Source organism: Pimephales promelas, chromosome 1 (genome assembly GCF_988280905.1).
Source record: "Pimephales promelas chromosome 1, fPimPro1.hap1.1, whole genome shotgun sequence".
Lineage (NCBI taxonomy): Eukaryota > Metazoa > Chordata > Actinopteri > Cypriniformes > Leuciscidae > Pimephales > Pimephales promelas.
In genome coordinates, this window is record NC_142769.1 from 26,596,678 (window position 1) to 26,740,856 (window position 144,179).

The 144,179-nt window shown below is 37.8% G+C and overlaps 1 protein-coding gene across 2 annotated transcripts; it reads left to right on the forward strand.

Moving 5' to 3' along the window:
- Positions 1–14,863: 14,863 nt before the first annotated feature.
- cdh11 (cadherin 11, type 2, OB-cadherin (osteoblast)) lies at positions 14,864–75,573 on the forward strand. Of its 2 annotated transcripts, XM_089129366.1 has the most exons (13): positions 14,864–15,340; positions 54,447–54,671; positions 56,105–56,577; positions 57,288–57,582; positions 58,248–58,367; positions 59,515–59,682; positions 61,236–61,423; positions 63,650–63,903; positions 64,183–64,319; positions 64,923–65,044; positions 66,243–66,360; positions 70,351–70,602; positions 72,148–75,573. In XM_089129366.1, the coding sequence occupies exons 3-13, from the start codon at positions 56,332–56,334 to the stop codon at positions 72,642–72,644; spliced, it is 2,397 nt and encodes a 798-aa protein (XP_088985492.1). In that variant the 5' UTR covers positions 14,864–15,340; positions 54,447–54,671; positions 56,105–56,331; the 3' UTR covers positions 72,645–75,573. The 2 variants fall into 2 exon arrangements, with proteins under 2 accessions (XP_088985492.1, XP_039540562.2); XM_039684628.2 differs by lacking the exon at positions 54,447–54,671.
- Positions 75,574–144,179: the final 68,606 nt, after the last annotated feature.

Sequence of the window (144,179 nt, forward strand, 5' to 3'; positions counted from 1 at the left end):
GGAAGCGTGAAATCTAAGCTTGACATAAATACCATGAATCTTAAATGGATAATTCCCAAAGAATGGGCAGCAGCGGGTGATGTTTGTAGGTGGGTTTTCAGATTTTTTTTTTTTTTTTGCTGCACCACTCACAAAAATATGTTTTGTAAAATATGTATTTACGTCAGGTAATTTACAAAATATCTTTTGGAAACTGATCTTTACTGAATATACTAATGATTTTGGCATAAAAGAAAAATTGATAATTTTTGTTATCGATTAATCGTTGGCTATTGCTAAAAATATACCCGTGCCACTTACAACTGGTTTTGTAGTCCAGGGTCTTTGAACAATCTCACATTTAAACACACAAAAACATTCATATTTTAAAGAAACATACATTTGAATGAACGCACATTTGAACAAAAACATTTGAAATAACACATGTTTGAAAAAAAGAAACAAACAAAGATTTAAATGAACGAATAAATATTTGCATGAACAAACATGCGCATGCCTGCTTTTGACCCTTTTAAATCGCTGAGCTATACGCACTTTGGCTTTCCATTGCCTCGACTCACCCAGCCCGGCTGAAGGTGAAGGATGGGCCGTTCAGTTTTTCTCCTCTGCTCTTATCTCGGTGTCAGGGAGAGCAGAGAGCACCAGTAAGTGTGAACGAGGGGCTGGTCCGTGTAAGCTCTCCCCTGCAGCTGCACGCCCAGCGTGCTGCACCCTCTTTGGCTTCAGATGCAATTGAATAATTTAAGGCAATTAACGCTGGCAGAGGTTAGGGCCTGCGGCGTCCATCTTTTTCTGAATCTGCTGCTGTGTGGGTCACAGGGGAATCTTTGTTGCCTCTGCTCTTGCAGCTGGCAGTGAGTGAGAGAACACTCTTACTATATCGCATCACACTGGCAGGAAGCCCACAGTGCACAGTGTCAGCCCTGCTGCCTGCAGGTCTCTGGTTTTTGGGCATTGATGTTATCCATTTTCTATTTTGTCTCTCAGTCATGACAACTGTTTACAAAACCTAAGAGTGCTAATTAGGGTCAACAGTGCTTTCGTGGAAATGATACTTAAAGCATCTTGATAATTATCAATCTTTTTATTTATGTTTTTATTTTCTCCATCGAAGCATAAGTATATTTTGAGCCAGAGTTTTGCAAACATAAATTCCTTCATCCGTTGACACATCATTTGTTTTCATCCCATAGGTGGCTGTTACTTGGGGCTTTTGACAGTGTCATTTCTCTAGATGCCTCAAGTTGGCTTCAAATGAGGATGAGTTTCAACTCAGGGAGTAAAGAAAACAAAAGAGTGTGAAGTGAATTGACGTTTGAGGCGTACACAGACTGACGGAAAACAACCTCCATTTTACATCTGGTCCCCCTCTCAAGTTGACTTGGGTTTAGAATGATGGCAGCCCTGAAAGGTCAAACCTTAACAGATTGTAGAACAACACTAATCATCCTGGCCAGCCCATTTCCCACACTGACATCCCCTAATTTGTTACCAGCCGTCCAGCCGATTCAAAGCGCTGCCAGCCACAAGCAGTGTTTGGCTTCTCTTTTCTCCTAAATAAGAATTAGGGAGGGTAGTGAAGGGAGTTAAGCATGTTTCATCAACACTGTTGTCTCTGCTGTTTAAGAGAAGGGCACACTTTATGTAACATTTAAATGTCTGTCTTGTAAATGTCCTTTGGATGTGACACGTAAGCTCGCCGCTTGATACCAATCTGTAAGACTAGTGTCCCGGTGTCTAAAATAGGCCTCTCTCGTCTGTTTTTGAGTACGGATGAGACGTGCCCTCTTCTTAACCCTCACTTCCTGTCAGAAATGGCAGACCAAGCCCATGTTTAGGGGAATTTCATCTTCCTTGAGAGACAGCTGGCTTTGACTATGTTATGCTGTGAATAATTGGATTATGACAGTGATAAATAGGAACAGGATATTAAACTTGCTACAAGAGCCCTGGACACAGAACAGGAAAACAGACAAGGTGTGTTTACCAAGCATTGATACTAGAAGGGCTGCTTTCCCAGACACAGATTAAACCTAATAGAGAGCTAAATGGGACATTTGATGGAGAATCCACATTGACAATATCATTTTCTCCAGGACAAAGTTTAATCTGTCCCCATTAAAAGCAGAACAAATATCTATTGACCATGACAGAGGTAGCTAAATCAGCTAAGCAGCAGAATGCAGTTAGGGAATAATACAATACTAAACAATGTCAGGGCTTTTGCCATTATAGAAATATTCCTTTTTACTACCACTTGCAAATCAATTTAATTTTTCTCAATGGTGACCCTTCCTCCAATTCGATTTCCTCAAATAGTGAGCCGCCTTCTGTCCAGACCTTTCTAACGAGATCCACATGATGTCAATCTCAAAGCAGAGATAAAACACTTTTGAGACCGTTGAGATTATTATAGAAAATCCGTCCTTTAGCAAGGCATGCAGGAAAAATAGGAAACAAATTAAAGATAATTGGACTTTGAGACCAGGCCGAAGCAGGGATATACGTAGATAATGGAGCTTTATGAATAAGTACTGCATGTGCGTCCTCACTGAAGCAGCTCCAAGAATGTGAAACTCACATTTAGATGCCTTTAGGCAATGTCCAGCTTTCCTATTTAGACAAGTCAGAAATGCTTTTCCTCCAACCCAGATGGTTGGAATCATCAATGTGTATGGATAATGTCTGCAGACTTTCAACTGAACAAGGCCATGATTCATTCATATTCGTGTGTTGACAGGAAGTTACATCAGCACATTTGGATAACAGTCAGATGTTTCAGATGCACTTTTCTAGAATAATATCAGCACATATGGATGGACATGTGGACAGCATTAGTTGTCAGGATTCTGCCCTGACAGCCTTGTCTGTGTTGTGTTTGTTTCATGTCTCTATGTTTGTTTTGTGTGTCAGCACATGGCCCTGCTCTTGTTGTGCCTCCTTGTTACTTTCCCGTTACCACAGCCTCTTTTTTAGTCCTCAATTGCTTGATTGTTTTCACCTGATCCTCATGTGCTTTTCCCTTTATTGTGCCTCTTTCCCTCGCATGTTTGCAGGCTAGTTGTGTGCATGTTATTGCTTTGCTTGTTAGTTAGTGATACAGTCAGGTCTAATATCGTATTTTCTTTTGTGTTTTTTCAGTCTTTTATGATATGCAGTTAATTTGCATGTAATAAACACACACACACCCCGCACACCACTAATTCTACCCAAACGTATAACACGCACCACTACTAAAGATAACCTAACCATCCTGTGCATGTAAAAACTTTATTTTTTATTTTTATTTTTTTGCAAATAAATTGAACGATAAACACACTGCGTGCTATGCATTTAGTGTGGTCAGGTTGGTAAATCTGTTCACACGCTTCAGTTTGAATTTTTTACATGTGACTATATTCAATTCTGTTATTTTATTTATAGTTTTCTTTAAATATTTAAATTCACATTTATCCTGGTAATTAACTTATTTAATAAAGCCTGGCTAATCAGTTTATTTGTTTTAATAAATGTTTTAAGCATCATATGGCTTTATTAGAGAAACTCATCCTTTCCTAACCTTATTTTTTTAGAGTAAGATATTTGTTGAAAAACTTTTTTTTTAAAGCTGTAGTTTATCTTTTTTAACTCCAAATTTCAGTCAACATGTTTCTATTATGTTTCAATGAAGTGAATGATTTGTTAGTTGCATGTATTCACTGAGGAACCATTATTATTTATTTATTTTTTTTTTTTTTGGGATGGGATGAAGATCAGTTGCTAATTTAGCACAGCTATGTGTATTCCAAGTCACCTGGTGTTTTATTCAGACCGAATTAAACACAGAGGCCACAAACAAGGTCTGGAGACCTTGATGGATTGAACTCATTTAAGTGTCCCTGCAAGTAATTAAATGATCCAATTATTTTGTTTTGTTGCCCTTAGAGAATGTGGGCAAAAATTATGTTGGCCAAAGCATGTGTGTCACATATGTGTCCATTTCAGTTACAATCAATCTCAGCATAACAGAATGTGTACTTTTTTGTTTTAATTAAAGGAGGGTTGTAACTTGGTTACTTAAAATGACCAGTTTCCATCCTTCACATGTAATTAAAAAGGATGTTCCTTAACTAACAGTGTTGCTTGTGGATTTTCTTGTAACTTCAAATCCACATACTGCACATACTGTTGACTCCATCCGAATAGAAATGATGCTGTAGTTAAGCAATAATGATGCTGTAATTATGTCTGATTGGATACACTGTAAAATAAAATTTAACACAGAAAAAAAAAAAAACTATATATTAAAATAATTTAAATTTGAATTTACAGTGTGACTGTAAAAATACAGAAAATGTATATGGTAAATATCCATTTAAAAAAAAAAAATTCTCCGTAAAATTATTGAAGATAATTTTTTACTGTAATTTGATGATAAGTGGTTGGCAACTTTTCTGCCCGACTTTTTACCATTATTTTATGATTTTTACAGTTTAGTACATAATGATTGTCTAGCTTAATCTGTCAGATGTTAACCCTCATCATAATATATATATATATATATATATATATATATATATATATATATATATATATATATATTGGCTTAAACACAGACATATATGGTTATGTACACACACACACACACACACACACACACAAGAAAAAAAAAACATGCTTGTACTATGCAGACAATTACATAGTCTCTAACTTTGATCCACTGTTACAAATCCAAATCACTATGGTGAATTTCAAATATGATTTGAGCCATCTTGCTGTGCTCCTGTGAGGCATTTATTTCACCATCTGGTTCAGGTTCAGCCTTATAAGCTTTCCTCTCAGACACTCACTGTATGTTCATTGGGTAGTTTCACTCTGCTTTGGAAACTGAGCACATGACGCAGGTGTTGACAAATGTTGCAATATGCTGAGGGGGCATAAATCACCATAGAAAAAAAGAACAAAGCTGAAACACTTGAAAACCTGTTTTTGACCATTCCATTAAGGGAATGCATTTACATTTAAATTGTAAAATATATGAGTTTTCTTGACAGCAACTTACCCATACTGTCGCATGTGCTCGTGCATAGATAAATACATACACTGAAGCATACTTACACACTAACATTTTTTTTTTCATAGAAAAGGTTACAACAGTGAGCAATCAGCTAACAGAGCCTATAATGAGTTTTCACCTTTTCATCATCCGCCTGTTGAAATAACAATAAAATGAGAGGAATTATGAACAGCAGATTAACACCAGTATAGTTTGCATAGCAGCCCTGTGCTCCTATTATGAGAAGTAGCGAGATGAAAGGACAGAGCCACCTGAATGAATCTGAAATAAAGTGACCAGGATCCGCCAAAGCTTTCCTTTGTCCTCTTATTTTTTTACTTCTTCTTTTGTTTTGACAAGTTAGAGCATAAAAGCCATGTAAATGTTGTTGGTGTGGGTGAGACTAGAGAGTTTAAGAGAGGACATGCCAAAAAAGTCATAGTTGGTACATTGCACTTACATTTAAAAGGATTGTTTGTCAAAATTAAAAGGATTGTTTGTCAAAATTAAAATTTGCGTGTGTGTGTGTGTGTGTGTGTGTTTCCCATGGAAACAGATTTGTAACAATACGAGAGTGAGTAAATGATGACAGAATTATTATTATGTTTTTTGTTTTTTTGTTTTTTTGTTTTTTTTTTTGTTTGGTGAACTATCCCTTTAAGTGAAAGGAGGGAAATGTGTGTCCATGTTACATACTGTATATTACATACAGTACAAACCGCATCCAGCCTATTTGCTCTGAACATTTTTAAATGAAATTAAAATGAAGCACAAGTGAGGAGGATTTGCAGCTCTCCAATCTGGGGTGTTGGGTTCTTCCTTCCATGCAAATAACGCTCCAATTTTTTATCCAAGCTGTCTAGTGATTAGCCACGGTGGTCCAGTCTTGTCACTAAGGAAATGCCCCATGCCACTTCTTGGCATTGCATATGAGCGTTAGAGCACGCCAGCTGGCCTTGGATGGCTCGATCCCCTTCAGTCTGAAACAGGGATTTCGGAATACTGAAACCTTGGCTTGTTGCATCTCTCTGGTTGTTATGGGATGGAAGAACAAAAAACGGTATCATTCAGAAGCTCTTTGCATTGAAATCTGTACACTGAAAAAAATGTACGCTAGAAATGATAACACATTAATTGGTCTTATTCATTCGAAAATAATGTTTAACATGACTAAATCAACCTGCACATTAATTTAAACCAGCAAAACTATTTTTATGGAATAAATCAGGTAGAAATGGCTATTTAATGTAAACCACTTTTTGTGTGTCAAATGTTAATAGTCTTTAAAATATTTCCTGAAGTTTGCTCATTTAAGTCTCAGTTAATAAATATTTACATGCTTATCATGAGGCTTGGATTTGAGGAAATTTAGCAATAGCAAAGTGTTACAGGCAATCTAATTGTATCAGCGCTAACTGGCAGATGAATTTCGGAGGCGATCCTATGCGTCTTTGGCTCTGTGGTGCGTAGTGTCTCTGATCAGATTGATGGATGAGTTAGACTGAAGGGGTAATAGGTTGTGACCACGTGGCTCGATTGTGTGTCCCCCACTGGGCGAGGACAAACTTTAGTGAAAAAAGAAACAAGGCAACTGAGTGACAGGTATGGCCCAGACACTGTCTGAGGTGACTTTGGGATGGTGCTTGAAAGGAAGAGCAAATCTCATCCACCTTGTTTAAGACAGTGACAGCTGTTATCGTGCTCCACTCAGCTCCCGCTGCAAATAAGGACATTGTTCAGGAAGCTGGATATATGATATATGCAAAAACTTGATTTAACTTGATTAATTTATGTATTACAGATAGATGGATAGTGGGATAGTGAGAGACAGAGAGATGCTACTCAACCAGTCATGATTCTTTTAGGGTTGACTGCATCTGCCTGTAAAATAAAATCTCCTCTTTCTCATTGCATTTTCTTTGTGTCTGGTTTCACTGACACAGAAAGCTTGAAACACCAATGTTAGACAGTGAGAAAAGTAGGTTTGATGGACATACAAACTAGCTTGGTATTAAAGGGGTCATGAACTGGCTTTTTAAATGTTATTATATTGTTGTCTGAGGTGAACATATGACGTTCGCTTGGTTTTTGCATTCAAAAACATCAAAATGAATAACTAATAAGTTATTTTCTTCCCTAGTTTTGAGACCAGCTCAAAAACGCTCGGTTTTTATGGGCGTCTCACACTGAAGACTTGGAAGTAAATGCCCATTGCTGTGAGTGGATAACAGTTTTGCATATTATAATGAGTTTCAACTCACCTCGTCGGTGTGCGTGGGGAAAATTGTTTTGAAAACGTCCAATGTTGTAAAGTGGCAACCGGAATGATTCGCCCATACATGTTCGACCCAGAGTCCGTGTGTTGCACCATTCCTGTCAGATCCAATATAGACGGTACAGCACCGCTCTTTAATATTAATTGGTCTGCAAATCCAGTCTTGTGTACAAAACAATCCTCAGTGAAATGAAGCGAACAGACGGGCAATGTTTTACCCTCATCAGCTGGAACGTCATTAAAAATAAAGTTCATCCATGCAGTCCTATTGGAATCCAGAGGAAGCATATGCAGTGACTGTCTTCTTCCACAACCAGGCACTGCACAATATTTTGTATTACTCGGTAGCTCGATCCGGTTTGTCATCACGAGGTAGGCCTATGTTATTTAGCTATGCATGTAATGCACGAATCGGTGGGTGAGGCTAAACCGGCCGTGTTGATGTAGGCGTTGATCTTTTTCTGCGGGGGTGGTGTTTTATTGTCCTTGAAGTCATAGTTCCCCACTTTTAAAAACACGTTGTTTGCTGGTTCTGGTGTTAATAAAAGCTTTTATTGGACTAACAAGGACGTTTTCAGTTCTGAAATTTACAGGAAATTCTTATAATATGATGACCTCTTAGATGTCAAAAGCTCAAGGAAAGTTTGATTTCTCAGTTCATCACCCCTTTAAAGACATAACAGAACATGATGTTTGGACAGGCTGGGATCAAAAAGGATGGGGACGTTTTCTAGAAATTGACTTCTTACAAGATTTTAAATAAACAAATGAATGAACAAATGCATGAATGAGCTCTACAATCCTATTGTTGGTAGAGTTGAAAAAGAGAGCCCTCATTTTGTGATGGACAGTGTTGGATAAACTAATTTTTACTAAATGCTTGCCTGGGGCCAAGACCTAGTTTTCATCAAAGTATAATCAACAGCATAGAGCTTACTGGAACTAGTTTATTTCTTATGTCATTTCAGGGCCATGCCCACACGGCTGATTTATAACAACCAAATTGCTTGAAACAGTAAAAGAAGACTACCCGGGGCTATAAGTCAGAGCATGTGTGCTGGTCTCTGATAAACTGTCTAAATAATCAATTCGATACAATGGCCTTTTGTTGATTAAAAAGAAGAAGAAGAAGAAAATAAGTTTACTACTATGTCTTTTTATTCATTTAACCCTAAAGCTCAAATATGGAGAATGTCATAACGCTGAGAATATGCTGAATTATGTAGTCACTAATTTGAGAAACATGTTAGCAAAATATTGAAATGAGTGCAAATGATGTTCTGCAAAGACCATATTTGTATTGCCTGGGTGATCCATTTGTTGGAGCATGATATCATTCTCCTTGTATGCCCTCAGAAGTGGTCTCGGGGTATCATGCTTCTTGTGATCAGATTAGTGGGTGACACATGGCCGAGGGGCTGGGGAGACTCCATGGCATCCAGTAGACGAAACCCCATTGGGTTCAATCCTATTTACCGGATATCACCGAAGCAGCAGGAGCCCTCCGTATGGTGGCAAAGATTCCCATTTGAGCCCAGCAGCCTGTTTCATTTCCATTAGCTGCTGCAGAACACCCCCATTCAATTATATCCGCTATACCTGCCAATGTCCTGCACTCATTGCCAACTGTCCAAAACAGACCTAACTTTTACCAATTTAAATTTAGGGACTGTAAGCAGCAAATATAGAGTAGAGTGTCAATATAGCTGGACTTGCAAAAAAAAAAAAAGAAAAAAGAAAATAGATCCAAGGGATTTAGCCGTAAATTAAACCTCATGTCGTTCCTACGTGTTTGAATTTATTTATTTTTTCTATATGATGAGGTCTGTATCAACAGTTTTTAAACATACAATTAAAGTGTGGGGTCCAAAACATCATTGGATTGGACCCTATTGACTTTCGTTGAATTGTTTTGTTTGTTTGTTTGTTTTTTGTGAAGGGGTGTAACGGTACATGACTTTGTCCCGAACTGACACGGTACTGTTCGGTGCATACAGTCACAGGCCATCCAATCCAGTCAAATCCAGAGGGCGGTGCACTCGGTAATGCAATGCTGCTAACCGCCACAACAGGAAAAAAAAGAGCAGAAGAAGAAGAGATGATCTATGCCAGCCCATTCTCACCCCCAAGGCGTCACTTAACTGACGCCTTGGGAAGCATTTGGACATGCTTCAATATCTGACGCTTTAGGCGCCCTTTAACGTCAGTTAGATGACGCCCTAGGATCGCGTGTACCCTACCCCCACCCCACACCTAAACCTAACCGCGTCCTCTAACTGACGCTTTCCTTTAGCGTCAGTTAGATGACGCCGTAGGATCGCGTCATGTAAGTGACGCTAAAGGGCGCCTAAAACGTCAAATATTGAAGCATGGTCAAAGGTGACGCCTTGGGGTGAGAATGCGTTGTCTATGCACCAACCCAAAACAAGAGTTCAGATGGCACACAAGAGCTTGTTAGTGATTGATTTATTTTCGTGACACACTCCACAAGCCTCATGGAAAAGAAACTGGGATGAACCGTATCGAAACATGAACTCTGTATACAGTTGCTCCTTGCGATTTGTTCATTCTCCTTAATTTAACTGACAAATGTACAAAGAAGAAAATTCCAATGTTTTCACTGGCCAAATTAAATTTAAAAGGGTTAGTTCACCTAAAAATGAAAATTCTGTCAGTATTTACTCACCCTCATGTTGTTCCAAACCTCTATGTGTTTATTTGTTCTGCGGAACACAAAGGGAAATATTTGGAAGAGTGTTTTAATCAAACAGATTTCATTCCCCATTGACTACCATAGTATGTATTTTTTCCTACTATGGTAGTCAATGGGGATTGAGATCTGTTTGATTAAAACATTCTTCCAAATATCGTCCTTTGTGTTCAGCAGAACAAATAAACACCTAGAGGTTTGGAACAACATGAGGGTGAATAAATACTGACAGAATTTTCATTTTTGGGTGAACTAAACCTTTAATTTCGTCGATTGCAACACAATCCAAAAAAGTTGGGACAGAAGCAAAATAAAACTGTATAGACTCTGAATAAGACTACAGAATGTCCAAGTTAAACTGTTTTGAAACACTTCACAAATAACAGGTGAATTGGTAATACGTTAGGGAATCGTGTTTGGGCATAAAAGGAGCATCCACTAAGCCAGGAAACCTCTGTTGAATGTGCATGACTTTGTAGCCCTCAGATCGCATTGCATGAGAAACCGTCTCTGTTAAATATATCCACATGGGCTCGGGAGTTCATTGGAAAGGCATTTTCACCTAACACAGTCTGCCGCTGCATCAAGAAATGCAACTTTAATTTATGTTACGCAAGAAGAAAGCTACACATCTGTTCAATGCAGAGATTCTGCCTAGTTATCTGTGCCTAAGCTCATCTCAGATGGTCTAAAAGACAGTGTAAATGTGTGCTGTGGTCAGATGAGTCTACGTTTCAGCTTGCTTTTTTTGGGAAAGAAATGACTTTTGAGTTCACAAAAAAGAAAAGGATCATCCAGGCTTTCATCGTTGACAGGTGCAAAAGCAAACATCTGTCATGGCATGGTGCTACATTAATGGAAAAGGCATGGGTGACTTGCATTGTGTGAAGGTACCAGTGATGTGGAGGCATATTAAGATTGTACAGAGACATAAACTGCCATAAAGATGACATGTTTCCTGGGAAGTAAGACAATGCTAGGCCTCAATTTGCACATAAAACAGTGGTTTCTAGACACTCTACGCTGTAGAAGGGATGTGCTTGACTGTCAGTCCAGATCTGTCTGTTATTGAAAATGTATGGCACATCAGAATCAGACAACGAAGACCACAGACTGTTGAGCAGCTGTCTTACATCAGGTGAGATTGGGCAAAAATTCTACTTGCAAAACTTCAAGTATCCTCATTTCCCGAACATTCAAAAAGTATAATTATAAGGAAAGGTGATGTGACGCAGTGGTACATATGCCTCCGTCCCAACTTTTTTGGAGTGTATTGCAGCCATCAAAATTTGATAATATTTGCACTTTTGTACTTTGTACTTTTGTCAGTTAAATAAAGGTCAATGATTAATAAAGGTTAAGTCATAGATTCTTGAAGGTGTTGCATTTTACAAAATGTCCCAAGTTTTCTGGATATTGTGGTAGTACATTGTGTGTGTATTTTGGTAGTATGTGTGTGAGATATACAGTATATATTAAGAAGCATGTGTCTGGGTATGCTGTCATGTAGAAGACAAAGGTTTCTATTGAAGTTCTTTGTGTTATTTTAAAATAATTCTCTGTTGCTTAAATGACACCAAAAGCTTTCCTTATTAGCATATATGCCTGAGAGTGAAACTGTCATCCAGCTGCACCAGCAATTAGCCAGTTTCATCATAAAGACTCGTATCAGCAGAAAAAAGTAATCATTTGCAGTAATGTGAAAGACCTTCCTCATGATTTCCTCATTAAATTATTCATAGAGCTTCCTCTTTCTTGTATATTTTCCATTTAGAATGACAAGGTTCATTATGAAGATGAAGCTCCTGACATATTTTTGTGTAACTCTTTTTACGAGGTCTTTTCTGATTATCTGGAACAAAACCACACTCTCAAGTTATGGACCACAAGTGAGAAAAGAGTGAGAATAAAGGATGGAAAAACTTCAGACTTTACAAAGCAAGATTAAGAAGTAGAGTGAGAAAAAACACGACTGTTTGTTTGCATTGTTCACTGTCTATCCGTGTCTCGTCTGATGTGACATGACCCGATAAAGAGCAAGGACCCCATGTTTCCAGAATCACCTAGAAAGGAGGCACCCCACTTGCAACCATATCTGTGGAGAACCTCTTAAAGAAAATAAATATCTCTCTCTCTTTATCTCTCTCTCTCTCTCTGATGAGCACCTCCAACTGATAAGGTGTCAGATGTACCACTCCATTACTGTGACTGAGGTTGTTCTGTTTTTCTTTCATTTGAACCCCCACAGCAATAGAGTGAGTAATCAGCTCCTCTCCACGCTCTGTGTGAAGACCCCTGCCAGGTCTCTGATCCACCAACAGATATCGTTGTCTCTTAATGGATTAAAATAGGGTTAGACAAAATGGATATTATATCAAAGAGTGCCTGGGTCTGGCTGCTTCCTCTGTTTTTGCAGCGAATACATGATAAAAACAACACGAAGAAACAATAGTTCTGAAGTGTCGGAATCCAAGCTGTGGTGGAACATGTTTGATTCAGCTGCTGGGATGCATATTGGCATGGGTGTCTGATTTTATTTACCCAACTGAGGCCCAGTAAGACCATGGAATTGATATTGGCAGTCATTTGTTTGAGTGAATGAATGATTCAACAACAAAAGACATATGTATTTTTTGGCTTTTTAGAGTATTGGTAATGGTGGCTTAGCAGGGTTTTTTGTAATGTGTGACATCAAAACATTGTTACCACTGTCATACGATCTCTAGAAAGTTAAGACAAACTGTATAAAGGGTGCTATAGAATGACAGGCTCTACTCAGATGTAATATTGTATGATGATACATGCAATTTTGATATGGAAAGGCAAAGCAAGACATTCTCCTTATGTGACGGCTAATTTGTGCCTCCCAAGGAGCCTGATTAAAAACTGACATGGATCTGATTGCTCTGCCATCCTGAGGTAGCACTGCCAACGTTGTCGCTCTCCTTTTTTTGCACTTTTTTCTATTCCATCCACACCCCCGCCCTCCTTTTCTACTTCTCTCTCTCTCACACACTTCTTTAAACCAGCCTTGGCTGAAGCGACCGTGTGAGCAGTGAATCCATTACCCGAGCGACAGCTCAATTCAATTATTAGACGGGCTAATAATCTGACTGAATTGATTGTTCACTATATCCCCAGTCAAATGGCTGATGGAGAGAAGATCATGTTTGGGATTGCCTTAAAGACAGGAATAGAGTGAGCACATGCTGAATATGACCAGGAGCTGTTCTTAATGAACACTACTCTTCCTCAATCTGAGAGGGTGGAACCCCAAACCATAAATATGCCTAAGAAAATGATTTTTGTTAGCGAACAACCAGTATTGTCTTACATTATTATAATGTTGTTGCAAAAACAACACCGAACAGAAGGAAGAAAATGATTTTCATCCCATTAAACTCAACATCTACTGAGTGTTTAGCATTTCTCTTGATAGACTTCAAATGGGATTCTGAATAGTGACATTAGATCAGTTTTATTTTCAGCATGATCCACATACACAGAAAAATAAACTTTACTGCTTCAACCTTAAGCCACAAAAGGAAAAGAAATGGGTCAAACTGCAGTTTCAGTAGACTACCAATTCCAATCAACAAAGCACAACGGTAGTAGACATTCCAATTAACTGGGCAGTAATGGATACTATAATTATAGACCTAACCTGCAATTAAGCTGATATGATGACCAGAGTAATGGTCTTACAACACAATGACCTTTATTTCAAAAATGAGTTTTTTTTTTTTTTTCTGAGTATAGTGCTATGATTGTATGTGTGCAACACTCTATTCATTGATAAAAATGGTGTTACTCAGATAAAGTCAACTTTGAAATAGGAGGAGTATTGTAATATGAGGTAAGTTGTAACTCACCTACCTTCCAAATATTTACAATATATATGGCTTATGCCTTATTGCTTATAGAAACGGTTGCCAAATTAAAATTCTATCTTTCTATCTATCTATCTATCTATCTATCTATCTATCTATCTATCTATCTATCTATCTATCTATCTATCTATCTATCTATCTATCTATCTATCTATCTATCTATCTATCTATCTATCTATCTATCTATCTATAGATATGTATATACATATTATTGGAGCAAAATAATTTACTGTTAAAATAATTAACAGACATTGTGCAATTAACAGGTGTTTCTGTCCAAGCTGTTTTGACCAAAAAGAAGTCACAGCGATAGCTACTTGTTAAATTAAGACCCAAAACATTATGTTAAAAACAAACCACCAAATAATTAAGACCAAATATTTTATAAAATGTTTTATGTTGGCTTTTTTTATTAAAATGTTTTGTTTATTTTTATTTTTATTAAAGTGGAGAACATTACTATCTTGTCACTAAAAAGTACTGACAATAAATCCCCACATCTTTGCTACTTTGAATCAAACAAATATGGAAATATTGTATGAAAGAGATAAATAAGCAAAAAAAAAAAAAAAAAAAAAAAAGGAGTAAACTACGTTACAGACGATTAAACTAAATACGTGCAGTCCCTGTTTTTCCATATGGCTGTCATGTCAACTAAACAAAACAAACTAAGCGGGTAGCCTATAGGAATAGTGCTAGATTAATAGATAGCCTAGGCCTATTCTGTATTTCCAAACTATCTTTATTCGAATTATCAACTGGATTTCTCAATGACAATTGTGTGACTTTTTGTATTTTTTTTATTTTATTTGTATTTATTGTTTTGATTGAGACGAGACGTTTTTTTTTTTTTTTTTTTTTTTTTTTTTTTTCAGTGGGATCTCAGCTTTCATCCGCCTGTTTTGATTGGAGGAGGATTTTAGAGGCCGGTTTAACAGTTGCGTTGGCCGCTCGCTTCGGATGGGACCGCGCGACAGGACAGATGAGAAACTGCTTCCATCTGGAAACGCAGGGAGAGAAGGAGGGTTGACTCGACACAGTCACCGGCAGTAAGACACACACATCCTACTTGCGTTGCATCGCACCGGTCATCATCATTCCGGCTGGTGGAGGATCAGAACGTGCGCGCAGAACAGCTGCACCTGACTGATCGTGGACATACCTCAGTTTTATTTCGCCAGTATCCATTTAACAGTTGCCTTCGATACTTACTTGAAGAAGGGTAAAGAAAAGAAAGAAATCAACCGGGCTTTTACGTTTTGCTTCAATTCTGGGAGAGGACTTTTCCAAGGAGGACCCTGCGTCTGGAGTGCTAATACACAGACTGCTCTTGTTGGATGTTGATTGTTGGTCAAAGAAGAGGTGGCAGCGTTTAGCCGTTTTTGGGACCACCACTGGACAACCGGTGTCGTGTCTGAAAGTGTTCAAAGGTAGGAAGTGATGATGGTGTTTACGACTGAAATGCGGGCATCACATCAACGCTGGACTGCAAGAGCTGGCTTCAGAGGAATGGAGAGGACGGGTCAGCCTTTCTCAAGCTGTTCTCCATCCCTCAGCAGACAGCTCTTTTGCAGTGACTGCACACCTATTGTGAACCATGCACACTTTAGTCAGTTGCAAATGTGAGCGCTTTTGATGACAATCAGGGGAACCTTTTTGCTTTCGAAGTCAGTTGGACGAGAAGCTCAACTTTTAGTTTTTAGCTACTCCTCGCGACAACGAGCACGACGTGGTGGAGATGCATTGCGTTCCACTGAGCCTGTGCCTGAGCAAAAAAAAAAGAAAAAAAAAAGAAAAAAAAAAAAAGAAAGAAACGATGATCAGAAAATCACGTTTTATTCCGGCTATAGGCTATTAGTGCAGAATAAACCGGCAGTTTTATTTATTTATTTTATTTTTATGTAATTATTTTTTTTGCGGTTATACGACGTCGTTATTATCTTACTTTAGGCTATTTTATTTATTTTCGTGACTTTGGCAAGATATTTGGGACTGTAGATCATCGAGAGTGTTGTGAACAACTTTCCATTCAGCTTTAATATAGTCTCATATCCAGAATACAGATTCCATCTAGTGCACAGTGCAGGCATGGTGTTTTTTTTTTTAATTAATTTATTTATTCAAGAATATATTTTTATTTAGGCTATACAAGTGATGAGGCTTTTCCCCCGTCACGAGCTTTTGGTTTGTTGAAAGGAATGCGCGTCGCCTGTCGCTGGAATGAATCCACAACGTCTCAGCGTTCACGACGGGGAATGGAGGAGTCGTGAGGGTGGTGAGAGAGCACAACCCCGGGCATAAAAAAAGTCATATACCCCCCATTGCGAGAATCACACCATGAATCATTACACAAATCCGCTATGAACAATATCAGCTCTGTATGTCCTCTGTAGGACACGCAGAACTTGTCAAGATAGTGAGTGATTCAGTGAAGCGAAATAGTGCGTGTGTGTTTGGATCAGAGTGCTGAGGATATTTTACATTTGTAAATTAGGTTGTATAGGCCTATATATATATATATATATATATATATATATTGTCAGACTCAATGCAATGTGATAGGTAGCCTATACGATTATCATATTTTTGTGACTGTGTGGCCTAACATAGAAAGTATACAAATATTAAACTATTAAACAAAGACTAGCCTAAATCCAATTTTCCTTATCTCAGCAATCCAATACTTATAATAAATGTGTGGGTGTTAATATTATTTTTAACAGCAACAACAACAATAGTAATTTATTATTATTAATAATAATAATGACGTTGTTGATTGATGATGATGATGATTGAAGAACACCATGCATGCTCACATGCATTCAATAGAGGGTGCTGTTGTTCTTTTCAGTCTTGGCCCAGTTTGCATACCACAGTTTTGTCTCAGAGGGCCACTCAAAAAGATTGAGCGCCACCGTCTGTGTTGCTCATGCTCCCCAGGGATGCAGAATTCAATCTAGCAGAGGCTCTGGCTAATGCTGTGGCACTTTGTCAGGATTAACATCTTTCTAGTCAGTGGCTTCTGTTACCTTTGGTGTCATATTACCACCTTGGAGTTGTGTGCAGGGAGAAAAAATGAAGCCCCGGTATCTTGCGCTTGCATTGTGCTGGGTGCTGCGCCGCTTCAGTCCCACATCACTGCGGGTCGATAGAGGAAGAGACTCAGTCATTTTCAACAAATAAACTCATTTGTTATGGCTACCTGTGTAGCATCTCAAAGAGCCCCTTTTACACCACCAGCCATATACAAACAAGGCTGGGAGACCTTTTTTTGCTGAGTTTAATTTTCAATTTAAGAAAAGAATACCTCAGCTAGAACTGATTTTCAGAGCTCATCTGATCAGTCCATATTCTGTGAGGGAGCATTTAATTATATGTTTCATTAAAGCAGATCTGTTGAAAAGAAAAAGCGAAGTTACGATCAGACAAACAGTGGTTTTGCACATCAATTGGGCTTTGGTGGGAAAAAAAGTAAATTAATCTCCACACCTATAGTCATGTTCATACATGAAGAAAGTCTTTCTGATTCTGCTGGGAGCCTCCTTGGCAGTTTTGTGGTGGGTTCTACTCACGCACAGAATAATGATGATTATACCAGCACTTGGACAGGACCAAGTTGTCCGTGCCAACTGTCTCCAGTGCAGGAATCTCATCATGCCATCTGTTAGTGACCTTGGAGCACATAAATACAATATTCTGACTGGTGGCTTGGTACTGTGTGATAACTCTACATTTGCTATTGTATTAAGTTTTTTTCTTGGGGATTGCATCCCTCATGCAGATGCCAAGCATGCCTAAAAGGAATATATATATATATATATATGAAGAGTTCAGATGCAAAAGCCTCTAAATGCCATTTGAAATTTTCTTCTTTAATGATGATTTTTATCAAACTTGTATATTTAAGTTCAGTAATTTCACTTAAATAACAATTAATAGGTAATCATCATTGCCATTTAAGTGAAATTACTGAACTTAAATATACAAGTTTGATAAAAATCATCATTAAAGATGAAAATTTCAAATGGCATTTAGAGGCTTTTGCATCTGAACTCTTCATATATATATATATATATATTCATCCTTAACTGTGAAGTGCTTTATTACAAAGAGTCATAAAGAGAATCTACAATTACCACTATGAAATACGGTCGATGAAATATGGCAACAGGGGAATAAATTGGATGCGGACGAAATTCCCCATCAAATAATTATTAATAGAGTATTTGACACAGTGGAGAATTATAACTTCATTTATACAAAGCAGCCTTCATGCTGAATGTGGTTGCACTAATCACTGCGTGGGTGCTGGAAAACATCCATTCACCCTTATGAGGAGCAATTAGCAAAGCAGAAAATCATACACCCTTTTATATGCTAACTTTTAGAGCAAGGGTGCTTTTCTTTCTTTCTTTCCTTTATTTTTTAATGTCTTACTTCAGGTGCAATAACAAACATAACTCATTCATGATCTCACGACTAATGCAGTGGGGAGATGTTGATATTGTGGATTTTATTTTTTTTTTTAATTTTTTTTTTATGAACAACACCTGAGAGGATCTTAGTGATATGGATATTTGTGAGGATGAATTGATATGAACAGTGTGAGATGAGCAACCGCACTGTGTCAGTTGCAGTTGGGTGTTTTTTTTTTTTGTTTTTTTTTGTGGGATTTTGAGTCATATGTTATCTAAATGTTGGCAATCTGAAGCCAGTTTATGGTGTTTTACTGCTCTGAAAAGGCATTGGATTATGAATGAATACATCAAGAATGCATTGTGAATTTGCTGCCAACGGTATGGCTTGCTGGTTTTACTAGGCTTCACTGTTAATATTCTTCCTTTACTCTGGATGGCCCGGAGTGTGACAAGCCAAGTAGATTTTGTCAAAGCAGTTTGGAAATCCTTTTTTTTTTTTCTGATGTCAAGACCAGTCTTTGATCTAGCACTATATCATAAGACTGTTTTTTAACCTTTGCCTTTGAAGACCATGATGTAACTCAACCTTCTTTGACTGTTGTATCCTCTATTCTTAAATACATAGATAACGCACAGCAGTGGCACATTTACTAATGATTCAATTCCATTGGTGTTCTCATGCTTGCATTTATTTTGAAATGTATAAAAACAGAATACATTAAATTAATGTATTACAAATACTTTGTATATATTTTATTTTGTTGAGGTATGACCTCACACATGGAATTGTTAATGGTAGGCTAGTACATTTAGGATTACCATTGTCCGTATGGTTTGACATGGGTTTTGTGTTTGCTTCAATTGCAGATTTTTTTTTTTCTATTTTAACATATTTGTCTATTTTTAACATATTTTACACATTTAAATTATATTAACTAATATTTAAACATGGTCATTTTTGCCATTGATATTTTTTTCCTATAGACCTAGTCATTAAAAAAACCTTCTTGAAATATATATATATATATATATATATATATTGCTGAAATTAAACCAGAATACCAAATCATGCTGCATTCTCATAGAACTGACCTTTAGAAAGTAAGCACTGGTCATAAGTGATGTGACTTGGGTATATGGCCAGTAATAGGCCTGATTCTTCTCTCAGACTTGCTTGGCCGCAAAACAGCAGATAACATTATCCTGAACCCATTTCCACACAACGCAATTAGACATGAGACGTGTAACCTTTTCTTCAGTAAAGCATCCTAAGACAGAAGTGCTTTAACACCCCTTCTCTCTTTTTTTTTTCCTCTCAGTTTGAATTCCAGTCGTAATACTAATAATAAAACACATGCAATGGATTAGAGAAAGTAAGCACATGATGTTTTTTATCCCTCACATAATGTAATACACATAAAGGTGAAAACATGTGGTTGCATTAATAAGGCATTGCATTCTTCCTGTCGTTCCAAGAAATCCTGGAAGTAAACCATAGCTTATTTGTGAGTCCAGATACCAGCCATCTGGTAAGTGTTGCTAGGTTTTTGAAAAAGGTTTACAACTCTTCCTTTTGGAGTGGGAAAGGGGTGGGAGGATGAACTGATCTGCAATGACATGCTCCATTACTCCTTCTTTGCATCTGCAATAAAGCTAATTGTTGGGTGTCCCATGTTTAAGCCCAGCATTGCCACAATGCACATTCACACTAATATTCGAGACACTGAAGACAATGAGCATGGGCTGCATTTCTCGCAGATCAATCAGAAACAGCGCACCGGCTCAAATGGATCACAAATGCTCCCCTCCTGTTCTTTCTGAAAGTGAACTAACATCTTTTAATTTATAGATCAACCATAGCCTGCAATCAGAGCGTTACGTGCTCTAGGTTCATTATCGGGTGGCATATGGTGATGCATTCGCATAATACGCTAATAGTTACTCCAACTCTGTCCTATCTATCACTGTGCTACTGGCAATGTATGATTTTGTGCAATTAAACTTTTCCCTGAGATACTCATTGTTCTTTTGTCTAATTAAGTCTTCGAATGTAATGAACAGGGAAGAACACAACCTGATCATTGTAATTTCACGTGTATTGGGGGATGCACAACGTGTATTGGGGGATCTCTAAATGCATGGGGAGTGTAAATCACAGCGTTTTCTGTCTTTAAATGTTTATTTGTTGCCACAGCAGCTGAGAAATGACCAGAACAAAAAGGAAAAGACAGAAAATGGCCGTAATGATGACAGCGGCTAATGTCTGGCATTTGTCTCCGTAGCTAGTTGTCTCTTAAGGTTTGCAAACGCCACACCATCACATGGGTTTTTGTTACAACGTTCTAGTGGCTTATTGTTTCCTACTTAATGGTAGTAAATATTGCTGCAGATTTTTGAAATGCAAAAACAAAATAGTAAAATGAAATCTCTTAAAATTATCTCACTTTAAGACATGAGGCATGAAATTGGATTTTAAGTTTGCTGTAGAGAGAGAGAGAGAGAGAGAGAGAGAGAGAGAGAGAGAGAGAGAGAGAGAGAGCATTGCTGTTCTCACAGTTCAGTGCTTCTCTCATTGCTTGCTGTCCTTTTACTCTGTTGTGTTTCCTCAGAGCTGCTGCCTCACCTGTTCTCAATATTTAATGTGGTGGAGGGTCTTTTGGGCTTGTAATGAAGTGGAGGTCAAGAGCTTCCTCCAGCTTCTTTCCTCCAAACTGGCCCTGTAAATGTCAGACAGGCTGTGAGAAAACTGTCTGAACTTTCCCCTGTCTATCTCAGTCAGTCATCTCTTATTTCTCTTCATCACTGCCCACTCTTTTGCTCCCTCTATCGCCGCCAACCTTCGTCAGAATTCACCTCAGAGCCCTGGCATCCACTCAGCCATAGCCTGAGCATTTTCCATGTTATATTACCACCTCATCAGCCTTTTTTTCTGTCACTCATCTTCCCCTTTTTTTTTCTTATCTGATGAAAGACGGAGAAAATCCTCCAGAACAAAATGAATTTGACTCGTGCGATGTGGTTATGGATGGCCGCACAGGATGTTTCATTTTGAGCAGAGCTTTTTGTTTGTTTTGTAATTATTATTCTTTGCACCCCAAAAAGAGGCAGAAAGACGTAACTCAACACCTTAGTGTTTCTGTTTCGTACGATCCTGGCCATTTTGGTGGCCTCGTTAAAATATTCATCCCTTTAATCCCTAAGCTGACACAATGGTGTGTGAAGAATCAGGCTATGTTCCATTCCACCGACCATCTGATGGGCAGCCTTCTCTAAAGACCTGGCCACAATACTAGCGTTTGGCTGCTTCACTCAGAGAAAACAAGAGGTCCAAATCTAGCAGCACTGGGGTTTTGTCATCAGTGAATAACAAGCAGGCCAATTACAACTCAGTTACCAAAAGAACAGTGGAAAAGGCTGCGAGTAATATCAACTCCCAAACGGTGAGAGAAGACGAGGTTTATGGAACAGACGATGTGAAAGATAAAATAATTTGTTGAATAACCTGCAGGGCCAATATTTCAGGCGGGGTATGAGGATAAAGGCTTGCAATTGTTGTGTTTATACATAATAAGTAGGATAAATTGAGTGTGGCACTGATAACCTTCTGCAGTCCTTGGCATTCATAGCTGTGTACCCTTGATCTCCAAGGTCTCATATTAACTTTTGGATGGAAATCTGTCTCGAATGAATTATGACGCAAAAATAATCCCAGGGGTTTGTAATCAGTAATTTTGTTTATTTTAGCCAATCGCAGGGCCCCAGATCCAGGCTGTGATGTGGTCCTTTCTCTGCCAGGATCTGAAGACTTGAAAAGATATGTAAATTATATTAGTTTCTCTATAATACCTCTTAGCTTTTTTCTTGCATGATTGATTACATGTATTTATCTAAATTTAACTATCTGAAGAGCTCATTTCCTCGGAGGGAAATTGCAACCAAATTAGCAAGGATGTTTTTTTTGTTTTTGTTTTTTTTTTTTTTAAAGAAAGAAAGAAAGAAAGAAAGAAAGAAAGACATGTATGAACTCAATTGGGTTGGGACATCTGGTGTTCCAAAACTCTTTTGACTTGATATGCTAATCATTTTCGACAAAAAAAAAAAAAAAGAAAAAAAAATGCTCAAAAGACTAGTGGGAGAGTCCCAGCACATATTCTCGGATCCTGCTTTTCCTTCCTTTTGACGTTTTAAAGAGAGAGGGGCATTCAGTCAGCCCATCTCTGAAAACGTTATTTGTGTCATTTTCGTTTTTAACCTTGAGATCAACAAAAATAGCATGGGATGAGTGAATAATTTATTTAGTTCTGCTTTTAGTGGCTGGGTTAAAGGGAAGCAGTTTGGTCACAAAGGCATACATTTGTAAATGAGGCAGATAAACCTTTGGGTAGACAAGGAGCGTTTTGTTTGACACAGGAATTCTGTTGTTGGCTGTTTTGGTTGTCAAGTACTCTGGGAAGGCAGGATGTGTACTGGGCCTACAATGGGCCTTTCAGCTAAGCATCTCAGATGCACATCGATGCTGTCCCGCCTCCTTTCACAGTGCCCTAATCTCTTTATCAGGCAGCCACAATGGCGGATTCAGTCTTCAGCCTTGCCGGCGAGATCAAGACTGGGAGGCAGGCTCTTCAAACTGACCAGTGTCTAAACTCTACCAGCTCCAGAGCACAAAGTTTCCACAAATGCTCAAGGGTTGTAGACATATTGAGAAAATTACAAAGATATGGAAATCATGCCAATAACAGAAATATCAAATACAATTATTTATATTGTATTTTTTTCATCTTAAACTGCATGTTTTTTTTTAAAACATTTAGATGTTACTAAATCAGTAGTTAAAAAAAAAAAACTACGTTTTTTCTACACGAAAACATACACGAAAACACGAGTACATATAGATGTACTCAATAAATTAAGTGCATGAAAATGTTGTGTTTCTTCTCTTTGAAAAGTTAGTAATTGATGAATATAAAAATACATTTCCTATGAACAAGATGACTTTAGTAGCTTATGGTTCTCTTTGTTTAACTTTATAAATTCTAAGTTTAATTTTCTTTCTGATAATTTTAAACCTGTAAAATAAATGAGATTTTTCAGAGATTATTCAATTAATACAATCTCAGTCACCTTAACTCCTAGGAGAACTCCGGTCAATTTTAACATTGAGCTATTTTTTTGGACATTTGGAGAGGTGTCAGTACAGACAAAAATGGCAGAAATCGGTGTTGCCTACATCGTCCTCTTTTTTTTTAATTCGCACCCTGTTTACTCTTAGCCAACCCTAAACCCTTTTTGCCTCTTAACATCCTTGATTTTTCATTACAAGTGCACAGCCATGTGAGTGGTGTTATTAAGAATGACCACGGTCAATCTGACTGCAGTAGATGTGAAAGATATTACTAAAAATTATGGCTCACATACCTGTATTTACTTCCTGTTTTTGGTCGAAGTCCACAGTAGTCGATTGTCGAGTTTGTGCGTGTGCGCGATCATATATATATATATATATATATCGTCCCCTTGGAATTATAAGGTTCTATCTGACATTTTTGTCAAAATTGAGTTATTCACATATTCTTATTCTGTGACAATTTATTTACATTATGTGATGTGTTTTGTACATTAAGGGTCCCTGTTATTTTTTATGTTTGAAAACTTGTTCCCCATACACATTTTCCTATATGGAATGCAAAAACTTTGAAGCTCAATATCTCAAAACTGTTCAGAACGCAGATAGAACCTTATAATTCCAAGGGGACGATATGTATAAACCAATTAAAAAAAAAAATGTGAAAACCAAATGCACCAGAAAGGCAGTTCGTCCCTCTATATAGAGGCCCATTTTGGTTTAGTGCCTATCAATGTGTGTTTGCATCAGTAAACTCTTTCACACTCCTGGAGCAGGAGCACCCTCAGGAATCTGTCAGCGTTGCTGTTAGCGCAGACATTGCCATTCTATTTGTGGGGCTGTTTGTCTTTGATTCAACAGCTTTTCTATTGCTTATATCCTTTCTGAATCATTCTTCATTCTCGCAGTAGGAAAACGCATTAAGGCATATTAGGTTTGGCTGGATCACTGTAATGCCAAATTGCACTTAATTTCACACCTCTGTAAATTCTGTTGTGTCAGGAAAGCTCTTTTTAGACCTCTTTCTGTCACGGACAAGCTCTGCAGTAAATAGTTTGGTGCCTCAGGGACTCGTCCAGCCTAAGGTTTTAATTGTTATAATTTAATGCAGGGGTGTTCACATCCTGTTGACCCCTGTTTGCTGGGGTTTGTAGGTTACAGTGAAGGCTGAAATAATTTCCAGCTGCCTGACATTGTGGGTGGCCCATGGGTGGACAGTCTTTTAAGGAAAACAGCCGCTTCCCTTTCTAATTAGGCTGTTGAACATTAGCACTACAACTGTTAGAGTAGAAGGGAAGTAATGGCCTTTTCAGTGAGAGCGGTAACGGGTTGTACACTGCTTGTCATTTCCACAAGGACACAGGGCTCGTGAAGGCCAGCAAGGCGTTCATTAACATGACAGTTAGCCTTAGGTCGTAAAACCGAACCGGCTTATAATGGAGGAGCCTGGCCCCTGCTGAGCGACCAGGACAGTGTGGCGTACAGGGGGGGCTAAACTAGAGACCACCCTCCATACAAATTCTACCACTCCTACGAAGAGCAAACAAGCTGTACTTCCTTCAACTGTCATGTAAAACACTCTTTCATTTAATGCCAGAAAGACCTGTTCCCATCCGCACAGTCCTTTTCTTCTTTTGCCATTCGCCCATTCACCTTCTCTTACCCCAGAGCAAACCATCTTTTCTTTGATGCCCACTCATGTGATTGTTGACCTGACAGCTACATGTCTGTATTTGAAAGGCTCTCTATGGTAACAGTTGGGAATGTGTGTATGAAAGTGCTGAAGCCCTGACAATGCTGCCTAGAGAGAATAATATCAGTTGCTTATGAATTGCATCATATACTTCTTGATGTTATGTCAGTTGTTACATACCCAACATATATATATATATATATATATATATATATACTAAAGTAATTCGACTCGACTTATTTCTTTATTCTGCTCCTCTCATTCATGCTTTGACCACAGCTGTTTTTGCTGAAATTTAAGAACCAAAGAATTTGCAATACTTTTAATGCCGAACTCTGCTGTGTTTTATACGGGGACAGATCAGGATGAGCCAGTGACTGTGCATTGATTCCCAGAAGTGTCTTAACAGAGAATATAGGCATGTGCGTCACCAAATAGGGGATTTCAAAAGCACTGCTCCGAGCAGCATTTGAAGCAGCGGAAGTGGGAGATTTTGAGTGGCATGAAAGCTTACAATTTTACCTGAAAAAGTTAAGTATTTAGTGTGTGTGGTTCCAAAGCAGCTTCACAGAAAATGTTCAGAGCTGGTATTAAGATCAGTGATTAATGATAAATGATAATCTTGGTAACATTTTTCTGTCTGACCACTCCATAAACACCAATCTTTCCTGATGCGACCCACATGGTGAACCACTAAAATAAGGGATTTAAAGCTGCCATGTTTAAAATTTATTTAAATCTTAAGACATATGTTTTTAGGCTAGATTTAAATTGATTTTATTCTCTTATTATGCAATCAACTATTTTCTTATCTACTAGGTAATCAGTGCCTGTCCCCACCCACTATACTGTAAATTGTGCCTCTGAATGGGTCATCTTTAAATTCTTCCAGTAACTGAAATATGGCATAGCAGCTTAATCTGGAACGCTTAATGATTTCGTTTTCACTCGTGTGATTCTTGTGGCAAAAATAGTTTCAGCTCATCTCCTTAGCCTATGTCTTCGTCTTGCTCGGATTACTGCTGCTGTTTTACCGGGAGGCATATGCCAGGAAACCCACTTTCTAAGTTACACCTGCTTTTAAGAGGCTGAGAATTTTCAGCGCGAAATAGAGGTGCGCTTTTACTAGCTTTTTCTGTACATAACAAGGAATACATAATTAGGCGCAGTTTACACTTCCCCTCCCATCTCTTTATGTGACACTCCCACTTTCCCCTTGACCATCCCATTAATGCATATGTATGACACGAAAAGCGCATTTTGCCATTTTCAGCTCCTGTGACAGACAATCTGCGCTTTCATCTTGGTGATGGTGATACATCTACCTCGGTCTACCTCGCCATAGTTTTATGCGCACTTTGCGAAACAAATACACCTGAAGTGAGCGCAAAAGCATAAGTACATCTGGCCCACTGTCTCCACATTATACAGCACATCTTTTTTTTAAGCACCAAATCAGCATATTAATGATTTCTGAAGGATCATGTTTTTTTAAAAGGCTCTTTTAAAAAAAAAAAAATCTGAGATCAATTGCTAAAGTAAAGCATTTTCTATCCAGTAAGGATTTAGATTTAGGATTTTTTTTATTGTGGTTCACTCTTTAATTTCATCAAACATTGACTATTGCAATTCTTTATATATTGGTCTCCCCCAGATTACACTAGTCCGCCTACAGTTAGTGCAAAATGCAGTGGCAAGGCTTTTAACGGGGGTAAGAGAGACCATATTACTCCTGTACTGCTATCCTTACATTGGCTTCCGGTTAAATTCAGGATTGATTTTTAAGTCCTCAGTCTTGTTTGTCTACAAGGCTATATCAAGCCTTGCCCCCCCAGTACTTCAGTGATCTTATTATTCCCTACTTTCCTTCTAGAGTTCGTAGGTCCTCCGATCAAAGGCTTTAAAAGGTCCCTCGTTGTCATTTAAAATCAAAAGGAGATCGTGCTTTTTTTTCTGTGGTCCCAAATTGGAATAGTTTACCATTCCACGTGAGGTTCAATTGCCACTTTTAAGTCTTATTTTAAAACATATTTATTTTCTTTAGCTTTTGAATAAGTATAACTTTTGTAAAGCACTGTGGGGCAACGTCTGTTGTTTGAAAATGTGACAGGCAATAAAGTTACTTGCCTGCTTGCTTGAAGACTGGGGTAATAAGTAATGGGGTAAAATTCAACTTTATCATCAGAAGAATACAATACATTTTAAAATATATTCATACAGGAAACAAAAGTTCCCTTTCAGTCACTTACTGTACATCGACGTGACAACATAATTGGGATCACTTCAATGAATGTTGGTGTGTGTGAATCGTGAATCATGTCACATGCCCCGCAGCGTGGGTATAAACAGGAAGCGGGCAACTCAAGTGCATGACGAACTCACTAGGATGTGGATGGCACAGGTGGGTTACAGCCAAACTTGGACCTGTGTGTCCAAGTCCCCAGTGAGCCTTCTTAAACAGGCCTTTTGCAAGGTCAGGGAGGACGAGGAGCAGGTATTGTTAGTTGTGCTGGATTGGCCCAAACTGACCTGGTTCCTGGAACTGGTGCTCCTTGAGACAGCCCCTCCTAGTCCAATTCATCTGAGAAAGGATCTACTCTCTCAGAGACGTGGCACCCTATGGCACAAGCGTCCAAACCTCTGGAAACTCCATGTCTGGTCCATGGACAGGATGTGGAGGTTCTGGGTGATCTACCCCCTCTACGAGGCACCTCTATGCATTGAAGTGAAACATGTTAGTTGAGTGGTTTTCTTCTCATGAGGAGAACTTGCTCGATCAGAGCCGTGCTTTCCTTCCTGCAAGATGGGTTGGAGGGAAGGCTGTCTCCCTCCACACTTAAAGTGTATGTTGCCGCACATCACAATGCCGTTGAAGGTAAGTCACTGGGAAAAGCACAACCTGATCGTCAGCTTCCTGAGGGGGGTGAGGAGACTAAATCCACCTTGCCCACTCTCTATACCCTGCTGTGATTTGTCTCTGGTCCTTTCGGCACTTCAGAGTCCACCCTTTGCGCCTTTGTAGTCAGCAGAGTTAAAAATTATGTCCTGTAAAACAGTACTCCTGGTTGCATTGGCCTCCATCAAGAGGGTGGGGGGACTACATGCATTTTCGGTCAACGAATCATGCCTACAATTCGGCCTGGCTAATTCTCACGTTATCCTGAGACCCTGGCCCGGATACGTGCCCAAGGTTCCTAGCACACCCTTCCTGGACCAGGTGGTGAACCTGGAAATGCTGCCTTTGGAAGATGCGGACGCAGCCATTGCTTTTCTCTGTCCCGTCTGCGCTCTGCACCTGTACGTGGAAAGAACGCAAAGCCTCAGGACCTCAGTCCTCAGCTAGTAGAAAGGAAAGGCTATCGCCAAGCAGAGGATGAGCCACTGGATAGTGGATGCCATCGCCTTGGCTTACAAAGCCCAAGGTGTGTCTTGCCTGGCCAGGTTGAGAGCCAACCAACTCAGGTTGTCGCTTCTTCTTGGGTGCTATTGAACTCCCTCTATGCAGGTCTTCCGGTCCAGCCATTTGTGGGTCTGAGAGGCTTGCGTAGGGTGCTAGATGTCGTCTCAACTGTGGAGTTTTCCATGGGATCCCAATTACATTGTCACGTTGACGTTACATCGAATGTGAGCGACTGAAAGGGAACGTCTCGGTTACTAATGTAACCCTCGTTCCCTGAAAGAGGGAACGGGAGACATAATGTCCTGTCGCCGCCGTTTCTGACCATCGGTGTAATGGCCGTCACAATCTCGGCTCCTCAGGGAAAAACAATGTCTGTGAGCGCCCGCTTCCGGTTTATACCCCCACGTGACATTATTCACACACGCCACCGTTCATTAGCTCATTCTGAAGACACTTGAATATGATAATTGTCCCTGATGTGATCCCAATTACTTGTTAATTAAATCCCAATTAATTGTTATTTGGTAATTGTAACTATAACAATCTCCCGACCCGAACCAGTTGTGATCGGTTCACCCAATGTGACAGGACCTAAGGTTATTACCTAAAGTTTAGGTAATAAGTGAGAAAAATATTGTTGCAGTTATGCATTCAAAACACTGTGATTAAAAATGCTATGTAGAGTCTATATATATATATTTTCTTAAAATGTATTTTTTTCCTCCAATGTGCAGTTTGCACAGCAGTGCCAGCCTTTTTCCTAGTGAGCACCCATAAGAAATGTTTAAATGCAGGTGGTGAAGAAGGCGGGCAGATGCTATCATTTATCACAACCCGTCTGTATGCAAGCTAAGCAAATCCTGAGGCTAAGAACAGAGAGAAAGGGACGAAGAAGAGAGCAATTTCCATGCCTGTTGAAGCCACGCTGACAGATATAGTCGCCTCTGAGATTAAATCAAATTCACAATGAACACATCTCATACTAACACAAAGCTCGACGAGAGCTATATTAACATTGGTATTCATTCCGTCATTCAGATATTTCATCTCCCGTCCAGCCTGAACAGAAAACATTATTGCTTGGATGGAGGGTGCCCAGTGGGTCATTATGGGTCAGTGCAGGTGTCCCTGGAAATCCTGTTGGGTAGCTATTCACACTGAGGTGGTAAGACCCACTCGGACCATTTTACCTCGGTCCCCATCGTCTGTATGCTACAAACACAGTCGCTCAGTTCCTCCGTCAGAGGTGGCTTTTCAATTACTGAGCGAGGCTGCGGGGGAAAGGAGCTTGACAAAAGCCATGACATAAACCATTTATAGTGCGGCTCCATCATGGCCCCAATGCCAAAGCGGGCTGGACGGTTCATTTAAAAGAGAAATTAATCACACATGGTTTCAGGCACACAATAACAGATTATGACTGGTTAGTGGCACCTTACTGAGTCCAGGGATAACATTTTAAAAAAGACACTTAAATCTGGAGAAATGCTTAGGGTGTGTGCACCCCTTGAAAAAATGTAGGCCTATGAACTTATCATATTTCAAAGCTGCAGGTTCTGACTTTGTATGAGAGGGAGAGGTAAATAAAACTGCACAAATGTATATTCAGTGTTGGTCAGCTAAAAAGTGTGATTCTACAAACTACATTTTTCAGTAATATGACAGTAGCTTAGCTCTTTTCGAAACATTAACAAAGGAACTTTTTTTACCATTCGTTGAATTGTTGAAATACCTAAAGTATACTCGCAATAGTTCCACATTAGCACAATCAGATATACTTTAGTATATTTTTAGTTTAAGTTTTAGTTTATATTTTCACTATTTCCAGATAAGTAAATTATATTTGCTACAAAATTAGTTGTTATAATTCAGCAGACTTTATCAGTTTAGAATCTAAAGTGCAATTACAGGGTATTTATATAAAGTACATGCATATGTAAATGTATTTGTATTATACTCAGAAAAAAAAAATTATTTCAAATGCATTTTAATATTTATTTTACTATTAGTACATATTAATATAAACTACGGTTCAAAACTTTGGGATCAGTATTTTTTAAGACAACTTTAATCAACAAGGATGCATTCAATTGATCAATAGTGACAGTAAATACATTTATAATGTAAAAAAAAAAAAAAGATTTATTTTGTACATCAATGAATCCTGACATGTATCATGTAATCATTTAACATATGTAACATATGTATGTACACAGAAAAAAACAGTAAGCTAAGTAGCTAATCTTCATTGAAGTTACAGTAGCTACTTTTCGTAAGAAATCAAAGCTTTTTTTTTAATAAACAGGGTTTAGTACATCTACTAATTATATCTTTGCAATATACTGATTCAAAGTAGCTTCCTCAATAGTGTATTATATTTTAGGTTACACACAGTTCAGTGTAATAAATTCTCTCATTATCACTGACTTCTTACCGTAACTATGGAAGATCACTGTGTCTATACAGTCAGAATATGTGAGTCTAGGCTCACTTTCATTAAACCCATTTCATGAATTATTCCATATTGTAGTTTGCCTAATAATTGGGCAAATGATTGCGAAATGAAAGAATGACATTGAAGAGCCACTGAAAGACTGAACTGAAAATCAGAGTAGGACTGAGAAAAATAAAGATTGAGGTTTGCTGGGAAAAAATGACCATTTGAAGACCATTTTTTTCATTTGAAGCCATTGAATCTTAGCATACCACAACTAATCAAGCATGATGGAGATTATACGCATAAAGAACAGAAACTTTTATAATGCCGAAAATGACAGATTTAGTCATTAGCCACAGTATGGAGCACACATCGGGAGTTACATCTGCTTCTCCCCCAGGAGTGAGGGGTGTGAGAGCCACTGCCTTGATGAATGAGGCTCAGCCGATTAGCTTGAGCATCCATAAGTGGGTGAGATGCAGAAGCCAGATCGTCCTCTAAAAATCTCTTTCAAAAATCAGCCATTTTCATTGACTGTTTACACTTGTGTTGCCTTTTAAAGCTGTGTTTATTGATAATTCAAGCGTATTGATTTCATCCTCTTTTTTTACTTATTTTTATGGCACGCACAGAAGGTTGTGGAGGGATTCCGTTCTCTTCAGGCCGACCAAGCAAATGACTCAAATCCACATTAGGCATTCCAGGATGCATTTTGTATTCACAAACGCAGGCCAGAGCCTTTTAATTTGGCGGGCGACAGTGGGTGTATGTCAGCGCCCCATACCTCACCTCTGGCTACTGTGCCCCAAGGTAATGGCTGTTTAAAAGGAGGCGGCGATTATAATGGAAGGGGTTTTTTATCCCCACTGGAATGGCTGCAGACTGTGACGCACGTCACTTGATATTCATTGGAGGCTGTCACAACGCATGCAGCTCAGGGCCTACTCTTATCAAGATAACCATTCAGCTGCTCACAGCTTTTGAGCGCTGAAAGAAATAGAGCAAAAAATAAATAAATAACTCTGTAAATAAATAAAAAAGTGCATTCTATAGGTCACTTTCCAATGACTAAAGAAAGAAGAAAAATAGTTCGTTCTTATCACAAGGAAAGGGGTGATACCTTATCTCCGTGAGATGATGTTTCTTTCGCTTAGCTCCCGGCACCCATAATGCACTGCTAGCATGAAAGTTCAAGTGATAATTAATCACAAGGTTTATATTGACTGCTACATTATTATCCCAAAAAGTTCAGGAATTAAAATCGTAGCAGACTACCTTCAGGCTTATCTCATTACTAGTGCTTATTTCGGCTTGAAGACAGACATTTTTTCAAGCGTCCTTTACTTATCTCCCAGCCTATCTAAATATTGGTTTATCTCCCATGTATCAATGGGCTCGTTGCATGGCCGTATTTTCTATTAATGATGATTTTATCAGAATGCACCTCGGCTACACAAACAGGGCATCAATGACGTGCAGGCACAAAGCCCCATTTAATAGCAATTTACAATTTTCTCCAGCTCTCTTCGTTTCTAAAGATTTCTGTAAATAGATTACTACAATCAAATATGCTTCTGCACAAATCCTATTAGAAAGCACCAGAGTGGAGAAAATAATTTGCAGTTTGATGTGAAGAACTATAGACAAATAATAAAAACCTAATGATTTACAAAATTAGGGTCAGATAGGTGGAACTGCATTAATTTGATGAGCATACCGAGAGAAACATTGCTCTTTTTTTTATCAGATATACACAATAGCAAATCTGACACCAGTCCCGCAGAGGCTAAATGCATGTTGAAAGCATATTGAATTTCCCTCAATGGCGGGTTTTCGCACAGGTAATACGATGCACTAGGAGCCTCTTCTTCAAAATAAGTGACAGTCAAGGAGAAGTTGAGTGATTTAAATTGGCCTCTAGTCAGGTGATCGCAGGCAACGGAGGGTCAGTGACCTTTTTCAGGGGAAATAAAGGACAGTCATTCTGAGGCACATCTCATAATCTGTGGAATACATATTCAAGAGCTTATCCATAAACATCACCCTCGAGAGAGAAGTCGTGCCAGGAATAATAGGGTTCCATTGACCCATGCTTTTCTTAAGCTTCTGTGACTCTCCACTTTTACATTACCAATGCAGTCACAGTCTCATTTATTGTCCTCATGTTGTGGAACTCACACACACACACACATACATCCATAAACATAAATATTTACTTGCATGCTTGGGCCAGGTATGCCTCTGTAATCGCCTCCTCACCGAGAGGAAAAGTTTTTACGCTGTTTGTGATGATACTTCGGGTTGGAGGCATCAGGGACAAAGTCATTACTTGGGCTGAACCCTCACTTGAGGCTCCTCTTGAGGAGGAAAAAAATAGCCAGGAAAAGAAATGAAAAACCAGAATAGATGACTAGCCATGAAAAGAGGATAGCCATTCATCAGCCACTCATTTCACGCCACTGATGTCTCCCATACAAGAAGCCTAAAAGCTAGAATATGGCTCAACTTTGAAAATGTCTTATCAACAGTTCACTGAATATGTATTGTAAGTGGTGAATAGAGGCGAGTGAGACGGGTTGACAAGGTGACCTCGCTGTTTGACTTTTTTCTCTCTGCTGTTGAAATGCTGATGTTTTCGTCTCTGAGACAATGTCCTTAGATTATTAATTGAATGTGTCCATTTTTCCCAACAGAAAAGCAGAGTGAAATAGTCTGCACATTTTTATTGCTCTCCTCACTTACACAAATACTCATAAACAGCCAATCAGAAGCGCCGGCAGTGCTTGTGTTTAAGAAGCTTTTTATTTTTCCTCAAGTCTCTGGGAGATTGGGTGGCAGATATTGTTTTTTTGAGCTGCCTGTATTGGGCGCCATGCATGGTGTTTGAGGAATGGATGCTTATGTATGCAGTTTGTTCCCCTGTCTGGTTTGAAGTGCTGGGAATCAAGCCCAGACGGTGTTGATAGGATGCATAGCTATAGATTGTTAGATGTTCTGTCTCTTTGCAAATCCTTGTGCGTTTTGATCACATTTCAACTTTTTACACAATGTCCACTTGTTGTGTTTTGGTCCCAAGGACATTTCTGGTCATTGCTATTCAGAACAGACAGTTTTGAATGGTTGTAATTGTACAGCGATACCAAAAAAATACAAAATTCACGGAGACAGAAGGTGAATAATATTGGGTGCATCTCAAATCTATTCACTCTTCCCTCATAATTCCTGAAACACCGAGCTTTGAGAATGAATCATTTAGTTCTGTCTAACATCTCTGCCACAAATAACAGTAGTGTCTGGCAGGACTCCTCTGTCACGTGTAGCAAAGATGAAGACTGTGGCACCGGCTCCACACAGCTGTGACCTGCATATTTACCCCGTAAACAAGTCTAATCTGTCTACCCGTGCTCCATGTTTGCCCAAACCCAATTTCATCCTTTGTCCTGATTCGCTGAGGATAGACTGTACCACACAAGATAAAAATTCAGTTCATCAATCTAGAACATAACCGAGGTTTTAGATGTACACACACTGTCTAAGCTTAGTTAAGGAGACACCTCTATTTGAAATGTGTACCTCACTTATTTTTTGGCAGGCCTTCATGTTTATGTGAAGGAGAGCTAGAGCATTTTTTTTTCAAGCTGACGGCTGATCGGAGGTCCTATTCGCTGTAATTATGAGGATAACTTGCTCTGCCAGGCTTCACGACTACACTGTTAATTACCCTTCTCATGCCTTAAGATTTGCAGTCTTGCAGCTGGGGAACAGCAAAGCTCAATGGGCTGTGATTGGATATATATATATATATATATAATATTGTTATTTTATTTTATAAATGGCTCCATATACACATCTGACTGGCTTTTATATTTTAGGAATGGAGTCCCTCGAAAGGTCAACATATTTGGGGGGTCCGTGGCATCATTGAATAGATTTTTTTTATATGTTTTTTATTATTCTGTTTTAAGAACAAAAACACACACAGTACAAATAATACAATTACAATATAACATACTACAAATAAACAGTGCATTCATATTTTCAGCTACAATATGTCTATTTACTGTAACTTGTAGCATTCAAGTAAGAAATGTAATAAACAAATGTGAAAATAAAACTACGTAGATATCACTGAATGAATTAAATATACACTGCTTGTTAAAGCTACAGAAGTTATATTCAGTCAAGAGCAGCGAGTTATTTTCTCTACGTATTTTTTTGTTAACATTAATGACATGACACAGACAGGAGCAGGTATTAGTTGATGTCACATCAAGACCTGTTGCACATATACCACTGACACACATCCGTCAAACTGTTTACATTCATTTAAGATATATAATGACTTTGTTTATGTAAACCTGTGTGTATTTGACTGTTTAAGCACGATACGATGTTAAAGAGAATTTAGTTCAGTAATTGGGTTCTGTGACAGGCATGCAAATAAAAAGTTGGTAACACTTCATTTTGGTGGTCCCTTTTGAACATTCTGCTGAATATAAATAGCTTTGCAACTATATGTAAACTAACTCTCATTAGAGTATTAGTAGACTGCTTAATATTTGCCAATTATATTGTGATGTTTCCCCAACAGACATCATCTACTGACTAAAAGAATCTTTGCTACTACATGTCAACTTATTGTAACCCTAACCCTACAAGTCTACTAATCCTTTACTAACACTCTAATGAGAGTTAGTTGACGTACGTGTCTAAACCAAAGCTGTTTAACTAGCAAGGCTTCAAAATGCATACAAATAGTAAACTTTTGTGATGGCGAAAAACTGTAATGTCACATGAACATAACCCTACAGCTGCATTGCTATTTGTGATTTGAATGTACGTCACATTGCACAGTGTGTTGGGATGGGGCTGCCAGAACTGCAATTAATAGAAGAGAACATAGTTAAACCTTCTCGTAAAAAATAAAGACTTCAAATCCACCCCCTTTAAAGCACCACCACTAAAGCCATACATATTCAGACAGCATGCATATTTAAAAAAAAAAGTCCAACATCTAAGAACGCATTCTCTTCCAATTCTCTGCGCTTCATATAGTTTGTAGTAAATGCATTGTATGTATAAAAATGAAACAGTGTTCTAATGTTGAATGTGAAACCAGCCTAATTAGATTGATTAGTCTAGTCATTTAGGCAACGCACATCCCTAGTTTAAATTTGATTTTATAGAGCGTCTGCTTACAGAATATTTATGCCAGTCATATTTCTTTTCACGATGCTGATATGTCTGTTAATTCAAACTCCATTGTTCCTTTCCTTTCGACACTATTTCTCATGTTCTCTCATTTCTGTATGTAATCTGTGGCCATCATTGATATTCATTGAGTTCTGAGAGTTACTGTGAGTCTGCCTCCTAGTTCCCAAAGTTGATTTGATGCTAGCGTTGGACTAAATGAAATTCAATATGTCACCAGGAGTCATTTGTGGGCCCAGAGCACACAGCATTTAATAGTTTAAACTTTCTCCACTTTCAGACACTATTCTAGCATAGCGGTGTGTAAGAATGAAGGCTATTATAGTGAGTTTCTCTCTGTGTTTTCCCATTCTCTAATTGGCTGAAAGACCTGTAGTTTGTCATAACAAGCACTTACTGTGGGATGTATTTGTCAAAAAGATTTTCCAGAACAAACTCAGCTGTAAAATTTTAAAAAGCACCTGAAACTACAACTCCATAAAACATATTTTTTTAAATAGTTATATAAAAACTAAATAATTACAATTAGTATCAAATTAATACTTAATGCATTATTATTAATATACTTATAATACATATTTTAAAAATAATAATTAAATGACATTTTTCTGCAAGATGATATTGTTGTACGTGTAGCAGAAATTCAGAAATGACTATCACAAATGCAATACTTTACCATGTGAGCTACCAAGCAATTTCACTATGTCAAAAAGTCATTCATATGAAGCTGGTTATGTGATGCAAATGTCAATATATATATTAGTTTACAGATCATGTTTGTTGGGAAGTATTTTTTTTTTTAGGTCATAACATTATATTTTGAAAGTAGCATAGACTTACAATTAAAAGGATAGTTCACTTTGAAATTAATTTTTGATATGTTTTAGCTTACCTCAAGGTCATCCAAGATATAGGTATCTTTGTTTCCACAGTATTTTCAATTTTGATATTTTTCAGTCAAACCGTTCTTGCCTGTCAGTCATATAATGGATATTTAGGGGGTCCTCCCTCGGTTCACCTCAAAGAGCATTCACAGTCAAAATACGTCACTCATTGTTTACACATATATTTTGGAAGTTTTACCTTTCACTAAACATATTTAGATATATCAAAAATGTCTTCAATTGTGATTTTATGTATAAATTATGTATAAATATAGGACCCCTTAAACATCCTTTATATGACTGACAGACAAGAACAGTTTGACCGAAAAATATCAAAATTGAAAATACTGAAACAAAGACACCTACATCTTGGATGCCTTTGAGGTAAGCTAAAACATATCAAAAATTTATTTCAAAGTGAACTATCGCTTTAATCTTGTTTGAAAAGGAATAAAAGGTATTTTATGATCACTACTGTTTATTTCAGCTATAATCAAAAGTTATAAAAAAAGTAGAAATAAAATTAAAAAAAAGGTAAAGAAAAACTAACAAAAAAATGATATGAACCTAAATTGCACATACTTAGGAACATTTACCACACCACAGTAATTCCTCTGGTCCCAATAGCCAGAACACTTGCGTATATACGACTTTCTTCTTTATAAGCTTGCAGGCAAACCTGTTCATTTAACTAAATTATTTTTCCACTTGGAATACCAGCATAGAATTGTGTTTTTTTTTCACAGCATGACCTTTGTGAATCAAACAGCCAATGGAACCCTCAAAAAAAAAAAAAAAAAAAAAAAAAAACTTGGTTTGCCAAAGGGATTCATAGACATGCAGAATGTGGAATGTATTCGCCAGTGTGCTCTCACTCACATATTGTTCTTTTCACAGACTGGATTTTTTAAATGCCATTTGTCAGCACAAACATGACTAATAGAACTTAGAAATAATCAAAGAATAATCTCTTGTTTTGGTTGGTTTAAGTCATGACATTGCATTTGTTTTTTGTTTTATTATTTATTAATAGAAGGTAAGATATAAATGCTAGGATATGAATTTAAATTGGTCTGTACTCTGTACCAAACACAAAAGCCATTGTATGTATAAAAATGTATTGTCAGAAATTTGATGCTAGAATTGCCTAGATTTTGGTTCACTTTTCCCCATGGATTTTTGAAGTAGGGTGTAGTTTTGACTGATTGATGTGTGATGCATGTACATGTCAGGTGGTTAAAGAATGCACATCCTCAAACCGGCGTTCTGAAAATGACTCCTGTGGGTAAGCAAGCGTTCCCCACCCATTATTTCATTGCATCAAGATGTGACAGCTCACATCACAGTTGAGATATGCACTCTCACTAAGCAAAATGCATTAATGTGCACTGACTTCTTGCTGGTTTAGCAACCATGCGTTTTCATGAAACTCTGTTGCTAGAGCGTGAACTAAGAATAATGCGTAGTGTGATTTTGGTTGTGGCTCATAGCCTAGCTTTGCCATATGTCATGATTGTCAGCAGCCACTAATCCTCTCCTGTCTACAATGTGAGAAAAAAGGGAAAGAAGAGAGATGCCCGATTTAAGCAAATGCCCTGGGAGTTGGATGCTAATGTCAACATTTTCAGCAGTTAGAACCCCTCTGAGCCTTAACCCCTGACCCTGGACCTGGCTTAGGATAAATCAGAGGGCTGGTGACATTTATGGAGGAGTGCTTCTCTTCATGTGCAGATGATAATGATTCTGTTGTTTCTAACCATTGACCGAAGGATCAGGCATTCGCTTGACACACATTTTAGGCATCAGAAACAAAACACTTAGCTTCTGCGTTTTAAACAGAGATTATAAGTTTAATTCTAGCCATGCAGGTTAAACGACTAGATTTATTGTCTTGTTGCCATGCATGCTAATACAGATTTCCTAACCAACTAGTTTGAAGTTTATTGCTTTAAATGGTTATGCAGCCTCCCATCCACACAGAAGGATTTTGCTTGATTCTTGATGCTTTAAAGGGTGTTTTTGAAACCCACTGGAGCTACTGCAAGCAAGAGTTTTGATTAAACTGAGATACAAAGATCACAAATCAATAGTAGTGCTTTAGTTCAAAGCAATTGCTGATATTTGTGCCACTTTGATGAAATTTTTACTCTCAAATTTGAAATGTTCCCTTTAGGTTATAAACACCAGATACCCTGACAGAACGTAGTCTATGCTGTTCACTACAGATTTTCAGAGATGTCGTTCAAGTAAAATAATGACTCCTTATTATCCAGGTAATGCAAAAACATTGATGTTTCTGAATATTAGAAAAAAAAAACACAATTTAAAAAAAGGCAGTGGCTATTTGTACTAAGTGCAAATAACAATAGATACAATTTACACAAAGTATAAATAGCAACAGTTGCTGTTTACACCAAGTTTAAATAGTAAAGTATTATATTTACACTAAGTGAAAATAGCGACAATAAGTGTAAATAGTAGTTTATACTTATGAATTGTGACAGTATACTTACTATTTGCACATCAGTGTTGTTGTACAAAAAGATTGATATTTTTGGAAGTATAACCAGCATAAGAATTTTCACTGGAAAATGTCATCTGAACTAGTAAGAAACCACTTTGTTCTGGTTCTGACATTGCAGTAAATCAAGCTGATTAAATCTAACAATCGCTTATAAGTTATCATATCACGCAAAACCATGCAAATTAGACTTTGTTCTCAAATTGTTAATGTTCAACATCAACATTGCGTGACTGCATGTAATGTCCTTCCGATATTATCTTTGTTTTCGGATGGGTCCGTTTTCAGTGTCTTTTTCTGTAGCCACTCCGAAGTCTGAACAAAGTCTTTTTTTTTTTTTTTTTTTTTTCATTTTACAGCGGGTGAGTCTCTAGTCGTCACTGGTGATTGTCATTTTGAACCTTTCTGGATCCGCTATCAAATTTATCTGTTTAATTGTATCAAGTGCTGTGAGAAAAACTATAAATCTCCACCTCCAACATCCTCACACGCAATATAGCCTCCTAGCCGAGACTTCTTCTTTATGTGTACAGATGTGACGTAATGACATGCTTGAATCTCGAGCTATAAGGCAAGCAGAGAGTTTTGAACACTGTCTGGTTATGTATTTTCTAAAATATGTATTTTAGATCATTTTTAACCCCAAAAAAAAAAAGCTACGGCCTGCACCGATGAACACTTTGTTATTAAATACAATAATCACTTTTTTTTTCCCACTTTCAAACGTTTTCTTAGTTTTTATTGAAAATTAATGGCTTTCCGATCTGATATGTGATGGGGAAAAAGGGAGTAGAGTGAGTTCGGCAAAAGGTGACACCCCTACACTATTGCTACCATTTGCAATCCAGAGTCTTCCATCATTTTTTTTTGACCCAACCAGATGTCAGTGGGCGGAGGTTAGTGTAAAAAGCCTCTGCCAATAAGATGTGCTATTTTCACTTAGTTTAGACTCGATTCGATTTAGCTCCCAGTGTGCTGAATACAGGTACAAAGACAATGAAATGAAGGCCCACAAGTAAATAATATACATATCTCTTGTCATGAGATTATAATGGTTCATAAATCCCAGAGGAATCAAACTTAGAGACACAGAAAACAAATTCAAGCCCCAGAGGATTAACAATCTCATTTTCCAACTTGCTAGAATAAAAAGAGGATTGCCCTGCTTCCTTTTGATACTTTCCAAATGACTATCTTCTTAATTTCTTCTGCTGCACAGTAGGCGTGACGGTGTGCACTGGGGCCTGGGAGCTCCGCTCAGAACCAACCAGGCAGATGAGCCGCCTTTTGTGCTGCTCTTGAAATGGTGGATTGTGTCAACTGCCGTTGAAAGCCCCATGAGGCACATTCACGTGTGTGTCTGGATGTGTGTGCAAGTGTGTGAAAAGGTCATTATGTAAAGGTGAAAAAGCACTGGGTAAGATTTACAGGCAGTAATGCTCAACTCAGTGAAGGATTGGTTGGGGAAGATACTTCTCAACAGAAGAACCCTGATAAGACGATATCATCTGCCTGAAAGGTTATTCTGCTTGGTACAACAGAAATGTGACATGAATTGTCATTTGATGTGGATTTGATATGGTTGAGAATGTTTTCAGTTTTTTTTTTTTTTTCAGTTTTACTCTATAGTTCATTTTAGTTTGTATGTGTTCAGTGTATATAAAATATAAATATATCAATGTCCCTAATAGTGCTGGTATTACCTTTGAGATTTTCCCAAAATAATGAGAAGTGACAGGGAAACACATCTATGCCAGGGCAGCAGAGTCACAGTTTAAAGATCTAATTAATTTTGCAATTAACTTTAAGATTTCTACATAATTACATGAGAATAGGTTTATTAGTCATTACTAAAACGGTCATATATTTGAGCATTCTAATTTAGAAAACAAAAAAACAAACAAAAAAAAAAAACTTAAAGTTATAGACTAAACATGATTAAACATCCAAACTGTCATATCATCCTTAGTGAAGACAGTTATGGCAGTTCATCACTCAGTAAGGTCTTCTAAGATCATCAAAGTGCCTTGACATGTGTGATTTCCTTAATTGTAGCCCTGACAGACAATAGATTTTCCAAATTTTGGAATATGACTCAACAACCTGATGCTGTGCAGTTTCGGATTTGCAAGGATATCATTTAATAATAGACAAACTGGTTACAGATGGGGAAAGTTGTTACTTAAAATCTGATTTCATCCAGGTCCTGAGAAGATAACAAGTTTGATTGTGTTCCCCTGTCTACATTTCCCTTTGTTTACCGCCTGCTGGTCTGCACGTCAAAGGTCTGTGTTATAATATCACTGCATTTTCCCATTTTGAGTCATTTACACCCAATCTGTGGCTTTAATCTGTCTCAAAGGAGTCCTGCTGGTAGGTAGTTGTCACCAGATGTATTAAGGAAGACTGAGTATCTTTGTTGAGTCAGCGGTGCATGGCAGGGGTGGATTGGGTCGAAGGATTGAGGACAGGCATTTCCTTGTTTTAACCACCTATCAAGGTCTCTAAGCCATAGTTAGAGGGAAGCTTGAGCTTCAAAATTGCTTGTGTTGAGAGACAGATGCATTTTCTTTAATGCCCTAAGAAATGGTCCAAAGCAGATTCATATATTTTCTTTTCTCCACTATTGTAGTTGTGTTTGTTTGTTTGTTGGTTTATTTTATTTCTCTTGGTATTAGGCTAATTTCACATTGGGCTCATTTTTTTTATTTTTATTTTTTTATTGATACACGTTTTTTGCTTGATCTAAAAACAGGCTGGGAACATGTTATACTTTTTTAGTGCACCTCTCTGTGGAGGGGATAGGGATATAGGTTCAGTGTCACAGCCTTCTTTTCAAAGAGTCTATGTCTTCATCAATGATAAGAGGAAATTGGACGCAGTGAAGTGCTCTCTGTCAGTGCTTTATGTTCTCTGCTTTTGATTTCACTTTGCTCATGTTGTTTACCCTCAACCCTTGCTTCCTTTTCACATCTTCTTGCTCATCACCTTGACATCTTCTGTGTTTGTTTAACAACCATAGAGACAGTTTCGGTTCTGCTGCCCGCACCCAGGAGTGAAATCTGTTCAGTGGCTATGAAATTGTTAGTTTAACATGTTGCTTTGTATCTTTTCTATGTTTTATCCCCATATATTTTTCTCCTCAATCCTGCTGCAAAGCCATCTTGGCACAACAATACATAAAATAAAAAAGAAAATAAAAAAACTCCCTACTTTTTCCAATGGGCGATCTTCGCTGTGAGACAGTTTTAAATCATTCATTTCATGTATTCTGTCCATAATTTTAATTATCATGTAGTAAACCGTGAGCATAATGGTTTGCTGAATGGACATGTCAGTTGCATTTGCTATTGTCCTGCTTAATTTCGATTCAGATTAACATGCTCTCCATTCAATTATATTTTGATTTGATGTGGGAATCTTTTAAACAGGTTGCCTGCATAGCTGTATATAGTGTATTATGCATATTTATCCTGTACAAACTATGTGAATGAGCAAATCAGGGACATTTTCACTCATTTACTGAAAAAGTGGCATATATTTAGGAAATCCATTGTGGTATTTTGAATCATTTAAATAGATTTGAATATATATTGAAATTTGTTATACAGCTCTGGGTTTTTACATTAGTTTTCAAATTAAGAGACACTCATGCCTCCTTTTCATTCTCAGTTTTAAGCAGTTCAGTGCCAGAGCAGCTGGATAATCATTTTTCAGTCGCTCTCCTTTTCAGTTGTGCACTCTATTGAAGGTTTAATTTCTCTGTTTACCAAGTTTAACCTCTCCTCATAGGTGCTTGGTGAAGGTATTGCAAACCAAGGGATGTTTATCAATGCACCACTTGTTTTTCAATCATCTCTGAAAAAGTCAAACAATAAAGCTGACAGTCACGTATAGCTAAAGCATGGGAGTAGCTTGCAGATGCTACCGGTAAAGAGAGTGGTTTAAAAAAAAAAATAAACAACCTAAACAGAAATTCAGAGGAGGGAGCTTTATTGAAATATGCCTAGTGACTTTAAATATCGGAGGTGGCATGGCCTAATAGGTTTGTCTGGGGTCTGGGACTTAAAATGGCTCCCTGAATTCACCCAAATTTGTCACATAAGCCTGATAGTCTCATTTTGCGCTTACTCCTATGTCTCCCTGCACTGCATTGGTGGGATCCATGACTTTTTGCCTGCTGTCCCCCAAACCTCAGGAATCCCAAGTATTTTATTTTCCCTTTGCCTCAAATCAATTCCAGACACCGCAGTTTCCTGCTCCCCGGATCCTCCGAGACGAGGCTGTCTGAAAACCCTGACTAGTCCTCCATTTTCCAGGAAATGAAAAGGTTTGGGAATGAGCTTTGGCAGGGCCTCACCATTCACCTCTTTGTAATGTAGCTGCTAAAAGAAAAACATGCAAGCACATCTACCACAGTGACAAGAATATTCTGCAGCCTTGTGCGTGAGACAAAAAAGAAGACACAGGGCCTTTATTAGCCTTGTACATTTCAATAATGAATGAAGTGTCTTGCGGGTGATTGAAGCTCTGAGGAGATGCAGCTGTCTTTAGTCAGTGTATTTTATAACCTAGTCATTAGTATTCTTGGATATACAGTGAAGCTATGAAGTACTTATTGGAATAGCATAATAACTGAAGACATAATTAGGAGTTTATTGATGTGTAAAGAGGGGTAAAAGAAGAAAGGAATAATTATCTTTAATAATTGGAAACCATGTTAAATGACATCCAAGAAGTCAAGTGAGAAGCTATATAGCTTAGGAATCATCATTCATGGCTGAATATTTTAAAGTCAGTCATTCATGCCAGTCATGCATAGAGCTCAATGACTCCATTTAATACTGTTATGTATGCATCCTTGAACTGATTATCTGTCATCTTTTGTTTATTTGTTCTCCTTTTACTTGATAATTTCTTGAATAGTATTATTGTATTGTTTTCAGTTTCAATGACATCACCTACATATGCAAGAGGAAATAAATCATACTTTACTTAATTTAAGCATCTATTCGTGAAAATTAACAGTATCGTAGTGCTCTATTCTTTTTTTTAAGCCATGAAAAGCAAAAGCTGGCTGTGAGTATTTTACAAATTGATATTAATATGCCTGTATTTGTGCTTGCATGAAACAGAAGGATAATGTGTTAGTTGAGATGAATAATGAGAGGAATTATCATTACCAGGCATGTGCAAAAGCACATTCGTGTGGTTAATAATTATGGCTAATATGAATAATATTTTAATGATCTGGTTGAGTGACTCAAACACACATCCACACCAAATGTAGGTCCACCTGCGTCCACACCAATGACCCTTACACTGTTTGTTAAAAATTGTTTGTTACCACGACATTCTGTTTTGTTTCAACTGTTTGACGGAAGTTGATGTTCTATTGGAAATAAATACGTCTTGTAGAGTGGATATTCAAGGTATGCGGGGAATACAAGGCACACACTGTTGCCTTTAGGCGTCTAACCTTCCTGTTGTTCTAGGTAATATAAGTAGTGTGCTGAGCCTTGTTTGCCCTAGTAAGGCGATACTCAGTTCACTTCTCCAAGGGCACGTGCTGCAGAACAGACAGTGGCGGAGCCTTGGACTCTTCTGAAATAACATCATGAGAAAGTGTAAGGGCGTCCAACACTGTTGTCAGACTTGCAAGACTCCACCACTGTTGCTTCAAGAGGCTCACCGGTTGTTAGAAATTGTGGTTTTCCACTAACATGCCATGATGGCGGCAGCAGCAGCAGCATCAACATATCAAACGAAAGAAAAAGCAAAGGCAGGACCTGTTCCATCACGTTCCCTCACCTCAATAACTAAGAACCCTGGCCACAACTGTTAGCATATTCATAATCCAGACCTCTCAGAGGAAGTGTGGGAGGCAGAAACGGAGAAAAGGGGATGAACATTAGTCACCTTTTTAGAATACAAATCAGCCCTTTAGCCGTGCACTGCAGTGAGCCAGGCTGAGGGATTTTTGTTTGCGAAACACCTCCACCGATTAGTCTCTGTAATTGAACGGCAATTAAGAGTCAGGTTTCGCCCTGTGAGCACAATCGCTGACCAGGGGAAGTACTGCTGGGTAATGAGAAACCAAAAAGCTCTTTTCTCCGTGACAGCATCGGGAAAGGCTTTGATGGCAGAACTTTGAAGTGAATAGATACGCATCTCAATTCCCAGGTCCATCACGAGCACATGTAGTGTTTAGAGGTTATGACTTCCTGTTACATTGCCACTTTTAAAAGCCTTCTTTTTTCTATGCCTCAAATAGAAATTAGCCATTTGAAAGAAAATGTCTGTTCTCAGAATTATGGATTATGATAGAAAGTACTAAAAGTTTTGACCTTCATCACACTTTTTTTTAGAACTGTTATGTGAATGTTTGAATGTCACTCTGAGATCCATAAATTGCACATTGATGGTGCTAAACACTTGACCCGGTTTGCTTATATGAGAGCTCTCTATGATGTAGTGGCTTTCAGATCTTTCAGAGTGGATCCCCATAGAATTGCAGGGAACTACACTAACCTTTTCCACTGGTGGCACTTGCGCTGCTAACTTTTTCAGTTACTGGCGCAAAACATGATTTGGTCGCACAAATTATTTATAGTAAGCCTCACTCTGGATAGTAATGAATAATAATGAAACTGCATTAGGGGTGGAACGGTACAGAAGTCACGGTTGGGTCGGGTTCATACCTTGGTTTAGACATTCAGACGGTTCGGTACGATTTCGGTACAATGGAGTGAAAAGCAAAACAAAAATGCAGAAGGCATTTTTATAAATGTCTCAAGCCTCGTATTTTTTAAGTTGTTTAAGTTTTATTAATAAAACATTTAATTTATCTTCAGTGTGTAGTATTAGCCAATCAGGTGTCTTGACGCGAATCACGCGATTATGATTATGAAAAAACTAACGTTAGTCTAAAAAACTGCTAGTGATCATATAACGTTAGTCGATGTCAATATCAGCGCTAGCAATATAATTAGTTAGCTCATGGCAGAGTTTATCAGCCGAACACCAGACCACAAATCTACCTTTGGTGTAAGGAAGGGACACAGTGTCTTACATCTCTGCGTCTTTTTTCTGCCGCCATGCAGGCTCAGATGGTCGCCTATGATTAGCATGCCTATTATAAAGACACAAACCTTTTACTATCATGTCATTTGAATAATATGCGCGTGAGAGAGAGAGAGAGCAAGACAGCGCTTGTGTTGTGTGAAGACGTGATAGTGCGCGCGCGGCCAGGGCGCGCGCTCTCTCTCTCTCTCTCTCTCTCTCTCTCAGCTCGTTTGCGCCCTGTCAAACGCATCAGTCATTCTACTCTAAAACACTCACCGCAATCAAAAAAGGGGTGACAAAAAGCGGACGATCTGACAGGTTTTAGAAGATTAAATACAACCCGAAAGAAACTAAAAAAAAAACAGACCCGTCAAAATAGTCAGTGATACATTTGCGACCCATTAAAACCATTTTGGTCGCAGTGTAGTTCCCTGAATTGAGTGTGGATTCCCATAGAAATGACTGGCCTGGCTAACGCCAGACCCAATTCTCGTTGAGACTTGGGTTTGGGAACCACATGTTCATTTTATTGTATTTGAGGCGTGGTTTATGAATGCCCAACGCCGTTTATTGGGTGCTAAGAATGTCTATCAAAAGTGCCTGTACGTAGCTCATAGCCAATCGGTTCAATTAGAAAAACACAAGTATTAAGTACAGTTTAACATAGATGTTAAGTAGTTATTTGCATTGGAAATTGTTTGTGCTTGTACTTCACACCTTTAAAAAGAAAAAAAAAAATATAATTTAATGACTAAAGTGTCAACAACTTTAATCGGGTACGTGTGCACAGCTGAAAGTTATGCTACTAAAGCGATAGCTGTATATTAATATTGAAAAGCAACTTATGGCTCTTTCAGACTGCACGATTTTCAAAGTAGTCAGGTCGCTGCTCTTTTCACACTGCATGACTATCTTGGCCAGCATTCAGTCGCTGCTGTGTTCACACTGGATGATGGATCGGCGACAGAAGGTTTCACACTGCATGACTTTAGAAAAATCGCCGACAGACTCTGTCTAGCACGCTGCACGCAAACTACATTTCACAACAAACACGCATGAGATATGAAAAGGAAACAACGCGCGACACCACACGTGCAAGACCGGAGTTCTCACGTGAGACTTTTTTTTTCAAACCGGTTGTGGTACAGCTGGTGAAACAGACACGAGTGCTCCTGCCAAATTTCTACTAATTTTTCTTCCATTTATTGTGTCCAAATAGACCGAGAAGAAGCTTTTTTTGTTGAAACAATGCCATATCATGTTGATATGTGATCTATAACTCCTCCCCGAACTCCCTGCTGCTCTGTATCTTGCTCTCTCACTGGCTGCCGGTGATCGCCGATGTAGTTTTCAGTCAAAACACTTTTCACACAGCAGGATTTTGAATCGCCGACAGGTCCAGATATTTAGCATGCCAAATATCTCACGGGCGTCGGCGACTCGTCGGTGATTCTCTCAGTTCGCGTCTTTGTTCATTCACACTGCGTGATTGTCACTCGCGTGAACGAGCGCCGATTTGCCTGTGATTTCGGGCATTTGTCGGCGATTTCTCAAAACCTGTCGGCGAGCCAAAATCGTGGCTAAAATCATGCAGTCTGAACTCGGCATTAGTGGCACTGTGACAACCACAGTCGGTAGTCTACAGGCATAATGACAATATGATATTAATAAATACCAATTACCATTTATAAGTTAAATGGACTTCGTTGATGACGATGCCTAGCAGGTTGGTACTGCATAACTCTAACATGTGGCTAACATGTCTTGCCACGTTGCGCTCATCCAGGCCTCGAGACTGCCGAACAGAAGTTGGTATCGACAATTCTTTATCGCCTTTTCTTACTCGGGACACAGCTGAGCGGCAGATATTCCAAGGTTGACCACCTCCTGTACCTGGTCCTCCATTAGGGCAATTAATGGCAAGACAACAATAACGACTGGGGTCTCGCAAAGTTTAACGCCAAAAGCCGCTCTTTTTTTTTGTTTTTTTCAAAATAAACTTGCATTATAAACTACTTAGAACAATATAAGGCTGCATCAAAAGGTAGCTTCACGTCTGCTGCCATGTTGAATCCATAGAAATAAACAAACTGATTCGGTGTGTCGCATAGATGTCGTCATCGTCTTGCTGCTCCCTCCCCATTCTGTGATTGGTTCCCAAAATGAGGCGAAAATCTGGACCATGGTATCCATACTGCCTTTTAGCGTGAATAAAATCGTGCTGCGGGAAGGCAGCATGGGGAAACCCAGACTAAGAAATGACTGGATTTTACCTGCATCCATTCTTCAAAAATTGATAAATGTGACCACAAGTCAGCCATTTGTTGGTTGACCAGCGGCATAAGTCAGGGTCTGGACAGTCTGTTTGTACTGGCATTATTTTGTGATGTTAATTACGTATAGTTCTCTTGCTTGAATCATTAAGCATGCCTGTAAAATATACTACTATAAATACTGTGATTCATTAGATTCTGTGGAGGTGAAAAGTGCAATTATCTCTGTTTATACAGGCTGGAATCTGAGGTGTAGCACTATAATACAGATTCCAGCCATGCAGTTCAGTCTGCTGTATATCCATTAGGGCGGTAGGATGATGGTTAAAAAAGAAGGTGGGAAAGCAGGCTGCTTTCTGTAGATGCTTTTGAAATTCCTCCTTTTAATATACACCTGGGTGACATGCACCCAGGGCTCTTCGACACATCTTCAAAGCCAGCCACCAAACAGGCAGGCAGTACTTGAAATAACATCTTTCAGGAAGGTCTTGAAAATAGTATAGACTATACTGAAATGTACAGCCAAACATGGTTTTAAAAGACCAATCCTAACAGACCATCAAAACCTGTGACATTAGCAAAGGCACTATTGGATCATTTTATATGGAACACCATGTACTGTATTCTTTTGAGCAACAGGTACATATTCTGCTTACAGTAAAAATGGCAGCTATGGTTGCTAGAAATTCACTGTAAACAATATTGACAATATTTCAGGTATTATGGGATCCCTATAATTGCATATAAACTTGCAGATAACAGGATTTTAATGTAGCAATTTTGATGGCTTTTTTTTTGTTTTGTAAATTGCGAACAATTTGTGCAGTGTATGTGTCACTATCATGTAAAGCTTCGTAAAAGTGCCTGAGAGTGTCTTTCTTAAATAGAAAGATGTGCTAGAAGTATGGGCTTACAGCAAAGCTGTTCATCCCATGATACATAAATGGAGTAATGCAGATTTCACAGTGATTAATGTGTAAGATGAATTGCATGGCCAAATACATAAACGCACAAAATTAGTGTTTTAAAGAAACAGAGCAGCACAAAAAAAAATAAAAATAAAAAAATAATGGGATAATAATGGGACACAAATACCTTCTCAGAGACTTGGGTGAAAACACTGAGCGTAGCTGCTGATGATCCAAGCAGAAAGTAGCATAAAAATACACTGATATTAATCATCTTTATTACTACACACCACGTCTATCCATGTGTGCTTCTTCACAGTCTTACATCATGAGTGCAACTGAGAGTGAAAAGAAGATCTGACCACACCATTTTCACATTAGTGTTTACTCTCAAGCCTCTTTTCATTAGATACTATTTGTGGTTGAAGATCCAGAGTAGCAGAGTGTGCTCAATGCTGAATTGCTGTAATTTACCTACAAAATTCAGAAACCAACAGGCTAAGTAGCTATTATCTGAAAATACTGTGCAAAGAAAAGGAATGTTAGTTCTCTCAGGTCTCCGTTTTTACTGAAATATAGATTCACTTCTGTTTGATTTTAAGTCTCTTTCCGTAACCCTTCCTCTTTTGCTCCTTGTTTCCTTTTCTTGATCCTTCCGCTGTGAGAAAATGTGTTAGGAAATGAGATTCTTCTCATGCTTCTGAAATGCTTGAAATAGGCCATGACAAAGCTTCTGTATCCAGTTTGAAATTTCTCCTAAGAATTTAAAATCTATTCATCCATCCATTCATCCGTTTTATTTGTTTTATATCTTTATACTGGTTGGGCCAAAGGATCACTTCCAGTGCCTTTCAGATTTTGCAGTTGCTTCATTTCATGCCAGGGCTCTTGCAGTGGCAACTGAGTCCATAACTCTGCATTATGATTGAGGTCTTGGTATTTTAAAGTGCAGAATTTAATATTTAGTTTAAGGCATGTGTAACATATTCCACTGAATATATCCGACTAGTAATTATAGGCTGTGAGACAGAGCGTTCATTTGTGGTTGCAAAACAGGGAGGCATTTTCTTTCCTTGCCCTCCATTAAGCTTAGTTTTTGTTCCAGAGTAAAACTAAAACTGCTTTTAAATTACAATATCTGCATTTTATTTCCTTCGTCAAATATGTTATATCTCGAAGATGCTACATCTCGAATCCCTTCAACAGAGATACAATTTTGGCCGATAAGAGTGCTTGATAAATAATGGTATCACTTTAACAGATGTTGCAGGGTTGGTGAATCCCTTACCATCTTTGAATGACTCCAATTCAATTCAATTCAACAAAAATGTATTTCGGTCATCACAGATCATTTTCTATAATAAAGACAAACATACACACAATTATCAAAAAAGGTGTAGGTTCAGCATAATTATGTATATTTTTGTACTGTAATTTCTCAATATATATATATATATATATATATATATATATATCAACAAGTAGTTAGGTGCTCGAGACAAAGAGCATGCTCCCCTGTTGAATAAGAAAAGGCTGAGAACTATTCTTAAAGGAATGTTGTAGGTAGGACATTGAAGTGAGAGACTTTTACATTATCAAGATAGCTTCATATTATTATTATTATTATTTTTTTTTAAATATGCATATAACCCATATCTATTAAATGTATTGTTTACTTTAAATTAAATTAAGATTGTATGCTTGGCAATTGAAATTTGTTTTCCTTAAAATGAACACTAACTTTATTCTCATTTGAAATATACATAATTTATTTCTGTATAATAATACTACCATTGAAAAACACATTTGATTTTTCTGTTTTAATCAATGTAGAATTTGTAACTTAAATTAATAACATTTTTAGACCTTTGGTATTGACTGGTTAGAGTTCCTTTATTGGTATAGGCAAGGGGCATAGCCCATCACATCTACAAAATTCAACAATTTGTGGGAGAGATCCAGACCCCCTGAACAAACAGCCCCACCTAGAATATTCTTCACCAGCCGCCACTGAAATCAATACCAAAAAAAAAAAATTGTATTCATTACACTTGTATTGATAAGAGTAAATTGAACACTGCTTACAATTAATATGACTTCTGGTAATGCATTGTTTTAGTGATTTGTTATGTTAAGTCACCTTCATTTTGCTAGGGCTTCTAACAATACACATTGTTTCAAATCAGCTTTATTTTGATAATAGAAAATGAAAGCTCCAAAGATTGTTTTGGCTGTGCACCAGCTCTAGAATAAAGTCATTATCTAGCTTAAGTAAGTTTTTGATTGATTAATTCCCATAGTAAAATTCATTAATTATTAACTTAGTGGCCGCTTACACAACACAGTTTTGAACTGAAAAAAAAAAAAAAAAAAAACTTTTAATCCTTCTGGTTCTGGTACCATTCTTTGTGATTTGTCTTCACATTGGATTTTTAATTATAAGCAAGTCAGTTGCAAATGAGACAAACCACAAATTCAGATCAGAGACCGACAGTGACACTTTTATTTGAGCAGAATTTCACAGACAACATTGTTAAACTCCAACGTACATGTTTTCCAGTGTTGTCAGGCCATCAGCTTTTTTTTTTTTTTTTTTTTTTTTTTGCAGCACAGAGAGAGTGCATGAGCATGGTTGCCAGATTGAGAAGATCAAATAAATCATTGTGCAGAAAATTAGTCTTTTCAGGAGAAATCCCCCGTTTGGGGACCTGGAAACCCCAAGCAGGAAAGATAGTCGAGGCTTGTGTCCAGAAAAAAAAAAAAAAAAAAAAAAAAAAAACACTGTTCAGGACATTTATTCAGTGGAAAAAAATGTTTCAACTGTTATTTTTATTTTTATTAATCGCGAGACGCGAGAAGCAGAAATCAAGCAAAAGCAGAGAGAGGCAGGTCGTGATGGTTAATACTGTGGCAGGAGTGATGGATCTGGTGCTGTGGTATACTTATGTGTCATCTGCATAGCTATGGAATTTTAATCCATCATTATGAATGACAAGTCAAAGATGAAGCGTGTACACGATAAACAGAAGGGACCTAGCATCGAGCCTTGAGGGACTCCGTGATTGACAAGTATGGTGTGAGACGTACAGTTTTTGATGGATATGAAATGAAATCTGTTGGTAAGGTAGGAGGTGAACCAGGAGAGAGCTGAGCCAGAGATGCCAAGCTGTTGTTGGTGTTGTTAAAGGATGGAGTGGTTAATGGTGTCGAAGACGGCATAGAGATCAAGTTGGAGGAGAATGGAGAGGGAATCAGAGTCAGAGGCAAGCAGGAGGTCATTTGTTACTTTGAGTAGTGTAGTTTCAGTAGAGTGATGAGTGTGGAATCCAGACTGAAAGGTTTCGTGGAGCTGATTAAAGAGGAGGTGATGTTTTAGTTGAGAGGCGACTGAGCGTTCCATGATTTTAGACAGGAAAGGTAGGATAGAGAAGGGGCGGAAGTTGTTGGGGTTGTCAGGATCCAGGCCAGGTTTTTTAAGTATTGGTGTGATGGCTGCAACTTTGGGGGAAGAAGGAACTGTTCCAGAGGTGAGAGAGGAGTTGATGATAGCCATGATGAGTGTGCTGAGTCAGGGGAGGCAGTGCTTGACCAGTGCAGATGGAATGGGGTCCAGTGGGCAGGTTGTGAGGTGGATATTGTTGATGTGGTCAGTGTGATCGGTTCCTGTCAGGAAGGTAAGGATGGTGCAGCATGTGTGTATATATGTGGGTGCAGTGGGCCACCGTGACTGTTGTTGTCAGAGCTAAAGGTTGTTAGCGGTTCAGTGAATGAGAAAATACCCGACGGGCCTCACTCCCATACCATGTCCGCCTACAACCAGCCAGAGAGCGATGAACAGACTTTATGGGATTTCACCCAACACCTCAAGTGGTTAATTACAGGATGTGTAACCTTACAAGTGTTTACACAGTTCTGGAAAGGAATGTCATTGACAGCTGTTGGAGAACAGATCTTGTGTTATATTGACAGTTATAAGATATATAACAAGTTATAACATTCTAACGAGTTTTATGATATATTTATTTAAGTAATATTAAGGTTTATATATATATATATATATATATATATATATATATATTATTTATATATTTATATATCGCCATGTGATTGGTTGATTGCAGAATTGCGTTAATGAGAAATTGAAATTGATATATATATATATGAGAGAGAGAGAGAGAGAGAGAGAGAGAGAGAGAGAGAGAGAGAGAGAGAGATAGAACAGAAATATATATATATATATATATATACATATATATATATATATATATATATATATATATATGAGAGAGAGAGAGAGAGAGAGAGAGAGAGAGAGAGAAAGAGAGAGAGAGAGAGAGAGAGAGAGAGAGAGAGAGAGAGAGAGAGAGAGAGAGAGAGAGAGAGAGAGAGAGAGAGAGAGAGAGAACAGAAATATTTAGTGACATCATAAAATGTCTTACGGTTACTTTTTTATCAACACTTCAATCTGGGTAAGTTTCATAAAAAAAAAAAATAAAAAAAAAAACATTTTGATTAAGAAGCTTAAAGCCAAGTTCACACTACAGGATTTTAAGAAACACTACCCAATTTATGCCCAATTTGCAAATCGTTGATCTCGCCGACAGGTCAGGGTGTTATCGCGTGCAAATCGGCGGGGGATTAGCGGACGATGAGCGCTTGCCAAACTGTTAGTATGATAGAGCCAACAACGCAGCGAAAACGCTCGCAGACGCATCGCCGAGCCCAGAAAAATATCTAGCCTGCTAGATAGCCAAAGCCGTCGTGCGATTCAACCTCAGTGATGTCATGAGTACAGCCAATCATATCAACGCATGGGTTGAGGACACCAGGTAAATCTTAGTTTTTCTCCTTTTTTTCATTTTTTTCAGAGCAGATTGTCACGCAAACAGTGTGCAGCACTAGTTTCTGTCTGACGTCCATAATCACGTGTTGTGTTCTCTTTTTTGCTGGGTTGGCGCACATGCTGTTTCGCGTCATTTCATTTTTCGTGACAAAATTTTGTTTGTAGACAAGATAGAATCGTTGGGTGACAGAGTTGTTGTCAACTCGTTATTTATTTGATTGTTTTCAGGATTTAGACCGTACCATAGTACTGAAATGGTTGCATGGTTGTATCTCTATGTAGTGCGTTGGTAACTCGTGTAGTGAGTTACTTCCTGTTATGGATCAATCACGTTGTGTTGTGTGGTGTGAACAGCTAAACAACTTGAACACTCCTGATTTCACAGAGAGCAAGTCATGTAGTGTGAACCGCACAGTCCAGCCCGACGTTTTAAAATCATGTAGCGTGAACAAGGCTTAAGGTAGCTTACTTTCAGAAGGTGCCAAATAGTGCTCCCTTACTAACAGTAAAAATACGGAAAGACGGATTCTCTGATATTTACGTCAATGTGGAGAATCTTTGTCTCACGAATGATGAAAATTTACATCAGTGGCGGGGAAAAAAGTGTGCTAACCCCCAATTTCTTCATTTATTTAACAGAAAGTTTGTTTGTTTGTTTTTTTTTAATTACTTTTTCATATAAACAGCCATGAGACCTGCAGTGCCGTGTGGTTTATATTCTGAAAAATAGAGAATAGCTTACCGCAACAATGGTTTGCTGGTAGACCGCTGGCTGCGTTATGTCTAATTGAATAGGCACAAATGGGCTTACAACCTCTGATGCTTAATTAGTTCAGGTTACACTGTTACAAAATGAATTAATACATTTCAACACAGTCAATTTAACTTGATTCCAGTGTGGTCTGACAAAAGTAATGATGTTAAATATACAGTGGGCTGCAAAAGTCTGAGACATTTTTTTTTCTCATTTAATGCTTTTTTTTATTACAAATTATATTTTAACCATAACAATTTGAGCTAAAAGTTTAAATGAAATATAACAAGACTTTTATATTGGCTTTGTATTTCATTTGCCCCCTTTTGCTTTCATGGAGCTCGGGTGCTGCTCTCATTAACTCCCCAGGTGTGTTTGTAAAACCTATAATGATCATGTTCTCCAGCATGATTCAACCCAAAGAGCATCCTTCGCTTCAATAGAAGCAAGGACATCTGACCTTCACAAAGATTGCCACATGATCAATGACATTTTTTTTTGCCATTTGATTAGCGATCTTTAGCGGCCTTTAATCGTTTTAATATCCTAAAATTGTCTGTTTATTCCCAGATTTGAATTACATTTAATTTAGACAATTTACATCTTTATAACCTACTTATACTCCCTCATGTGACCAATTATGTATTTGCTCTTTTTTGTTTCAGAATCAAAAAGGGATAAATGAAAAGTAAGAAAAGAGAGGCAAAGTATGACTTTGTGATGCACCACAGCGTGGGAAGTCAAATCCACTGAGGTCTCCTCTTTTCCCCCTAACCCCCTTAAGAGACCACACCATCCAGGGGACACCGTTTTAAGGATTCTCTCTGGACCCTGATACCCACAGGAGGGGTGTGAACAGGAAGGCCCAGAGGAAGTGGACAGTGTGGACAGGATGTGGGAGGGTCTGAGACTGCATTTGTTCTTCTTGTGTTTGGGGGCTGTACTATGGAGCGCTGCAGCAACGTACAGGGGCTCAGGTCTACGGGAGCGCGGCCACCGCCGCCATCTCTCTTTGCACAGACACAGGGAGAGAGGCAAAGAAGGCCAGGTGCTTCACCGCTCCAAACGAGGATGGGTCTGGAACCAGTTCTTTGTCATTGAGGAGTACACAGGACCAGATCCGGTCTTAGTAGGTCGGGTAAGTAGAAAGAAGCAGCTTCTACATCCATTTCTTATTGTCCTGTTCCCCATTCTCCATCTCCCTCCCTCTTTTTTTTTTTTCTCTTAAGGTTATGCTGTGAATGAAAGTCATTGGGGTTTTCATTACAGACAGAGTCCTTGCAATATCCTCCATTTGTTCCACAAAAGCAATCAGTGGCCCACTTGATTAAAGGTTATAAATTGGATTTCCTTTTTAATAACGGTGCAGTCCCCTATGGTTCTTGCATAGGGGAAATGGACGATTTATGGGCCTGCCGCGAACCTTGAGCAAGTTGGCCTTTAAATTCCCACCTGAACCCAACTGGAGGTTTAGACTTATTGAGTGGGGATATTCTGTGTAAGGAGTTTAATTTCATTTTAACCAGCATAATCATCATACCTTGATCCGCATCAGCAATATATGACACTGTTTGAGTGCAACTTATAAACATCACAAACACAAAGTTTGTTCTCATTTTAATATGAAACAATGACGTTCGCTCTAGAGTAATGTTGACTTACACTTAGCAGAGGGATGTTCCCCTATGGAATATGCTGTCAATGCAGCAGCAATCAGGTTAGATATTACTGTAAGATATGATGCTACCATAGGTCGCTGAAGACCAGCCAAAAAGCTTTGTACTTTGAGTCAGCATTCCTGTTTGACCTGATAGTATTTGTTGAAAACCTCTCTTTCTCTCCCTCCAGCTTCATTCGGATGTAGATTCAGGAATTGGAAACATTAAATACATCCTTTCAGGCGAGGGGGCAGGCACTATTTTTGTCATTGATGACAAAACGGGCAACATTCACGCCACAAAGACTCTGGACAGAGAAGAACAGGCCCAGTACACACTGACCGCCCAGGCAGTAGATCGAGACACCAACAAACCCCTAGAGCCTCCCTCAGAGTTCATTGTCAAGGTGCAGGACATCAACGACAATCCTCCAGAGTTCCTTCACGGCCCTTACTATGCGCGAGTGGCTGAGATGTCCAATGTTGGTGAGTCCGAGCCTGTGGAAAAGCATATTTGTCAGCTTCTTCTCTTTCTCTATGAGCCCACGCCTGACAGCTTGTTCCTCATGCATTATTCAAAAGAGCTGAAATCTGACTCTCAGAAAGTGAGTCGGTAGCATTGTTGTAACTGTTGTTTTGCGACTGCTGACTTGTCTGCGTGTGTGTGCGTGTGTGCCTGAATTTGTTTGTGTGCGTCTGTTTGTGTGTTTACTGCATTTTCACTATGCAATACATCATCAGTAATGCTCAGCTGTCACGGGGTAACGATCTGTTACCCCAATACCCCCCCGCCCTCACAGCTCACATAATACTACTGGGAACCTCGAATGGCTAGTTTTGTCCAGGTCAATTGCTTATACTTTTAGACAAGTTGGTAAACATGGTAAAATAATTTTAGTGTGTAAACAGAATCAGATTTCAATTGATTCAATTGATTTCAATCCTATAGCTTTAGATTATGAAATACTCGTGCTACCTATAAAAAAAGGTTATTCAAGCTCAACTTTACATCCTGAGAAATAGCAAAGTTTCAGAATCTCTGTTATCTTTGCTTCTTCAGTGGGAGGTGTATACCAGACTGTGAGATCTGTGCAACATCCAAACGTGTTGGATACTTCTCATGGTTGATTGGTGATGTTCTTCCTCTACAGGTACTTCAGTGATAAAGGTCACAGCCACAGACGCAGATGACCCCACGTATGGCAACAGCGCCAGGCTGGTCTACAGTATCCTGCAGGGCCAACCTTATTTTTCTGTGGAGCCGCAGACAGGTACAGTCGTTAAAAAGGACATGTTCACTCAGTTTTAGTTCTGTGGAGCCTGCCATGCATTCAAAAATGCATCATGTGCAATTTCAAGTCATGTTTAGCTTCAATTCAATTACCACGGAATGGCAATTGGGAATGAAGAGGGTAGTCCTTTCACGCTTCGCTAGAGCACCTTAGCTTTCTCTGAGCTAAATTAATTTGTGGTCACATTAGTCCTACAATGTCCCGGTGGCAGTGGAAAACCCCTACAGCAGTCAGAGATGGAACAGATGCTGCTAATAAACTAAGGCTGGATGTTTTTCTTGATCCTGTTCAGTGCGGCTCATCTGTGTGGTAATAACAAAGCCTTCATACAACTATTCCACGCATACCCTTTGGACTTTGGGGAATGCATTTGTTACATGCTTTATGAGCCTCAATAATGAGCAAAATAGCCAAATATTGTTCTTGTCTGAAAGATGAAAGAATTTTTGTTTTATTGTACTGCAGTATTCAGGGGGATAAGTGTAAGGCCAAGGTCAGTTGCCCTACTGGATAAAAGCTGACTGTGTATGATGTCTACATGGTAGGGGAAGATGCCCCCATTAAGAACATTGTGCATTTACTGCTAATTGTAATACATTTACAGAAGAAATTAGCATTGATGTAATTTGATATCGATCATGATCATAACGTATATTATGGAAAATACATATTAAATTAATTTGACAAATTTTTTGCTTCTGAGTTAGAATTAGTTTGACTGATTAGTTGATTGATTAATTGAATAGTGACAGTAAAATCAAATAAAAGAATACAATCATGCATCTGAATTTAACTTAAAATCAATAATCTGTAAATTTAGACTGAATGATTCCCCTCAATTATCATATTGGTTATAATGAATAATGAAAATGTTTGAAATGCAATTCATTCATTTTTGAGTGGGGCATCTAACTTAAAGGGTTTTCTAATTACTACCGCAACTAAACAACTGTTTAGATGAAATAAATTTCACAAATGTTGATGAAAAGTCATGCCAATTAATACGAGCATAAGTGGTTCAGTAAATGAGAATAGATTTTGTGACACCTGTGAACCAAGAGCAGAAATGAATGTTCTGGAGGACATCTTACTCAAGTTTGATCTATGCCTTTACGTGTGTAAATAGGAATCATTCGAACAGCTCTTCCCAACATGGACAGGGAGGCCAGGCAGGAATACGATGTCGTCATCCAGGCCAAGGACATGGGTGGACACATGGGCGGTCTGTCAGGAACCACTCAGGTTAAAATCACCCTGACTGATGTCAATGACAACCCTCCAAAGTTCGCTCAGGGTGAGAGAATTTATTCTTCCAGCTGTGAATGTTCTCTCCTTCTTTGTCTTTCTCTCTTTCCCTATCTGTATCTCTCCATCCATCATTTTTTGTCCCCTTCTATCCTTGTCAGGTTTTATTACAGTCACTGTGGCCATGCCGTGCTCTTTGACTGGCTACACACAACATTACTCTGACCTCTGCTTCACATGCACCAACCAAGGGAGGCGAGTTTGCTTTTAGCCAGTGTACAGCTCTTTCTTTTCCACACTTCAATCCTCAAACCACATATTAACATTGACAAGCCCTGAGGGACCAAGTCAGAATTTGCTAATATGAGCTACAGATGTTAACATGAAAATATCACAACTTAATTATTCAAATGTTCTTTAAACGTTCAGCACGAGCACAATGACATCAAGTCTCTCAAGCGTGAAAGGCTGGATGAAATATTTAACTTGTTTGCGTACACCGAAGAGAGTGGGAATGCGCTTGTGTGAGCTTGCGCTCATGCATTGCCAATGTGACATTAAACTGCACACTAAGCACATAGATTTTATCTGTCTTTTTGTTCCAGAAATCGGCCCTATAAATCTCCTTCTAGCTTTCGCTTTTTTGTGCGCTCTGAGCCTCAGGCTCAGTAGCAAAGGGCCTTCAAGCTTTTCCCTGACTTAAGCAGAATGCAGCATGGTCCCTCTGCTCCGGCTCCTACATAAACCCTGTTTTTGGTGCTGGTAGAAACCGTTATTCATGGACCAAAATAAACTGTACATTGCAAGGTTATTGCCCACAATGAGTAGCTTAGGCCAGCATATCCTTAAATCTACCTCACTTATAGTTTGGAGCCAACTGAAAAATGGAAAATTTCAGGAGCAAGATAGATTTTTAATGTAGACAGCAGTTTGGCTCAGAGCGCAGGTGAGAAACTGAGGTTCAGATATGTAATGTGGTTCTGTTTGCCCCGAAAATGAAGCTTGAGCAGTCGGCTGTCTCTTTTTAGGCTTGGTATCGATTTCCAGAGTTGTTTGCCCTATCCGAAACAGACTTTGACACATGACTCACTACAAACTCTAGCTCCCGAAAAACGTGTAGATGAAAATTCTCCTTTTTTTTTTTTTTTTGTCTGTCGATGGTCTGATTGAAAAAAAAAAAGACCTTCTTGCACGCCCTGGCCTTTCTTCACGAGGACTTCCTCCCCATGTGGGAGTTATTTTTGTAAATGCAGCTGAAGCCTTTGGCTTTCAACAGACAGGGAGTGGAGCCATATGGTCGTTCTGCGAGCTCCAGCCTCAGGCAGGTGTCTGTTATAGTCTTCATAGACCCACCCACATACACGTACAGGCTCACTCGAGCACACAAATATAATATTTCACACATGCACTTGTGTTCTCACCAGCTAAGAGCTCACAGGTGCCAGGCAGCTAGCTAAAGGTAGCACCGGTATCATGCAGCGACTCTCCATTCCCGGGTGGGCTGTGTGATCAGGTTTTTTCTTGCCTGGGATATTATAAATCATATTACCTTCTACTCCTCCTTTTCTGAGAGCTCCCGGGACTCACTCTCCTACTTTACAGGTGTTTACGCCATGGCTGTCTCAGAGGACAAGGTTCCTGGGGAGGAGGTGGGCCGACTGAAGGCCAGAGATCTTGATCTAGGGGAGAATGGACTGGTGGATTATCGTATCTTGGAGGGAGACGGCATGAACCTCTTCGAAATCACCAAGGACTCTGAGACTCAGGAAGCAGTCATCAAACTAAAAAAGGTGAAGTGTGTAAAGGAGGAAAAGCGAGCGCCAAAGAAGTATGTTTGAATGCGACCTCTTGTTATGCAAGCGACCTTGTAAATGGAAGCAAGTGTAGTCCTGAGAAAGGGAGGGGTGTTCTTTTCAGATATCATTACATTAATTTCTGGCCATCCCTTAGTCTGTTGTCTTCCTGAGGAATCATTTGCATTTAGCTTATTTGCTTATTCGTGTGTGTGCCTATTTGTATGGACGCTCATATATGCAAGGTTGTGTGTTCAGGTGTAGTACTATTGGGAAGCTAGAGTCATTGTTCACCATTTTCACACTGTAATTGCAATGACATTGCCCATCCCTTCCCTATTAAATCTGAGATGAGCATTGACTTTCATGGCTGCTTCTCTCTGTCCATGTGAGGGGAACTCATCTGGGCCGGGCTGCCTGGGTTATTTCTCCCCTGCTGTGAGGCCCTGGATTATGCAGACAATTACACAGCCACTCGGGTTAGGCTGCCGCCCGTCCATACCCCCACCTCCTGTGGACGAGGCAAATTCCCACATCGCCTTGAGGAGCCTGCTCACTACCAACCATGTATAGCCTGAGAGCCAAAGAGACCCAGTCTGCAGCCATACCACTGCCACCTGCTGGTGATATTTTACCCTTCACCCCACAGCTTGGGATCTGCAGTGATCATCCACAAAATGATCGCTAAAAAGGGAAGCATACTAAGAGTTATTGCAGTTTGAGCTGTGTTATCTTGTGAAGCGTCAGCATATTGTGTATGTTGTTTGTGTAAAGGATGTTTGTATGGTGAAATGGGGCATTGTGTCAGCCTCGCTTGTTTATTTATTTATTTTTTTTTTTTTAAGTGTCATTGCCACAGCAGTGCATTTTCAGATTGCAGAGAAGGTTATAAGGAGGGGATGAATCAGGAGTGAGGGTGAGAGAACAGACAATACGGCATGCCAACAATAATCAGCTTGATGCAATGCTGCTTCACTCAATAACACAATGCCTCGCTGATACACCTCTTGGGAAATCATCACCTTTTGCTCTTCAAAGCATGTTGAAAATTAAAGTCGAAATTACTGACGGAATTGCCAGGGTTTTAATCAAGTATTCTGTTTCAACTGCGGGCAGGGGACGCAGGCTGAATATTAAGCAGATACGTAGCATTTGTGAATATTATCTGCTTCTGATTAGGTTCAGTCGGGAGTTATTAGGTGCCAAATAAAGGATTGTAGTAGGGGAAATGAGAGAGAATAGGGACCGCTGTTGTCAGGATAAACAGAATAGTTTTCAACCTGTTGGAGGAAAGAACTGGGTCATAGTTGTTTCAGCGTTGGCAGCTCCATTAAAGAGATCCAAAGAAAAGAAAAAGAGAGAGAAGAGAATGAGGAAGCTGGAAAAACATTTTTTTTTTTTTTTAACCAATCAACACACAGCTAGCTGGCATGTGTATGTGTGAGTTTGTGTTTGAGTTGATATGTACCCTTTATGTGTAATTCTCACTCGGTAATTTGTGGCCGAGGTGTGTGACGGGTGAGACAGGCTGATCAGAACACAGGCAGACGTGTGAAAACTGCCGATGCAAGAGGACACTGGCAGACCAAATGAATGGCTGCATTTGAGCACAGTTGTTTGTTGAATGTTGTTTCATTTGCTTACACCTAAATGGCATGAGAGTTGTGCCAGTGGAGGATTTAGGAAAAGTGCAATCTGTAACTGAAATACATTTGCAAGAGCCTTGATATTTGGATTCTTTATCATATGAGCTTATTTGTGGAGACAGTCTCCTTCCAAAATGTATAACAACAGTGCCCTCTAGTATGTGTCTTTTACAGTTTGCCCCCTTTTTAAATCTGGTTAGATGTTTTCCAGTATTTCTTTATTTTCTAATTACATTCTGTTGATTTATTGGTAATCTATTAATGGTTATTTAATTGCTGAAACTTATTTATATAATAATTCCCCTTTGGTTCTCCTTGTAGTCAAAAATCTATTGACACAAAGGTCATTTTCATCTTTAAACAATTGCAATGATTCCTGAATATATATATATATATATATATATATATATAGAGAGAGAGAGAGAGAGAGAGAGAGAGAGAGAGAGAGAGAGAGAGAGAGAGAGAGAGAGAGAGAGAGAGAGAGAGAGAGAGAGAGATTTTTGTTTTGTTTTGTTTTTCTATTGACAGCCTCTCTCAAATTGAATAACCAAATCCTGTCCTGACCTTTTGTTTTCAGCCTGTGGACTTTGAAACAAAGCGATCGTACACACTGAAGGTAGAAGCTTCCAACCCACATATGGACCCCCGTTTCATCGCCTGGGGTCCATACAAAGATACTACCATTGTGAAAATATCAGTAGAAGATGCAGACGAGCCCCCGACCTTCATGGCTCCTGTGTACAACTTTGAGGTGGAGGAGAACGCTCCAGCAGGCACTCCAGTCGGCCGTGTGCATGCCAAAGACACCGACATCATGAACAACCCCATCAGGTAGCACCTCCTTCTTGTAAAAAAAAAAAAAAAAACATATTACTTTATAGCTTTGCCTGTTTGTTTTTCTTTTGTTGTTGTTGTTTTTTTGTTTTTGTTTTTTTGCCAGTACAGCATGATCAGTGCTTTGTATTTGATGACAGTCAGTAAGGTGTCTGGGAATCTTGATTTATTAAACTAAATTCTAAGAGAGATTGAGAAAAAAAAAAGAAAAATAAGAAAGAGAGAAACCCCCCCAAAAGAAAGTTACACATTTTATTTTGTTCTCTTTCATCCCAGATATATGATCCCACGCTACACAGACTTGGAAGAGTTTTTCACCATTAATCAAGAGGACGGCATTATTAAGACCACAAGGCCCTTAGATCGGGAAGCACAGGCTTGGCACAATATCTCTGTCAGTGCTACAGAGACTGGTAGGTCACCCATCTCCTTTCCAGGCTTTTAAATAACAGAGTAGTCGTGCATGTTTCTCATTTTTTTTTCTAACCAAGCACTCCAGCACTCCCTCCACCCTGCTCTTATGTGGTTGAAGTGTCGCCAGGCCTCCTGCATGATTTCAGAAGAGACAGCCACAGATTACCTCTTCAAACTTCAAATGATACCCTCAGTTCAGTGAACAGAGTGTAATTGGCCATAAATGTTATATATTTATTTTTGTGTGTATGTGATTTCCTTGAGGTGCAGTTAGTGTTAGTTTCTGGTTGAATTCAAGGTTTCTGTCTCATACGTTTCCCTTTTCATTCCACTGTCTTTGATGGTTTAAAAAAAATAAAAAAATAAAAAATACAAATATAGAAAACTACATAAAACATTTTGTTACATGGAAGACTCTTGTGTCTGAAAGCATAATATCAAGGCATTCACTAAACCTGATCATTTTAGATAGGAGCTGTGAGTGAAGCACACTTCAGTGTTTTGTAGTCCTTTCACTACGGGGTAACTTAAAACATATACAGCACACTGATTATAGATATATCTCAAATAATTTGTCTTTTTTTTTTCTGTTGTTGTTCCAGGCGGCCATCACCAAGATGCAAAAGTACGAGTCAATATCAAAGTCAAAGATATGAATGACAATGCTCCAGAATTTGCCACACAAAACGAAGTGCTTGTCTGTGAGAATGTCCGCCCTGGAAAGGTAAGTAAACTAATAGTTTATACTTGAGAACCAATTAAATATTGTTAAGGCTAATTAAATAAACAACTCATTAAATCATCAGTAACACTTTACAGTAAGGTTCATTAAGTGAGGAATAATTGACCACGGCAATCTTAAATCCAGCTCCACCAAGCTGAAGAACCAGCTTGGGTGGTCTTACCAGCTGCCATGTTTACCACCTACCATGAGCTGGTCATACTGTTTTTTTTTTTTGTTTGTTTTTTTTTTACAGTAGGGGAGAAAAAGAGTATATGCTTTCCATACATAATAAAACATAATTTTGTGACATAAACATGTAAATGGTTTGTCATTTTAATCGTTTTGTTTACTATATGTATTTGCTTGATCTGTGTCATTGAGGGTTTTGGAACTTCTTTTACTGTTGTAGGCTGTAAATAATTTGATGAAGTGATAATTTAGCCCTGCATTTGTCTGACAATAATTTCACAACTTAGAACGTTTTTAAGCAATCAGAAATTGATATAGTATTTTTAGTTAGATATTGCATTGATGTTAACATACACATCTACACTAACATTCAAAGGTGGGTCATTCGTTTTTTTGGGTTGTTTTTCCTTCTTTTTTTAAATGAATATTAAATGATATAAAAAATATTATGTATATTAAAATTATTTTAAAATGCAATAATATTTTACAATATTAGGGTTTATTTTACTGTATTTTTGATGGAATGAAATCAGTTTTGTTGAGCATAAGTGACTTTTGCTAAATAATTAAACAGTCTTTCGACAACAAATCTTTTACACAATAATGTGTAATCTTATTGTAAAGTGTTACCAGAAAATATTTTAGAATAGTGGTGAAGTTATAGCTTAAATGCCATTGCATAATGTCAATTATTTGAATGTACTGTATTAATGTGTACCTGTTCATTTTAAAACTGTATTTAAATAGGTACTGAAAACTGTTAATGACTTAGCTAATTCCTAAAAGAGGTCACAACTTCCATCAAAACTTTTAAATGAATTGGTGTCGAAAATTTAATCAATGCCGTGTTCACTTTCCCTTTGTCAGGCAGTTGAAAGTTTAAGTGACTGACAGAAAGAAAGAGAGAGAGAATGAAAGAGAGATAAAAGAGGCATAAATTTATTTAAAGGCATGCCCTGGTGATTTTAACCAATTTAACATGACCTGATATGAACTCTCTGCTCCACAGCTCATTGAGACAGTTAGTGCTACGGATAAGGACGAAATGGCCCACCGCCAGCACTTCCACTTCAGCCTGGCCCCTGAGGTCGCTAACAACCACAGTTTCTCCCTCAAGGACAACAGAGGTGAGTGACACACAAAACACCCCATAATAAAATAATTTCCACTGAAGAATTGCTTCTTTTAAGCCAAATACAATGCCTCAGGAAATACGCCAATTGAAACACAAAATATTTTAGTCTCTTTCCAAACCAAATTAGTTTTTTTCATGCGTAGGAGTGAGTGTGTGCAGTGTCGCCCAACCAACCTCGTGTTGATAATTAGGTCATGATGAGGTGGGCAAATTCCAGTCAACTTCCTCTCTTATTAATTATGGAGGCGTCACTCTCATTTGAGCTTCTCCATCTGTGGGTTGGAAACGTGGGTGAGGCCCAGCTGGTAGGCAGCCACATTTATATCTGCTTCTCAGACATCCTGCTTGGTGCACCAAAAAAAAGAAAAAAAAAAGAAAAAAAAAACAGCATTACCATACCCATACTTAGTCTAATAGTCTAATAGACCACATATAAGTGCCCTACCTACTGTAATGTGTGAAACTCAATTGCTGGGAAATGAGAAGTCTGAAGTTTAAGCTCACTGAAGAGCCTCTCTGAGGAGCGTCATCGTGACTGGGTGGTGCTCAGTTTGAGGGGAATTTGCTGCTTTTATATGAACTCATTGTTTTGTGGCTCTAGGTAGATTGCAAGCTGTATAATGAATGTTTCAAATAAATCGTAAATCGTGTTTACTTTGCTTACAAGGAACTTTGGTGTTATTTCAGAACGCTCGGTTCGACTGCTATGATATGATAATGAATTGTAGTCCATATGAACTAAACTGTTTTACACCTCTAGAGCTTTTGAGTTTGTAGTTGTAAAACCTGCTAAAGAATTTGCATTTTTGAGCCATGGGTTTTGAGTCATCGTTTTTCAGAATTACAGAAAAAATAGATTTTCAGAAAATAAAGATTTTCCTGTTTTGTTTACATAGATTAAACTTGTGGAAGCTGCTATTTTTTCATCGTTAAATAAGGACTACACTACACTCTTAGAAAAAAAGGGTTCTATATTATGTAGCATAGGGTTCTTTACTCAACTGCAAAGGAACTTTTAAAAAATGATGATAATGACAAGAAAGAACCCTTTTGGTACAAAGGTTCTTTATAGGCTATTATTCATTCATATATTACATTATTCTAAAACATTTTGCAGTTGTAATTAAATTATTGTTTATTAAACTGTTGTAGTAAAGACCTATACAGCCGCCGGCGGCTAAAAATACCTGTTGTTCTTAAATGTTAAATAACTTTTGAACCGCTACTTCAATCCGTATACTGTAAAAAGTCCCATAAATAGGAGATTCACGGCTTTTCTGTGATATTGGGTTAATCGATTTTGGACATTCAGAAGCTCCGTAGTGAAAGTGATTGCGTCATCAAGTTTTGATCAGCATTGATTCGTCAAAGAAACCCGTGCGGTTTGTTCCTCTGAGCCAATCATAAATTACTGTTAATGCTTAGTCCCACCCCATGCCCAGATTGGTTAAAATTATCATCTACTCAACCAATAAATATAGTTCTTGGTCTTTCGCACGACCAATTAGCATCTTTCTTTGGAAATTTGAACTGAGGTAAAGTTGTAGACAGTATAAGAAGGGTAAATTCAAAGTAGTTCATATAGGCTATATGTATATATATATATATATATATATATATATATATATATATATATATATATATGTGTGTGTGTGTGTGTGTGTTTATATATATTACGTTTTTTTGCTTCATTGTTCTACTACCATGTTTCTATTTATGTTACTTCCAAAACTTTTTTGGACACATCTAAATTGTCAGTATGAAAAACACCAGCTTTTCACTGAAAATCGCCTATAATAATGTTGTAATAAATGCCTATAACTTGCTTAGGGATTGTTACATGTAGTCAAAATTACATCTGGAAATGTAAAATATCCAAGTACAGCTTTCTAAAGGAAAAAAATCCAAACTTCAGGAGGATTTGTTTGAGATGAGTGAAAAAAAATCACTACAAATATGCTGCCGTTTTTCTTAAATCTGGTAATTTCATCCATTCTAAGACAAATTAAATGTAAAATTGGATTATTTTAATGAGATAGATTGAAACTTCAAGTTCTCCTGTTAAAAATGATATATGGCACTAGATGCTGACTGCTATAATGGGTTAGAAAAACTAAGACAAGAACATGCGGTGCAGGTGCTCCAAAAATGGTCTAGGTCTTTAAGGGTCAATATCACATTTTAATCATGCTGATTTTTGGAGGATAAAAACTGAAATGGCACTCTTTGTGTGATATTGATTAATTAATTTTTTTTAACCCCCATATCTTAAATTGTGTGATCATTCACATGCATTGCATTTTAGGGGTTCCATATTTGTAGCGCTTTAGAACCTTTTAAGGTTCTATATAGAACATTTTCTTCTAAGAGTGCTGTGACTTTATGTGCTTAATGAATCAGACAATTGTAGCTCCATTATTTAACCAAGTTTAACCACAGACTTTATTTGACTCAAAAATCGAAATCTTGTCTATCCTAAACACCCCAAGAGGACCCCATGGCGAAATAGCCTTGCAGGTTGACCTACAAATTGACGTCATGATTGAACCTCTCTGTTCCACTGGCTAATTTCTGATTGTGCTATATTTCTCTTTGACCACTGATAGATTGGAAATATCATGAAAAACAATAAATCTGTCAGTAGCTGATGCTGTTATCTTCACATAATTGTAGCCTGACTGAGTGAAACTGAGTGTTAATCGTATAAAGTGTAAATGTTTACAATCAGAGATCTGTTTAGGCATTTTCTTCTTAAATTAATAGAGTGAACCCATGTGAACAGAGAAGATGAGGGAGTGAAAGAGAAATTACTATCTTTCCCATTTGGTCTGCTTTAATGAGAAAGGAGATGAGCACTTTTTAGCAGGCCATTTCAAAAGCCAACAATATTAGGGAGACAGATTAGGCTACTCAGAATGACTGGCTTTATCAGGATCCAGAGCCTTTCAAATGGATACAGTTTTCAACAGCTTTGCCGACCCATTTATCTGAAGCTCCATTATGATCCACTCTCTGCACAGAGGCTCTGACATGGCTCCTCTTATTAGATGGATGCAATGCAGGCCTGCTGATTATATATGTGTATGAACTCGAAATATTAAGAGTATGGAATATTATCTGTTTAGTTATAAAAAAAGCATCAGATCTGGTTGTAAATGTGTTCATTTTACAGACTACAAGGTTGTGAAAGTGCCAACGAAAGTGGGAATTAAACATTCAGACATTGCATCTTTTTAGTAAAAGGTGATATCAGGTGTTTATGATATCAGGCTCAATATGTTTTGCCATACATCTTGTGCACATGGCCGTATATGCATGCCTGCTTCCTTGAGATCTCTTAGTGTGCTGCATTCTCAAATAAAGGTGGCCCAAAAACACGACATCGAAAACAAGGACCCAGAGGTGCTGTCTCTGGTTCAAATGTGGCAAATTAATACTTCACACAGCCCTTGGTAATCTCACTGACAGAATATGATATAGAATTATAATGGATAGCATTAGATTGATCGAGCCTGTCCGCGGCATCAGCGTTGTAGCCATATCATTAGCGGCCTTCCCTGACAGAGCCAGTGAAGGTTGAAGAAAGTGGTGCCAGAGGGAGTGAAAATGACTAAACCCCAGGCCCCTAAATGAACTCACTCCATCTACGCCTTCAGCGTGACCTTGCACTGTGTCAGGGAAATGCACTGGCACTGATCCATCCCTCCCAGTTGCAAATAAAACCAATACCGCTCCCTCCGCTCTAACTTTGATTACACTTCCAAAAGCTGATAAATGTTCACAATATTAAACATGAATTTAATATTGGAAGATTCACACCTCATTGACTCTCACCGGTGGCTGTGGGTAGTTCTCATGGCACCTAAAACTTTGTAATTTTGTTCAGCACATTACCAACTCTGTTGTGAATTTGCAAAAATCTTATAATCTCCTCATCAGCTGAACTAAACATTCCATCAATGTTACTCTGTTGCTTCCACAGACAGCACTGCCAGCATCTTTGTGATCCGGAAGGGCTTCAGCCGATTGACCCAGGATGTGTACCATCTTCCTATTGAAATTAATGACAATGGTGTACCCTCGATGAGCAGCACCAATACTCTTATAATCCGTGTGTGCAGCTGCGACAGCAAAGACACCATCCTCTCCTGCAATGTGGAACCTTTCATCCTGTCAGCAGGGCTGAGCACTGGAGCTCTGATTGCCATTTTGGCCTGTATTGTTATTCTACTAGGTGAGCCTAATTATATTTATATAGAGTATACAAGCAACCATGTGTAAATAATTGGGGTCTTGTTTGGTTGGCTTAAATATTCCTATTGGGTGTCAATACTTGTAAATTTTTGCATTTTACCCCAAAAATCCATATTCACACATACAACTACAGAAGCATACAGTACTTCACAGAGTACGTAGTTTATTTACTTTCCTTGTTTCTAAAAATTAATCTGAGCTTTGTTTCCTAAAGAAAGCAACTAACCCTAAACCTTCTAGTAGTTAGTAGTAAATTAATATTACTCAGTACTTATTTGAGTAAGTACAATGTTACTATGTCACCTTACAATAAAGTGTAACCAATGATATTTATATAGCTTTTATGTTTCCATATGCACACACAATCATGTTAAGTGTATTTTGGGAAATGGACATATAGTTACTGAATTTTCACGTACTGTAGAAAACCCTCTCAAGAGGGATTCAAAATGTATTATAATGTGTAAAGTAGGGGTGTAACGGTACACAAAAATCACGGTTCGGTACGTACCTCGGTTTTAAAGTCACGGTTCGGTACGTTTTCGATACAGCAAAAAGAAAGAAATGCCTGAGAAATTTCCTATTCGTTTAAAGAAAAAATATTTTTAAATAAGTGTGAGTTTTCCTAGATCTTGAAACTTTCAGGTTTATAAATGGGGGTCATCTTTGAAGGATGAACAAATAATGTTTTGGTCATCACATTAAAAATAACATTTAAATATATATTTATTTATATAATATTTGAATTTTGAAGTGCTGGAAAAAGATGTGTGAAGTACTTGAAAGCATTTCAGCATTCCAGCCAAACTGGTTCCAGTTAGTGTTACTATATTAAATCCATGGTGAATGTTGCTGGTCTGTGGACGAAAGTATTACTAGTTCATTCACGGCACAATGTTTCCATGACAGCGCTGTTTGATCTAATAGAGATCTACGGTTTATAACGGAGAAATGTGAATGCTTCTCACTAGATCTCGCAGCGATGTTATTACCTCAGTGGCGAATTCAAATGTTTTCTTTACCGGATCTCTTAGCGCTGTGTAGTAACAGTGTTGCTTGATCGAGATCGGCTCGCGCTGCACAGATGTTGCGGGTCCGAACTGATAAACGATCCGTGAAGCACATAACGAGTAGCAGCGCAGTTTCGTTCTGCTTTCATTACGCTTGCCATTTGATGTTGCGCAACGTTGTGTTGGCCGCGTCAGCACGAATTTTGCCGGCAGGAAAAATGGTCCAAGCAATCGTTCGGTTTGTATGCGTACCGAACCGGAAGCCTCGAACCGAAACGGTTCAATACGAATACATGTACCGTTACACCCCTAGTGTAAAGCCTGTCAAGCAATATTGAAGAATTACAAAATCACCCTTCATCTTTTCCCAAAAAATATTATCTGCTTGCTTCAAGTTATGTAGACGAGAAACTACATTTAAGAAAACAGTTTCTGATGTGATTACTTATATACAGAAGCATCAATGGTGAGAGATGCTGGTAGCATTGGCTTGACATTTGTCTGTATGTCTGCAGCAATTGTAGTGCTGTTTGTGGCCCTGCGGCGCCAGAAGAAGGAGCCTTTGATCGTATTTGAGGAGGAAGACATTCGTGAGAACATCATCACCTATGATGATGAGGGAGGTGGAGAAGAGGACACAGAAGCGTTTGACATCGCCACCCTACAGAACCCAGATGGTGCCAATGGCTTCCTGCCCCGCAAGGACATCAAGCCTGAGCTGCAGTATCCTATGCGCCCCGGCCTGAGGCCCATCGGCAACAGCGTGGATGTGGATGATTTCATCAAATCTCGAATTTCTGATGCAGACAATGACCCCACAGCGCCCCCGTATGACTCCATTCAGATCTACGGTTATGAAGGTAGAGGCTCTATCGCCGGCTCTCTCAGTTCCTTAGAGTCGGTGACCACAGATTCAGACCTGGACTACGATTACCTCCAAAGCTGGGGGCCACGCTTCAAGAAACTTGCCGATCTTTACGGCACCAAAGACTCCGCTGACGACAACTCTTAACGTTCGCTTAAATACATCCTTTTTCATCTCCCTCCACCCGGCCCACCTCCACTAACTGTGTTTTGTGAAGTTTACTATAAGTATTCCATGAGTTTGTCACTTTATAGTAAACTTTAGCTTGTTTGTAAGTATACGCACAGTATACTAGATGCTGGGAGCCTCACAATGTGCTATGTGGGAGCCAGAAGGGTGGAAATAAAAATGTTACAAAAACAAAACAAAACAAAAAAAAAAAGATAAAAGAGACACATAGACACATCTGTGGTGGACGTGCCTCTGTGGTGTGTATGAAATGAAGAAACATGTGACAATTTTGTTTTAAGACCTGAAGAACGTTCTGTTACATTTTCGATGTTTGTAGGTTCCTACAGGTTTGAGGTTATGGATGTGGATCACAGAAAGACATGGATTTGTTGATACTGTGAACGAGCTCACAAAGAAATAAAAAACAAAAACAGTTGCCTTAAGTAATCTGGAGCGAACGTCAGCAAATTAAGGGGCCATTTACACGACACCATTTTTAACTAAAAACGCAAAACTTTTTTTTGTGCGTTTGCCATTTTATTTACATGACAACTGCGTTTTGGGGGCCTGAAAATGCGAACTTTTGAAAACAGGCTTCAAAGTGTACGTTTTTGAAAACAATACTGTTATGCGAATTTGTGAAAACAGTGACGTCCTGCGCATGCGTATTACGTGTTCAGTCTATAGGCGCATAGTTTTTTCTTTACACAGTGACATCGCCACCTACTGGCCTGGTTGGCATAGTACAGCATTTTTAATTGTTTTCGCAAATCAGTATGAACCCGGGATCATTTTGATAACGTTGTCTTCTGTACACAGAAAAAATGCAAAGGAAAAGCTTTCTCAGTTTTTAGTACATCGATGTCGTGTAAACGTACTCTTAGGCTTCTGTAGCTTCTGTAGCGCCTCCATATTGTCTTTGGAGACCAGACAGTTCCAGACAGGTCCTCTTATATATATATATATATATATATATATATATATATATGAACATCACCTAAAGTATTATTAGTATTAGGAAACCATACTAATACTGTGTTTGACCCCCTTTCGCCTTCAGAACTGCCTTAATTCTACGTGGCATTGATTCAACAAGGTGCTGAAAGCATTCTTTTGAAATGTTGGCCCATAGTGATAGTCAAGTATCTTGCAGTTGATGGAGATTTGTGGGATGCACATCCAGGGCTCCCGTTCCACCACATCCCAAAGATGCTCTATTGGGTTGACATCTGGTGACTGTGGGGGCCATTTTAGTACAGTAGTACATTTTAGTAACTCATTGTCATGTTCAAGAAACCTATTTGAAATGATTCGATTTTTGTGACATGGTGCATTATCCTCCTGGAAGTAGCCAGCAGAGGATGGGTACATGGTGGCCATAAAGGGATAGACATGGTCAGAAATAATGCTCAGGTAGGCCGTGGCATTTAAACAATGCCCAGTTGGCACTAAAGGGCCTAAAGTGTGCCAAGATAACATCCCCCACACCATTACACCACCATCACCAGCCTACACAGTGGCAACAAGGCATGATGGATCCATTTTCTCATTCTGTGTACGCCAAATTCTGACTCTACCATCTGAATGTCTTAATAGAAATCGAGACTCATCAAACCAGGCAACATTTTTCCAGTCCTCAACTGTCCAATTTTGGTGAGCTCTTGCTAACCGTAGCCTCTTTTTCCTATTTGTAGTGGAGATGAGTGGTGCCCAGTGGGGTCTTCTGCTGTTGTAGCCCATCCGCCTCAAGGCTGTGAGCGTTGTGGCTTCACAAATGCTTTGCTGCATACCTTGGTTGTACATTTAACAATTGGTTATTTCAGTCAACGTTGCTCTTCTATCAGCTTGAATCAGTCGGCCCATTCTCCTCTGACCTCTAGCATCAACAAGGCATTGTTGCCCACAGGACTAACACATACTGGGTGTTTTTCCCTTTTCACACCATTCTTTGTAAACCCTAGAAATGGTTGTGCGTGAAAATCCCAGTAACTGAGCAGATTGTGAAATACTCAGACCGGCCCGTCTGGCACCAACAACCATGACACGATCAAAATTGCCTTAAATCAGCTTTCTTTCCCATTCTGACATTCAGTTTTGAGTTCAGGAGATTTTCTTGATCAGGACCATACCCCTAAATGCATTGAAGCAACTGCCATGTAATTGGTTGATTAGATTAGATAGACATTGAACAGGTGTTCCTAATAATACTTAAGGTGAGTGTGTATATATATATATATATATATATATATATATATATATATATATATATATATATATAAGGAAGCAGATGGATTCAGCAAAAATAGACTGTTTTTCTGTCATCTACAATAAAAAAAAAAAAACCTTCAGCCCAGTTCCATCTACGAACAATCACAAAGGAAGACCTGTGAGCTCAAAAATCGCCTTAACTAATGGACACTCTTGCAACTTAGTGCATTTTTTGTAACTTGAAAGCTATATCCTAAAGCAAGCTAAAGTCCTTATAGCGTATGTACAGTACAATGTGCAAAATATGTCTCTTGAGGATCAATCTTACACCGATCAGTTTATGTAAATCTTTCTCTTTTTTTTCTATTATGATGATATCATTATGACTATATTTTATTTTGTATGTTTTCTTCATTTCTCATTTTCTTTAATGGCTTATGTTATTCTCCTTGGTGAGAAAATAGCAGTCTGTCCTGTCGCAGTGAGAAATGGCTAATTTCTATGTCGATTTTATGGTAACTTTGTACAATTTTAAAAGTTCTTATTTTAGTATACATACAAATATCAGTATTTCAACATGTAAGGAAAATATTACAGCATCACACTTATATTTTATGAACATTGTACTGTTGCTTTATTATGTGCTTCAATCTAAGAAGCAAAAACTTTTAAATAAATGCTCTTTTTATAAAAATAATTGATGGTGGTAATACATTTGTGTGAAGAAAATCTATCGGCGCTAATCACTGTAGCACAAGCCATGATGAAAACACAAAGGTTGAACACGAATACAAGAGCCTTCAAGTTTTTTTTTTTTGTTTTTTTTTGTTTTGTTTTTTTTTGCATTCACACTAGCAGAGACATGCAGAGCTTTTCACCAGCGGCTTCGGTGCTTTCCATTCTCTCCAATGGTCTCTCCATTGTCTCCAACAAGAGAGGCTCGCATTCTTCCTCTCCCAGGGTAGCCGCACACTGAAAGGTCAATGTGCACTTTGTTAAAAAAAGGAAAAAAAAAAGATTGAAAAGAAAAATAGCATTACATAAACCCGAACCTCAGCCCACCTGAATGAGATTGGACACCAATTTCCCTGAAGGGGCTTGGAAATAAACAGAAGAGCACTGCTGCAGGCTCTTCTCGCCCATGCAGGAAGACTACATGCTGTAGCCCTGTATGGAGTGAAGCACAGAAAATAGCTTCTGATGACAAACCGTACCACGTGGAACCATTGCCCTTAGCTATCCTCCATGCTAGATGTCCTCTTAACAAGCAGCTAAAACACATGCCCTTTAAAAATGCTGGTTTTGGTTTATTTTTACCTGAGATTTGTCAGAAAGGATCTGGCTATGTGCGATTCTGAGCAGAAGAAAAAAAAAAGTCATATGACAGCAGCTGTGCAGTTTTCATGTCATGTCGCTAGACATGTTCTGTCAAAGAACTAGATTACGGAGGTGCACTAGCAGTGGGTGGCATCCGCTTGTTAACTGATTAGTGATTTCAAACAAGTGCTCCACGGATATATGTCAATCGGGAATTGCTGTATTTCCACCAACATGGCTGATTGTTTTGAAATGTGGTTTACTGTTTCTGAAAAAAAAAAATGTCCTCTACAAAATTTTGTTTGGTAAAGCAATACAGATTAAGATTTATTTACAGGTAAAGATAAATGAAGAGTTCAGATGCAAAAGCCTCTAAGTGCCATTTGAAATTTTCTTCTAGAATGATCATTTTTATCAAGTTTGTATATTTAAGTTCAGTGATTTCACTTAAATGGCAATGGTAATTACCTATTAATTGTTATTTAAGTGAAATTACTGAACTTAAATATACAAGTTTGATAAAAAAAAAATCATCATTAAAGAAGAACATTTCAAATGGCATTTAGAGGCTTTTGCATCTGAACTCTTCAAATGTCGCATTTACACACAAAGTGCTGAGTCAGGTTTTTAAGTTTTTTTTTATTATTTTATTTATTTATTTATTTTAATAACAAGTCACCTAATTCGACTGGATGGTCGGTATAACAGGCTCTCAGCTTTTTCTATTTTCTGGCTTACCGGTTTAACCAAACCCATTTACCATTAGCCTTACTGTTCTGGTGATTATCCTGCCACCGTCTGTGCCCTTTAGGTCCTACTAACTGGGCCCGGATGATTCCTACAACCTCTGTCTCTCCTCAGTGTGTAGGGAGCACGTGGGAAGGGGCAGACTGCAGCTCTGACTCGTATCTCAAGGATCTATACAAAAAGTGTCAGATTCTTCCCTGGGTACTATGAATCAATAGTTCCTTCCTGACACTGGCGCTGCAAGCATTAAGTGTGGTTGGGTACATTGTGATGTACCTGAGATAGAGAAAAGGGTGGAAGAAAGACCTGCACAAAATACTCGAAAGCCCTAGAAACCATATCGTTGCATATGACAGACAAGATCAAAATTCGAGGTGAACTTTCTTTGTGAATGTCAGAAACACAACTAATCAGAGAAAACAACAATGCAGTTATCGAAATCAATTCCAGTGTCAATGAGGGTTCAAAATCAAAATGATTTTGTAATTCAAGAGGGTCACATTGTCTCATAGCAGTGATGCATTTGTATTGCACAGCTGAGGGACAAAGAGTTTCTCTTACTGTTTGTGTATGTGGGTGTTTGTGTGTGAAACATATCACGCATCCACTTTCTCTTCCTTAAGCTTCGCAGTGCTTTATTATTATGAGAGCGAATAGTAGTAGTAGTACATATCATTTACATTTTATTTAAAATGTAATATATTATATGGCTGAAATGATATAGGAACATGATCTGTTTTCAAATGAATTATAGAACATGGAACCTTTGTGTATATTACTAAAATAGTTATTTCTTATGTTAATTTACTCGGCTTTGTGTAACTGAATTAATCCCGCTTATTTTTTTTTTCTTCTATCACTGGCAGAAGCCATTATTCCCTTTGTGTTGTCATTCAGCACTAAGCCCTCAATTAAGAATTGTAACTGCTCTGACTGATTTTGTGTTGTTTGCTTTATAGGATTGCGTTCAACAGGAAATTCAAGAAGATTTACTGTTGTTTGATTGTTACAAGCTGATTGTTAGGCTTGTAAGCCTGAAATACTGAGATACTGTTAAAGAAAAGGCAGTTGCTTCAGAAGTTTTTAGAGAGAGAAGGGTGGTGGGAAAGCATATTTGACCTAAGGTGGAAGTCGGAACTAAAGGCTTGTGGAATTATGTCCATGACCATTTTTGCACAGATAACGCATCAAATGCTTCCACAGGAGTTGCTCCTCATCGTTGTAGTTGTAGGACGGCAAAAAATGAAGGTGTAGAAAATAAATATACAAGTTCAAACCTGTTGTATGATTTATGGTGTGTCGCAGAAAACTAGCAATAGCTTAGCTTCCATAACTCACCTCAGGATCCTTGCAAAGCTTCAGGGCCATATTGCTTTTCTGTTCTGTGTCCCTCACCCAAGGGGATGCAGGGATAAATTTATCGTTGTGCCCCAACAATATTGCACACTTTTTGTTGTTCTTCTACAAAATACCTACAGAACACCTGGGACAGTCACTTGGGACTAACAATTACCTCAAAGCACGGTAAGGATAAGTCCAGCAGCATCCACCCCCCTTTAAACTGTGAGTTAAACACATCTGACCTCTTAGACTCATGTCTGCAATACATAATGGCATCACAAGTTTCAAACCTCACACTTGCAAATTTCTTGAAATATTTTTCAATATAATTATATTTAATTAGATACTATTCTATAACAACATTCTATCCACCTTTTTCTGTGCCTGTTCTATTTCCCATGATTCATAGCGTGTTCAACTGACTAAACGGTTTTCTACTTTCGGTTTTTGTTTACATAAAATGCTAGCACTCTAGTCCAGACATTACCAAAATATCAGTCTACACATGTGTTTTAGATTTAATATGAGCGAAATACACATGACACAACACATTTTTAAATTGTAGGTGTCAAAATATGTTTTAGTAATTCTAGGAATTACACTGTGCAAAACAAAAGTAATAGCCGGATGAAGGGACATAAAATATTCCTCCACAGAACATAAAATATTGTTTTTATTTTATTTTTCGTGTTTGCAATTATGAGAAAAAAAATGTTACGGACAAATGTTTTTAATTGATGTTTAATTGTTTTTAATTGGTTTTAATTGATAAGAAGGAAACATAGTAGAAAATCGATCATCATGACGGAGGCGATGGACGTGCAAACTGGACTCTGCAATGAACTGAAACTCAGCGTATAATGTAGCCTACTTGCCTCACAGGCCTGATAAATATATAGACTATACATCTTTGAAAGCAGAGGTAGACAGGAGTCCAAGGGGAAACCAGCCTAAGCTCATTGATTGGGTTATTCTCTAGCAGAGGTGATAGAAACTATCGGATGTTCATGTATTGCTGGATTAGGGAGAACGTGCACTAATGCATCCGCTATCCTTTGGAAGTTATGAAGAAAATAAAAAAGTTCAATTTCTTTTTATATATATTTTAAAAAAAGATCACATTTGATTAATGTTTGTTTGTTTTTTTTGTTTTTGTTTTTTTAGTGATGTGGGGATGACACAACCTGAAACACATAGCAAAAACGCATTGAGCAGATTCGAACCGGAAGTTGGCAACCGGAGTCATCATCATGGCAGCGCGCAATGATTACAGCAGAATAAGGTGGATAGATTTGTAAACTTTTAAATTTCAAATTGGAATTAGCAACACTAACAAAAACATACGATTGTGTTTTAAGAACAGGCACCAGGTTTTATTTTATTTTCTTTGCATTTATGTATTTATTTATTGTTGCTGCCATATGAAGTATGTTGGAGTATTGTCTGATTTTAATGTTACCTCAATACTATGTAATACCTTTACTGTACTGTGTTGCTGTAAAACCAGGTGAACGTCTCAGTGCTACCATTTTGGTTTGCCATGGAAATTGTGTTTGTGGATAGAATATCATTAATCCTGTTTAACTTTTATAGTGCCCGTATAAACCAAATGATCTATCATAACTGCTTAACAGTAACTTTCCTGTAGCTTTAAGTTTCCACTTTGTTTCAGTTCTTCAGTGTGAAATGTCCTGACATTCGTGGTGTTCCCATATCAGAACAGGTAGTGTTACGTGTGACAGCAGCCACTGTGACATGGGAGTTATCATATTTAGGCCAACGTATGCTGGATTGGGGAAAAGCTTCTGAGAATTATTTCTGGACTCACAGAGGACCAGCGGTGTGAAAACAATTAAGATTTTTTTTGTGACTTTAATTAACATTTTAGTTAATATAATTGTCTCCCAGGTCTTAATCGCTAGAGGTATGGCTAATTAAAACATATATCCTTCAAACTCTTAATAAGTTGGCACACTATGCATACTGATAGATCCAAGCTGGCATGTCTTTCCACACTGTTCCACGTTCTGGAAATGTTCTGACTTGTCAATTGAGGTTGTTAAGGTCCCTTGTCAACCCCTACACAAGACATGACCTAATATACGATATTAGGGACTAAAATGATCAGTGAAAAGACGTGATGATCAAGTATATAATATTAAGTAACCAATACAAGCTGGAATCTCTTTGTATCTAATTATGCTAATTATTAACCTAATTCTAGATTGGGCATTTCAAATGTATTATTATAAACTAGGTCAATTAAATCAGTTCTCAAAAGTGAAGTCATTTAAAACTGGACATGTTCACCAAATCCCAAAATGAACTTGAATCAGACCTTTCAATGATTGTTAATATGAAAATGTATGTAATTTGTTTTGTAAGCCTGACTTAGTACAATATATTTTAACAATACTTACGTATTTCATTTAGGTTATATCTAAATGCTATTTATTTAAAATGAATATTATTATTATTATTTTTTTTTTGTTAAACCTTACTGTTGCAGCCGCTCACACTCCAAAATGTATAATTGTAACAGTCAGATATTTAATTTTACAATTGTAGCCTCCCAGTAGCATGGACAAAAAAAAAAACTCAGTATTCATTTTTAAGAATAATGTAAATTATAGAAAAATGTAACCTAGTTTGCCAAGTACATGCATTTCATTGTTTTATCTGAAATCTTCTCAGCTGATGTTGTAGGAATGTCTCGTCCATGCACTTTTTGATATGCTTGTCAAAATTGTCAACATTATTACATGTGAGCAATACTGAATTTATGTTCAGATTTATATTTATTAAGAAAAAAAGTGATTCACAACAAACGAGATTAGCTATGCAAATACGTATGTCTCTTTGCATTTACAGAATAAAACAAGCAGTATTTTGCATCGATTTGCATCACACATATGTAAGACATGTATGCATTTTAGGAGGGAATTTATCTATGAGTTATAGATAAAATAAAAATACGTGGAAAATAAACAGAATTCAAACACATGCAAATGAACATTCAGCAGCATCCTCTGCAGTAGAAGCCGCATCTCCGGATGAGGAGAAGGTGAGGAGAGAATGAAAAGGAAAATGAGCGAGACAGTACCAGTGAACGTCTTCTGTGAGTCACCATGGGGTTATATCACTGGAACGCAACAGTAGCAATTCTTGTTCTTCTTACCCACAATGGCATCAAATCACACCCAAGGACATGATGAGGTTAAGGCCTGTGGTGCTATGCTTTCATTTCCCCTCACAGTTGCAAATGACCACTTATGCTTTAATAATCATGCAATGGTATGATGCGTGTTCATGTGATTTTATGTGATACTGACTTCTGAGCATCTCTGAGCTCTGATTATTCTACTTGACAACAAAAATGATTGCGGTCAGATACTAGTTAGGCCTCCAGCCAAATGTTTCATCTCAAAAAGTTCTGGGGCAAAGTGGGATGATGCATTTGTGCAGTGAGCATAAACACTGATTTTAATTTGATCCACAAACACCGGTTTCCCTCTACAGTATGTTTTGAATGTGTAAATTAGCTCAGTGTTACACCCAACGCATTCTCACCCCAAGGCGTCACCTTTGACCATGCTTCAATATTTGACGTTTTAGGCGCCCTTTAACATACACATATTACAATAAAACCTTATATTTATACACTTATTTACTATTTGTTTAAGCAAAGTCTGCATGTGGGCTCAGAGGAGATGGTTGATATCAGCATGAGTGTGGGTTTGGGTCTGCGAATTGCTTCAAACCGCCAAGGTGGGAGACGAACTGTCTTTACTTGTGCCAGGCTGTCATGGCAATGAAACAAGTCATTACTAAACTGGCTTCACAATCGACTCCCTGGGCACCAACAACCGATCCACCTCAGATGTTTATCCAGCAAAGCCTAAATGTGTAACTGGATTACACAGCTCACCAAATTACAATCTTTTCATGTGATGACTGCAATCTTTGTCTTTCCAATAAGGCTTTCTTGCTTACAGTTTCTGAAAAAGTGTGAATGAAAGTACATGTGTCCGTATACACTTTCTTTATATTTTACAAGGTTGTGAAAGAATGAGCAGTAATATTTTGTTTTCCTTTTCAGGTTCATTATTTTGTGTATTAAAATATCATAATTTTGAATCTTTTTTCAGGATTATTTGAGGAATAAAGTTCAAAGCATTTATTTGAAAATGGTTTATTTGCAACAATGTAAAGTCTTCACTTACTCCAAACCTTTTGAACAGTACATATATATATATATATATATATATATATATATATATATATGTGTGTGTGTGTGTGTGTGTGTGTGTGTGTGTGTGTGGATAGATAAATGCAAAATAATAATAATATACAATGACAGGCAAATTTGATCATGCTGTAAATAACATCCAGACCTTTTATGCTGCAGTGATCATTTTGTTGATGAAGGAACCATACAGCAAGGAGATGCTTGAAAGCTACATCAAACGCTAAATGCATTTGAGGAATCTCTAGATAGATTTCGCCTTTTAGAAGTGCTGACTTTCTCTGCAAATCCAGCAATTCACTGTTTAATCAGATGTGTTTCCATGTAAATGCATGATTAGACGCCAGCCTTCATGAACATATTAGATAAGCAAGTAGTCTTTATGTTATTTTCTTTTCTTATTATTATTATTATTATTATTGTTTGATGAATTGTAAGCAGCTGGATACGTATCTTAAAGCCAAGATGAAAAAAAAAAAACATATTTATCTTGGATTTGGAATATTCTTTTGTCCTTTGTGCTGAGTTTCTATCTGTCAAATGTTTTCTTTGTTCCAGTCTATCCAATCGTTTTGATAAGCTTTCCCTTATAGATAAGACTAAAGCGTTTCAATTTTGAAAGGAACAGGGACTTTGGAGATGTGGCGATCACATCTGTGTTGGCTTTGCTAAATTCTCTACATCCCCCACTGTTTGCCCACATCAAGCATAAATGTAAGAGACACATAAGAAAAAATCTCAAGGGATCTCGAGGACATTAGTTCTGTTTGCTACAGGAAAATCACAGTAAGTGTATTTTAGGGAAGCGACCAGAGGAAGGTGCATAGTCTTTTTGGTCAAGGGTCTTTATAGTCTTTGTTCCATCACTCTTCATCACACATCTCTTATTCTGCGGCCAAGCTTTCCATAGTGTCACAGCTCATTGCAACTCATTAATTCACTTCATCTTTCATCTGGAAAAAGAGACCAGATTAAATTAAGATGCTGCTCTTTTATTCACTATGATTATTTTTTTAAACCTATAGCACCCGATGAGAATACAGCATTTGCTAAGTGGGTTTTACAAACACCTTCAGATTGCACAGTTCTTGGTTGATGTGAAAGGCATGATAGAGATGAAGCAATTTTTCTTCTGAAAAGCTGGAGGGTGAGTGTCACTGCCATTCGTCTTCCTGCGCCATTTAATGACTACTACAACAATAATGAGGATATTTTATGGACTTCTTTCTCCACGGCTCATCTGCTACATGCGAATTAGCTCAGAATATACATTACAAACAATCTCGGTGATGACGGATGAGGCCTATAAGTGTTCGCCATATATAATTGGTCGTCCAGTCATAACAATCCTTATGAGAGAAAATGTATGCTATTAGTTTTAGAATTTCTGCATATCCCACATCAAATCCATCATGACAACAGCGATTACAGAACAACAAGCTTATGTGCAATATACTTTATGTAGTTTGAGGATAAAAAAAAAAAAGACAGCTCATTTTTAGTATGTGTCACTTGTTGAATAACCACTGGAAATCTGCATTATACTGATACTTTTGAACTGTGGAATTTGAATTAGTTTGTTGTTTTCTTCTTAATTTCACAGTTGAAGGGACAATTCTGTTGAAAAGTTTCAAGTTTACAACTGTTAATCTATATGCCTAAATCAACACCACAATTTACTGAATTTAACACATTTCATTGCCAGTATTCTTTTGTCAGGCTACCCTTAATGGTCATTCAGATTTTCTTTTCTCATTAATAAGCTTTAGACATAAATAAATAAAGGTTTACACTTTACAATATACATGTCAGAGGTCGCACGCCTCTGGAGCAACTAGGGGCTCGCTTGAAACCCTCCACTGTGTCCCCAATTATCTCTTTTGGATGATTGGTTTATCAGGGCAGGCCGGGACAAATCGACACAAATCTCTGGTCCTCGTCACGCGGCCCCAGTGCCATTCTTTCATGAGGAGGTTATTAGGTCGTGGACGGCACCTTTTTCTGCCAGAAACCACCATAGTACCTCATCCCCCTCACTTTGCTTGACAGAGGAGCGGTGAAGGGTTACAAGGCTATCCTGCAGTTATGACCAGCGACCTCTACCTCTTGGAAGTGCAATCCTCGTCTCCCTTCTCGGGCCTGTGAGTTTTCCGTTCTCACGGGCAAGGCTTGCAAAGCCTGTGGGCAAGCCGCTTCCTTCCTCCCAAGTTCAGTTGTCTTCGCTATACTTCGGGTGTTGAGCGAATTTTCCCCTTTCATGCATGTGGATATTGTAGTTCTACTGCCGAAAGACACAACAGACCCGGTCCCTCATGCTAACGTGGAAACGCATTTTCAAATGCATCCGTCCCTGAGATTGGTTTGCAGCGATCGACTTAAAAGGATGCGTACTTTCATGTCTCCATCCTCCCCCGACACAGGTCATTCCTGCACTTTGCGTTCGAGGGTCGAGCATATCAGTACAACGTCCTACCCTTCGGACTAGTACTGTCAGCCCGCATCTTTACAAAGGTCGTGGAGGCAGCCATTGCTCCCGTGTGAGAGCGTGATGTTCATATCCTCAACTATCTCGATGACTAGCTGATACCAGCCCATTCTCGAAAGCAGTTGTGCGAGCACAAGAACTTGCTGCTCTGCATATCAGTCAGTTAGGTCTTCAGGATAACTGGGATAAGAGAAAACTCGCCCCTGTAGAAATGATCTCTTATCTCTGAATGGAGCTGGACTCGGTCCACTAGACAGCTGAACTGCTTGAATACTGTCAAGAGCAGAACAATGTTCCTACTGCAACTTTTTCAGAGGCTCCCGGGGCATATGGCTGCAGGCGCCGTAACGGCGGTCGGACTGCTTCATGTTCATGACATAAGCGATTTACAAAACAAACAGTGTGTGCCTTCTTGTTCACATCCTATGGATGAATCGGACACACACTAATATTGTTTTGTTTGTTTGGGGGAAGAGCATGCTGCCTTTGCATTAGAATGAGGCGAGTGCTTGCATTGTGAGTTATTCACAATAATGCTACATGCTCATCTTGCGTACTTCCAAGGGCCAGCACCCACTGTTCCATCATATGGCTCGCAAATGGATCTGGCTGAGGGGCGATTGACGGGTCCTTCCCTGTTGCTCGCACTCTCTCCAGATCCAGATGTCCTCCCTAAAGTGCGCCCCGGCACCTCTTCGACTTGTGCGGAGGACGACAAATCTCTTGGATCCAATTAGATTTACGAGTTGCTTACCTCTGAGCATTCCTCACGTGATGATAATGCAGTTGAGGAATTACTCAAGTGGTTACCTGTGTGGTGGCCAGATTACAGCTAGACTGGCCACGCGAACAAGAGACCCCCAAACACTCTAAACTGGAAGACAGATTTCTGTCTGGTGGTCAGGGGGAGGGACTATTTTTGGTGAGCATAGACTTTCAAAAACATTTAAAAAAATGAAATGACACATACTAATGTGGCACAACTGAATTCAAAACGCATTCTTTAAACCTGCAATCTTAATTCATGCTTCATCGTTCATCAACACTCCAGCACTCCACAGATGAAAAAGCATCACAGTTATAGACTGAATGGTCATGCTCCAAAAGTTCAATTAAGGAAAAAAACATTCCACTCTACCTTTATGTGATAGGATTACCAGATACATTTCAAAAGAGTGAGGAATTCTATCACGTCCTCTCATAAAATCCTCAACAAAAATTTCCATCATCTTTTAACCTCTGAAAAGAATTACAATATGACAATGAAATTGCAATGCTTTCAGAACATTAAAAAAAATATGTTTTCCAATGCCATTTATTTGCTTACCTGACAATACAATCAACTTCTGCTAAGTCATTAAAATGTTTTCTGCAGAAATGTGAATATTCTATTAACTGGAACATCTGTGATACCAACATTCATTTGTACCTTTAAACTATAAACAAGATGTATACCATCACCATCACCAGCAAGAACTGAATTGAGCTCCATCCATCCATCCATCCATCCATCCATCTCTCTCTCTCTCTCTCTCTCTCTCTCTCTCTCTCTCTCTCTCTCTCTCTCTCTCTCTCTCTCTCTCTCTCTCTCTCTCTCTCTCTCTAACTATCTGGTACATCTATCTTGATTATTTTCACAGTACACAAAATTATCCCATTTGCAATCTCTCTTTTTTTTTTTTTTTCCTAATTTGGTTTGGAATTGCGAAAGAGGAAGGGAGCTCATGTGACACACCCTCAATCATAGAGGCACAGACAGTGAGCCTGAAGCCTGCCTCAGGTACTCGTCCCATCATTCTTTCTCTAAACCCAACTGATATAATTAGCACCATGGCACCACACTGAGCCTAGTGATGACCAAATTAGTCCAACACAAGAGGCAGAAGGTTAACTACCCTGTGTTGCCAGCTTGTTTTGATCGGAAGTTCTTCTGCAGTGCTGAAGTTACGTGGGGACTCTTGCTTGACAATGCTGTCAGATTCCTGGGGCGAAACGAGACACTTTCTACCCCCACACAACCGTCTTAGCTGTTTCATCATTTGTAAATGACACATTATTATTCTGTCTCCCTACTGCCTGATTCCTTCTTCTCATTAGGGATTTGATTTATTTATTTATTTATTTTTAGATTTTTTTTTTTTTCCAGCACTTTGAGCCCCTTGAGCTGTTTGACAAGCGCAAAGGATTTTGGTGGCAAAATGAGAACAAAAGAAACGCACAGTTACATTGTTGAGATTTTTTTCCCCATTCACTTCAACTTCACAAATAAACCTTTAGTCCTAAGAATCATTTAAAGTGCCCCAATAAGCTATGCTTATTTTAAATGTACCTAATTTTCTTTTGCAAAACATTTGAATTTTCTCATATTATACATTGCACATCTAGCCTGACATCTTCATACTCCGATTCTAGTCAGATTGTAAGTATGATACTGCTCCATGTGATTATGGGGTGTGTTTCAACCAAACCAGGAAAAAAATGCCTCTGCACTCAATAGGCTTTATGCACACCTTACTTCCGCATTCTCTGTAAAACAGGTCGCATCGCTTCCGGTCCAGGTCTTTTGAATGTGCTTCATGAAATTTTTTGCGGTTTTACTCAAGATAACTTAAAAGGAGCGAACAAAGATTAGCATAACCAATATCCCTCACATGTGCAGATTGATATTTAAACGTTTTATATATTTTTATTCTTCACAGTAACGTTTAGATATTTAAATGTAATAAAACGCCAATAACAAAGTGAACTAGGTAGGTTAGCTGATTACCTTAAATATCCAGAGATATCGTAGTCAGTTCTTACGGCCGTTAACACTTTCTCTGACAAGCGGATGCGATGAGACCCGTTTTCCGGTTTGGTCACGTGACGCACGGCATAAAGCCTATTGGATAGACTGAATCTGGTAGAAAATACAGCAAAATCATCTTGCGGATCGACAGCCTTGATCGCGGTTCTCGGTTCCTCTTTTAAAATGAGAATTTCTCAAAAACTAAAAAAAAAGGTTTGTTAGAAGATTTAGTCTCTCTAAGCCCCTCCTTTCGCGAGCTTACTCTGCTCTGATTGGTCAAACGGACCAGTCTGTTGCGATTGGTCTACATATACAGCATAAGTCAGGAACAAAATGTCCATTACCATATTTGACAGTGGTACGAACAGTAATGATGGTGTTATATTGTTCCATATTAATTCCTCCTTTAAATGAAGTGCATGCAAAGTGAATTCACAGCGCTGAAAACTGTATCTTCTCGACATGTTGACAACATGAACCGAACGCTTACAGGCCTCTGATACAACTAGTGTTTAAGGTGGGTCAAAGTAGATGTTGTTTGTAGGCAGCCAATGAAGCCCATGGGCTGGCATTATGCAAATTTGTAACATTGTTACATGTGTAACGGGAATGTGAGACTGGAATTGCTGAACAATCGTTTTGGCAGTTCAGAATCAATTATTTCTTTTATGAGGAAAATTACTTAATCTGTCATTCATTTTGATAATTAAAACTTTGAAGATGTAGACCTATTGTACAAACAAAAGTAAAATAGGGGGACTTTGAAATAAGAGTAGAGTACCATTCCCACGCAACTGTAAGAAAACGATTTTTGTAGTTTTATATAATGTTGCTCTTGGTTCATCCCCATGTAAAAAAAAAAAAAAAAAAAAAAACATTAGGCTACACAAAAAAATCCTCCATTTATATTCATGTTGAAACACACTTATCCATGTTTTAACAATGGTGCAGACAGAAATTCTCACACAAACATATAAAAGACAGGCTGCTACAACCCTGCAAATGACCTGAAGTCCACCACAATCCCGATTAAATGTCCTTGTATGGATTTGCATCCAGGTCTTATGAGTAAATACCTCATGCTTGCTCAGAAGCGGCAGGTTAATCCACTGTCATCCAAAGCCCCAGCGATTAATCAGACACAGTCGATTCATTATTGTTCGTGTTTACTCTTTGATGAAAAAAATAAAATAAAATAAAATACTAAAGGTCCCACAATGAGCTTAGGTGGAATTACATGTGCAAACCAAAAATACGATTCAGAAATAATTTACTGTGAGGACCAAAAAACTGTACATGAATCTAATATTTAGAGAGATTAAATCTTATCAGACAGGGTTATATGAAATTAAATATCAGGACAAATCAGTAAATGGCTTAGTACTTCAAAATAACCCTCACAAAGTACACATGAGTTGTAATATAATCACAAGGGCCCACAATAGGTTTAGCTATAGGGTATAATGATTATGAGATAGTCGGAAATTACTTCGTTTTGTTGTACAGCATCTAGAGTTCATTTCTCTTGGTTCTAAATGAAGTAGAACATAGCGGCTGCCCTTTTCACTCTGAATAATAACACCTAGTAGAGGAAGCAAGAGTTTCAGGCTGATTAGAGCTAGTAATATATTTATTAGCATTTGCAGGACAAAGTCAATCCATCACAGATAAGGTACGCAGGATAAAAGAGAAGAGGGATTGATTTAGGCTTAACTCAGCTGATCCGAACAATGAATCAAAGATGCAGTGTGGTAAGATAAAATGACTGAGACACAACCTCCCTTTTCAACTTCCGCCACACCTGATGGACTATATTCCACTGCCTCACATCAATAATGTTTTCAAAAATTAAAGTCTGAAATATTTAAGCACTTTTAAGTATGTACAAATCTTCAAACTTTCAAATGAGGTGTGATCAATTCTCCCATCTTATAAGGGCAGAGGTCGGGTTGATCATAAAGAAATTATGATATGTTGTTTCACAACTTGTTCTTTTAGATTTGTCAACATCACACAGTCACATAGCCTTCTTAGAGATAATTAAACTTAATCACATCGAATAATACCAGTTGTACACTATCAGTGCAACCTTACAGAGTATAATACAGAGTATGATATTGCACCTGAACTGCATGGATGCATGGTTACTATAAGCATAAATACTTTCTCTGGCACTCTTTTTGTTTTCTGCTAGTCTAAATAGTAATTCATGCTATAATATAATATAATCAAATTGTCCTGTATAAATTTGTCATTTGTATTTGTTAATGGTATTGTATTAAAAACCCAGACTACATGCATATTATCTTACAACAAGGATTTATTTTACACTCCACACTTGCTTTACACTTTACACTCCACACTTTGGCTTGCTAGTCTACACTATAAAAAATGCCAGGAACTTACAGGATTAAAGAGTACCATTTACCAGAGACAGAAATTTACTGGGAAATCAATGCCTGCTGGGTCACTATTCATTTGCTTGTCAGAAATGTGACACATAATAATAATACAAAAAAACATTCTTAAAATGATGACAATAATATGACTTTTAGTCAAACTATGATGAATATGAAGATTTAATTAGTATTATTTATAGGTGGCAGCTGCAGAACTTTTTTTGTTGTTGTTATGCTGGTTGAAAGTCTCCTCAAATCCTGATAGCAATCACTCTGTTAAGCAGTCTAAATGTATTTTTATAAATATATGTCATTTGCAACACTATCTCACGACCAATTCGTACGAATTCGACGCATGATTAAAAAGTGTCTAATTCGTACTAATTCGTACGACCTCACTCGTACTAATTCGTACGATTTGTCTAAACCCATGTGATGGTTAGGTTTAGGGGCGGGGTCAGGGGTAGGTCATTCGTACGAATTCATACGAATTGGCCAATTCGTAAAATATGTACGATTTAGCAAAATCGTATTAATTCGTACGAGTGAGGTCGTATGAATTGCTACGAATTAGCCACTTTTTAATCATTCGTCGAATTCGTACGACTTGGTCGTGAGATCGGGTTGTCATTTGTGGAAGGCATATATAGGACCATAGGATGTTTGTTTAATCGGTGCATTCAGTCCATTCCCTGTGTTCCCTGTCTATCAACGTGTGTGGTAGGATGAATGGCAGGCAACCAGTAACAACCTAACTTTCCTTCTGAACCAACAACAAGTGGCACTGTCAAAGGATTTACGATCTGTATATCTTCATCGGAGCCAAGCAGACTCTCATTGTTTAAACTCTCATTGTTTTCATTGTTAAAAAATGTGCCAAAATTCAAAATCTTTGTAAGATATCACTGAACATTTATTTAATCATAGCAAAAGTACATATACTTAAGTTCATTTTTCATCTTTATTATTTTTTTTGTATGTTTATTTAAAATGAGACAAATCTGATATTATTTTAATCTCCAGTCTGATGTTTAACGGTTGATATAGTTCTTTAATGCTTCACTAACTAGCAGAAGACACTAGCATGGTTTAAACCCCAGTTGTGGCATGTTGTAACACTGCGTTACAATGTGCCCCTATTAGAAATATGCTATTATATTCTATACTTTTATGAATTTGAGAAAACATGAAAAACATGTAAATAAAGATTCAGAGTCAATGTTCAGAATTTTAAATTATTATTTTGTTTTGAACTATGCTGTATATGTTTATTTCCAGCCCATTCTCACCCCCAAGGCGTCACTTAACTGACGCCTTGGGAAGCATTTGGACATGCTTCAATATCTGACGCTTTAGGCGCCCTTTAGCGCCAGTTAGATGACGCCCTAGGATCGCGTGTACCCTACCCCCACCCCACACCTAAACCTAACCGCGTCCTCTAACTGACGCTTTCCTTTAGCGTCAGTTAGATGACGCCGTAGGATCGCGTCATGTAAGTGACGCTAAAGGGCGCCTAAAACGTCAAATATTGAAGCATGGTCAAAGGTGACGCCTTGTGGTGAGAATGTGTTGTTATTTCCGGTGTGTTGTCAAACTCAAAAAAAAAAAATATATATATATATATATATATATATATATATATATATTTTATATGAAAAAGTTAATAATTGTATTTTATTAAGAAAATATTTTGGTTTGACTCGTTTTTTATTAGTATTATCATTATTTTATTTATTTATTTATTTATTTATTTTCTAAATCAGATAGCATTTTAAGCTGTCATGTGGTGATGTTACAATGTGCCCCTCACATGTTACAATGTACCCCACCTATGGGGCATGTTGTCACATTTCACTTCTATTCTTTCAGGGTAAATCAAAAAGTATACACTGTATTAATAAAACAAAACCACATAATTGTACTAGACATTTGGGAAATTAATGCGGGGAAAAAAAAAACTCTCGCTCGCTACCTCTCTGCTGTCGTGTGCGGTTAGGAGCTTAAGATCTGTCTTGTATACACGCTCGCTCTAGATCACAGGATATTTTAACTAATTTGCGGTACTATTAAAACTAGTCGATCACGAGTGGCTCAAGGTAGATCTATAGATTAACTCTTTCTGGCATTTGATCGACCGGGTTGACACTTCAGCGTGAGAAATCGGGGTGTGGCGTGAGAGTGTGAAAATTGAGTCAATTGCATGAGTCTCACGCTGAATGCCCTGACAATGTTCAACAAATAATACAGAAAACACATTTATACAACATAAACCTAAATTACAAAATAAACCAACAATACAAACTGCTAAAAGCAAAGCAAAAATAAGTTCAGCAGCACAGATAAAACCTATGAACCAAGAATCAAGAAAGTATGCATGCTGGCATGCACTCTAGAAACACTACTGTACATATTACATAGGCTCTTGCACTGTAGAAATACAGTATGATATAGTTTGTTTACAGTAATTTGTGTTTCCCGATACTATAAAATTACAGTAAAACTTTTTTTTTTTCACTTTCTTAGGGCAGTTAAATACAACAACAACAAAAAAAAGTCCTACTGTGAAAGTAATGCAATTATTAACCTGGAATATATCGTAATTTCACACTAAAATGTTTAACAGTATAGCGTTATACCGCCGAGACTAAGATCATTAATTTTAAAAGCACATAAAAGTGTTTTTGTTACAAATAGCTCAAATGGTTTTTGAAATCTGAGTTGGACTTAAAATTCTGTAAGTAGAGATGCACATAAATCCAGAGCCTTCTCAACATTCCTGTCCCTTACCGATTTCACCCCCTTGGTGAATAAAATGGAAAGATTGGAACCTTCAAATAAACATCTTAAGTTTGAGCAAACTGAATTAGAGCTAGTTTGAAGTTTTAGAGATTAGTTTGCCGATGCAACAAAGGTCAATCCATGCATTATTGTGCTGCACTTGCTATTGGATTTCAAGAACTTATTCTAAATAGAGGGCAGACTCCGAGCCAAAGGATGAAGTTCCTGCTCAGTTGCTTTCCAACAATTTGATACGCTTATCAAATGTCTGAATACATTTCAAATGTCTAAATGGGATCTGGTAAAGTTGGAAACCATGTCCTCTTTGCTGAGATCATTCCACCAGATAAACAGCCAGTAGTGTGGATCACTTACAGGATTAAGTAAGACCTCTCTTGGAAGGGTGGGCTTCTCTCTGTCACCTGCTTGAGTTCTGCGTTAGTGGCAAATTGATTTCTTGGTGTAGTGAAGGCTCAGCCTGTGGAGATGTGGGCTCAAACCCAGAGGGGACTTCCATCTGTGGACACTCAATCGATATGAGATTGTGGAGTGGAGAGAAAGATTGACAGCATCAAAAATAATAAAATAGGGCAATCATATGTGATTTTGCTTAAACTGAAAAAGTTACAAAGTAGTTGGGTTAAATCTAGAGTCCTTTGTTATGGGCTTTCCACAGTATGTCAAAATAATAAGTACAGTAAAACTCTACTCACCTGTCTGCTGAACATATTTGGATTCAAAACGTATAATATGCTACAGGATATCTGACAAGAGACAGTTGGGACATACTTAAATACTTTTCTGCCTAAATGACCTTCACAAGGGTAGAGAATTTTGCTAATTACTATATACTGGTTCTAGTGACCTTCTTTTGTCACAGAAAAGAATTAAAAGGAGAGATGTGGGCCCTTAAAACCCAATTTTAGCTCAGTGAAGGTCAGAAGAAAGTGGCTGTGTCCCCTCCCAAGACTATCAATAATTTATACATTTGTAAAGGTTCTTTTTAGTTTTAATACCCCAACCAATTTAGAGCTGGATCTATTCACATGAGGCATGCAGATATACCAAGCCATGAGGGGTGCACAGATGTAACCCTTGGCTTGACAAGAAAGAAGACTTTACAAGTGAAAACTGATATGTTTGGGGTGACAGGGTGAATTCAGGTTGATTGGGACCCTTTTTTCCCAGTCAGCTCAATGCCAAAAAAATTCCCAATCAACTCGATTTCACCCTGAAAAATGAATACTAATGAGATCATGTTGAACACTCACAATACTGATAATAAACATATTGTCAGTGTGTACTTTTCTTGTGTAATACTATGCTTTTAAATATTTATTCAAAGACAACCTAAAAAAAAAAAAATCTTTCATACTCTCATAAATTTTGTAGAAGGGTAGATGAAAACCAGGATTTGTATATAGTCGAATTACATGGATTTGAATAACTTAAAATTGCTGTGAGTTCAGAGGTCCATGATTTAGGTTCAACTAGCTAATTTATTCAGCCCGTTCTCATCCTTCAGCGTCACATAGAACGCTATATGACAAAACGACGCTATACTACGCACATGGCACCCTTTATCGTTAATATAACGCGCAAACTCAAGTCGTCATAAATCCTTTATCGTAATATGAGACTACCCTACCCTACCCCACACCTAAACCTATCCATCACAGCGCATGTTATATTAACGATAACGGGTGCCATGTGCGTAGTATAGCGCTATATGTCACTAAAGGATGAGAATGCGTTGAATTTATCACATACTCCTAATCAGTTTGAAACTCTTTTGTCAAATATTTATTTACTTGTTCATAAGAACCAGAGGACAGGAACTGAACAGCTGATGATTAATTAGGTGTAAATGGCTTTCCCTTTCGTAGACACTCCTAATTACGTCGGATGACGAGAATGGGGTTTCGCTTAGAAAGCCTATCGACTTCAAGTATTACAAAACGAGCCAATGTCAAAGAAATGCCATGGGTCTGTGGATTTTGCATAGCGTATCTCCTCCTTACCTCGTGGGTATATAAAGGAGGACGCTGCAACATGCAGGTTTGTTTTCACTTTAGAGCCAAGAGTTTTCTTCACTCCTACATTCTATTCTCTGACTATCTTCGAGAATCTTCTAGACGAGCAGCTTCCAGTCAGTGTTGGTGTGATTGGCAAATTCCAGCGAGTTTCATATTCCTGCCTGCCGAACAGAACAGCGTGTGTGTTTCTCCCTGGGCCTGCACCGTTGCGAGCTTTTCTCACACAAAAAAAGAGCGTGCACACGGCATATCTTTTTAAAGATGCGTCTTTCTAAAGAAGATCTGCCCGTGTATTTCTGAATGCGGAATTCTGATAGATTCAGCTGATGGGCACAAGCACTGTTTTGACGTGTTTGGGATTCGATCGCGCTCAGTCAGCGCTTGTGCGTGTGTCACGTTCTCTCAGCGGGAACGTGACCATCGCAATGTAACGATCAAGACTCAATGAGCTCAATAGAGTGAGAGTCCCCTCATCCACACCCCAATCTATTTTTCTCCACGTGAGATAATACTTTGGCTGATGGCCAGGGTGACCTAAGATGGCAGGTCTGGAACTAAACTGGCGAAAATTCCTCGGTCCACACCCCGTCTTTCACACTGCAACCCACGTGGTCCCGAGTGAGTTTGCTGGCCCACCTGCAGGCCCGCGGTCTCATTCGTCCTCCGGCTGATGAAATCATGTATATCGCCGCATCACAAGGTGATCTGGAGTCCTCTAGAGATGATGGCTCGTCTGTGCTGTTGTCCCCAGATGTGCTAGCATAACAAGTTTGATCCAGAGTACACAGCTATGCTTTCCCGGGCTGTCATGAGGATCGGGCTTGTGTGGAACCTTCTGCCATGTCCCGAGCACTTAAGGCTGATGATTGATTTCTGGGGGTGGCTAACCCAAATCTTTTCTACCCGGACGTGCATGAAGAGGTCATGAGATCGTGGAAGTCTCCTTTGACTTTTCGCGACTGCTCAGTGGCCTCTTCTGCCTTTTCTGCCCTCGTAGAGGCCGCGGCCTAGGGTACACTAAGGTTCCCTCTTGTGGAGTGTTCTGTGGCAACACTATGTGTCCCCACAGCGCCTCAACTTGGCGTGGTGACCCTAAGCACCCCTAAAATGCCTGTAGGTTCTTGTCTACTCCAGTGGCAGGGACCTGTAGAACTGCGGGAGCAGGCAGCAACCTCACTGCGTGTTAATGCCATCCTTCTGGGTGTTCAATGTCATGCACGAGGGTAGGGCTGATTCAGGGCTCCTCCTTGAGCTGCCTGCTGTCACTGACCTTGCTCTATGAGTCAGATGGTTTGGAGTGAAGGTTGTCTCCCTCAACCCTGAATGTATATGTTGCCGCTATCGTCGCACATCACCAAGCAGTTGAAGGTAAGTCTCTAGGAAAGCACGACCTGATCATCAGGTTCCTGAGAGGAGCGAGGAGACTGAATCGTCCTCGCCCTCCTCTCATTCCCTCTTGGGACATCTCAGTGGCCTTAAATGCCCTGCAGAGTGCTCCCTTTGAGCCTCTGCAATCAGTCGAGCTTAAATATCTGTCTATTAAGACGGAGCTCCTGGTTGCACTGGCCTCCATCAAGAGGGTAGGGGACCTGCATGCATTTTCTGTTGACGAAGCATGCCTGGAATTTTTGCCGGCATACTCTCACGTGATCATGAGACCCCGGCCTGGATATGTGCCCAAGGTTCCTACCACTCCCTTCTGGAACCAGGTGGTGAACCTGCAAGTGCTGCCCCTGGAGGAGGCAGACCCAGTCTTGGCACTGCTCTGTCCAGTATGTGCACTCTGTGCTTACGTAGACAGGATGCAGTGTTTCAGGACCTCAGACCAGCTCTTTGTCTATTATGGTGGGAGACTGAAGGGAGAGGCTCTCTCAAAGCAGGTGTTGTCTCACTGGATTTTGGATGCCATTGCTTTGGCTTACCAGCAGCGAGGCTGACCGTGTTGCTGGACCAGACGAGATCAGTCTTGGCTCCTCAGCAAAGAAACATATCTGCATGTTGCGGCGTCCTCCTTTTTATACCCTCGAGGTAAGGCGGGGATACACTATGCAAAATCCGCAGACCCATGGCATTTATTTGCCATTGGCTCGTTTTGTAATACTCAAAGTTGATAGGCTCTCTAAGCAAAACCCCATTCTCGTCATCCGACATAATGCATCAGTTCCCTACTCAGGGAACGAGGGTTACATACGTAACCGAGACGTTATTCATCATTTGAATAACTGACTCTGCAGTTAAAGAACATATGATACAAATATTAATCCTCCAGTACAGGACTACATAATCATCAACTATTTGTCATGGTATCATGCTTGAAAAATTGAAATACAAAAAAAGACAATGGAAAGTGGCAACATTTCTGTGGTTCTGAGATATTACATTGACACTCTGACACCCATTTTAAGACTATTTACACTCTAAAAAATGCTGGGTGAAAATGCTATATATTTGACAAGAAGTCAAATAGAAGTCAGTGCAGGAAATTTCTGCATTGTCAATATATTAAATTATACCCCCATTCTGCATGTTTTAATTAAAGTTGTTGGCTGTCATGCATCTTCATTTTCTCAGTCTCTCTTCATGAGCTTTCCTTCTTCTGTATCTAGCTAACAGTCGGATAATCACCAGCAACCTAAAAAGATAACTATCTCTTCTCCCCCAAACAAAGTAATTCATTTTTATTGCATTCAAAGGGGCATATGAGGATAGGATTAGGATGGGTTGGAGTTGCCTCATTTTTTGTCTTTTTGTTTTTCTTTTATTTATTTTTTCAGACACATGCATAAAAATTGTTATGCACTAAATGTCAACACATTTACATTACAATTAGAAAAAAAATAAATGAGTTACTTACTCAATGACAAAAGGAGTATAAACTGTATCTATTGTTGGGTTTTTACTTATATTTGCATGAATTTAACACATTTTATGTCTATACAGACTACTAAACTGAATAAGTCACATTGGCTAGTGATGGTATTATGGAGTACTGTTGAAATATCTGATGAAACAACCACCCTCACTCAATGGAACTTCAGAGTTCTTTTGACAAAAACCCCCAGATTCTGACACAGGTCATTACACTTAAGCTGGCTGGGATCAGACAAAGTGACCATAAACCATCGGACTAATCTGCTGATAGTGATGTGACAGGGTAGGCATTATGAAATTCCTTTCTCACTTCCATTCCACATATATATATATATATATATATATATATATATATATATATCACCAGTGTTTCCCATTAGCAGGGGCCATGAGCTCATTTCTGTATTCATGCTGTCATTCGCCCTTCTTTCTTTATGAGGTTAAAACAATTTGTACTTTCACTCAGAGCAGTTAAAGCCTTCTTATCCAGCATATAATTGGAAATCAGTGGTATATTAGTGATGAGCCTGGCATTTATCTTTCTGTGGTAAAATTGTAGTATCATGATTTTAATACTGCCGGCAGTGAAATGTGAATTTTTACCTCATGAGAAAAGTCTGTTTTGGTTTTGTTGCTGCTTTTGTTTCCTGCTTTTGTTTCCTATGTTCTTGCTTTTCATCTGTTGTCAATCCCTGCGTCCCAATTCGCTTACTTATACTACGCCCTAAAAGTATACTCTTTTTGTGAAGAAAAAAAGCTTTGGTACATACTATCACGTCATCTTTAACGGGCTACTCTGTCGCGTGCTGCGTGCATCCTGTCACCATAAACTGCCCTGTCAATCATCTCGTCACAGTTAAAATCCTCCATTCAATCTAATTTGATTTCCTACCGTATCGGAGCACGTTAATCTGCCAGTCATGTGTCTTTCATGTGTATACTTTCCTTGTGTTTTGCAAAAAAGTAATGGCTAAACGTATCCTTACAGAAGTTCGCAATGCTGCTGCAGATGCAATATAAAGTGGAGAACATTGAATAAATTAATTTTCGTCAGGTCAGATAGTGTTAATTAATCACTCAAACCTCTTTATCTAAACCTCTCAACATAACCGCGGGACTTGCACGTTCTCCGTGTCTGTAGTTTTTTTTGTAAACACTTTTTACTCGTGTTTGTAATTCTAACCGAATCCTCATTCAACGCGCAAAGGGTTGTGGGCAATATCAGCCGTTAGAGTGTGCATCGATCTACACTTCAGATTCTGACCGGAAAAAGTAGACCATCTGGGTATCTTTGAAACACTCATTTCAACATACAACGGTTTGGGACGCACTAATTCTATTTTCGAATACTATTTAAGACGGATAGTATGCGAATTGGGACCCAGCAACTGATTCATTATTTGTTACTCACCACCTGTGACCTGTTACCCCTCATTAGTTTGTGTATTCAAACCCTCCTCCATTTGCAGTTCAGTGTCCTATGTTGCCTATTTCAGCCTGGTCTCATTGTTAATACGTAGCTATTTTACGTTTTTGCAAAGATAGAAAACGTACTTTTTAGTACGTTTGCATAGATGCTGAAACGTATAATATAGACGTATCTGCAACATTTAAACGTAACATTATTACGTTTTTACAGCTACAAAACGTAAACTATTTACGTATATTCTATATCATAAAGATATCTGGATAATTTCCCTTTTTACTATTTTATAGATAAATGTAAGATCCCGTAACCCTAATCCCAAACCTAAACATACCCATTTTATACTTAATATAAAAAAGGATAAAACGTAACAGACAGGTGTTGGGAAAGGGCAGTTTTATTAACAATATAGCATTAAAATATATTTTGAGCCACCTACTCCTACCCCTAAACCTACCATAACAATTCCTTAAAACTACGTAAAAAACTACAATTATGAAGAAAAACATAACTAACAGACAAGTATAATCACAATAATTTATTTATTGCGAAAATGTCAAAACCGATACCAAAAGCCGTTCACATGATGAAGCGTTGCAGTCGCAGTCTTCTCTCTGGCAGTATTGTAATAGTTTTGTATGAAGTACAGAGCAGAAATTACATTACTAATGAAAATGTTAATCCGGCTTCGGTTGGTTCGCGCTTCTCCATTTCAAAATTCAAATGATGAACTAAACTAACCAACCGTCTACAGTCCTTCATGTCGCAAACTGTAACGAAGCAGGGAAGAGCCAATGAACGTTTGATATCGCTGCCGTAAAAGATGACGTATGGGCGCAATATTTGAATTTGAATTCATCACCAGCGCGGGGTTTGACTTGTAACGTTACGGTCGCTGCTGAGAATGGAGATCACGAGTCACGACTGGATAAGAGGCTGAAATCGCTGAATTAGGAGTTGTTTCTTGCAAACAACTATGGATTCTAAAGATTTGGATTACATCAAACTATTAAAATTGATGTCTTTTGTGAATTTTTGTTGTGTTTTATAGGAGAAAACGCTTTATGTGTCTCAAGGTAAATAAACTATTACAAAATGGTTGAACGAGTAACGTTAAAGAATGTATTTTTTAAGGTTTTATAGTGTATTGTTTAACACCATGCAGGCGAAACGAGCAAAATGTTAATATTTATGAGTATTATCAATAATGCGACTGAAAACTTCATTAATAAGACAGTGGGATGCAATAGAGTCAAAACATAATGCTACGATATTAATATGCATAAATTGTGATACGTACAATGTGTACGTCGGTGGATTTGTTCATACGTAAATAAATTACGTTTTTGTGCTATCAATACGTAAATATTTTACGTTTTAGTACTGTAAATACGTCAGTATTATACGTTTCTGCGCATATAAAACGTAATTATATATACGTATGATAGAACGACACTTTACGTACACATACATACGTATTCTCATGAGATCACGTTGCCTATTTAGCTAGTAAGCTGTTATGTTTTCTCCTACTCCTGAGTTTTAAGGTCATATTTGTATTGCCTTCTGTATTTTTGGTTTGTTAATAACAACTGTAATTACCCAGCCCATTCTCATACCAAGGCGTCATCTAACTGTCTCATAATGTATGGGTCAGAAGGTGCCTCCTAGTGGTCTAACCCTAACCCTACCCCAGATCTAAACCTACCCATAACGGAAGAGTGTTATATTGACGCTAAAGGGTGCCATGTGCATAGGGTGACCACCTGCTAATAAGCCCAAGGGGGGACAAGGGGTATTTTTCTGAGGGACAATGTGGGACATTGCTTGGCGTGGCGGTGCCCCCACCCCACGGGCAGACTCTGATAGTGGTTTACCCATATCTAGAATTGTTACTATTGCCTTACTGTTTGTACATGAATAATTGTTCAAAAAGCAAAACAAAAAAAAAAGCACATACCTTAGCACATACATTAATAATGCCCTATTCCCTAAACATGTGTAATTGCTGATATATGCTCATGAATAGGCCAACCAATGTGTATTTTTTTCTAAATAAAATTAATATTTTGAACATTCAATGAATTTACAGATGCACTTCCACTTACGATTTACTTTAGCTATTTAATTTTATTTATTTTTCATTACAATTAATTCACTTTAAATAAATAAAAATATAAAATTATAGGATTAACAGGAATTATAGTTGCTCAACACCACAGGAACAGTTTTTAAAAAAGTCGAAAAAAAAAGTCTAAACTCACAACTCCAGAGGTTCACGGAACGAGAAGCTGCGCTGTCATGACAACAATGAAAAAGTTGACATCAACCTAGTCAGCAGGTCACGTGGGAATGGCAACCAGTCTTGGGGAAGTTCTCACTTTCTGAACTAGTTCAAAGTTCAGTTCACACATTTTAAAATGAACTAGTTCAGTTCAAAGTTTGCACAGAAATGTAAGATTTTTCCCATCTTCACCGACCTCGTTATAAAATCTGTTTAAATTATCATACGACGCCTTTGTCGACGGCAGCCGCGGTGGCTTGTGTTGCCAGATTGGGTGTTTTTTTCGCTACATATTAAGCCCTGTTTACAGTGAGTTTTAGCCGGGTTTTCGCCTGAAAGGCTCTACAGAAATCTGGCACCCCATTGAATAAAGTTAAACTGAGAGAGCGTGCGTTCACAGACACCAGAATGAACGCGTTCACACGTTCATCAGGACAGGCAGTAAAACAATACGTGCAGTTCGCCCAAAATATGAACGAGTTCATGAACGTGTTCAGGTACAACGTTTGGCTGCCTGGGTCTCGAGGATATAGACTGAGCGACTTTTTTTTTTTTTTTTTTTTTTGAGCAAGCATTGATTATGCGTGACACGGTCTCAATTTGCGGGACGCATGAATTGGGCTTCAAACGCTGTGCGCGCACGCGCTACGCGGGACGGGTGGTCACCCTACATGTGCATCGGACTGATACGCCCTAGGATGAGAATGTGTTGTTATATCCATCTCCTTCCTTCATCACCATCCATTGACATGACAATAAATAAATATGTAAGTACATCCAAATACATTTTAAGGAGAATGTTAATCCATTATTTCACTGTTAAAATTAACCATATTGATCCTTAGATCGCCCGTAAAAATAGGAATTCTTTATGGTTGTGTGCTAGGCTAAAAGCTAGAGAATGTTGTGAATGTTCACAGAAATTATCCATTATATGATGTCTTTTACTGGAAATGATTCTATTCAAACCATAATGGGATAATTGGAGAGAAAAGGCTTCAAAACAAGGGGAGAGTGGGGGAGAGGAATGGAAAAAAAAAAAAAATTATGGTCCGATTGGTTTGATTCAGATATGGCCTATGGTGGCACGAGAGGCAAATAATTATTTCAGGCTTATTGTCTTGAATTCAAACTCTGCACATGCTATGGAGCCTTAATCTCATTCTGATGTCAAAGACTCAGGGTCTGTCTCAACAAGACATGTTCAGGAACAAAACAGAGTAAGGGATCTAAATGTGCATTAAATGATAAGAAAACAAATCTTTCTCTATTCAGTTTTTAGTATATGTATTATCTGTTCTTAACAGAGCATTTCACCCATTTCAACATTAATCTTTATTCATAGTATGTCATATATGTAGTCAAAATGTAAAATATATTTTGAATTTGGTGTCCTCTTGACCGAGAAAAGACAGAAAATAATTTTAGTGCGCAATTGTATGTAAAACAACAACTCCCACAATGCACCACATCGCATCTGTGCTATCTATGTCCGTAGCGCACAGCGAGAGCACATGCACCAGCTTCGACCCAATTTCGACCCAGTCCGGGCTCCTCGTCCGCGACAGGCAGGTCTTCGGACTCGGCTGCCGAAGCCGCCTCCTGTTACTCTGTCAGCCTCAGGTGTTCATCATTGTTGATACTAGAACAACATTCTAATTCAACAATTAGATTTGTGGGAAACATTTTTTGGTTAAAGGGCCATGAAACCCCCCTCTTTCAGCTCAAGTCTAGCTCAAAATCTTTTTGAAAAATGCAACTTAAATGGGCGTGGCTAGCTGTGAGGGAGGGAGGGAGTGTGTGTGGTATGGCCATCACATCACTGTCCCATGCATATCGACTGTCACTAAAAAGCAGTGGTAAAATGTGAGGAAATGCTAGATTTTTATATATAGCTGGCAAAGTTAAAGTCTTATGAAATACACTGACACTTTATTATTATCCTTTCAAAAGTAACTGAATGTCCTGCTACATATATTAGCCTACAGTAATCGTAATTCTATTTAAAACATATTAATGTAGGCTACATGCATAATTATAATGTCATTATAAAATATATAGTGGTTTATATAGACACTATAAATACATTTCAGAAAAAAAAAATATTAATTTTCTGCTTAAAAAAATCATTCTGTGTATAGTCTACGTGCCCTCTGAACCCTCATAATAAAGATGGCTCTGCGGAGGTGGATGAATTCTCATTTTAGACACACACACACACACACACACACACCTCTGAAGGGATAGAAAGTCCTCGGGATACTGCATAACTCGCAAGACGCACTTGGATTAGTTGTCAACAAGGCGAAGTCCACCATTCTCCACTTCTCGCAGCTCTCTCTCGAAAATGTTTGCGGCACACACTATAGTTTAGATCATCTTTAGATGTGTCCGTGGTTGATGGCAAACCAACCGTCCAGAGCCAGTGTCTAGCCCTGGCAATATCGCGGGGAACATATTCAACGCACTTGGACTTTGCACCATGAAAATAAATACTTCCGTCCCATGATTGCCTCTCTCATCTACTACGCATACGCGATAGTTTAACATGTCTGTCGTTGAAAAGATCCACGTGGTGTCATGAATAATTAAGAGGCCGTGTCTTCTCATTGGATAAGAAAACTCAGTCTCATTAATAATTATGCGACAGCGATGAGTCAGCAATGCACTGTGCAGTGCATGGCCACGTCACCCGCTCCGATGAAAATTTTAAACCCGGAAGACGAAAAAGCGGAAAAAACTCAAATTTACCCATTTTAACCTTATTATTAAATCTAACAGATGCTAACATTGTCTTCAATGGTGTTCAACACACATACCTCTGTTATAATCTCAGAAAATTTGGTTTGGGGTTTCATGACCCTTTAATGTAAAGTTAAGGTTTAGCCCATAGGTTAGGGGCTTCTATATCATTCTTATTCACCTTTAATTTCCCTCTGATTTCAGGGAAAACTTATGGGTAAGGTTATATTTAGTGGTAGGCAAAATCACGGTGACCAGAGAGTTCAAGCGGATTTTAGATATCAATTTCATTCATAATATATATCAACCCATGACATAAGCAGGCCATTGAGTGTTTCAAAGATTTCATAATGTGAGCTCTGAGTTAGGTCAAGCAAAGACCCTCAGATTTGGACACTGTTCAACCAAGTGCATGTTTAAGGTGGTCTGGAAATTATTTTTAATGGGCCATTTCCTTAAGCTTTCTAAATATTTAATTATAACTGATTGCGTCCTCTGCTTTTCCTACAGTCAATAAAAGACATTTATCTTCTTGGAGGTTTGACAGCTTCCCAGACATGTGTGGCAGTGTAAGAGATGCTATTGGTGCTGTGGTTTGGGGCGATCGGGGGGTGGGGGTCGGTTTTTGTGTTCTTTGTCCTCTGCTTTGCTTTGATTTCTGATGCTTTGGTTTAAAGAACCCCTGCATGGGCACAAATGGTCACACTATTTAATATGTTGACATAAAAGAGGAATGACTTTATTCTAGCACTTTACACAAACAACTGAAATGGTTTTCACTGTAAAGAATGAGGATGATCGATAGCAGACGGCCCATCCTGATCCATTCGCTATGTGTTTGATCCAGCTCCAGTGATCATTAACTAATCCCTTCCAGGTGTCCAGTTTGCACACAGCCTTTTGCAGAGTAGCAATCCACAGTGTCCCTAGGGAAAAAAAAGAGAGACAGAGAGACAGAGAGAGAGAGAGAGAGAGAGAGAGAGAGAGAGAGAGAGAGAGAGAGAGAGAGAGAGAGAGAGAATGAACTTTTTAACTGTTTTGCTTTGTTGCATTCCATTTGCTTCTAGCGCTGGCAGGGAATGGGTGGATTACACCCTTCACCTCTGGAAATGTCTTTGTTTTTTCACTTGCAAAGGCTTGGACGTAACACATGGGAGGTCTCACGCCCTGGTTTTTCAAATCAAAAATACACTACGCACTACTAATACACCGCAGAATTTCTTTTTAGTTAATTCTTGGATGTGACCTATTACAGCTCAGGGGAATTCCCACTGACATTGATATTATTACATTTATTTATTGGACAGACACTTTTATCCAAAGTGACTTACTTTGTATTGCATTCAAGATACATATTTTATGAAATTTCTTTTTTTTTTTTTTTCCTTTCAATCGAACCCATGCGTGAGCAGCCATCATAAGTGCCATGCTCTACTGATTGGGAAGGCTTTAATGTTATGCATTACCTGCAAATGCTTTCATTGAATAATATATCAATCCTAAAATTAGTAAAATTGTAAAATAAATTGTAATAAGAATCAGAATAATAATTGTGTTAAGCTATACCATTGACAGAGATGCATTGCTATTAAAATATACTGTATCCACATCTGTTTCAGACCCACTATGTCAAAGCTGTAGTTTCATAAAGAGATTAAAACACGTCTATGCCATCAGGAAGTGACCTGTCAGAAGGAATAATGGCTGTTTGCAGATTCTCCAGCAAAAAAATACAGGTATATGTGTTATTTGTCACCTGGGTGTGCATCATTTATTAACTTAGCTAAGTCTCTTTATTCTTGCAATGATTTGACTTCAAAAATGAAAGAACTGGCTTCAGTTGTTCCTCACTCTACACACTAGCCTACTGTCTAAAGGAGGTCACACACCAGATGAGAAGGGCGGCACAGCATCTAGGACAACTCAAGACATGCAATTGCACACCAGACATGCAATTTTTCAGTTTATAGTCAGCAATATTATGATCTTTAAGGGCATTATGAATTTAAGAGAATAAAATATAGACAATACAATACGTTCAAGCAATGATAAAACAACAATAAACAATACAACAATGCAGACTAAACAACAATAAAATACAATAGTTGCTTAGTCTGCAGTCTGAACACTTTACCTCAGGGAGTCCCATAACTAAATTAATTGAGAAACTCACGTTAAATTTTTATTATTATCCACGGTTTTCTGTAAATTAATGTAAAACTAAATGTATCTTGCAGCACAGGGTGAAGTCTGTATACATGTTCGAAAATAATGTGTGCGCCGCGCTTCTCGTCCGGTGTGCAAGACACTTAACAGTTTTTTTTAGTTTTTTCTTGTCCACTTCTGTACAAATTAAACCATCCCTGAACAAGTCATAAGATCTGTATATGGGAAATCATGTAGACACAGTGATCACTGCATAGTGTACATCAATAAAGAATTACCTCTTATTGCAAATGTAATAGATCATTTGGGTAATCAGAAGTGGCTCGTCCCATTTTAGGATGATAATGGGATGGGTGTGGATGGCAATATTGTGAGCTGTCAGCTCTGATGGATGGCACAGTTTGCTGTCAATATTTCCTTATGGCAAAAGATGAATGATGCATTTAGCTATAGATAAACTATTAGCCTGTGATCTTTGGTGTTTGCGGTGACAGCAGGGCTAATTTAATGCCTGAAATAAGTTATTGAGGAAAAAACAAAACCTCTGAGGACCAATGGACCAAGGTTGACGGTATTAAAGTACTTCATTAAATACATGGCAGCAGCATTTTATGAACAGAACAAAGCAAAAGAAAGGGAATACAACTTATGCATTATTCAACAGGAATAAACTACACTCTCCCGTTTATCAGTTAGCTGTGATTAGCTGGTGCCATAAAATCAAGTGAGACTGCATGATTTGTAGGACATGATGAAAAGAATCATAATGTATAGTCTTTGGCACAAATACAGAATAATGCATTAAAAATAAAGTGCTTAAACATTGGCCAGTTCCAGTCATGCAAAAGAACACCAAGCAAAAATATCATATGCTAGAGTGGCTGGCTGGATTTGGACACCTATTTAGCTTTAAACAGAGAGAGACAGGCTTTAACACAGTCTCAAGCAATTCTTACTGCTCAGAGTACTAACTTCAACACAACCCCCAGAACCAGGCTCAGGGTATATTACACAAAAACAGAAAATAAATAGTGAAAAAGGGTATATAAAACAAACAATGCAAACAATAAGATACTGTTTTAAGGTGCCATAATGATTATAAATCCAGTCACATGAACACGATAATAATTTTCCTCTGCTTTTAAAATGGAGGCTATAATTAATAAGCTGATAAATCATACATGCATTGAAACTGAAATTATTTTCAGTCGTGGCATTTGGAAAATACATTTTCTCATTACAGAGACTTTCAATTCTATTCTGTGTCGATTTGTGGAGATGAATAATAACAGATTAATTGAATGCAGCAATGGACAATTATTCCTTATTATAGAAAGATAATATTTAGCTTACCTTAAAAGTGACACACAGTTCCAGACATGGTCACAACTGCAAGCTGAAACCATTTTTTTTTTGTGTGTGTGTTGTGTTATTAAACAATTTTATTTTATCTTTTAAAAATATATTATTAAAGGTGCCCTAGAATGTGAAATCGAATTTATTTTGGCATTGTTAAATAACAAGAGTTCAGTACATTGACATGACATACAGTGAGTCTCAAACACCATTGTTTTCTCCTTCTTACTTAAATCTCGTTTTTGAAAAACACCCCTGAAAAACTGCCGACTCTCCACATAAAACAGACTGTGACGCAAAAGTCGGGATCATTAATATGGACGACTCCAAACATTTGCATATGCCAGCCCATGTCATGTTCAATGACAGGCGGAACTGCACAGCCGAAGCATGGCCTTTGCTCAGTGTTTGGATGTACACATGAACACAAACGTATTTTTTTAGTTCCTTTATCCGAGCCTCTGAAGAAACAATGGGTTAATTTTAATTTCTCTAGAAATTTCCAAACATTTCACCGAAGACTGTTTCCTCAACTTTCCAAGAGCTGGCCTCGGATCGAGCTAATGTGTAATAGAGATCGCTAAGACATGTGACCAACTGGGCGGGCAACGTCATCAGAACGCAAAGAATTATGGGTTTGGCCAGTTTACATGGGCTAGCATAGCAGGCTTGCTTTCTGACATAAAAAAATAAATCCTACAAAATGCAGCGGGCTAAAGATAACACTGTCGGAGTCAGTGCTCGAAATGGGACAGTACTCACCAATACGCAGTACCAGCACTTCTACATTTTACTCTTTTAAGCATACCTGCACTGTTTCTTGCGTAGGCTACCGCTACTTCTCGCATGTAGCCGGTACTCTCAAGTGTGACAGCCGTTTAACCCCTTATTTAATTCACATCTTCGGCACGATACAGCTACCGGAGCTGATCGCGGCCACCACAAGCGTGATCAGCGCGTATTTTTCTGGTTTACATGTTAATCAGTGCATTCACACACCCCGAGGAGGAGCGGCGCGTGAGCAGCTGTGAAGCGCGGGTTCGTCCAAAGTCTATTTGTGTTGTGCTATGCTCATTTCAAGTGAAAGCACACTTCTGATTGAGGAAATAAATATGATTTCACACAAAAAGTGCCCAAAATTTGCATGTCTAGTGTGTTTTAACAAGAACTGGAGTATATGCTACAGTACGTCAGACTCAAAAATATTTAAACAAGATTTAGCCATTTAAACTACTCTTAATTATCCAGTATAAATAAAACGAACAAACTAGTCAGAATAAAAGCTTTCTTTTAGTTTATGTAATAGCCACAGACAGGTACATGCCCAAATCAAACCTGAGCGTACTTTTTGTTAATGTTTGCTGTCTTGTAAACATATCGAAGTATGACTGAAAAGACAAAATCAGAGCTGTTTTTTTGGTTGTTTTTTGTTGTTTACCATTTACATGCAATTGTTGTATACCTCCAATCTTAACAAACTTCAAGAATCAAGTTTATTACTGACCAACTTCTAAGAGAATTTCTTTGTAAAGAAATGCATGCACACACACACTTGTTTAAATACATTTATGTTGTTAATAAATAACAATAAACTGTTGTTTTACTATACCAGCAATATTTCCTAGTTTTGTTTTGTTTTTCACTGTAGAAATTTCAAATGTCATGATTTGCCAATGCAAGAGAGTACGGGCACCTTTTTTTTTTCTCCCACTTTAAGCATGGTCGGAGCTAAATCCTAATGCAAAGACAAGATATGAGGAGAAAATAAAGGGAATCAAAGGACTGGATCCTTATGAGTATAGTGACTGGCCAGGAGACGCCAACCTGTTGCCCAACTTCCAGCACCCATATATATACAACTATATTAAATGTTAGAGCATACACACACAAAGTCCAAGCTGGGTCCAGGACCTGGAGATTGTAAAAGTGGGGCAGAAAACTGTTGTCCATTCAAATGTATGCTATTCCACACTCATCGCTCACTGTCATTTGCATGTAGTCAGAATTCATGTCAAGATTCCAATGCTGGTGTGTGCCAGCCAAAAGCCCCGTTCACACCGCCAGCGACTTTGTAGCTGTGTGTCGCTAGGCTACTGAGATGTCGCTTGTGGGCCGCGGGCGTTCATAGTGCTGTCGCTCTAATGTTATTTGTAAACTGCTTGTCTGGCCATATCTATACAGAATATCATCACAAGTGATATATACAACTATATAATTTTAATTTGACTTGGAATAAATGCCTTTTAAGGCTAAAAAGAAACCGTAGGCTGTTGAGAGAGTGTTTTTATATTACCACAGCAGTGTTCAGTGGATTAAATCATTTACTAGATTAACGAACGATCAATGAACAAATTAAACTCACTCATACTGTCATGAATTATAAAAACGTCATTCGAATTTGACAAATAATCAATTTCCTTGTCCCTAATAGTCAACGTAATTGATAATTACAGTTTACAACACAGCATAGACGGCATCTTGTACACTGTTTGTGCCGCGGATTCCCAACATGCTTTTCGTTCACCACTGGTAATACGTCGCTGGTGACGTCACATTAGCAATCTCTATAGTTGTTCAAGTTCAGACAGGTAACGTTAATCTTTCACTCAAAATCGTTCAATACTGTTTATGCATCAGTAAGTCAAGCCAGTGACTAAAATATCAACTTCACATGGTTCTTTTAGTAGGATAAAAAAAAAAAAAAAACGTACACAATTTAAATTGTGAATAAATTATGTACAGAAAGCGACCAAAGAACAATCTTTCCACACAGCGCGAGTTTATCTGGACACTTGCCAAACTCGTTATGAGTTCAATGACGCACGTTACACTGCAAAACGAAGCTCTTACTGTATTTACATGATCGTGTCTGCATTGATGAAAGCAGAGAGAGCAGAAACTGCGTTGCAATGATAATATCCTCATCCTCACGATCGATAGACTGTCCTTTGTTTATCAAGCTTTATTTCTATAGCACATTTCCATAGCACATTTGAGTGAACTCAAAAAAAAAAAAAAAAAAAAAATCAATGTTTGAGTTTGCTCAATGTTCATCACAGGAACATTTTATGTGATGGGAATCTAAATACTAAAAACATCTCACGATTCGTTAATCTCAATAGCTGTAATAGTAAAAACGAATAAGCTGTAGTAAAATTATTCGATAGAGTTCCACATGTAATAGCTATTTCATATGCAAACATGTCAGCCAATCACAGAAGAGGCCGGTTACACACAGCAGATACACCCCTTCAAACAGGGTGTTCAAAGCAGAGGCCAAAATCAGGCTAGGAAAAATGTCTTTTATTTCCAAATTATGACTATTTTTTTTAATCTAAAAAAACATACTAACATTGTAAGGGCAACCAAGGAAACATTATAAAATAATGATAATAATAAAAAAAAAAACAACATTCTAGGGCACCTTTAAATATTATATAAAAATGCACACTGCATTTTACTAATATACTTACTGAGGTAGTGTTTGAAAATACAGTTTTTTCATCATCTAGATTATTATTATTTTTTTTTTTTCATTTCACATCAACATCCTCGCCAGTGTAATTTGTCTCTCAACACTGCACAGTGAAAGCACTCGGCCTCTTTTTAATCGACATCTTTGGTGTGGAGGGACACTGGTGCAATAATGGCAACATAATGCATGCACCATGTTCCAAGGGCTCAAGGCACCAGCCATATGCCAGCCTTTATCTCCGGAGTGAGGCAGAGAGAGTGTGATCGATAGGGCATCTTTCACTCAGGGGAAATAAGTGCCATTGGTTTCCTGATGGAGCTTCCATGCATTGAAAATCATGCTGAAGTCCACAACTTCCCAAAAACCTCACATCATACCACCCAATAAAAGAGCAGTGTTGAAACACACAGGATTCCCTTGATCACTTGTAATTGCCATCCTGACCTAATTAGTTTTAATGACAAGTCCATCTCACTGGATGCATTCACTTCTGGACCTTCTCTACATTTGCATGAAATCATGTGAAGATGAGCTGAATTTTGAGTTTGATCCTCACATAGTTAATTTGACTAGATCTGACTTTTCAGTTATAAAGTTTCACTTATCAAAATTAAGAAAAGCTTGAAGTTCACCACCCCAAAACATGAAAATGATGTTATCATTTACTCATGCATGTCATTCTGTATCTGTTGTTAGTTAGTTCAGTCAGTCAGTCCGTCCGTTTGTCCGTCCGTACGTTCGTTCATTCGTTTGTTCATACAATGAACCACTGAATTTTATTCTATTGATAAATAAGATTCTTTTAAACATTTTTTTTTTCTTTTTGTGTGTTCTGCAGAATAAAGTAAAATGCTGTCAGAAGCAACAAGTCTTTAAATAGGTCAAAACATTAAAGTGGGATAGGTCACTGTAGTATTGAACTTGTCTATCTTGACACAACATTTGTTTTAAATGTGTGCAAACTAAGCGTTTGCCCAGAGGACAAAGGTAAGTCCCTGCAGAGCTTTCGGAAACTCAGGAGGCACAATGCCTAATTTGCATTACAAGGACGCAGCTCCCCCCAGGTCAGAAAGAGTTGTGCTCCACCTCACCCACACTGTTCTGATGAATAAATAATATTTCTGCACCTCACATCTGAATGATCGGGTGTAAATTCTTCACGACTTAAATAGCCACGTAATGGAGCAACACATCTTACAGTGAGTATTTCTCTTTCAAGGGAAGAGGGTTGGGTCAGGTTGATAACAATAGTGGGAGGTTTGGGAAATCAGCAGAAGTGATCCTTAAGGTTTCCCCCGTAAGGCTTCACTAAAAGTAAGACATGTCTCTTGAGTGTAAAATAAAATGATGTGTATCAAAATGGAAATGGTGGAGGTGAGAAGTATGAGTTTGTTGAACTTTTAAGCATTGTGGGAAAAAAAGTGTTCAGACACTTTGCCTCAAAATGTGTCAGTATTTAGGTCTCATGGGATTTGATGCATTTTTTACATTGAATGCTTGAAAAATAATAAAAAGTCTCACTTACAGTTGAGTTAGTGTTTCCAGCCATTAATTTCAAAGTTAATTTATGGTTAGACATGACTGAAAGAATCTGAGTGGGTGAATATTAACTCTCAAATACACTTTGAGGATAGAATGCGAGCATAATAGGTGGGAATTATCTCAGGGACGTGGTCATGCCAATGACTTTACTCTGGTGCCTTTGTTAACTTTTCAAATCGCAGAGTACAAAAAAATGAAAGCTTAATTAATTCATAGGCAATATTACTCACAATAAAGCACTTCAAACTTATAACAAATGGTCTACTGCCAAGAGTGTAATGATGTTTTGTGGTCATGGGCCTGAAAAAATTGTGTGGGTATATATAGGGGCAGTTTCCTGGACAGGGTTTAAATTAAGCCAGGAGTAGGCTAATGTAGAATAGATCTAGAATAGATGTTAATCTATTAATCTAGAATAGAAGATCTTCGAATTCAAAAAATGGCTTTCTGAAACAAAGTTTAAGTACAGATAACCCCTTGACTATGGAGTCCTGAACTAAAATGAACAAAATTAAAGAAAAGCTTACAATTGGATGGAACGTTTCTAAACGCAAATACATGCTCTGTCTTTCGCGGTCCCAATAACTCAAAATGATCAAATTATATTATGATTTGATTATAAAACAGTTTATTAAATTCTCAAGAACCCTCTATATTGCTCAATACTAAGGCTATTACCAGGTGTCATCCATCGCTAACCAGGTGGCATGCATCCAAATCTAGAGTGTGTATTGCGTACTGGAGTGTATGTCACTTCCTCAACACAAATGAGCACAAAGTGTGGGCCTATGATCTTTGCAAAACCCTGATAATGTAATAAAGTACAGAATGTCAAAGAGCACTGTTTATCCACTGGTGTCTCTGCATCATCCGAACCGACAGTTAGGTGTTAGGGTTCGGGTTAGTTTCAACCCGTAGTTGCAAAATTAAATCTGGACAGCATCAAAATAAAGTGTTTGCAGATATTGAGCAGACAGTCGTCTAATACTCTAATGAAAGTTAGTTGACAAGAAATTGTAAATGTATGGTAGAATTTATCTAAAACAGACCATCAAAATAAGAGTATTAATGTACGTTAAATTTTTGAGCTTTTGATATTGTGCTAATTGGGACCCCAAACACTTGACATATAATAGAGTTTTTCTCAAACACTGAATGTGATTTACATAAACATACTGTTCTGTTCTGTCTGTAAAAGTACTGTGTTATATATAGAAGTGTCGATTCCAGGGCAAAGTAGGCATGTTTAACCAAGCTTCAGCTCGAATGCCTGAACCAGCTTGGGCTGTTGAAGCAGGTTGGATAGGAAGGTTGCAAGAAGGTGGATCTCCAGGAGTGGGAATGGGCACATCTGGTATTATACTGCAGATGTATAATGGGCCAGACCCTGATGTAAATATGCTCCGTAGTTTTATCTTTAGTATGGTAAATAGTTTTTAGAGGAGATGGCTCTTGCTGCTGTGCCCTTTCTGTTGTCTGCAAGGTCGCTGTAATTATGGATCACTAGGGATTGTTATTATTCATATTTGCTGCCATGAAAAATTGCTTCAGAACCACTTTTCGACCGAATGCAACAGGCAGCACAAATGAGTAAGTGCCTATCATCCCTACCATCGTCAAACACTCCAAAAGATCCTCTGCCTATCTTCACCCAAAGAAGGTCAACATACAGTATAATAATTGTGCACTCCAAAAGGCCTGTTTTGTTAATTTGTTTAGTCTGACATCTGAAAGTTAAGGGTGCATAGGGTTAAAGAGCACCTATCATGGATTTTTGAAAATGACTTTTCATGTAGTGTGGAATATAGCTCTAAGGGAATGAAAACATCCTGCAAAGATTTATATCTGAAAGTGCACCGTATATAAAGTTATTGTCTTCAAAAGTGTCTATGAAATGAATTGTTTTTAAAACGAGTCATTAGCTGTTACGTCGTGACATAGATACAAACCATTAGCTCATTGGCCGCTCCCAACAACTGCGCACGCAGACGGGAGTGTAAACTTGAAGTCTATGATATGAAGCTATGATAGGGTCTCTTTAAAACATTTAGGCCTGTCACGATAACAAATTTTTCTGGACGATAAATTGTCCAAGAAACTATTGCAATAAACGATAATATTAGCATCTAAAATAATGAAAATGGCATAATGATGCAGGTACACCTTTTCAAAGATCAATAAACTTTTATTTCTAAAAACTATTTGACACTGAAAATGGAAAACATTTTAAATATCCACTATAAATGAACAAAATAACCAAAAACAATAAAAGCAATGTCAAAAAAAATAAATAAATAAAAAATGCACTTGAATAAATACCAAACAACAAGACCTTCGTTCATCTGTGGAAAACAGTTTGAGATATTTTAGATTTAGTCTGAGAGTTTTCTGCCCCTCCATTGAAAATGTATGTATGGTATACTGTCCTTGTCCAGAAAGGAAATAAAGACATCATCAAAGTAGTCCATGTGACATCAGTGGGTTAGTTACTATTGATGTAAGACGCTGCTTTCGTGTTCTCAGGTAAACAGTATCAAAAGCGTCTTACGTCACCAGCGTCACTGCGAACTTGTGAATGCAGAACCGGAAGCGAATAAAATGTTTAATGAAGTAGTACTTTTTTGTTATTTATAGACCAAAATGTATTTTCTAATCTTCAAAACATTCTACATGGACTACTTTGATGATGTCTGTATTTCCTTTTTGGACAAGGACAGTATACCGTACATACATTTTCAATGGAGGGGCAGAAAACTATCCGACTAAATCTAAAATATCTGTTCCGAAGATGAACGGAAGTCTTATGGGGCTTGGAATGACATGAGGGTGAGTCATTAATGACATAATTTTCATTTTTGGGTGAACCAACCCTTTAACTCTTTCCCCGCCAAACACGAAATTTTCCGGGTTTAATGAAAAAACGCATCACCGCCAAACACGGAATTTTCCGGGTATCTGTGTTTTAGGTGGTATACGGTAAGGAAGACCCGCGCGCATGTCCTGAATGAGTGCGCAACTCTTTGATCAGATAAACAGATTGCAATCGTCTCAAACAGTGGAGTAGTGAGAATGTATCAGACAGACAATGCAGAGGTATATCATGGCTGAAGTACTGGAGGTTAATGGACTCGGAGTCCGATCACTCTTTATTTGATAATTCTGAATCTGATCGGGACGAAGTAGTCAGTGAGAGAGATGCACATGTTGTCAACTTGTCACAGAAAGTTCTAGCCATGGACGTGCCGCAGATAGATCGTATAATACTTGTATTATGACACTATAATATTTATGTGTGTGTGCAGGCATTTATGTGTGGCTGTCTAAATATGAAGGTGTAATTGTCAAATTATTTCTCTCTTTGTGCACATTTACCACATTGTAATATGTATGTGTGTGTGTGTGTGTGTGTGTGTGTGTGTGTGTGTGTGTGTGTGTGTGTGTGTGTGTGTGTGTCTAGGCCTTTTTATTGTAATTCCAATTATTCATTATTCACAGGTAGAACACAGAGAGGCAGAGGCAGAAGTTTTATTGCAAAAGTTACATTTCCCTTACATCCTGGGAAATTTGATATATTTTACATTTATTTATGTTTTTAATTTATTTTGGAAAGTTTTATATATGAAGGAAACAACATCTGAATGTATTCTGCTTTTAAATGCACTTGTTTGATAAAAATACCGTTTTCTCAGTTTTTTGTCCAAAATGTTGTGTTTTTGACAAAACCTACCTCTGTTCAAGAGGCAATAAAAAAAGAACAAATGAAGATAAAATAAAAACGTTTTTTTTTGCCTAAAAGCAGAGGCTCAGATCTTTATTTTTATATATATATCATCTTCATATATTCATGGAAGAAAATATTCAGCGGGGCATTAAAATTTAGCGAAAATCGTCAAAAACCCTGGCGGTGGCTGGCAACTTTTTTTTTAAAACGCTGGCGGGGAAAGAGTTAATAATTCTTAAAAAGCTGACAGTTCATCGCAATCTCACACATCTCTGTTATTATCAATGAAGCTGACTGTACAATTAATCTTTCATAATATCCACACTTTGTTTGTTTTAATAAGAGGATTTGCCAGCATACAGAATTCAGCACAGTCAGTTTTGAGCGGTGAGGGGAGTCTATCTTAAATGCTTCTGATTGGCCATTGAGTTCAAGAAATGATTAATTTTTTTATTCATGCGATATATTGACTTATTGACTATTGTGACAGGCCTAAAAACAGTAAGTGATAGATTTATTGCGAGCTGCATGGACTTTACTGCTCAAATAACATTCACTGAAGTGGAGACATTGTGAGCCGTAAACTGAAGCACATTATTGTGCTGATTTTTAGAAGCCCTTGATAGGGAGTGCTTCTTTAGGTGGACAAAAGCCTCCCATCAGTGAGCAATGCTAACTGCCTGAAGGCTTCTCACTAAGACACAGCAGCATTATACTATTGAGGGGTGTGTGTGGGGGGGGTTGTAAAGGAAAAGAGAAAGGAGACTGAGAACAGATTACAATTCTGCTCTGCAGCTGCGCAGAATTAATGCACTTGCGATTGGTTTCAGTTGAGTCAAAGAAGAAAGCCCTTCACCAGGGCTTTGCTCGTATTTCATGTTGTCTCCCTTTGTGGCTGACATCAGTGAAAATTAATGTATTCAGAGATGTCCTGAGTGCTTAGCAAGTGATTGATAAGATGATGTTTAAATGCTACTCAGGGAACAACTGTAATCCCAATCACGTAACTTTTATTCCATCCTTTTTCTTTGAAGGATTAAACAGACGTTATTTATTCCCGCTGCATTTCAGTTACCGGCGCGTTGGCTGGCGATAATTCTTGAAATAGCAATCCCGCTGTTTATTCCATTTGTGGTCAGACCGCTCTAAATGTGTAAGCATGAGGCTGTGTTCTGTGAGACCTCTTGCTTCTGTTCAGAATGGAACATGGATTTGTTTACAGCCTGGTGTTAATTGCATGCACACTGTAAAAGTTTTTTTTTTTTGTGGTGAGTAAATCAGGGGCAGCAGCTCAATCCTGGCTTGTTTTGATACCTGTGTGTTTGGGTCATATTGATTGCTAGGTCAGCTTTTAGCGGTGGGAAGATAAATGACCGTGAGCATCGTGGCCTGCAGGTGTTTTAGTCACTGACGTAAATGATGCAGATTTTCACTGATCAATACTAAACCTGTGTTTCTGCCCTATGACCCTGTCAATAACAATTAAATTTAAAAATTTGACCCACACTGGCAGATAATGGATCATAGTTCAAGATATAGAGCTCAAAAGAACGACCTACTATATGTCTGAAAACGAAAACGAATAAGTTATGCTTCCCATGCCTGTGAGGGTAACAGGGACATAAATGCGAGTTGTTTTGATGGCTCTCTAAAAATCATTCTCATGCAAACTCTCAGCTTTGAGTGCGGACAGGTGTGAGCGTGACCTCTGCTCTCATGTTTAATACACAAGAGCTCTCCTCTGCACATAAACACTTTAACAGCTTTTGTTAATCGTTTGCCAGATTCACACTTCACTGTTCTCCACGTTACTGTTTCTCTTGCAAATTTATCCTAGAGCTCTGTTTAGTTTGTTACTCCAATCGTATTTGATTATAAGGAAATGCCTTCATTCATTTCCAGTATGGTAATTAATTATTATTAACAACATTTGTGTTTAGTTCTTGCCAAAAGGAAAGCCAAACATGAAATAAATGAACAGTGTAAAAATGTGCACTCATAAACAAACAAACAAAAAAATACTAAAGATTATTAAAAATAAATAAATAAATAAATGAATACAGAGAAATGCATCATATTCTGATGAGAAAATGTGTTCCATTAGAATATTTTTAAGTACATAAATTTATTACTTTGGCGTTTAATGACAATTAAACAAATTTAAATGTGATTCTATTAACTCTACTCTAACTTCTATTTTTTTCTGTTGTATTATGTTTTTTTTTTTTTCTACAAAGTATAAAGATTATATAAATGCTGTGTATAGCAATAAATGAAAGGATTAAATAAATAAAAATCAGGCAGGGTATATTCTTTTCCAAACGAATGGTGATACGATATTGAAGGATAGCTAATCCCTTTATGTATGGTGATCATGGTTTTCCTTTCGTGTAAAACTCTCTTACATACTCCAGTAGTATACTCCACTTTTCTCCAGGATAACATATACAGAATCATATGCAAATTATTCATGAATGCAGAGCATATGGAGTGTTAACTACTCCCACCTTTTCATGGCAATCGATATGTTGCCGCTGTTCGAGGCAAATCAGCTTCTTTTCTTTCCTGTTCCATGTCTGGCTTGTCATTTAGGGAATGGTATAAAACATGAATAAGTGGGTGGAAAGTAGGGGGCTAAATCTCTCATGATATGTTGCTTGTTCTTATCGTCATAATAGAATTGAACCTAGCTGAAGCTTTACATCTGACAGAGTGTTGTTTAGATGTCAAGTGAACGGATGCCAGAGTATATTTTTACTCTATATGCCCTTTAAGCAACAAAGTAAAGGGCATGAGTGGAAGGACACGTTCATTCCAGGGATGGAATAACAAGGCTAGATGAATGCCACTGTGTCTTCAGAACATTGCATCTCTATTCAGTAAATGTGTTGCTTTGTAGAGCCTATTCAACTTGGTTCTGAAAACCAATGGCATCATAGCAACAGGCCCATGGATGGCAGATGAGAGGAAAAGGAACAATCGATTGCAGACAAAAAGCTAGGTGCATAGACTAAGTTTGTTTTTCACAAGCAGCCTGTCAGCAGAGAGCATGATGTTAGTAGGAACCTGTTAAACACATTCAGGTGTCTTTCTGTGAATGTCAAAGACAAGCTATTTTCAAACGCATCACACTTTGCGCTCAGCTTTGTTGGAATTGACCTGTGGGCCAATCTTCTGAATGTACGTCTTGTAGCAAATTTTTATTTGATGAGGCACAATAAAGACTCCTAAGGGAATAGTTTGCCAAAAAAAAAAAAAAAGTTACATAAAATTGAATTTACTCACCCTCATGTTGTTCCACACCAACACATTCTCATCCCAAGACGTCATCTACCTGAGGCTTTTGCAGAGAAGAAAGAAGGTTATACAGGTTTGGAAAGCCCGTTCTCATCCCAAGACGTCATCTAACTGATCCCAAGACGTCATCTAACTGACGCCATACGTCAACATCCAACGTTTTAGGGTACCCTTTAACGTCAGTTAGATGATGCTATCCTAGGGTGTCATCTAACTGATGCTTTACCTTTAGCGTCAGATGACTCAGTTAGGTTTAGGTCTGGGGTAAGGTTAGGATTCGTCATCTAACTGACGTTAAAGGGTACCCTAAAACGTCGGCTGTTGACATATGGTCAAAAGCACCAGTTAGATGACGTCTTGGGATGAGAACGGGCTGTCCAAGCCTGTATAACCTCTGCACCACAAAAGCAGTCATTTTGAAAACGTTTCAGTGTTTTGTTGTTGGTCATTGGACCCAACTAACTTTCATTGTATGGACACAATCATTCTTCAGAATATATTCCTTTGTATTCAACAGAAGAAAGACCGTCATATAGGATTGGAGCGGCGTGATTTAAATGATTACAGAATTTCCATTTATGGGTGAAATCGCTGTGTAAACTTTTGCAGAAATCTTCGAGCAAAACCAAGGACATTTCTTGAAAAGCTCTAAAATTAATATTTCTGAATCTATGTGATTCGTCTCTCTTTTCAAGTAAGAAAAGTCCTAAATGATGTGGGCTTATTCCGCCACATTGTATTGTGTGTACAAAGGTGCCAGTTTCACCTCAGAAAGACAAGGGTGCTATCAGAGAGCCTTTTCAGGTATTATGAGTCAAAATGGCCCCTCTAAGAGCACAACAAGCGCATAACGGTTCTCTTCAGCTGTTACCCAGCAACAGAGAGTGATAAGAGCGCACTGTCCATTTAGAACGACTGAACAGAGAATATACACTGTTATTGATAATTCATGTAACCCTTTGGCATATATGGTGAAACTGTTGCTCCCAGAGGAGTGCCGTTGTTGTAAAGCACAACGGCTCAAACGAAAGCTCTTGACACAGCCCCGGGATTTGTTGTAAGCCATTGCATATTCACAGAATCAACTCAAGGTTTTTATCCATCCTCATACAAAGTCTGGGTAACAAAGGCAGGCTCAGCCACCCTGCTTTGAAGCCTGTTTCATTTAGTGCCATTCTTCAGCCGCCACACGCGTCGTCCATTTAAATGCACTGGTATTGTTCTCCGCAATGTCAGCTGCATTTTGATCGGGGTCATAATGTAAAATATTTTATCAGCTGAAAGCTGCCCAATAGGTGAAACAAACAAAACAGAGAGTAAAAAAAAATGAGGAGACGTTTGCTGTCGTGTTGTGCAGCCTCATGCTAGGGCCTGTTTTGCATTTTAATTAGTTTCTTTTGCACTATGTGAGCTAATGCTGGTGCTGGCTTGAATTTTACAATGCATTGTGAACATGGCACATTATGACATTGCACATGTCCTCCTTAAACATTTAAGTCATATCTTTATAATTTGGTATGCTGGTGTGCGCATGACACTGTATCTCATCTTTGTTTTGTTTTTTTTCAATCTTTTTCAATATTGTGGCTTTTCATATGCTTTGATTAGGATACTATGAGAACCATTAGTCAAATGATTGGTAGAGCCACAAATGATTTCTTTTTATGCCCCATTCCAGTCTTTCAGACCAGTGGGCGCCTAACTGTACCCAGAACTCTCCACAAGAGAGAAATTTCTCCCACTGAGTGTTGAGGTTGTGCCAGCATAATTAGTCCCCCATGCACTCTCCTCCAGCTTGAGTGAGACATGCAAGAGACTTTCTTTGTTGCTTATAGTGGCTGAGCATTAGCCCCGGAAAAGAATGCAACAAAGACTTATGTATTTATTTATTTATTTATTTATTAAGCAAGAGATGTTTTAAAGTAGATGACATTTGCTTGTTGGATTTAAGAGAAATTGGTCCATGTTCCTGGTACTAGAAGATGGAGATGGTGAGTAAAAAAAAATCATCCTTATGGATGGAAATCATTCTCCCCGTTAACTTGGCAAATCTCCAGTCTAGTTAGTCTTACACTGTCCTATAAACGTTAATGATTGTCATGCTGTGCGCTTTCTACATTTGTTTCTGCATAGTTGGTGCAACAAAAGCAAGTTCTACAAAATTTGACTTTGATTACTCTTTTTATTTAAATTCATTTACATTTATTGGATAAAAAAAAAATCTGAGTTTGAAACAGAAAAACCCAGTCGCCAGGCTTTTCTTTAATTTATTTCACTGACATTGACCTAAATTGGAAAATTGGTAAATTAGCAGTCTACAATAAAATAAACTACAATAAATGAATACCTAATCTAAAATAAATTGCCTTTACAAGGTAAGATGTTTAAAATGTTTCATTATGAAGTTTAACACAAAACTCTTCTCCATATTTAAGTAAAAATATGACCGCAGTTACCATCATCATGAACATAATTCCTTCCATAATATTCATCCTTAACATGGCGTACATTGTTAATGTTACGTGTGAAAAGAGTATATAGTGGCCGAGGGAGTCTTCCTGTGAAATGAGATATGATGTGACCCTTGGCATGTCTGGATGAGAATGGATTTGAGTATATGATATTGGATGGCAGCTCTCAGGTGCTTAGATATAGTCTGTCAGCATTGATGAATGAGACAGTATAGTCCTCTTGGAAAAGCCTGAAACTCTAGACCAGATCAGCAGATTACCAGCAGTCTGTTTCAGGTCTGTTGTCCCACCTGCTGCTCAAACACTCACTGATATCTGGTGGTTTTGCACCATAAACATCCAGACTGTGTTTTGGTTTTCGCTATTATGACCACATTGGTGTGATACTTGCAGTGCTTGCAGATGGCCAAATAGCATCTATGATGCTCAAAAATAATTCTAAAATGTATTATTTTGACAATAAATGTAACAAGCACTTTTATTGTTTTGTTTCTAAGAACTACCACTCCAAGTAAAACCCAAAAAGACTCTTGACAATACACAAGTCTCTTGAAAATATACAACACCTAGTGGGGTGTGTTTCCCGTACAACGACGTAGTTCGCTGCTTCACTACCATAGTACGATGCATTGTTGGAGAAATCAACTAGCTAGTCGCGACTGTTTCCTGAAACTCACTGTCGCAAAGTATCGTTCAACCAAGTTGGTTTCACACGTGGTGGAATAATAACTACTTTTAATGAAACTGTTTGCTAGATTTTATTTAACGCTATTTTTTTTTCCAATTAACGCTAGAATTTCTTAATATAATTTACAAACATGTCATCCGAGGACTATTTCTAAATGTTCTCAGTTATTTTGTTTTATTACCAGACTCGATATTTGGCTTGTTCTTACATAGTAGAGCACGTTCGCACATGCACACTCTGCAAACACGTTACTTCAAATCTTTTGAAAAACTAAAAGACGTAAATTCCATTTGTATGTATTCTAAATAAAAGGCACCGGTTGTACTGAATGTCAGCTTGCTTATTTTGCTCAAGATAAGGATTTATTACCTCCAAATGTCATGCAATATAGAAACGATGCCTCTAACCATAGCTCGAGAGCTGTCGTTCAAACCACACAACTTTGCGATGCTGTTTGCAAATGTTCATTGGAACGATGGTTTCGGGAAACACCGACTAGTTGAACTACGCTGATAACGACGGAACTTGCGACCTTAGCTGGCTAGTAATGCTTTCGGGAAATGCACCCCTGAACAATTGATGGGACACAGAGGTTTTGAAAAAGTACCACTTTTATGTCCACCTATCTATTTAGTTTGTTATTAGATATCTTAAGTGACTCATACACAGTTAAAATCTCACTCCTTCTCAAATGAAGGATCAATGTGTTTCTGGAAAGCTGTGAATCTGGTTAATAAAATAGCCGGAAATCAAAGTTAGTCCAATAGTGACTCACCGACTCATGTATGAGATCATAATAATAATAATAATGATAATAATTCCCAGATTGCATAGCCACAATTAATGTCCAGATGGCCACCGAAACACATTCAGCATATTCTGACCAGCATACCTATATTTCCCTTTTGCTGTGTGTTGTATAATTTCCAGTCTTTCTTTTCTGTCACTGTTTTTTTTTTCTTTCTCATCTTTACAAATACAACTGTGACTACTCGATCTTGTAATCCCATATTCAGTAATGACTTTACATAGCCAAGTGACTTTGCATATAGGAATAATATAGTGGCTAGAAATGTGTGTGATCTTCAGTCTTTACAACCCGATCTCACGGGAATTCGTACGAATTTTACGAGGTGGCTAATTCGTAACAATTCGTATGACCTCACTCGTACGAATTAGTACGATTTTGCCAAATCGTACATATTTTACGAATTAGCCAATTCGTATGAATTCGTACGAATGACCTACCCCTGACCCCGCCCCTAAACATAACCGTCACGTGGGTTTAGACAAATCGTACAAATTCGTACGAGTGAGATCGTATGAATTAGTACGAATTAGCCACTTTTGAATCACTCGTACGAATTCGTATATAATTGGTCGTGAGATAGGGTAGGTCTTTAATATACATTTAAGGGCCCCAAAGACAGTGCAGGAAATAAACTATTCAATCCTATTACTTGGTTTCCCCTTCATTGAAGAAAAAAAAAAAAAAGAAATTGATTATCTTGACAGGTGGGGATGGATTTCACATCTAACATTAAAAAAAAATAGATTAGGCATATTTCCCTCTCAAATTACATTCACATATTTCAAATATGTATGAGGAACATTATGCCTCATGAGATATTTTTTTTTCATGCTGACCTCATTGCCTTTGCTCACACCCAATCTCATTTAGGCTGAAAAGTGAAATTGAGTTGTTGGATGAATCAGCCTCATTGTGGGACACAATGGCCGATTTTGGGCAACATCAAAATGCCAAATCAATCCACAAAGCATTTTGGAGGCTTTGTCTTGAATCATAATGACACAGTGAATACCAAACAAGCAGACACATGAAAAGCTTCAGACACACCAGTATAGATTAATATTAATAGTTACTACTTTAAATGATTTTAATAAGCTGTTTTTTTTTGCAGGCTGAGAGTATTATTTCTGAAATAGAGAATTATGCGTCATCAGCTTGCACGTTAAGTCCGAGCTGTTGGTTAGAGGTCAGTCTGTAGACTTAACATCTTTGAGCAAAAGTGGACTCATGTAAAGATAGATCTTTGGATAGAGCCCCCAGAGACCCGGAAACCTCTTAGCTGGATGCTCCTGACAGCACAGTCCTCTCCTGTAACCTTGTTCTCTCATCTGCACTCAAGCGAGCCTCCATGGCAGAAGATTTTTAATGACTCATGCCACTTCAGAGGCCGCACTGCCCGCTATAGGGTGGAGATCAAAAGGCCAGGGTTTACCTGTTTCTCCCCTTCTCTCCTTTGTTGTGGGATGAAAATTTCAACAGATATCAGAAGCAGATCAAAGCATCTCTGTCTGCTCATTTACTTTGGGTGAATTTTGAGCGTATGCGAGAGAGCAGCATTATAAACGGTGCTCAAAGGCAACGGCTCGGAAGTGAAATCCCTGTGCTCCTGAAACAAAATCAAAACTGTGTGCAATGCCAGATTGTTTTTGAATCATGAACGGCATTTTTCATCAGTGTGCCCCTATTAATACCTATAGTACAGAGTATTGACTATCATTTTTTTTTTTTTAACAATCTTATGCTCGCCATTTATTATAATATTTATTATTTATTAAGGCTGGTTTTATTTGATAAAAAATACAGTAATATTATGGAAAATTATTAAAATTCAAATCTTATAATGTAATAATTTATTCCTGCAATGCTGAATTTTCAGCAGCCAGTCTTCAGCGTCACATGATCCTTCAGAAATCATTCTAATATGCTGGTTTGGTGATCAAGAAGCATTTTCTATAATTATCAATGTTGAAAACTGTTTTTATTTTGTTTTGTTTTCCACAAAAATATTTTTGTGGAAACCATGTTGCAAATTTTGATGAGTAGGAAGTTGAAAAGAACAGCATTTATTTGAAATTGACTTTTTTAATATTTGATTTTCTTTATTGTCACTTTTGATCAATTCAATTGGTCCATGCTGTATATATTGTTAATTTATTTTTTTGAAAAAGTGAGGCCAAACCTTTTAACGGTAGTGTGCATCAAGCTTATGTTTGTATCTAAGTAGATGATCAGTTACATACGGAAACGTATTGCATTCACTTGAAGAAAAAAAAAATCGACTCTGTTTTTTTTCTGAATTACCAAGTTAATTTTCTAAGAATTACGAGAAAAGTTTTCATGGAAAAAAGTTGTTGCTCTGTTTTTTTCTGAATTAATGACTTGGTTATCTCAGAAACTCATTAATTCATAGACAAAAAAAAAAAAAAAAAAAAAATCCAAAAAACTATATTTCATAATTCGGAGATCATTAACTCTTTAATTCAGAAAAAAACAGCAAATACTTTTTTTTTTCTTTTTTTTTATGAAAAATTATCTCGTAATTCTGAGATAATTAATTCGTTAATTCAGAAAAACAGTGTAGATTTTGTTTCCTCAAGTGAATGCAATACGCTTCTGTAGTTACATGCATTATCATTTGCAAGATTTTAAGTTTAAAACCGTTTCAAATCTTTGAAGTTTGACATTTCTTATGTCCACCTATCTTCTGGGGGTTGCGGGTTATTTGAAGCGAGAATATAAATTGGAAGTGAGAATAAAAACACCCCAAGTTTATCTAAATTTGAACAATAACAGCATGCTCTTTTTTTTTTTTTTTTCAAACCAATACAATTATGTTTTACTAACAAAACCGAATGATATTTATTTCTTACTATATAGCTACACAATTTTATTATTGGCAGTTCTTTGGTTGCAATTGTATTAATGCTCCTATTGGTCCTTACATATATCCTTACATTTAATAGCTAAATTGTTACAAAAGCAATTGCAATTTCGTTGAGCTTTTTTAGGCACGTGTAGCTATAATTATTTAATGACCATTATGTATTAATGTTCTTGTTGTAGGATCTGAGATATTGGGTAACTACTATCATTACTTTTGAGTTTCATGTTCAGGTTGAATATTGTATTGTTTGTCTCTTCAGGCAATATTATCTAGTCTGTTGTTTAAAGTCTCTACAGGCCACAAAGCAGCATGAACAAACTGTTAATATTTTCATATAACAGATTTGAGCTGATCTGCAGCACAGTCTTTTTTTATTATTTAGCCTTAAGCCATATTTTTTTAGGAGGTGAAAATGTAGTGTTCCATCTCTCTTGTGACATCGGTAGCTCCTAATCAGATGACACACACACACACACACACACACACACACACATCAGTTCTCTAGTGTTGAAACGAATCCCCTAAAAGTGGCAAGGAAACTCATTAGCACTGGGCTGCTGTAATTGATAAGTTTGCATCAGAAAGATAGCTGGACTTCATTATCTTTTTAGACTAGAGAGAGACTTCCTTTTTTTTCCTTTCAGGTATATCTTTCTCCCGTTTCTCTGAAAGCTTTATCATGGGCCTCTTGTTAAAAAAAAAAAAAAAAAAACTGCTTTAAATAGTAGCACTTTTATGTAGACTTTTTTCTGTTTGTTTGTTTGTTTGTTTGTGTTTTTTTTTTTTTCTCTGAATGTGTCTCTTCAGTTTGAATGCACATGGCGATTCTGACTGCAAATTTTTAATCACATGGATGTGTACAAAATATAGATATTCTTGAAGTGCTATCAAGGACTATTATAATAAGACTAACATAGTTAGAGCTAATGAAATAATGTACCAACATTTTTAAATGCCAAAAAAAATATCATTTTGCACCCGCTTAAAATATTCTTAAATGTTAGAAGTATGAGCTTTTGACATTATAATTATTTTCTTCTCTTTCATGTACTGTAATTATTTATACTTTTATCTTCTTCTTTGTTTGCACATTTTTTTGGTGGAATAATTTTTCTTTTAGGGTCAGGTTCCTAGAAATTAAAATGCAAAGGCGCTGTGAAATTTATATTGTGAGATAATATGTTACTATTAAAAATATTTAATTTTATTTTCATTGAAAGTCAAAGCACTTTTCTTGTTTTCATGATGAAATGAATTACACCTGTTTCCATAGTGACAGTGACTAAAGAAAACATCAAAAATGCCAATGTAACATGCTCGCGACTGTATTTTGCTTCTGTGTGAAAGTAGAATATGGAGCGGGTATAGATTTGTATTTGTCACAATTGAAGCATGACATGATTCCAGCTCAACTTTAACAGCGTTTTATTAAGTGGGAAGGCATCCACAGAATGACTTTTCAAGGTTGCAACCAATTTCTTTCCGTCAGTATTCTAATGACCTGGGGGTACTTCCTCTTACGTCTGTGTTACAGTCACTGAGATCCCAGCCAACTGCTCATCAATTTGTCTTATCTCTCCCTTCCTGCTTCCTTTCCTTGCCAGTGCTCAGTAGGTGGAATAAATTACTACCAGTCAACATAAACTATAAAATGGCAACAACATACTCTTTCCCTTCGTGCTACTGAATGATAACAGAGGAGGTGACTGAGATAGAGATCAAAGCTGAACATTTTCACTGAAAGTTCTCTATCGCTCTTCTTCGAACTGGCGTTGACAGCTTGTAATTCCTTGCAGATAATTGCTAGTATGACCTACCTGATGTTATTCTTCACAGGAAAAAGAATGACACTTGGTCCTGATGTTTCAACTGAATGACAGCTAAATTAGAAGTAACCAAGTTCAGAAGTTCAGGTATAGCCATGTGTTACCAGGGGAAATCTGGAAAAGTAATTAGGAGCTTATAAAACAATGAATCTATTACTCAGAATAGTGGCGACATTTTGAAAATGTAGCTATATAAAAAAAAAAGATGGTAAGTTCACTCATCCTTAAACCAGTGAAAATTATGGATGAATTGCATGAAAAATAAACAAATGCATTATGACCTAAAAAGAGGGAAAAACACAAAAAACAACTAATGTAGCATTGTATTGTCTCATCTGTGAGAATGAGCAGTAATTAGTCTGTACTTGGTGCACTTGTGTGCCTACTTAACAATATTTTGGTGCCAAATTTGTACCCAGAAGTGACCAAAACCTGACACAATCTCCAAAATCCTCCCTTTAGGGATGTCCTCATTTGTAAATATGGTATAAAAATAAATGTTTTATAATGTAAAAATGTCCTTGATGGCTATGTGGGTGCGTGTGTGCATGTGTATCTGTTTCAAGATGGCCCTGTTTTCTGGACGCTTTAAACAGCTTATCTACTGTGCTTTTAAGATGGATTACAGTTGTGTGTTAGGGCTGATTTCCTTCTCCTGTGTGACTCCAGCGTTCCAGCCTAGCTGTGAAATAGAGATACACGAGAGTGTCCGCAGAAGCCTTTCTTACTGCGCTCAATGCAGATGAGGTGCTTTAACAAACAGAAGGGCTGGTAATTTGGAGAGAAAATAAATGCAAGGACAGGCTGTGTGTATAAATGAGATCTCTCACTTCAGTCTCCAGATACTGCTCTTGCCGTCAGCGCTATAAACACTGATGGTGTCACTGAAGCAAGGCAGTCATTAAAATGTTCAAAATAAGGGTGAGGGTTAAGTGGATGCCTATGTTATCTCAGTCATTGAATTTTAATTCTCAGCGCAAAATTACAGACCAGCCAATTAAACGTGCAATGAGGACAAATATTATAAAGGCTTGAGCTTCGGGGTGCTAATTTGAATAACTGCTGGCCATTGAGATCATCTCTTCCTTCCTTCCTTTCTTTCTTTTTTTTTCCCTTTCTTTCTTTCTTTCTTTCTTTCTTTCTTTCTTTCTTTCTTTCTTTCTTTCTTTCTTTCTTTCTTTCTTTCTTTCTTTCTTTCTTTCTTTCTTTCTTTCTTGACACATAAGCGGGAGAAAATGCTGTTTTTAAAAGTCATATTACTGCATTTGTGCAATGCGCGTGTGGCCCTGGTAAACCTTACGTTATGGGTATAAAATGTCATGAAAAAAATGCAAATATTCAAAAACACCTTATAAATCAAAGTAAATTATTTATTTTATTTTTATTTTTTGAAACATTTAAAATTGCATTTATTTTGTGAGCGTTGTGTTTAGGGGTCAGGTTAGGAGATAGACTGTTTGTAAAGTATAAAAATATTTTTTTTAATGGAATGTCCCCATAAAACCCAGTGTGTGTGTGTGTGTGTGTGTGTGTGTGTCGAGGTCCCCGTTTTCTGTGCGTGGCCAGGTAAAACCTACATTATGGGGGCACAATGTCCAGAGATGTCCGCAATCCTTGTCCTTTTTTTGACATTTTTTTTCGTCCCCATGAGGAAAATAACTTAAATAACATGTATAAAACGAGTAATGTTTTTTTTTTTTGGGTTTTTTTTTTGAAAATTTAAAAATTTAGAAAGTTTTCTGTGATGGGTAGGTTTAGGGAAATTGGGACAGAATGTGTACAGTATAACAATGATTATGTCTACTGAAAGTCCCCATAAAACATGAAAACACATTTTTTGTAACTCATAACTATTGTTTATAGCAAAGTTGTCTCTGTGGCTATGTAGTCATTTGTGAATTGCAATGGTAAACATTTTCTAGGTCTGTGTTTTCAATCAATTGCACACTGCTTTCAACTTCAGCCTGCTGTCATTTAGAAGAGAACCCATGAGACAGCCGATGGCAGTAGTGAGAATTTGTCAACAGAAATACAATATAACAAAATAAGACACATTCTGTTGTAGGTACATACACAGTCTGTCAGACATGGAATACTTTCCGTGTGTACTGTATAGCCTATATCATATAATTTACTGATTTGGTGCTCAATGTTGAAAACAGATTAATAAAGCGTTCAGCATTCAAACATTGATGTAAGTTTGAGTAACACTAAAAATGATAATAATAATAGCATTGAATAAATTTCAGCATGATGAGAGTAAAGGCATTTACAAAGATTTCAATTTCAAATAAATACTGTTCATTGCTATTTCTATGTATCAAAGAATTCTGATAAAAACGTATCACTCTTTCTACAAAAACGTTAAACTGTTTTAAACATTGATAATAATAGTTATAAGTAATATTTGAGAACTAATTGTTCATAAGCACCAAATGAGCATTACAATGATTTCTGAAGGATCAAGTGTAAATGAAGACTGTGCTGAAGATTGAGCTTTATCATCCCAGGAATAATATAGTGGCTAGCATTGGTTGATTCCCGGGACATTCTTTTAGCCCGCAGGAGGTTAGACTTAGGCCTAGCCCATGACTAAAATGCACGTTTGAGCAGATTTAACTGACAGCAACTTGCACTGACATATCTTAAAATGTGTCACTGTTTTTTTTTTTTTTTTTTTCTGAAAATGTACATCAGTAAATTTTAGGAACATTTATAAAAGGTATTTAAATGTCCTAATTGATCTAAGGCCTAATCCTGGCTTGGTCTATGCACCGTCTATGAAACCATTCTGTCTCATGTTACTTCAGTGTAAATACTTTACTCCTAGACAACAGTCATCATTCCATCCTGCGCTGTTTGCACTATAACACAGCTCAGCAACAGTGTGACAGTATCATGGGAAATATCACTTTGCCAGCCATTAGTGAAAATGGAGAAATACAGGAAAGCAGCCAAGGCGCAAGGAGCATGTGTCATTACTCAAAGTTTTAAATCATTCCACTAACTAACTGCATATTCAAATACTGTCATAATCAAGACAGTACTAGGGAACAGAATAAACATTTATTGGAAAATCTATCACCATAAGAGGCTTTAAAAAAAAACCAAAACATTTATTGGTAACACTTTAGAATACGGTTCCTTCGTTAGTGAATAACTACACAAGAACTAATGAGTAACACAATGTTAACAATCTAGTAACTATTATTAACTAACAAGAAACTCTGATTAACGAACTAGTAAGTAATAGCGCACAGATGAAAGTGGTAGTTAACTAATCAATAACTACTATTTTTTTTAATGCTTCCTAGAGAACTACTGAAAAAGTTTATTAACAATCTAGTAACTACCATTACCTAAAAAAAAAAAAAATTCTGATTATGAATTAGTAAGTAATAGTGCACAGATGAAAGTGTTACTAGATACTTCTGTGGGAATTACTAAATATTTGGATCTGTATCATAAGGTGAAGATCATTGGAACTAGTAATGACTCAAGTGTCACTACATGATCTAGTCAACCAAACACTAAAGTCATTTCAAGGTTTTGAGATTTTTGGTGAACTTTTTGAGTATAATTTTAGAATTTTTTTTTTAGTAACACTTGAGTCATTACTAGCCAGGAAGGAGGCGCTTAAAGAGAGGTAACAAAAAATGATAGACTGAAGGATAAACTACAACTATATTCATTAAGAAAGCATAATTGTATTGTCTAAGATTATGATTTTTTTTTCACAACGTGTGAAAGACCTTATACAGTAACTTTGACCCAATGCAAACTGCGATATTCAAAAACAAAGTGAAAGAGAGAGAGCGAGAGAAAAAGAGTAGGATGTTTAAAGGGAGTATTTCATCACATCAAAGCTGAAAAAAGGAAAACACAACAACAGAGGATTAAGTGCCATCGTGACTGAAATAGAGATAGAGTGCTCTCTATCGGCATGCAGATTGGTTACCAATGGAGCTCTTTACACTTTAATCTTGGTTTCTCTTTTTAAAGTGACTGCCCATCTGCCAAAGGCTAGTGCTTTCAATTGTAGAATTAACTAATGACCCTTTTTTGTGTGTTTCTATGAGCTTAAGATCTCTACTTTTGACGAGCGCTGGCACCTGGGGCTTTGATAAACAGATCCTCTAGTTGATCTTGTGCATGTGGGAGTCAAACGTTTCAAGGTTGAAATCATTGGCCTCATTTTTCCCAACATTAAACGACACAGGCTGTTGACGTACTGTGTAGCTTTCTAAATTCTTGCCATTTTCAGAGCTCAGAAAGAAAAGAAAAATCCTTATTAAAAAGCAACATGGAAAGTTCATTGGAAGGGCATACATCCCATGCTAAACATGGAACAATTCCATACCAGAAACAGAACAGCAATTTTATGATGAGGCACAGAGCATCGGAGCATACAGCACTTGACCAGAGTGCAGCCATTGCCCTCCTCACGTCCCTAAAACAAAACAGAAAAATGTTAAACAGCCATTCACTCTCCCTTGACTTCAGGCTAGAGCCAATATACACATGATAGAACAAGCTGCACCGTGGTTAATATCCCAAATTCTAGTAATGCATGGAGCCAGAAATCTGAGCCATTACATGTCAACACTGTACTCCAATGCAAGCAGCAGCAGTGGCGCATCAATGTCGTCACAGTCCCCGAAAGTGACATACACCTACAACTGGAACCCCGTACTTATATACACCCATGGTTATAGTCCACTGGTCAAACCTTACATCATGAAAAATAGGAGGGATAATAGCCCATACTTCCACACACTGATTATAAAATCCCCTATTCTGAATACAATAGATTCTTCACTCAAGTATTTATCTCTCCCACTCAGCACGCAACATGCTTCTGCCATATGGTATCACACTCACATAAATTCCTGCCACCAGATCCCCCTGCAATTTTTAGGGATTTTGGGTTGGAGGTGTTTTGCTAACACATTAACACATTTAGAATATAGAAATAGATTTTGACTCCTACAACATTATTACATGTTAATCTTGCTAGTTATGCTCATCTTTATCTTTTTTTTTTTTTTTTTTCTATTTAGTTATAGTCTTTTTTGTAGTTAAAACCGAGTTAAACCGAGTAATTAATCTTTGGTGTCAGTTTTTTAGATTTCAAACAAATTGTTTTGCAAACCCTGTGTTAACATTCGTATTTGCTTATTTATGAGGTTATATTAATTGGAGAAAAACAGCATGCTATGTGTTATACATATGAAGAGTTCAGATGCAAAAGCTTCTAAATGCCATTTGAAATTTTCTTCTAAAATGACCATTTTTATCAAGCTTGTATATTTATGTTCAGTAATTTCACTTAAATGACAATTAATAGGTAATCTTCATTGCCATTTAAGTGAAATTACTGAACTTAAATATACAAGCTTGATAAAAATGATCATTTTAGAAGAAAATTTCAAATGGCACTTAAGAGGCTTTTGCATCTGAACTCTTCATATATACATGAAAAGTTCAGATGCAAAAGCCTCTAAATGCCATTTGAAATGTTCTTCTTTAATGATGATTTTTATCAAACTTGTACATTTAAGTTCAGTAATTTCACTTAAATAACAATTAATAGGTAATTATCATTGCCATTGTGCTATACAAGCTTGATAAAAAAAAAAGATCATTCTAGAAGAAAATTTCAAATGGCACTTAGAGGCTTTTGCATCTGAACTCTTCATATATATATATATATATATATATATATTTGGCATGTCCTCATAAACGTGCTCTTTATAGTTAGATATAAAGGAAAAGTGTGATGTGTGTGGACAATAAACTCTATATGAAACTGATTTATCCAACGATTTCAACACCTCTGTGTGGAGATCAGGGAAAAATGGAAGGGCCCGGCGTTGAGATTGTGAACGAGCGGGCAGGACGTTCCTCGGAACTGGATAGCTGCAGTGTCAGTCCTTCAATCAGGCCAGAAGTAGCCACAGTGTGTGCTTCCAAAGCCTGAGAGAAGGCACTGGATCTGTCAGGTGAAGGCAGAGATAAGTCTGGTCCCGCTTACTCACCATAATACTATATATAGTGACAATACAACACCAAATAGACAAGAGAAAGTTTTACACAGAGCACATGTGAAGACACAGAAGCTAGAGTTGCTTTGTTTGGGCAGGCGTTTATAGTTTCCTGGTTCATGACGTCACCTGCCTCTGATGTGCCGCCACACCATTGGATTGATTTTACATGTGCTTCAAGACATCATCACGCAAAGTACTCCCTTAATGTCAATCGATGCAGCACGAGTTCCCTTAAAAGGGAATCATACATTTTTAATGAGGCAAACACTGAGGCAATTTCATTGGTTGTGTGTTGCTATACAACTATCATTTTATACTCACATTTTAATGATACACATTTATTTATTTATTTATTTATTTATTTATTTCATATTGGCACTAAAATTAGATAGCAAAAGATGGTACACAAATGTGAAACCTATCTCTGGATTAAAATGGGCCTGTGCTTAACTGGGGGGCATGACTTGTGTTTGTTATGAGGCAGTACTAACTGTCAACCTGACATTTTTACTAGCATTCAAACGTACAATATTATGTGGTACTGTCTGTTGAACACATTTCATATAAAGAAAAAGAGAGAGGCCTTCAGATGTCATTCTAACCATGGTCAATAAACCAAGTAAATTATTACATAATGTACCTTGGGTGTTAGTCTGAAATGTTCCCTACTGGAATTCAATATTTGACCTAGGGCAAAAATTACTTTAGCTAGCCATGTAAACATATGGCAAAATATAGAAACACATGTATGCCATAATTTTATCAAACCATGTGTGACCCTATAATTAGCCGTGACTTATTACAATGTTACAATATGTTAAAAAGTCCATAAGGCTAGTGACAATAATGATTCAATAAAAACATATGACTGTTGTTTCATAAATCAAGCAAACCAACCAACCAAACAAGCCAACAATCAAACAATTTGGCAAGTTCATAAATTCAATTTGTTATAGGCACAATATTTAAGTTTGTTTTATTAATTAAAATATCCAAAAACCACTAGAACAATGTTAAATATTTAGTTGACTTTTGTATGTGCATTATCCAAAATGTTTCTAAGTTCGTTTAAATCCATAGAAATCCACAATTTTAACCAGTGTAACGGCCCATGTCATTGTGTCGCCTCAGCCTGTCAATGACGTCATATCTGCGTTACCCTCAATTTGCAGTTTTATTATCGTAGAAACCATGGAAACAAAGACACTTTAATATATTGTGTTTTATTAGACAGGTGAGCAACTACATTTATCAACAAAAAACTAATCATTGTTATAGCTCAACACGGTTAGTCTTGTTTACTTTTATTTACCACAGGTTTTTACAATTCCCCAGAGATGACATTATTTTGCCAAGTGGCTAATATAGCATATTCAGAGAGAGCTTTCGCATTCATACAATATATTTTAAAATTAACTGCATATCACATAGCAAACAAAAGTCATCCAGCTTTTGTTTATATAATATTCTAATACTGTAATGTTCAACAAGTGTCTCAAACTAGTCACCCAGCAAACATACAGAGTAATGTTATAACAATAATTTAACACATTCAAATGTATTTACAGTAGTATGATTGTTTTAAACATGTAAAACTGCGCTGAGTTACCCCGCATACAATGAAAAGAGCAGAAGTGGCTAACTGCAGCATAAGCATAATAAAAGCTCTGATGGACTGTGTGCCAGCCCATTCTCATCCCAAGGCATCATCTAACTGACGATTTTTTTTCTTTTGACCATGCGCCAACATCCGACGCACATGGCACCCTTTAGCGTCAACATGAGACGCGCCTCCTAGTGGTCTAACCCTACCCCATACCTAAACCTACATGCATAATCTAACTGACGCTAAAGGTTGCCATTTGCGTCGAATTTAGACGTATGGTCAAAAGTGTCAGTTAGATGACGCCCTAGAATGAGAATGCTTTGTGTCTGCAGGTATCTCTCAGTAGCATTCGCACCCAGAGCTCTCGGCCCTAGCTGCTTCATGTTAATAATACTTTAATAGATTAACACTACTAGTGTACTAGAACTACCAAGGCAGTCATTTTGACCATTTCTAAATTTTAATAAAAGAAACCTTAAAATATAGTATAAACGGTTAGGGTTTTGTTTTAATTGCTTATTTTGCATAATTACCTGTTATGACTTTAAATGTGCTATATGTAACTTTTCTTCTAAAATGAATCCTGTTTGCATTGCCTGTGTGTGAAGGGGTTGTAATCACACATTACAATGATCCACTTGTCGGGTTTTGCTATTACTTCTGAAGGCCGGTATTCCTATTTCTATGTGAAGTCTCCGGGTCGGACTCCAACACAAATTCCACATAAATATAAAAACAAAACAAAACAAAAATGTATCTGCTGAAGATCGTCAGGACAAACGGAAATCGTATGGACTGAGGACGAAAACATCAGCCAAGCGTTTGAATTATGAGCGTCTAAATGCAGTCAATGTAATATTATCAAGGTTATGAGCATGGAGCATTAGTTCAACATCAAGCTGATAAAAGTAGCCTATTATTGTAATGTTGCAGAGGGAGTTTAAATGAGTTTCCAGCATGATGTGTGCTGCTTTTCTGGTGTGTTGTCGAACTCAATGCTCGCTCTTGAGTTCGAGCACGCACAAGTGCACAAGCGCTGTTGTTTCTGTCTTAAACATCACCGCTAGAGGCCGCTAAAAACTACATAACACACCTTTAAGTAATGTTTACATCATGTTAAAATAGTGTGTAACCCTATAGCTTTAATAATGTAACATCTGTGTGGCTAAATCTCTCATGCTAGAGCTGCAATTGATTTTTAATCAAAGACAATCTAGAAAAAGGACACCCACCACTGAGACATTTATCACAGTCAGGGTGCAAACACAAAAACAAAAAAAACAAAAAAAAAATCATCCAGTTGTCCCAGTTGCTTAGTTCGCCGGTGCTAGGCTAGCGCAAGTCAACGGTAACTTTTAGCATGAAATTAAACAAAGTTTTACCCACTCCACAGTTCACCAAAAGCAAATACATTATAACCAGACTATCAATGTAAGTGTCTGTTGAGAGAATAATGTTAGAAATCAAACTTTCCCTTCATTGCATTGCAATAGTTATATTGTTTTACCTATATTTATTAGCACAGTCTACAGCAGCGGAGTGATATGAAGTTTAGGCAACCAAGAGAGCCGGTCCACACGATAATCACGCAAGTGGTAGCTATTTACCTGCCACTGACACTCATCACTACAGAAACAGAGTGTAATTTATGATGTGTTGTGAGAAGACGTGAGAGTGCACACACTCTCTCAATCTGGCTCTGCTCGTTACGTGCCCAGTCAAGCGCGGAATTCTCTATTATACATTACTGACCAATCAAAATAGGCTTTTGGGGGACAGAAATTTGCTTTTGCGGCCGCCAAAAAAGCAGACGATCTGACGGGTTTCATTAGATTTAATACAACCGGACATAAAAAAATAAAAAAAAAACAGACCCGGTCTCTATCAGCCACACCAGGCGTGTCAAAGAGACAGGCTTCTTTTTGGGACTCGGCTATTATTTGAACTTTTACGGTATACACTGAGTTGCACTATACTCTTAGTTACACTGAACTGTTACATATTCTCCACTAACGTTGTCAGTGTCGATCTATCAGTTATGAAAGGGCTAGCTTCATTAGCTAGCGAGTAGCTTAAAAATATATGTTTTTTGTAAGTACATCTGTAGCTGTTGATGCATCTGGAAAGATGGATGGACCGCATTCCTTGTCATAAATCTGTGACCATTTCGTTAATTGGTTCTTTAAAGTCGTCTGGTCTAAAATGGAAACTGCAAATCCTCCATTTTTTTGAGTCTCTGCCAGTGTCTCCTTGTCCAGGCCCGCAGAAATAATCCAAATTTGAATCCTTTCTGGATCTTCAAAAGGAAATTTGTGAAAACTTTGCGATGAACGTTTATTATGTTTATTCTTGCAATTGCAAAATGCACACCGAATCACCATGTTGTCTTTGTTTACCTCAACAATTATCACTAAGCTAGCTAGACGTCCCGACTGTCAATTCTGTCCTGTGTTTACTTTTTGACGCAGTACTGCTAACTGGAGAGAAGTAAAATTCAGCTGCTGCTGCAAACTAGTTCCTGTAAATGTAATGCAATCATTGATGAAAAGGATAGTTTGATTTCTAACATTATTCTCTCAACAGACGCTCACATTGATAGTCTGGCATTATAATGTATTTGCTTTTGGTGAACTGTGGAGTGGGTAAAACTTTGTTTAATGGTATGCTAAAAGTTACCGTTGACTCGCGTTAGCCTAGCACCGGCGAACTAAGCAAGTGGGACGACTGGATTATTTTTTTTAATCTGCCTCCACTGATAAATAACACTAAGGCTCACTTGAAAATGAGGCCCGATGTCCAACATTCCGAACCACCCCTTTAACAGGAACCAGAAACGTCATTTGGAACTTCAATGAAGAATCAGAACATTTCTCCTATAATCATTTTTTGTTTAATCATGTAGATACAGAACAACCAACTAATGTATAAACTAATCAGCTCATCACTTATCAATGAAGGTGCTAAATAAATTCAGCTCCAGACATTGCAGCCAATGATGGACAACTCCCGTAAGTTTGGAGCCTGTGGCTTCAGCCCCTCCTAGCCCTCATAGCCTAATCGTATAATTATATTATATTTATATTCAGGCCTGCTGAGGAAATATTCTGTCTTTAGTCTGCATTATTTCCCTTGTGATTCTCAGATAATTATTACAGGCTGTAGACAGAAGATGAGACACTTCACTGTATTACCTGCCTGTGAGCACTGTCACCCTCTCCTGCAGCAATGGAAGCTCATTACTGAAATATGAGGTCTGAATCAAGAACTTGATGACCAGGTGAAAATTATGCTGTCATAAAATTCAAAAACTATTTCATTGCAAATTCACATGACATTAACTGAACAAAGTTTATTCATTGAAATATTACTCAATTCTCTGTCGAAAAATATTAAGGTGACAATAATAACCTGAAATTTCAAGTGCCATTTTTTTTTTTTTTAGGCTTCAACAGCCGTGCATAAAACCACCTTGTTTTAAGTAAACTTGTTGATACCAGGCACTTTCTTCTTTAAAGAGAACTTTCTTAATTTAAATTGGCATTTTTAATTTGCCGCTGCAGTCAGTTCCATTTAAATGATGGATTGCTTTGTATGTGTATAATTGAACTTTTGAGAAGGAAATACCCGACAAGGTATCAAAATAAAAAGAAAGGAAAAAAAAAAAAAAACCTTTTGTTGCTGCTTCATTAATTAGAGTGAAAAGGTTCTGCACCCAGATTGGAAGCATGCGAGGGCTGGCAATCAGACGAAAGGCCCAAATGAAAGGACCAAGCCAGCCTCTTCCTCTTCTGTTATACCACTGTAATGAGGGAACTTTTTTTTTTTTTCCGTACCTTTCCCTTGTGTCCAGCCAAGTCTGACAAACAAAATGAAATATCATTGTCCCTGATATAATTACTTAGGACAATTAAATAACTAAAATGTTTATTTATGTTTATCTGCTATTGCTTCTATACACAATATAAATGAATAGTTGTTTGACATCACATCAGCTTATATATATACACATAATATTACAGTGTGCTACATTCTGTCTTATAGTTTGCAGAAAACAGAAAAGACAAACCGACAACAGCAATGTCAATGTATGTACATTTCCAATTATTGCAGCACCACTGTTTTAAATGGATCTTTACTGGAAAATGTCAGCTAAAGGTATTTTAAGAGCATTTTAAAAGCTAAAGTCTCTTTAAAAGCATATCACACGATCAATATATTCTTGTAGAAACTTAAAAAAAACAATTCTAGTAAAATATACAGTGATTACTTTGACTTAGTATTCTATCTGTGTAGCAGATGATGAGTAAGGCTATTTTCTCTTGTAACACTATTTTCAGTGTATAGTCTTCTATTTTCAGTTAAAACATGGTAATTATAATTTACTGGAACTAAAGATTATTTTAAAGTTTCAGTTTCAAAATATCTGCAGTATTAAAAGTAATTACTGATGAATGCATACCATTAATACGAGTATTAGTTGTTAGAAGCCAAAGTGCATATTATGTTATTGTATTCAGACCAATTGGAAAATGGAGAAATTACCCCTTATTTTTTGACAATTGGCAGCAGAAAAAGAAAGGGTGTAGGGTATCACAGGTCCTTACTTTCATAAAAACCAATTAAATAGGCTGTGAACTCATTCATTGACATGTGCTCTATTTTCTGTCACTTGATTAAAGAGTTCTGTTATAATATAAGACTCCTTTCTGCGAAATAATAGTACCTCTCTTGGAGAGTACTGGCATTTCCCTTTTGACAATATTCAGCCTTTATGTTTTCAAGGATCTTAACAAGTTGAGCACCGCATCGAGCAAGAGTTTTCGGTATCGGAACCAAATTAACATTTCTCTGACATCTAGCACATTCTCTTGTCTTCGTGTTTTGTGACTGGTATATCAGGGCATGAACATCAGATCTGACATCAAACCCCAACCATAACCCAAAGGATTTACTATGTCTATAATGAAATAATCCCTGTTGTGTCTTCACGGTAAATAAAAAAATAAATAATGACATAACCAAAACTACTTAATGTTTCTTGAGTTCAGACAAATGACAGCCTCCCACTCTTGTCAGGTTAGCATGTCTGTACTGGGTCTTCTGGGTTCATCTGAGTCCACTTGAAGTTGATTGCATCTCAGCAATCGTTTTTAGGAGGCACTCAAACGCTGTGTGAAGCAAAATATTCTAAAGAAAAGTATACTTGAATTTGTAACAATTTTAGGCTGCTCAGTAAAAGAACCGTTGCCAACAAATCACACCCTAGCCGAAAGCAGAATATTTTACCTACACCCTTAGCAACCACACATAAGCTATCAACATAAACATAGAAAAAAAAAAGGCTAAAATGTTTAAAGTAAATTTAGATTTAGCCTACTAGATGGCATGACGATGGATCAGTGGTTTGTGGAACAATTTGGAGAGGCTTCTACAAATTTGAAACATCATGCTGAAGTGCTGAAATGTAACACTGACACATTCGAGAAGACTCGTAATGAAAAAAATACCATGCAGCAAACAGTGAAATGCTTCGGTGACTGGTGTAGTGAAAAGGGTTGCAGCATAGATTTTAAACAAATCACCAAGACGGAACTCAACGCACTTATCTGTGACTTCTACGGAACTGTCAGAAGCTCCAAAGGAGAAAAATATGGGATCAGTAGCTGAACAGATTCCTGAATGATCCACCTTTGAGTTTGTCCTGGTGTCTGATTATGAGAGACAGCGAATTCACCTCATCCATTAATGTTTTCATTGGAGTCGTAAAGACAATGAGAAGAGAGGGTTGTGATAAAACGGAGCATCACACTCCTATTTCTACCAAAGATTTTAGCACCATAAAAGTGTCCGATGCGCTCATACCAAGACACGCCTGTCACTACACCAGTCACCGAAGCATTTCACTGCCCATTGGGTATTTTTTCATTATGAGTCTCCTCGAATGTATCAATGTTACATTTCAGCTCTGGAGAGCTGATCAGAGGATGATCACTGGAAAAACACCCTTGTGGCTCAAGGATGTGGCTCAAAATGCCACACTTATAATGTGCATGCTAGTGAACACATGCCAAAATCAGTGAACCACTGATTTAATCAGTGGTTCACTTAACCAATAATCAAGTGCAAACCATGGCAAATGGTAAAGAAGCCTCAACAACCAGTAACCAGCATCCTTGGGGAAGAATACATTTTCTGGAAAGATACATGTAAAAAATCCACCCCAGATACAAAAAAAAAAAAAAAAAAAAAAATGAAACTCAGCATTAAACTGATAAATATTTCAGCACCACAGCAGCCAGGCATTGCCCCACAGGAATCACATGATGTCCAATCAGAGTTGAAGAACAATCCAGCCGTAGTCTGAAATGTCACGACGACAAAACCTCAACTATCAAAATGATTTCTTTCTTTGTTTAAAAATATATTACAATATAAAAATATATCAAAATCTCTCTCTCTCTCTCTCTCTCTCTCTCTCTCTCTCTCTCTCTCTCTCTCTCTCTCTCTCTCTCTCTCTCTCTCACACACACACACAAACAATATAGAAACAAATTATGAATTGTTACAATTTAAAAACCATTTTACATCACCCTTTCCAAGAAGAAGAAGAAGAAAAATAAAACACTGACTGCAAATTTTAAATCAATATTATTTTTTTATTTTATTTGACTGTGTCCATTTAAGCATAATTTGCATAGATATTTACTTCTGTCATCTGGATTGGCCATTTAATATGTACAAATGGTCATGACAGTATACAAATAAAAATTTGGAGTAGAAAGAATAAGAAGAGACTCCATATTTAGCAAGGTGTGTGATAAAGGGATAAAGAGCCCAGCATTTAGAAAGTCATTATCCTCAAATCGGTGAGGCAGTAATGGTGCTGTCAGAAAGAGAAGGCATGATGTACGTGCTGCTGAGAGAAGCTAGACACCAGTGTTCCTCTCCGCTCTGATAAAGTCTGCTGTGAGTTTCTTCAACAAGGCTGTCCTACTGAAAATGGCCCTGTACAACTGCGATTCAACATCTTTCCACCTGGAGAGCTAGTTCAAAAGTTTATTTTTATGGATTCTGTTTGATTTGAGCACATAAATGTACACACAATAAAAGTTTGGGATCGGTACAATTTATAATGTTTTTAAAAGAAGCCTCTTATATAAAATATATTCTAAAATATATCTTGTGAAATATTTTTACAACTTAAACTGTTGTAAACTGTTTTCTATTCTTAATGTATTTTAAAATGTTATTTATTCCTGTGATGGATACAAAGCTGAATTTTCAGCATCATTACTACAGTCTTCAGTGTCACATGATCCTTCAGAAATCAGTATGATGATTTGCTGCTCAATAAATGCTTATTATTAGTATTATCAATATTAAAACCGGTTATTGACTTTTTTTTTTTTTTTTCAGGAATCTTTTATGGTGGCTGAAGAACTGAAGAAAACACATGCAAATAAAAAAACAAATTGAGAAAACATCTTCATCAGTTTTACCATAGACGTCATATACTGTAGATAGACACCCTATCGACCGCTACTGCCTATTGGCACGGGCGGGCCATGGTAAAGCTCGCAAGCTAGCCCGCTCATGGTCTACAGCTGCTGCACTACGTTGACAATGGATACAAAAATTTATCATTTTTTTGGCTTCAATATCTCAGAAAAGATTAATCTGTCCCGTAGCGTAAGCTAGCTTACGAAATACGAGAGAACCTCTCATAAGAGAGCTATATTGTATATAGGCCTAGCACCTTTAAAAGTAACTTTCACAAATGTTATTATGTTATAAAAAATATATATCTGCAAATTAAATAGAAACATCCATAAAACACACACACAAGCAATACTAAAGTCAAATAAATTCATCTTAAGATAAAATGTTTTAAGTGTTAAAAATACCAAGATTTTGCCTCCCTAATGTCAGCTGGTAGAGTGTTCCACAATGTTG

Coding starts and splice junctions, on each gene's coding strand:
- cdh11 (XM_089129366.1), top strand. CDS start 56,332: ATGTGGGAGGGTCTGAGACTGCATTTGTTCTTCTTGTGTTTGGGGGCT. Junction 61,424..63,649: donor CAGTCATCAAACTAAAAAAG/GTGAAGTGTGTA, acceptor TTTTGTTTTCAG/CCTGTGGACTTTGAAACAAA. Junction 64,320..64,922: donor TGTCAGTGCTACAGAGACTG/GTAGGTCACCCA, acceptor TTGTTGTTCCAG/GCGGCCATCACCAAGATGCA.